We start from the raw sequence: 144179 nt of genomic DNA, 5'->3' as shown, positions 1-144179 counted from the left end.
TCTTAAATCTGTTTTCAATCACACAGAGAAACTTGCAGGCCAAAGAAAAGGGGGAGGATGTATTCAACACAGCAATAATATTGTCTACAAAATCTCATATGTATGAAACAAGTAGTGCTCATATTCATTAGTATATGCTGCGGTAGACTGAATTAAAAGTATGGTGACCTTAATTCACATTTAACATGTGAAAGAAACTGAGCATTGGCTCCTATCTTTGCCAATGAGTAGGTATGTGAACTTGCACAAAATTGCTTAGTCTCACCGAATCCCAATCATGTGCTAGTGAATGTGGATAATACAATGGAGTCATTGTTAAGATTTAAAGAGATACACCATGTAGGCTTCATGTACAAGACCTGATAATTTAGTGCTGCATTCTCCACTACTGTCAACACGGTTATGAAAGCAGCTCCTTTCATGATTTATAGGCAACAATACAAATAAAACTAACTAACTAGATAGGTAGCTAACTTACAAAATATCCTCCTCGATATGTTTTTTTATATATGTATCAACATTGGCAATATTGACATAAGGGCGTATGGGATAATAAAACACCTGTTACAGGAACTTTTCACTGTATCACCTCACCATTCGACTTTCAATGCTCAGTCCTCTGGACTTTTGTCTGTCCTCCATTCTCTTCCACTTCCCTCATTCATCTTGATTCCTTGCATTTCTACTCTTGGGATAGCAGAATTTCCCGAATAACAATGCGGAATAACGTATTTTTCTCAAGCTTGTATTCCTAATTGAAGCACCAGGCCCACTTTACAGATCCAAATACACAGAGGACTCAGCTGAATAAAGCAAGAGCAACTCTAGTGTTCTTAATTTGCTAACATCACTTTCACTTAAGACTAGCTGTTGTTAATATGCTGTTAAGCTCCTTGTCATAGGAGGCCCTATAAACCAAGGTCAGTCTCTAGGCTCCCCAGAGCCAAGGCTGTGCCAGGTCTTTGGACTTCCCAAGAGCCGGGCACATTAAACATGCTAAAAAATTATTTAGACTACGCTAAATAATAAAGCTGTGGATTGCCATTGACATTTTTCAGCTACTTTAAAAATATTAGGTATGTATTTGCAAATCACATGTATATTGGTGCTGTGATTTTTTTTAAATGAATACTGATGCGCTTTGTTAAAGCTCACTGATGTGATTGTTAATTTGTTCTTTTTTTTTTTTTTTTTTTTTTTTTGCGGTACGTGGGCCTCTCACTGCTGTGGCCTCTCCCATTGCGGAGCACAGGCTCCGGACGCGCAGGCTCAGCGGCCATGGCTCACGGGACCAGCCGCTCTGCGGCATGTGGGATCTTCCCGGACTGGGGCACGAACCCGTGTCCCCTGCGTCGGCAGGCGGACTCTCAACCACTGCGCCACCAGGGAAGCCCAGTTAATTTGTTCTTTGATGAGTAAAATTTATTTTCCATATGCTCAGGATATAATTTCATACATTTCCAATAAAATGATTTAAATTAATAAATTAGCATTCATTAGTAAATAATAAAGTCCTAATTGGTAGATTATTGCCCTCAAAATAGTTCATAAGTAAAATGATTTCTATCTATAAAGTATTAATCTAGTAAGCAAACTCTATAATATGCTCAGTCAAAACAAAACCACCTCTTCCAGGGAGCCAATTCAACACCTGCATTGAATAAAGAAATATCAATTAAAAACCTATTCTGGTCCAGACATGATTCTAGGTGCTCTAACTTAGGGGTTAAGAGTAAAGACTCTGAAGCCAGACTGACTGGGTTCTCAGCAACTTACTGGCTTTTATGATCTTGAGAAATGCACTTAGTTTCTCTGTTCGGTTTCTCAACCTTAAAATAGTGATGGCAAGGATAATATGTACTCATATTACTGTTATTAGAAGTAAATTAGTCAACGCATGTTAGTGTTTATATAAATAGCATTACTTCAAATATATATTTGTAATTCAAATATATATTTGGAGTGATGCTATTTATATATCATAAATATATAAATGTATATATGCATATAAATCTGTATATATATATATATATAAACATTCATCACTGAGAACCGTGACTGAAAAATATCAAGAACAGAAGTATCAAGTGCATTCTATTATTACTAATGATGACTCGGTAGTGACAAAAAGAAAAACACCTGTTTTCAGGGATCTTACATACTGTGGAGAAGAAAGAGTAAATAAACAAATACAGTAGAAAAGCCCCTATAGTAATAAATACTAGGCTAAGAATTAAAACCGAGCCAAGTGGACGGGAGAGAATAGTTACATACTTTTGGTTGAGTTACTAGAGGAGGCTTATCTGGAAAGATGACATTCAAGCTAAAATCTTAATCATATAAGTCCAGTATAAGGATTTCAAATGCTATTCTGTGTCAGTGGGAAGCTTCTGAAGGGTTTAGGGTTGAATGAGGAGATAGGAAACCAGGGCTATGAACAGATTCTGTACAGTAAAAATACTTGAGTTGTTATGTGGAAATTTGAAGGAGGCAGTTGTGGAAGCATGGATGGATTAGACAAGGGTGATAACATCAGAGATCTAGCCAAGTAGACAAATTTAAGATACACTTGCAGTTTCATTGGATGTTCTTTGTAGAACACTCTTTTGAATCAATTCCTTTAACTAGAATATTTTGTAAGAATAAAATATAAGACAAGTAAATGAAGGCTAAAACAGAAACATTCATGAGACCTAAATAAATCAGAATTATCTTTAAATATTTTATTTTGATCTACTCAGTTAAACATTAACATATCATAGATATATCAATTACATATGACATGCAAATATGCAAATTATATATCATAAACATGCAATATATTCTAAGGGGGAAAAACACAGAGTATTTCATGTACCTATACAATACAGAAGAAAAAGTTACAAGAATTGCTAAGATAATTCTTAAGTAGAAGAATATAAGTTTCCATGTATCCTTTACCCAGCTTCTCCCAATGGTTACATCTTACATAATTATGGTATTATACTATCAAAACCAGGAATTTAACATTAGAACAATATGTGTGTTTGTGTATAGCTATATCTATTTTAATTATGTGTGTAGATAAATGATATCACTGCCACAATCAAGATACAGAAATATTCCATTGACACAAAGGACACAAAGGATATAACACCCATACATTCTACTAGATGTACCTCCATATATGTCCCTGCCAGCACTACTTTGGCTTTGTCCCACAACTTTTGATATGTTGTATTTTAATTTTCATTAAGTTCAATGCATTTTTTTGAGTCTTCTTCTGGGACCCACCCATAGATTATTTAGAAGCAGGTTGTTTAGTTCCAAGTATTTGAAGACTTTTCCTGTTATCTTTTATTTATTGATTTCTGGATGGATTTCATTGTGCTCAGATCTGGAATACCCTTTGTACAATTCAATCCTTTCAAATTTGTTGAGATTTTATGCCTTAGGGTGGCATCTGTCCTGGTATATATCTGGAGGTGCTGAAAAATGTGTATTCGGCTATTGTTTAATGTCACAATATCACCCTCAATAAACAAGAAAAATAATCTTACTTATTTAAAAATCTCCTTTACTCCATCTCAGCAGGCCCTTCTCCCAAGCAGAAAGTAATACAGTTCACAAGATCATATTATAAAACTAAAACAAAACAAAATTAAATTTAAAAAAATCTTCTTTTTCCCAGTCTGCTCATCTTTTACTTCTTTTGTTTTCCCAATCCCAGTCTTTCTTTTTTTATAATAAAAATTTCAAAGCCATGATCAACTCGTTAGAAATGTGCTAGGCTTACTTCTGTAGAATATGGTCTCCTCTTCTAGTTTCCCTTCTCTTTCCATGGGTTTTGTTTGCTTTCAGTTTTTAACCATCAACAATTACACACAAACAATCCTGAACTTCCCCTTCACTCTTAGCTACTCAACTGGCAAAGTCTATGTTTATGGAGTTGCAAACCAGAAAGTGCTAAATCGATGCAGCACATTTGCATACATTCCACTTGAAAACATTAAAGCAACATAAACAAGACAGCTGAGGCATCCTGGGCAGTGATGTGAGAGCGATTATTCTGTTCAAAATGTTTCATCCATACATAGTATAACCACCATCACTCACAGCACGTCTTCTCCGAATGTGATTTCTGACATCCTGTTGTTTGCTGTGCCACTTAATTACACTGAGTAATGAAGAGATTTTAAAGCCACAATGTGTCACAGTTAATAGGGTGAATAATTAAAGTAATAGTAGAGTTGGTTTCCCTTCCGCACAAACCATTTGGTCTTCTAACACCATTGTTTAGAATTTCCCATGGTGATTCACTTCCTCAGAATTTATCGCTGCATTATTTCAGAAGTCTGATTTTACCACTGTGTTCAGCACAAGAAGAATGTGAAAAATGAAGCTTTGTGAAATCCCTGGAAATAATATATTAAGGCAAATAGTTATGGCTTTATGCCTCTCCTGACCCTCTGCGAACCCCCCTCAATTGGGATTAGGGTGGGTAATTTGTTTGTCTGAAGTAACATGCAGTTGATTATTCATGAACTGAATAATTCTGAATTACCAGATATTTTTTACTTTCATATAGGTGATACAGACTTATGCTGGATATAAGACATAAACAAAAATTATCTTCATAGTAATGTCTAACAGTAGAGAACAAATGCATAGAAACCAAAACATACCTGGCCCGGAGGGGTGGGTATGAGCAAAACTGATGAGATTAAGAAAGGTCCAAGAAAAATGGAGAATAAGCCAAAGGACAGTTGAGAGTAAGATTAGGAAGAATCTTTAATGCTAACGTAAGAATATGCAATTTATTCTGTAGTGAATTCAGGACCATAAAGTTCTGAGCATGAATGTAACACTGTGCAACTAATTTTATAAAAACTAAAGAAGATAAAAGAAGATGAATTTGTAAGGCATATACTTGGTGCATTAGGATATGTAGTTATTAATTTCAGGGCTTCCAGAGACTAGAATTCTTCATCCTGAAGATGAAATGTTATTGTTTAGGAAGTAGATTCACATAGTGGAAACTTCCCTGGACTAAAATCAAAAGGCCAAAAGTCATGTCACCTTACTGGTCTTAGTTTTCTTATCTTATAAAATAGACTTGTTCTGTCTTCCTCATAGGGTGGTTAGGAGCAAAATGAAATGTTGACTGGGCTTCCCTGGTGGAGCAGTGGTTGAGAATCTGCCTGCCAATGCAGGGGACACGGGTTCGAGCCCTGGTCCGGGAAGATCCCACGTCCGGGAAGATCCCACATGCTGCGGAGCAACTAAGCCCATGTGCCACAACTACTGAGCCTGCGCTCTAGAGCCTGCGTGCCACAACTACTGAAGCCTGTGCACCCTAGAGCCCGTGCTCAGCAACAACAGAAGCCACCACAATGAGAAGCCCGCGCACCACAATGAAGAGTAACCCCCACTCACCACAACTAGAGAAAGCCCGCGCAGCAACGAAGACCCAACGCAGTCAAAAATAAATAAATAAATTTATTAAAAAAAGAGAAAAGACCATATTATCTGCTGGTGGGGGAAAAAAAAAAAAGAAATGTTGACTGCGGACCCCATGAAAGGAAAGCAAAGTAACCTGTTGGTCAACAAACCAAGTTTCTTGTTTACTGCAAAGATAGAGACCACTACCTTGACAGAGTCCAAGTACTATTTTGTAAGAAGAAGGTCCAAGATGGGATATTTACAAACTTTTGGGGCCCTGGGTTAAGGCAAGACTTTCAATGTGGGGGCCTGATTGGGATTGGGCAATGTTTATGATATAATAGTTTAGAAATAGGCATGGACATACATACACTACCAAATGTAAAATAGCTAGTGGGAAGCAGCCACTTAGCACAGGGAGATCAGCTCTGTGCTTTGTGACCACCTAGAGGGGTGGGATAGGGAGGGTGGGAGGGAGACGCAAGAGGGAGGAGATATGGGGATATATGTATATGTATAGCTGATTCACTTTGTTATAAAGCAGAAACTAACACACCATTGTAAAGCAATTATACTCCAATAAAGATGTTAAAAAAAGAAGAACCAAATCTTTTCAAAAAGAAGTAACTTCTGCATAAAAATAATGTCACATTTCCTCCATGCAAATTAATCTTTATTTCTCCAAACACCCATACTTTCTTAGCATTCTGTCTGCTCACATTTTCCAACAGCCTGAGAAAACCACCCACATCTCTATACCTTAAACTAATTATACACATTCTCAGGAACCAATTTAAATATGATCTTTTCTGAAAAATCTTTGCACATTCCATTATAATATTTTTATTCCTTGGTTAGGGCACTTATTACTTTTACTTTGGATTGCAGACACTTGTTTATGTATATGTACATTAAATCATTAAAATAAGGATTCAAATCTGTTTCATCTCTTCATGTCTTCTATTACTTTAATAGGTCTTAGAGATAGAAAGTGTTTAGTATTGATACATATTTTGGAAACGGATGATTGATTGAAGGGATGAATGTCAAAATTAAATTATCTCTATTTAAGTTTATAAAGGTAGCTCCAGAGGTCAGGGCCAGGGGAAGATGGCACACACGTAAGATAAATTCGATACTGCTCTAAAATTGCCAAATTTATGGTCTCTGAGCATCCAGAGGAAGGTGTGCAAAGGGAGAATACAATGCAGAAAGAGTAATGAAAGGGGATCACAGACGATAAAAGTAAGGGAACTTGGATTCTATTTCTAAGTCAGCGAGTAAATACATTGTAAAAATTATTTAACACATCTCTGGTCATATTTCCCTGTCTCATTTGAATTTTGACAATTAATGATTCTAATTTTGGACACCCCCAATCATAATGCTTTGTGTTTATGTACCTATATATCTCCCTGACCTAAAAGTATACATCGTCTCATAATCTTTCTTTCCACTATACCTCAACTTTCCATAATTTCCTGCCTATGCAAACAACACTGCTGCCGCTGAGTTTCCTCTAGTGATGGCATTTAATAAATCACCCTAGGCCCAGGCACGTGGATTCTGTTTGTCTTGTCGTTTAATCACTTCCCATTACTTTGTACAATTTTGCATTTCAAACACTGGGGTGTACTTGTTGTAACACCTATTAAGCCCCCTTCTCAAGCTTTGAACCCGCTCAGGATCCATAATGGATTATCTTATTATCTCAAATAAACTGTAGTAGGATTGTGATTTGCATGAAGTACATCTTTCTGGGTGAAGAAAGGGCCAAGATGAAAGGACTTAAGCATCAGGCTTTCAACTTAATTAGTTCCACCCCAATGTCTGGAATTTTTTACATCCTAGTTTTAGCTACAATTATGCTGAAAACAAGAGGCAGGGAAAATATTTTATTTGTGAATCAAGGGCTTATTTAATAAAGCTGTGCCACCTCATTGCCTACTTCTTTTTCTTAGGATCTAAGGCACATATGTGCAAAAATAAATTTGAAATCCTGTTTATGTGTTATTTCTTTAAAAACTTTTTTATCTCTTGAATCCATATTAATATTTTTTTAAAATGAGAAAGAGAGCTAAAGGAATGAATAAACACTTTTCTAAGACCCAAAATAAGTGCCATTTGTACGTATTAGACGTATAATACATAAATTGGGTAATTTTATGGTCCATTTCCTTTGAATATATAGGAGAAAACAAAATTGGTTTCAATTTAGTGTCTGATATATGAAGAGGATGATTTCTGGATGAAGCTGAGAAGTTTGAAACAGGGACACTCAAAATTGTGTTTTCTTTTGAAATTGCAGCTCACATTTTGGTATATCAGTCCTTACCCTGGAATTCCATTCAAACTCTGTCTGCCTTTCCCTTGGGCTTATGAGACCCTTCTGACTAAATGAACAAGCATACAAAATCTTCAACAGCCTTGAATAATGTCTCCCTTTTTTTCCTGTTTGTTCGTTTTTTTAGAAAAGCATCCAATGACTGTATACGAGAGAAGATCATAGGGAGAGATGATCAATACTATTCCTTCTCCTTAAAATATTATCTTTCCTACACCCATGTCCTTTAAGCTAACTCCTACTCAATGCTTAGTTGCCATTAAATATTACTTCTTTCAAAAAGACTTTCCAGAAATCTGAATTAAATTAGTTATCTGTAAGGGATTCTCTGAGAACCCTGAAAAATTCCATTACTGGTATTTTTCATACTTTATTCTAATGCTAGCTTAATTTCTTGGACCCTCATACTAATTTCAAGCTCACTGAAACAATATGACATAATATTTACCATCATATTTCTAGTTAATAGACTATTTTATATACTAGTATATAGTTCAATCTGATTCTATGGTATTGAAAATTGAACTGGGCCTCATGATCAGAACTTCAGACTTGGTTTAATGCTCTGCTGCTACTTTCTTGAAATTCTTAATAACTTTATCTTTGAACTTGTATTTTATGTGTGAAGTCAATGGATCTCTGCTCCCTGTGAATGAGCAGAGAAAATATGCACTATAGGCATGTCTGCCATGGTTCCTTGCTAGCTCATCTGCAAAGTGTTTATAATACCCCATGAGCATAGAGTTCCTGTGGACCCATGATGCATGAAAGTTCAGTGACACTCAAAGCAACTACAAGGGAAGCATGTAAGGAGCTGTACTGACAACAGTGAAATGCTACACTTCCCCCAAAAGGCTATGGCATTCTGAGAAAGTCAAAGAGCCAAGTAAGCCCGACATATTCATTTTTACTTGTGTTACTTGATTATATTAGCCAACTACTTACATTGAAAATAACGACATAAAAGGAAAGGAAAATACAGAACATCAAAGACAGACAAAAATAGTTTTTTTTCTTTCAGTCCTTTTCTACTCATCTATGAGCCAAAGTGATGACAGAAGGTGTGCATATCAGAAGTGAAATAGAAATAGTTGAGTTAGATTTCTGCATTGTTTCCACTGTTCTGGTAAGAACAAAATGCATATGCACTCATGAACTATAAAATACAAATTGTACAATTTTGGTTATTCAACATATGAGTTAAATGCACATATTTGCATTTAAAACTGGCATTACACAACATAAAGATATATAGTAAAATCACTGTTAGTTTAAAATTGTAATTCTTCTTTAATTAGAATGCTATTACATAGCAAATATGAAGCACTATGGCATTCTGAGAGATAACAGAAGAAAAGAAAAAGCTTTATATTTAGTTCCATTAATGTCACTATCTTCCTGCTTTTTGATCAAGAGTGCCACATTTTCCTTTTGCACCGGGTCCTGCAAAATATGTAGCTAGCTGCGCAGTAAAATTTTAACTCTGCAAACTTGGAGTTTTAAAACCCTATGCATTCCAAAGAAAGGACTTATCCTTGACTAGTTTCTAGGGGATAAACTCTGAGCCCTTGGATTATACTACTTGATAAAAGTGTTTTTTGTATACTTGAGACCTAGCGCCACACCAGATAGGTGCTACTAACAGTATGATTTGTGGTGAATATTTATTTTTGTTCACCTGAAACTCTGGGCCATGCTGTATCAGTTTGACCTTTGGGAGATGGCTGGAGACTAAGTGGCTAAGGTTACTTACACCGGGTGCTCCATGCCTGTGTGATTGACTCCTGATAAAAAATCCTGGCCACAAGGCTCAGGTAAGCTTCCCTGATTGGCAATATTCTATACATCATGTCAGACATCATTGCTAGGAGAATTAAGTGCTGTCTATAGAACTAAACTGCGAGAGGTCAGTCGGAAGCTTGTGCCTGAACTTTCCTAGATTCCACTCTAAGTATCTGTTACCTTTGCTGATTTTAATCTATATCTTTTCACTGAAAAAAAACCATAACTGTGAGTATAACAACTTTACTGAGTTCTCTGAGTCTTTCTAGAAAATCATCCAGCATGAGAGCAGTTATGAAGACCCCTGACACATTGACCCTGAACTCATAGTTACAAACTGGGGCACGACATTTCCTAGTCCCAAAAAGATCACAATAGGGTAGGTATTTTCCACAATTTGAAACCAAAGTATTGTTCTAAAAGGAGAGGAAGAAAGCAATCATACTCCAATAAAAATTAAAAAAAAAAAGAGAATGAGACTCAAGGCAGTAAGACCACAGTTGAAACAAAAAAAAATTAAATAAAATAAAAGGAGGATTAGTGATAAGATAAATAATCATGTGTATATATATGAATTTCCTTCCTTTTTTAAGTCTCAAAAATATTTCATTGTATGTATCTACCATATTTTCTTTGTCCATTCATCTGTCAATGTACATTTGGGTTGCTTCTACTTTTTGATTCTTACAAATAATTCTACTATGAACATGGGAATAGAACTGACTCTTTGGGACCCTGGTTTCAATTATTTTGAGTATATACCCAGAAGTGAATTTGCTGGATCATACAGCAATTCTGCTTTTTTAGTTTCTTGAAGAACTGCCATAATTTTCTTTTTCCATAATGGCTATGCATTTTTACATTCCCACCAACAGTGCACAAGGATTCCAATTTCTCCACAGCCTTGTCAATGCTTGTTATTATTATATTTTCTACAGTAGCCATCCTAATGGGTATGAGGTAGTATTTCATTATGATTTTGATTTTTTTTCATAATAATTAGTAATGTATAACATATTTTTATGGTCACATTGGCTATTTGTATATCTTCTTAGGAAAAATCTATTGAAGTCATTTTTCCATTTTTAATTGAGTTGTTTTTTGTTGTTGTTGAATAGGAGTTCTTTATATATTCCAGATAGTAGCCTCATATCACATGTATGATTTGCAAATATTTTCTCCCATTTTCGTACCTTGCCTTTTTATTCTGTAATTGTGACTTTTGATGCACAGAAGTTTTAAAATTTGATGTAGTCTGTTTTACCTATTTTTTATTTTGTTGTCTGTACTTTTGCTGTCATATTCAAGAAATCATCATCAAATTCAATGCCATAAACTTTTACCCTACCTTTTCTTCTAAGAGTTTTATGGTTTTAGGTCTTATGTTCTTTGATCCATTTTGAGTTAATTTTTTAATATGGTGTAAGGTAAAGGTCCAGCTTCATTCTTTTGCATGTGGATTTCCAGTTTTCCCATACATGCTGAATTGATCCACTAAATTAATTTGATGATATATTGATAATTATAAGCTGCAGTATGAAACACTTCACAAAAAGATGGGTAGAGGTGTTGAACACTATTTTATCACAATAACCTAAAAAATCCACCCACTGTCTTCAGTTATAGATTTAAGTTTTTTAACACTGTATGTGATAGGGTCTATGTTCTATTCACCACTTCAAATTGAGATTTCATTCCCACTGAACAACTTCAATATCTAGATTAATATTTCATATCTAAGTTTATGTTACTTGGTTGTCCCTATACTCTCCTACCATCCTTTATGCCTCAATAATTCACATTTTAAGTTGAGCTTAGATGTCTTATTTGAAAGATTCATTCTCTTCTCTTCCTCAATGCTTGTCACTTCCACATTTGGTTAAGTACAATCCTATACACTCACATAATACCTGTGATCAACCCTATGATATCACTAAATACATTGTATTGTAATTGTCTATATCTGCTCTTTACAAGGGTAAGTATGTATCCTTTTACTTCTGAATCTTCAGCCTTTCCTCTTTGAGATACAGAGCAGGTAATCAGTAGTTTTTCAGTTGAACAATCTATTGAACGCATTACTCTTATGTAGGCCCATTCTGATGACTTTCCACCACAGAATACTGACTTTGTATGTCCTTAGCATTAAATTTTTTTGGAACATTTCCACTGTTTACTATTTTTTCTTGAAGTATAGCCAATTTACAATATTGTGTTAGTTTCAAGTAACAGCATAGTGATTCACCTTTGCTTTTGTAGATTATATTCCATTATAAGTTATTACAAGATATTGGGTATAATTCCCTGTACTATACAGTAAATCTTTGTTGCTTATCTCTTTCATGCATAGTAGTTTGTATCTGTTAATCCTATGTTCCTAATTTGTCTCTCCTTGCCCCTTTGGTAACCATGTTTGTTTTTCAAGTCTGTGAGTCTGTTTCTATTTCGTATATAGATTCACCTGTATTATTTTTTAGATTCCACATATAAGTGCTATCATATAGTATTTGTCTTTCTCTGTCCTACTTCTCTGACTTACTTCATGAAGAATAATATTATCCAGGTTCATCCATGTTGCTGCAAATTGCAGTATTTCATTCTTTTTATGGTTGAGTAATATTCCATTGCATACAAACAGGACAGAAAAAACTGTGACCCCACCCACATCATCAAAGGTTGAGTGGGTAACCAAGACTTCCACCATCACCAGGCTGTGAAACAAGGCACCTCAGTACCTCAACACTCCAGCTAAGGTCGTGTCAGTGGAGGCCACATGGAAAGTGGGGATTTTAATTCCTGCCAAGTGATAACAAGTCCTCCACCTTCCCCTCACAGTGTCAGTGAAGAGAGATTCTCAGTGTCGCCTAGCAACAATGAACCACCACTTCTTCTCCCTGCTGGGGTTGTGTTGGAGGAAACCTAGTGGAAAATCAAAACTTTTCTATTCTCCAAAAAAGACGATGTCACCCCACTTTTGATGTCAGTGGAGGCTAGATGGAGAGCAGTAACAAGGCACTCCAACTCCTCCCAGCCAAGGTATTATCAGTGGAGATCAAGGGGGGAGCCAGAAGTCCCACACCTACCCAGTAATCATGAGGATCACCCACTGACATTGGTGTCAGTGGAGGCCAAAGGGAAGTCTGAACATCTACCTTCACCTGACAGTAATAAAGAGACATCCCCCTTTCCCACGCCACAGTGAACTCAGGAAAAGGAAGCTAAAACAGTAGGTTTAGAAAAGATCCAGAGTCTCATAATATGATACCCAAAATATCCAGTGTTCAACAGAAAACCTTTCAAACCAAGAACCAGGAAGAATGAAAAAGAATGAATGAAAAAAGATAACCAATAAATGCTAATGCCAAAAATGACAGATATGTTAGGTTGGTTGACAAAGATTCTAAAGCAGACATCAGTAAGTGCTTCAATAAATAATTATAAACAGGCTTCAAAGAAATTAAAAAATAGCAAGAATATAGAAAAGAAATAAGAAAGAGACAAATAGAAATTTTAGAACTGAAAAATACAATAACAACAATAACTGTCAATAAATAGGTTTAGTAGAATAATGAAGAAGATAAAAGAATCAGTCAAGTGCAAGGTAGAATGAGAGAAATAACCCAAACTGAAAAATAGGCAAAAATTGGAAAAAAATATGAAAAAATGTAAATTTTGTGACATCAGAGTCCTGAAAAAGATGAAAAAGAGAGAAGGACTAAAAAGTATTAGAAAAATAATGTATGGGTACTTCCTAAATTTGAAAAAAATACAGAAACCTACCATTTTAAGAAGCTCAGAAAACCCCTAACAATATAATCTCCAAGAGAACCAGACCAAGACATAGAATAATCAAACCTCTGGATACCAAAGGCAAGGAAAATTTTTTGAATGTAGTGAGAAAGAAATCACACCTTATCCTTAGGGGAAAAATGATTAGAATGACAGTAGATTTGTCATAAAAAACCAGGGAGGTCAAAAGAAAGTGGCACATTTTTCAAGTGACGAAAGACAAGCATTGTCAACCTAGAATCTTATATCCACAGAATATATCCTTCAGAAGTGAAAAGGAAATCGACATAGACTCTGATAAAGGAAAGCTAAGAGAATTTGTCACCAGCAGACCTACCTTAAATGAATGACTAAATCAAGTTACCTAAGAATAAAGAAGAGGGTAAAAAAAGGTTCCTCTGAAGGTCAAGAAAGAAGGAAGAACACAGGAAACAAAAATGGATAAATAAATTTTCTTCTCTTGACTTTTTCAAATTATGTTTTGTAATTAAAGAAAAATTATAATACTGTCAGGTGTGGTTCTAAATATTTGTAGGGAAATATTTAAGACATTTATAGTATAAATGGGGGAGGATAAAAGAGTGTGAAGGGAAACAAGTTTTCTATACCACTCAGACCAGTAAACTAATGGCACGGGTAAGACTATGACACATTATGTACATAGGATGTCATATATAGAACCACTAACAAACCTATAAAAAGGGGATGTACTCAAAAACTCTGTATGTAAATCAAAGTAGAATTCTAAAAATTGTTCAAATAACCCACAGGAAGGCAGGGAAAAGAAAACAAAAAAGAGAACAAAAAGAAAACAACAAAATAAAACAGCAAACTTAAGCAGTAGTATATCAATAATGACATTAAATATAATTTGTTTTAATGACACCAATGAAAAGACAGAGATTGGCAAAGTGGATTAAAAAGTCTGACCCATCTATAGATTGTCTACAAGAAACTCATTTTAAATATAATCATATAGGCAATGTGAATGTAAAAGGATACAAAAATATTATGCAAAATTTAATCAAAGAAAAGCAGGAGTGGCTATATTAAAATCAGTTAAAAGACTTTAGAGCAAAGACAATCCCCCAAGATAGAGAGGGACATTATACAGGGTAAAAAGGCTAATCCAGCTAGAAGACCTAACAATCCTAAATGTGTAGGCACAAAACAACATAGCCACAAAATAGTGAAGCACAAACTGATCGAACAAAGAAATAAACAATTTTACAAATACTTGATAGAAAAACTAGAATGAAAATAAGTATTGGTATAGAAGAATTCAACAACACCATCAAACAGTAACATCTAATAGACTTTTGTAGTACACTCTACCCAATAGCAGTTGAATGCACATTAATTTCAAGTGCCCCAGAACAAACACATACTAACTTAGAAAATATGTTGGCACACTAAAAAAAAAAAGAAAAAAGAATAAACCTCAAAATATTAAAGTAATTGAAATCATACAGAGTGCATTTTCTGAACAAAATGAAATCAAAGTAGAAATCAATACCAGAAAAGTAACAGAAAAATCTCCAAACACTTGTAAAGTAAACGACACACTTGTAAATGATACATGGGTCCAAGAAACGGTATCAAGGGAAATAAAAAATGCATTGACTTGAATGACAGTAAATGTAACATATAAAAAATTTGTGGGAGAGAGATAAAGCAGTGTTGAAAGAGAAATTTATAACATTAATGCATACATTAAAAAATAGAAAAATTCTCAAAATCAGTAATCTAATTTCACACATCGGGAAACTACAAAAGGGGCAAAATAAATACATAACAAGTAAAAAGCCAATTAGGAATTAGGCAAAATACATGGAGACATTTCACTGAAGAGGACATACACATGACAAATAAGCACATAAAAATTTGCTCAATTTCATTAGTCATTAAGGAAATTCAAGTAAAAATACCACAATGAGATATCATCATGCACCTAAGAAAGGCTAAAATAAAAAATAAGTAACACCACCAAATCCTCACAAGGATTCAGAGAAATTGTGTCATCCATATATGCACTGCTGATAGGAATGTAAAATTGTACAGCTTTTCTGGAAAACATTTTGGGACTTTCTTAAATAAATAAATAATGCAATTATAATTCGACCCAGGACTGCACTACTGAGCATATATTTATTCCAGAAAAATAAAAACTTATGTTCACACAAATCTGTACATTATTGTTTATAACAGCTTTATTCGTAATAGCCCCAACCTGGAAACAATACAGATGTCCTCCAATGGGTAAATGGTTAAACAAAACATGACACATGCATGTCATGGAATATTAGTCTAAACTAAAAGGAAGAAACTATCCATACACACAACAGTATGGATGAGTCTCCAGGCAATTACAATGTGTGAAAAAAAAATAAATCAAATGGCTACATACAATATAATTCTATTTACATAACATTGTTTTTTGTTTGTTTTTTTACATAACATTGTTGAAATGACAAAATTATAGAAACGGAGAATAGATTAGTGGTTGCCAGGGGTGAAGGAGGGGTTGAAATTAGAAGGGAAATGGGAGTGATATAAAAGGATAACATGAAGGATCCTTTTGCTGATGGGATGTTAAGTACCTTAACTGTATCAGTGTCGGTCTAGTTGTGTTATTGTACTCTTGTTTTGCAAGGTATGACCTTTGAGAAAACTGTAAAGGGTAAAAGGGATCACTCTGTATTACTTCTTGCTACTTCATTTAAATAAATAACTATCTCAAAATTTACAGAAAGCATAAAAAACAAATACAGTTAATTAAAAAATAAATGAGAAAAAACAAGCAACAGCAATCTCTAGATTTTCTGTTGCATTTCAGAATTTATTCACATTCAAAATCAGATTTTCAAGAGGAAGACTGATGCAGGACCAGGCCAATATGTCATGTTTAAATTTATCAATGTATTACAATAACTTTCTGTCCTTCAGTTTAATTTTAATACAATATTCTTATACACTGTTTATGTTTGTCTCACAATTATCTGTGTAGTGCAGTGACCTCCTTGAAAGAGCACTGAAGTGGAAAGTGCTGGTAATACTTACCACATATAATCATTAATATACTTGTCTGACACCTTCAACAGAATGCAAATTATATGTTTTTACTCCTAGATATATATAGTTTTTATTGCATAACACTTTATATACGTCTATTTAATGAAAAAGTAAGTCTGAATTTTTTTTTTTTTTTTTTTTTTTTGCGGTACGCGGGCCTCTCACTGCTGTGGCCTCTCCCATTGCAGAGCACAGGCTCCGGACGCGCAGGCTCAGCGGCCATGGCTCACGGGCCCAGCTGCTCCGCGGCATGTGGGATCTTCCCAGACCGGGGCACGAACCCGTGTCCCCTGCATCGGCAGGCGGACTCTCAACCACTGTGCCACCAGGGAAGCCCAGTAAGTCTGAATTTTAACTGCCACTTGCTACCTAAAAAAAATCATGTTTTCTGACTGTAATATGACTCTTTATAGACAAGAGTGTCTATCAAGCCCAGATCATTTATGCTTTTGTGGCTCCAGTAACTGCTGAACATGATTAGAAAAACTTCAGGTTGGCATCCATTATCAGTACTTATGGATTAATTTTAACAATGAGAAGGCAGGATTCAGGAGTCTGTGTCTAAGGCAAAGTCAGAAAGTAGAAAAAACTGGACTGAACAAGTTAGAGTCAGTGATATCAGAGGCAAATTTTCAGAGTACAAAGACATATATTTAACTCCTAGCTCTGACATTTTCAATACAAGTGGTCTTAGACAAATCTTAAGACAATTTTCATTTTCTTCATCTATGAAGTTGGATGCTAATCCATAACTCTTATGATTGCTGTGAGTATGAAGTATGATATTGTAGGAGAAAATTATTTGTAATATACTGAGCAAATAGCAGTATTTTTCTACCTTCTGCTTAAGAGATTTTTCTCAATCTCCTTAACTCAACAGAATGAATCAAGGATGAGATTTTGTTTTAAACTAGCATGTTTTTAACTAGCCTGTAGTGAAAAATCTAAACTAGGACGTGACTTCTTTGTGCTAGGTGGGGGAGATTGGAAGATACAGTCAAGAAAATAGAAAAAAGGGAGGACCACTGAAAATAAGTAAGAGATATTACTGATTTAATGATTTGTTTAGTTAGAGCCAAGTCTAGTATATATTTGGAAAATTTTCAAGGGTATTTCCTTCCTTAAGTGTTTACAATGACAAAGAAACATCAGTATTTTACTGATTGATTATTGGATATTTGGAGCCAGTTTAGAGTTTTCTACTCTGCCTTCTAGGTGTCTGAAAAGTGTCTAATTCAGAGGAATTTCTATAACTTGTTTGCCAGATGAATGAATGGGTGAATGAATGAACGACTAAATGTAAGAAACAATGACTCAATTAATATGATTAATTTCAGCCTCTAGATTTTAAGAACAACAAAAACACTCAAACACCTGTGGTGCTTCGCCATTTAGGGAAACATTCCTGATGATTTCCTTCAATGCAACAGGAGATAGCTAGCTCAGGAATAACTTGAAATTTTCAGAAAATAATATTGCTTCCCAGGATCCGTGATGTTCAGACAACAGTCCAAATGTCATGAGGCTGAGACACACTAGCTCCTTAAAATATATGAGCCAGCCATAAATTTTAGCATAGGGCCTCTCATTCTGGCCTGAATGATATGTAGATTACAATGACAGACCTCTTTGTACAGGGTATATCCATGCTAAATCTTGGCTGTTGCTGATGAATAAGTAGGTTTGGTAGAGTCAAAATGCCATTCTCTATGAATGGAAACCACAGAGGGGAAATTTTTCATTGTATAACAAATCAAGGCAGACCATATGGCCACTTTAGTGGTTTTTAAGAATTTTTAATTTTGGCATGGATAGGTTTATAGAATATATTTTTTATAACCATAGTGCCTGACAGAGACTCATTTTCCTAACTGTTAATGTTTGTCCTCAAGCTGCTTCCTCTTCCCAGATCTACCCTGTGGCAGGGGTGATCTTCCTAATGCACCTTGGATTTAATTGTTTCCATGTCATCCCATTGTCTTTGAGATAAAGCCCAAGCTTTAACAGGGTATGTTAGGCTCCCATGGCCTGGCTTCTTCCTTTCCATCCAGTTTCATTCTTCAAAATCCTGTGTCTTAAACTTTATGCTCCAGGAAATCAAAACTTTTAGCAGTTCCTCTGGATGCTATGGGAGTTCATGCTTTGCCATTATTATTTTTTTTTTTTGGCCACACCATGCAGCATGTTGGATCTTAGTTCCCTGACCAGGGATCAAACCCACGCCACCTGCATTGGAAGTGAGGAGTCTTAACCATTGAACCCAGGGAAGTCCCCAGGAGTTCATGCTTTGATACTGTCATTCTTTCAGTTCTCTTCATCTGAGATGCTTTACTTTCCCAATCTCTTTTGGAGAAAGCATAGTTATCGCTCAAGATTTAACTGAGTATCTTCTTCAGGAGTTCTTCCCTGAAGCGCCTCATTTGGTGAAGCAACGCACCCCTGTGCTTTACTCCTTGTGTGTTTGCTTTTCCATGGCACTTGACTTAATGTACTGAAATTTTCTCATTACATCCTTGTCTTCCTCATTAGACCTGTTTATCTCCAAGGGAAAAGTATATTTAAAGTCATCTTTGAATCTCCTGGGTTTGGTGAGTATTCAGAAATGTGCTCAATGACATTTACTGAAATTAATTCAAATAAGTGCTAAGAAATAATCTATGTTAATGAAATACCATATGCCGGTCTGAGGGCTATCTTTCCCGAGACAAAAGTCAACAACAAACAAAAACAAACAGCACCATTAAATGTTTAACAGAAAGATTACAGCCAGTAATTTTTTGGAAAACAAATTGGCTAATTTATGTAGTGGTGTAAAAGGTTATATTCTAGGCCTTCCAATTTTCAATAGACTTAGAATGTTTACTCTGGATGTCATGCAAGAATCTTGATTCCCTTTTCTGTAGTGAGTGTGCCTGCTCTGTTCTATTTCTTCAGAAAATCTGTTATGTACTCTACAACACTCAAGAGATTATTTCTTTTTAAACTGAGCTTCTTTAATTTCAGATACATAAATTGGCTATATAATTCAGAGTGAAATATGTCATTACAGTCTACCAGCATTTATAAATGTTCATAGATGTTAAATTATAAGCCATTCAGACACTTTAAAGAACGCATGCACATGTACATTGGGCAGCACGTAATGAGAAAATTTATCTTTATGTTTGGCTGCACATTCTATTTTTATTCCCTGGACTATTTTAATTCATCATTTAAACCTGGTTCTAAATCTTCTACTGAAAAATATTTCTAATGGGGTCAATAGAGGCTGGCAAACAGAAGTATGCAGGTACTTACCTGTATGGGGCAGTATGTAATTAAAATGCTGCAGGCACTTCTTAATATTTTAATCTTCTCCAAATGTACCTAGCACACACCACATGTTTTAAAGCAATGAGTACTATTACTAGCATTTTGTTTATAGTAGTTCCTTGAGTAATATTAGCTCCACCTCCAAATTATTTTAGCTTATTGAATGGATACCCTGTTGCTTATACTGTTGCTCTTTTTCTTATTTTATTGCATAAATTGCAATATTCATTGAATTGGAAAGTAAGTTCACCCTGTATGTGCACGTAGTAAGTTCTTAATCAACTAACTGAGCAATATAATTCCTCAACAAAATGATTTGTTGATATTCTCTGTACTTTCTTTGAATAAGCAATTCTTATACTCACATTCTTTCTGGAATATAGCCTGGTCAAAATCCATCATGCTATAGCGGTAGAGCAGGAAATGGTGAGTGGTTCAATTCTTTTTTCATATAGAAGAAGATAATGTATGCAAGATCCCAATAGGCAAAATAAATAGGGACATGATTGCTCTGATGGACTGAAGGAAAGGGACTTCAATCCCAGACATACAGGCTCTTGCTTGCACTGCTGTGGATCTTGGGATTCTAAGGAGCACAATTTAGAAAACTAAGGTACCAGATTCCTACTACTCCTAATATTAACCCATAGAAGCACATCGTGGAGGCTTTTTTCTACATATATAAATAGGTTTATATATTCCAGGCTCTAAAATACCAAGGAAAGTCTGGAAAACAAATCAGGTAAACAAAAGATTTCAGGCATTATATTATCTTCCTATTAAAATTACCACTGTCTTAATAGTATTCATTTATATCTTTAGGTTTGAGATATTAACCCTTTTATAAGCAATTAACCCTTTTATAAGCAATTATGCTTATAAACACCTCTATAAGCATAATTTCATATATACTATGGTCTCTCATTTGAGAATGAAACGTATTGACAATGACCTACTGTATCCTGCTTCCTGAATATCTGACAAATCTGTCATATTAAAAACTTCTTAGGCTTAGTTTATCAATTTAACCTTAAGTTAAATATTTATTAACTTGTGCGTGTGTGTGTATGTGTGTACATACATACATATTGACACTACACTTGAAACAGTTGCCCAGTTTAGAAATTTGAGGGTCATCTTGACTACTTCAAACATTACTTTTGCCCCACTCAAATATCTACACATTCAACATATTACTGAGACTTACAGATTTCCACTGTAATAATCTCTTATACCTTTATTTTCCATTTTAATTTATATCATTTGAATTCAGTTCCTCATTCTCTCCTGCCCATGCAATTGCAATAAATCACCTAAACTACAAGGTAATTCTAATTTTCCCATTATTGCATTCTATATAATTTCAACTTTTTCACAATTATTAATAGTATTTGTGCAGAAATGTCTACATTTCATATTGGTTATTCATGAAAGCCCATTAGGATTTCTGTAACAGTATGGCGTGGACATAACCTGTGTTTTCAAAGGGTGAAATATATTCTCAAAAATGGTGGCTACTGGGAGTTCCCTGGTGGTTTAGTGGTTAGGATTCTGGGATTTCACTGCCATGTCCCGGGTTCAATCACTGGTTGGTTGGGGAACTGAGATCTCGCAAGCCATGTGGTACGGCCAAAAAAAAAAACTTGTGGCTATTTATAAATTTGTTTCAGACATCAATTAGTAGAATAATAGTGTGCAAGTTCCAAATATAAATCAAACACTTGAAGGTATCACAAGTTCAAATAAACCTAGGAAGATGTAATCATTTACTGTCAGGATGTTTTGGATAAATTTTGGTATTTTGTCTACTTTCATCTAAAAGTATATGCCGGGCTTCCCTGGTGGCGCAGTGGTTGAGAGTCCGCCTGCCGATGCAGGGGACACGGGTTCGTGCCGTGGAACGGCTAGGCCCGTGAGCCATGGCCACTGAGCCTACGCGTCCGGAGCCTGTGCTCCGCAGCAGGAGAGGCCACAACAGTGAGAGGCCCGCATAACAGGAAAAAAAAAAAAAAAAGTATATGCTAATAAAAATACCAAAGCACTGAATTTACCTATTCCAACTACATGTTTGCTGTTATTGTTATAAGTCCAAATAGAGTATTTAGAATGTTATAAATTTTATTTTTTTAATTTTTTTAAACTTTTTATTTTATATTGGAGTATAGCCCATTAACGATGTTGTGATAGTTTCAGGTGAATAACAAAGTGACTCAGCCATACATACAACATGTATCCATTCTCCCCCAGACTCCCCTCCCAACCAGGCTGCCACATAACACTGAGCAGAGTTCTCTGTGCTATACAGTAGGTCCTTGTTGGTTATCCTTTTAACTATAGCAGTGTGTACATGTCAATCCCAACTCCCTATCCCTTCCCTCCACTCTTCCCCTGTCCTGGTAACCATAAGTTCAAGAATGTTATAAATTTTCGTAAAAGGGAAAGTTTATAAAAATTATTTCAAAGTCGATGGCTCATGTAACCGAGTGAACGATTACATTAACCACAGAAACCACAGAAAGCTTGAATATGACTAAATTTTGAATAAAAGATTGTATGTTAGAATTTTAGAAGATTACAAATTAGGATTTTTTACTTACTGAGTTTGGTAAACCTTTGAGAATGCAAGAGTATTTTAAATAGGCAGTTTGATATATAGATGTGGAGGCTGAAGGAGTTATCTGAGATGAAGGTTTGTTTCTGAATTGTCTGAATACAGTCTATTATTGAAGACATTATTGTGAATGAGGTCATTCAGGGATAAATATATTCTGAAATGATTTGTAAAGGGATAATTAACTGGTCATGGTGTAATGAGAAAAAATGAAGGAAGCAAAGACTTCTATTCTATAGGAACCAAACGTAAATGTTTATATATGTATGATAAGAGAAAGGATGTGTGCAAAGAAAACAACTTTAGTAAATTCATAAGAAATATATATATATTTTAAATTCTTCTCTATTTTTTTTAAATTCTCTCACATTATGTTATAAAATTTATTATTTGATAATCTAAACAATGTCATTATAAGTTAGGAAAGTGAATATTTATCTGTCATTTCATAAGAATTGGATAGTTAGAATGATAAAGTATAAGGCAGGGAACAATACTGTGATAATCTGTAAAATATAGCATTTTGTATATGAGTGAGGTTAATTCAAACACATCTATTTTTTAAATTTTAATTTTTTTAACATCTTTATTGGAGTATAATTGCTTTACAATGGTGTGTTAGTTTCTGTTTTATAACAAAGTGAATCAGTTATACATACACATATATCCCCATATCTCTTCCCTCTTGCATCTCCCTCCCTCCCACCCTCCCTATCCCACCCCTCTAGGTGGTCACAGAACACCGAGCTGATCTCCCTGTGCTATGCGGCTGCTTCCCATCAGCTATCTATTTTACGTTTGGTAGTGTATATATGTCCATGCCATTCTCTCACTTTGTCCCAGCTTACCCTTCCCTGTCTCCATGTCCTCAAGTCCATTCTCTATGTCTGCGTCTTTACTCCTGTCCTGCCCCTAGGTTCATCAGAACCTTTTTTTATTTTTTTGATTCCATATATATGTATTAGCATACGGTATTTGTTTTTCTCTTTCTGACTTACTTCACTCTGTATGACAGTCTCTAGGTCCATCCACCTCACTACAAATAACTCAATTTCATTTCTTTTTATGGCTAAGTAATATCCCATTGTATATATGTGCCACATCTTCTTTATCCATTCATCTGTCAATGGACACTTAGGTTGCTTCCATGTCCTGACTATTGTAAATACAGCTGCAATGAACATGGTGGTACATGACTCTTTTTGAATTATGGTTTTATCAGGGTATATGCCCAGTAGTGGGATTGCTGGGTCACATGGTAGCTCTATTTTTAGTTTTTTAAGGAACCTCCATACTCTTCTCCATAGTGGCTGTATCAATCTGTATTACCACCAACAGTGCAAGAGGGTTCCCTTTTCTCCACACCTTCTCCAGCATTTACTGTTTGTAGATTTTTTATGATGGCCATTCTGACCAGTGTGAGGTGATACCTCATAGTTTTGATTTGCATTTCTCTAATGATTAGTGATGTTATGCTCAACACTTTAAATGTTACAGCTGATTCTCAAAACTTAGTAGATATCTTTGTTCTCTTTTAAATATGAAAAAATATTTTCAGGACTTCCCTGGTGGTACAGTGGTTAAGAATCCTCCTGCCAATGCAGGGGACACAGGTTTGAGTCCTTGTCCAGGCAGATCCTACATGCCGTGGAGCAACTAAGACCGTGCGCCACAACTGTTGAGCCTGCACTCTAGAGCCCGCGAGCCACAACGACTAAGCCCGCGTGTCACAGCTACTGAAGCCTGTGAGCCTAGAGCCCATGCTCTGCAACAAGAGAAGCCACCGCAACAGGAAGCCCGTGCACCGCAATGAAGCCCGCTCACTGCCACTAGAGCAAGCCTGCATGCAGCAGAGAAGACCCAACACAGCCAAAAATAAATTAATTAATTTTTTAAATAAAAGAAAAATTATTTTCAGGTTTATTAAGAGATTATCCAGTATGTATATGTTTGAGGATTCACACTATTTATACATTAATGGTTTGGTAAAAGCAATGTGAAAATGCAAACTGTCTTTCAATTCCATAAAATAAATTGTGCTATTTTTAATTAAAGTGACAACTGTGAAAACAGGAAGGTCATAACCCATATGTATGGGGTAACAGGTTCTCACCATCCACAGGCTATGATGGATTGGTGGATTATACCAACTCCTCTTCCACTTGAACTGCTGCACAGGCATCAGAGGCCCTTCCTGAAGCTTCTGTATGTTCTGACAGTGAGGCGAAAACCAGAGCCAGAGTCCATGACAGCAACCCCAATGTCATCTTTGTTTGAGTCGATTTTATTGTTCCTTTGGAACAGGAAGATTGTCATTTGATTACTGGCTTGTCTAAACCTGTGCAAAAATTGTTCCTCTAGTTACTATCAAGAAAGAGGGGGAGGGCTTCCCTGGTAGCACAGTGGTTGAGAATCTGCCTGCTAATGCAGGGGACACGGGTTCGAGCCCTGGTCTGGGAGGATCCCATATGCCGTGGAGCAACTAGGCCCACGAGCCACAACTACTGGGCCTGCGCGTCTGGAGCCTGTGCTCCGCAACAAGAGAGTCCACAATAGTGAGAGGCCCGCGCCACCGCAATGAAGAGTGGCCCCCGCTTGCCACAACTAGAGAAAGTCCTCGTGCAGAAACGAAAACCCAACACAGCCAAGATAAATAAATTAATTAATAAAACTCCTACCCCCCCAAAAACAAAGAAAGAGGGGGATAATGGAGTCAGGTATTACTACGATCTCAGACTTCAAAAAGAGTTGGAGTTAGGCTGATGCCAAATGAGCATAACATCTGAGAATTGAGAATTGAGTTTATAAAAGAATGTAATTTTTACATTTGGATTGAGGAGCATATTCAGTTCCTTGATGACAAAGTTTTACCTATACAATGAGTGGGGTGAATATGTAATTCAAGGCATATACAATGACAAACATCAAGAACGTCTGTGTGTGTGTGAGCTGAGTATTTGAAATAAGTTTTCAAAGTTACTATCCAAAATAATATAGCTCATGAGTGACTGATACAAAGATAATGGCCTAAACTATGGTTAAGTTGCTTAACCTCTCTGAGTTTTAGGGTCCTTATCTTAAAGTATGGACAATAATGCCTCTAAGAAAAAATTTTTTTGAAGAATAAAGAATAAATAAAAATAATAAATAAAAATAATAAAATCTCTATACCATGAACTTCCTAGGAAGTCAATATTATTGTTAAAACAAATTATTTACTGAGAAGTAAGTTAAACAAAATGAATCTTGAACTTCTATTCTCCTTCAAATGCTATGAAAAATTTTGCCATGTAAAATCCATGACAGAAACCCCCAGACTCCTCTTTAATAAGCCTTCTGATATTTTTACTGCTGGCATAACAACACTGTTAAGATAAGTACCAGTGGCAGAGGAGAACAACAACAAAAATGCATGCCTAGATTTTGAAAGTTTGTTTAAATTCCAGTTCTTCTTTTTATATTTGACCTTCTTCCTAGATCACTTGGATTAACTGGAAAAAGAGAAGACTGTTGTCCAGTGGCTTTTTAGGAGTCTAGAAAGAGAACACATTTTCCCCTGTGTGCTCAAAGATATTTCAATTCCAGGCAGTACAGTGTTCATTAATACAGTAGAATATAAGAGAAACAATACAGGCTATGGTTTCAGAAAGACAGAAGTCAGAAGTTCAACTCTTTCCTGTATTAGCTATGTGATATAGGACACACCTCTTTTCCTGAGTCTTAATTATACCATCTATGAAATGGCGATAACATTAATGATCTCATGTACCATCTACCTCAGATTAAGACATAATGACAGGGCTTCCCTGGTGGCGCAGTGGTTGAGAGTCCGCCTGCCGATGCAGGGGACACGGGTTTGTGCCCCGGGTCCGGGAAGATCCCACGTGCCGCGGAGTGGCTGGGCCCGTGAGCCATGGCCGCTGAGCCTGCGCGTCCGGAGCCTGTGCTCCACAACGGGAGAGGCCACAGCAGTGAGAGGCCCGTGTACCGCAAAAAAAAAAAGACATAATGACAAAGCAGATGAAATTGTGTAAGTTGGAAATCATAATAAAGTTATTTATTTGGACACCACCCTATTAAAAAAAGCCAGAATCCTGAAAGGTAAAAACTATACAGAAGAAAGAGGTGAAATTTTAAATATACCCCTCTACATAAACCATGAGGAGATCCCGTGAGGTATATTGACCTGCACTTTGTTTTCAATTATCCATGCTGTAATCACTCTTTTTAGATAATTTTTAAACACAGAAGTTCAAGTTGATTGACTTCCATATCTTAAACTGTAAAATTTTTGACAACTTTTTCTCAATTTTTCATTAAATACATTTTTGTGTAGCTATAGAGTGCTCTGTGAGACTTGATTTAAAAAGCTTTGTTCCTGGGGGGAGAAGAAGGAAAAATCCTCTGTAGGTTCTGCCTGGGAAACAATCACGGATCTACACGGAATGACTCTCCTTCAGCACAGGCCCACATTTGTCCACCTAGTCATTGAAATTAACCTGATGCCCACTTCTGGAGCCAGGCTCACTCAGCCATGGGTAGGTATTTACCTAGAATGTTAGATCTGTTTCACGTTTATTTGATGAGGAAAGATGATTTTCTTCATGGACTCCCTACATGTTCCTTCATCATTTTTGTCATTTAACAGTACGATATTTTCAAGTTCAGTAAAGCAGAGTGAATGCATTATATTACAGTATAGTTATTTTCAGCAACTACACTACTCTTTCAAGATGGAAACTTTTTTTCATGTACATTACAGTGCTTGGACTAGAGAGATGAGTTTATTTAAAAATTATGTTTAAAGAAATTATGTTGAAGACAGATTTTTTTCTAAATCAAATAAAGACAAATTTTGCCAAATAATGCATAAAATAATATGAGATGATCCTAAAGGAACATTTGAGAAGATTTAAAAGGGCAAATTGAGGGGAAAAATCCTCCTTCAGTAAAGTCATGTTAAGCAATAGTGGAAAAAAGAAAATCCCTTGGGTGAAAGTTTCTCATGATTAAATACGTAGGTTAAATTACAAGAGAAACCATAATTCTTTTTGTCTGAGACTTGAGATCAAGGTCACCATCAAGACATAATAGATCATTTGAACAGACATCAGAAAACCAAGGTTCAATAAATATTAATAATTTATATTTCAATGTTTATCATGAAACTTCTACCTGTAATAATTGTATCACCTTAAGTACTTCCTACTCAGGGTCCACTAATTATCTTTGAATTGGAGGAAGTCATTAGACCCTTGGGGTAATAACAAGTCTTATGATGCCATATAATATTTTAAAATAAAATAAAACATGTAACTTGGATTGATGTGTTAGGAGAACAGATAAGAATTGTTTTTACATGTGATATCAAATTATTTTTGTTACTGTAAACATGTGACATTAATTATATTCTTAAACTTACTATTTTGAAATAAAAATTTGGAGGAAGCTGCAAAAAATAAACATGTAGATCCCATGCACGATTCAGTAAACCTCCTCCAGTGGTAGCATATTATATAACTATTGCACAATATTAAAACTGGTAAATTGACATGGGTACAATTCACAGAACTTGATTCTCTCTTGAGAGAATCTTTCACCTGACAAACATATTTAATTCTGGTAAGTCCACTTTAAAAATTGTCTTTCTTTATGATCTATGCTTTTGGTATCAAGTCTAAGAATTCTTCACCTAGTCCTAAGTACCCCAAATTTTCTCTTATGTTGTTTTTTTCCCTAAAATTTTTATAATTTATGTTATACATCTAAGCTTGTAATCCATTTTAAGTTACATTTTGTGTAAGTTTTGAGGTTTAGACTAGGACCATTTTCTTTTTTTAGTGTAGGGCTTTTTTTGTCTATTGAAAAGACTATTTTTCCTTCATTAAATTGTTTTTGCACTATTATAAAAAGTAAATTGGACATATTTGTGAGGATCTATTTCTGATTTTTAAAATTTATTGTGTTCCATTTATCCATGCCTATTCCTCATCCAGCTCTCACTGTCTTTATTATTAGAGATATTTAGTAAACCCTAGCTTTGGGAAAAATGGTTCTTCTTTTGTCTAAATTTTTTTAGTTCTTTGAGGTTCTTGCTTGCAGATGTCATGATTTTCTTTTCAGTCATATTTTAGAATATACGAGTCAGTGTTTATAAAATTCCTTGCTAATATTTTTATAGGAACTGCATTAAGCAATCTGGAAAGTACTGACATCTTTACTATGTTGAGTTTTCCAATTCATGAGTGTGGTACATGTCTTCAAATGCTTAGACCATCTTTGAGTTCTTTCATGAGAATTTTCTATTTTTCATCATACATATTCTATACCTATTTTGTGAAGTGTGTATCTGTTTTGTTTTCTTGGGAGTAATTATTAATTTTGGTTTATACATGTTTGTTGCTAGCATATAGAAATGTGACTGATTTTTGAATATTGACCTTATATCCTGTGACCTTGCTGAATTTATTTCTAGTAGGTTTTTTAAAATAGATTTTTAAGGATTTTCTCTCTGTAATAATGTCATCTTCAAATAGGGAGAGTTTTATTTCATCCTTTTCAATCTGCATGACTTATTTCTTTTTCTTGCCTCAGTGCAATGGCTATATCTTCCCAGCATTGTGTTGCATAAGGAGGGTGACAGTTATATTATAGACTTGCTCCTGATGCTAAGGGAAAAGCATTCAGATTTTGACCATAAAAGTATGATGTTAGGTGTAGGATTTTTATAGAAGTTCTTTATCAATTTGATGAAGTTTCCTTCTAGTCTTAGTTTATTGAGAATTTTTATTATGAATGGGTGCTGCGCTTTTATTTTTGTTTCCTCTGTGTGAATTTGGTTTTTCTTTTTTAGCCTACTTTTTGAATGTTAAACCAAGCTTTGTAAATATGGAATAAATCTCACTTGATTGTGGTCTGAACTTTTTATATGTTCTTGCATTCAGTTTGCTAATATTTTGTTGAAATGTTTGCCTTAAGGTTCATAAGAGATATAGGTCAGTAGTTTTCTTTTTTTGCACTGTTTGTCTGATTTGGTGATCTATGTAATACCGGTTCATAAAATGAAAGTGTTCCCTTATAATCTATTTTCTGAAAGAGACTGGGCAAAATTTTTGTAATTTATTCTTGAAAAATCTGGTAAAATTCTCCATTGAAAATATTTTGAATTGAGGATTTCTTTTGTGGAAGAATTTTAGTTACAAATTCAGTTTCTTTAATGGTTTTAGGACTATTCAGATTATTCTATTTTTATTGAGTTTTGTTACTTCATAGTTTTTGAATACTCAATTTCTTTTAAGTTGTTTAATTTATAAGTATAGAGTTGTTCATAGTATTGCCTTATTATCCTTTTATCTGCTGAGGATCTGAAGTAATATCCCGTTTTATTTCTGATATTGGTGATTGCACCTTCTTTCTTTTACACTGTCAATCTTGTGATTTATTAATCTTACTGGTTGTTGTTTTTCAATATCACTGATATCTGCTCTTATCATAACTATTTCCTTCCTTTTGTTTCTTTAGGCTTATTTTGTTCTGTTTCTAGTTTCTTAAATCAGAAATTTAGATTCTTGATTTAGACCATTCATCTATTTTAATGCCAACATTTAGTGCTATAATTTTCCCTCTCAGCCCTTCTTTAGCTGCTTCCACAATTTTTGATATATTGCATTTCATTCTCTTCTGGGTATTTTAATTATTTTCTTAGGGACTTCCTCTTTAAACCATGTATCTTTTAGATGTGTGTTGTTTAATTTTCAACTGTTTAGAGGTTTACTCTTGTCTGTCATTTATTTTTAATTTTATTCTATTATAGCCAGAGAAGATTCTCTGTATGTTTTCAATTATTTTTAATTTATTGAGGTTTGGGCCCAGAATGTGGTCTCTTTTGGTGAAAAGAAAATGAGTGTTCTGTTCTCATTGTGTGACATGTCCTATAGATGTCAATCATATCCTATTAGTTGATGGGTCAATCAGTTCTCCCATATCTTTGATAACTTTAGCTTTAATTATCCTATCAAATGCTGAGGATAGGATGTTGAAGTCCCCAACTTTAATTGTAGATTTTTCTATTCTGCCTCTCAGTTCTACCAGTTTTTGCTTCATATATTCTGAAACTCTGTTGTTTTGTGCGCATTTAGGATTGTTATGTCTTTTTGATGGTTTGATACTTTTATTATTATAGTGTCTCTGTTTGTCCCTAGTAATGTTCTTTGCTCTGAATTATATTTTATCAGACATTAATATGGCCACTTTGCATTTTTATTAATGTTTACATTATATATATGTATTTTTCATCCTTTTTACCTTTGCATAACTATGTTATTCTTGTAGACAACACATAAATGGGTTTGTTTGTGTTTTTTGTCTTTATCTACTCTGCTAATTTCTATATTTTAATAAGTGTACTTAATTCATTTACATTTAAAGTAATTATTGCTATTGATATAGAGAGATGACACATAAATATATGAAAGAATCCTCCATGTCATATTTCATTAAAGAAATGCAAATTTAAAAAACAATGAAATACTGCTACATACCTATTAGAATGGTCAAAATTTTAAAAATACTGACGGCAACAAATGCTAACAAGGGATGTGGAGTGACAGGAACTCTCATTTATTGCTGGTGAGAATGCAAAATGGTACAGCTTTGTGTGTTGAAACCAGTGTGGCACTTTCTACAATACTAAAAATACTCTTCCAAAAAATCCAGTAATCATGCTCCATGGTATTTACCCAAATAAGTTGATTACTTGTGTACACACAAAATGTGTACTTGGACATTTATAGCGGTTTTACTTATAAGTGCCAAAACTTGTAAGCAACCAAATATCCCTAGGTAGGTGGGTGGATAAATAATCCATGCTCCATCCAGAAAATGGACTATTATTTAGTGCTAACAAGTAATTAACTATCAAACCTGAAAAGACATGGAAGAACATTAAATGCATGTTACTAAGTGAAAAAAAGACAATATGCAAAGGCTTGGTGCTGTATGATTCCAACTATATGATATTCTAGAAAAGGAAAAACTATAGAGATAGTAAAAAGATCAGTGGTTGCTAAGGATTAAAAAGAAAGAGGAATAGGGCTTCCCTGGTGGCGCAGTGGTTGAGAATCTGCCTGCCGATGCAGGGGACACAGGTTCGTGCCCCGGTCCGGGAAGATCCCACATGCCGAGGAGTGGCTGGGCCCGTGAGCCATGGCCGCTGAGCCTGCGCGTCTGGAGCCTGTGCTCCACAACGGGAGAGGCCACAGCAGTGAGAGGCCCGCGTACCGCAAAAAAAAAAAAAAGAAAAAAGAAAAAGAAAGAGGAATAAATAGGTGGATCACAGAGTACTTTTAGGGCAGAGAAACTATTCTGTATGACACTATAATGGTGAGTACATGTCATTACATGTATTTTTGAAACCCATGGCATGTATAATAAAGTGAACCCTAATGTGAACTATGGACTTTGGGTGATAATGATATGGTTCATCTATTATAACAAACATACCACTCTCATTCAAATATTGATAACAGGGAAGGCTGTACATGTGTGGGGACAGGTTTTATATGAGAATTCTCTGTACTTTCCACTCAATTTTGCAGTGAACCTAAAAGTGCTCTGAAAATTCAATTATGGATAGAGAGGTAGATAGAGTTTTTTAAATACCTCCTTATCATTTACTTTCAACCTAATGAAGGAAGAGGTTGTAAAAAGACTGAAAGATTAGGGAAATATTTTTGAAAAATTCATTATTGAGATATGAGTCCCACTGTTGACTCATACAAGGTAGATGAAATCTAGGGAAAGTAGCTCTGAAGGACCACCTAGTGGGCTTGATCTATCACCCTTGGAACTTGGAAGACAATAAGCAATAATGCCTATTTCATGATTCAGAGAGCTAAAGAACAGAAGTTTAGGGCAATCAGGATTCTCTGATGTTAGAGCAAAGAGAAGTAGCTGCATTAAGAACTGTGTGCCTCACCTCATTTCTCATACCTGCATGTAACCCAGGAGATTTCAGAAACCACAGTTAAGATGGGGTAGAACACATGCTAGATGGGGAAAGATGGAAAAGTCAACCATACCGCTCTTCACAGTGTAGTTAATAAACTGATTACAGACCCAAGATAGAATGAAGCAACTAATTCACTGCACTACTCAAGTTATATAGCAAAACTGTTTTGTAGCTAGGAGTTACCAAGGATATTTGTTACCTGAACATAGCCAAAAAAGCACAGTAGCTTCCCTTGGATTTCACACAAGGCTCTTGGGGGAAAATAACCTTTTGAATAAGTATGCAAGAAAAATGGAGTAACTGAATACAGTGTTTGGTCTAACCCCCATGTGTCTTTCTTTCTTAATCTTGGAGCTATAACTCTTACATTTAAAATAGTAAAATAACAAAGAATACGTAATAGCAAGCAGTTTAGTAAAAACATATTTGGTAATCTACTTACTGATGATATTTTAAATTAAAACAGTTCTTCTGGAAAGAAAGTTTCCAAATGCATCAAGGATAATAAATTTATCCTAGCATTGGGCACAAGTTTATACTAAGGACGTAATAATAACAATAATATGTAAAAATCAGCAACAACAACATAATTACATTATTTATTCATGGGAGCCTCTATTTCTCCTCCAGATGAGTTTTTAGTTCAAAAAAATGATGAACATTTGACTGTACTGAATATTTTCTTTCAGAAAGAAGAGGAAGAAGTAACAATTAACTGGAAACTAATATTTAAGTCCTTTCACTCACCTTATTTCTTTCAGTTCTTAATAACTATTCTTGACAGAGTTTTTAAAGATCTCAGCCTGTGTTTTCATAGGTGACAATCTGGGAAAATCGATCACTGACTTTATAAACATAAAGCAAGCAAATGGCACAAGCAGGACTTGATTTGCAAACTGTTATTCCAAAGTTCATGTACCTCAGAATTTCTGATTCTCTACTACACTTCTAGGACCTAGTACTACACCACTATTAAAAAGGATATTGATAGTTGTTTTTTCTTTGTAAAATCTTGAAAAATTAACACGAAAACTCAGCAATACGTACTTCATGACGGGGCAAAAAGTTATGCATATTTAATTACAAATTAAGTTACTACAGTAAATTATCTGTGTCCTCCCCCCCCAAAAAATGGCAATAATAGAAATAGTTAATGTGTTTGTGAAGGAAAGAGTGAAAAGAGAGAGGAAGGGGGCAGCGATATGTTTAGAGTGGGAAAACTTAGGTGCATTTCCAAAAGCTGGTGTTTAGAACGCACAACTATTTTAGTCGTGCCACAGAAATCTTAGCAAAAGCAAACTCTTAATGACTCCTCTGATGTAATAATGAACATGAATGTTGAAGTTAGGCAAACAAACAAACAACACTGATTTCAGTTATATCCATTCGTCAGAGATTGAAAGAGAAGATGGATCGGTCATATGCCCAGTCTCAAACTTTTCATCCCCTAGTTGTATTATAACATCCCTTTCAGCATATCTGCCTCTATTTGCAGAGTAGACTTATTTTTCCTTCTAAGTGTGTTTTTCTAGAAAGTCCTGGTTACAGTATAATAGGAAAAAAATGTTGTGTTCTCCAAAATTGTTGAAAATAAATTTAAACAGAAAAAAACTGGTACTGCAAACATCAATGATATCTTCTCAATTGTCCTTTCTTTTTATTCATGGATGAAATACTAGAAGAAAGTGAAGTCATTCTAAGCAGTGTGATTAAAGATTTATATTCATCACTTAAAGACACCACACCAGTAGGCAGCCGGATCAGTAAATCTTGTTTAGTTCTTAACAGCAGGTAGACAAGTCTTTGGAAGGAGAGAAAAATTGTACTGCCGGGTGAATCCAATAAATTGAAGTGTGGAAATAATTAGGACTCTGTGGGTATGCTCAAAAGCTCATTCAAGTTTCTTGTCTTCTTAAGACTTTTATGTTCCTAATGTTATGGAAATTTACTTCTAGTTTATAGTGATATTGCATAAAACTTCAAGATACTAGGGCAGGGATTCATGTATGGTTTTTTGTTTGTTTGGGGGGACTCCAAACTGTTTTAGAAAATGTATATGAATTATTTCAGGCATGGCATGTTCTTTGGTGTTGGCTATAGTTCATACCACTGACTACTTTTTTCACCTAATACTTTACTACTTTGGAAACCTGCCACTATAAGAAGTAAAGGAGAGGTAATTATAAGGGGAAAAAGATAACAAAAATCCCCCGGATGCCATCTAAATACTATAACATATAAATAGATATTGCTTTTCAAAAATTAAAGCTGAAACTATTCATAGATTACTTGAAGATTTCTGAAAATTGAGAAATGTATCAGCAGTTTCTATACAAAACTCTACCAAATAACTGCCTTCAATTATTCCTGCAAAATATGTTTGGAGATTTGAAGGACTCACATTGATCAGAGAACATTCAAAGAAGTCTTTTAAAAAGAGATTGGGACTTATTCAGGACCTTATTAATTTAACCCTATCAATTTATGCTTTTGACATTTGTTTGTCCCAAGAACAAAATCCATCTAAGTTTGTCTGTCTACATTATAAAACTTTTCTCATACAGTGGTATACTACCCCTTAAATATGAAATTACACTGATAAATGTGGCATTCTCTTATGAGATTAAAAAAAAATGGCATCCTATTATCCCATCCTGACAAGTCAGTCCTCATCTACCTTATCCTCAGCAGCATTAAGCATTTTTCAACTCTCCTTTCTGAAACAATTTCTTCTCTTAATTTATGCAAACTCATTCTTTCATTTTGTTATTGTTATGGTCTGTTTTTCTCTTTACTTTTCAGGCCACTTACTGCTCAGTCAGTCTTCTTTTCTGACTCTTTTCTTCTAGCTGGATTAAATTCAGTCCAGGACCCTATTCTGTACTCTGTCCTATATTCTCCTTAGAAGACATTCACACTCATCTCCTTGAGGGCCATCTGTGCATATATGAGTCCTACAGTTATACTCGGCCTCCCTTTGAATGATGCTCTTATGTGGCCTTCTTACTTTCATTTCTCCTTGGTGTCTCAGTAGCACGCCATGCTTAACAAGTTCAGAATGATTTACTGATTTGCTGTTATCTTCAAATCTATTTCTCCTCTTATGTTGCTCATGCCATATGTATTTATTTCTCTCTATCTTTAGTATTGCCATCTTAGTTTAAGCCACTATTATCTCTTACCATCCTAACGTATTTGCAAAAGTTTACTAATTTGCTTCTTCTTCTTCCCTTGCCTTTTTACGTTCTACGAAAAATTGTCAGAGAGATACATATACTTCTTTAGTGATTCCCTTTGACCTTAAAATAAATAAGAATCCCTTAATATAGCTGTTATGGAGTGAACTGTGTCCCCCCCCACAAAAAAATATATATAAAGTCCTAATCCTTAGTAGCTCAGAATGTAACCATATTTGAAAGTAGGTCACTGCAAACATAATTAGTTACGTTGAGATCATACTGGAGTAGGGTAGGCCCCTAATCCAATATGACTGGTTTCCTTATGAGAAGTCGGCCATGTGATGAGACAGTCACAAAGGAAGAACACCCTGTATAGACAGAGGCCGAGATTGGAAAGATTCATCTACAAGCCAAAGAACACCAAGTACTGCCAGTCACTACCAGAAGCTAGGAGAGAGTCACGGAACAGATTCTCCCTTCATACCCTCAGAAGAAATCAATCCTACAAAAACCTTGATTTCAGACTTCTAGCCTCCAGAACTGTGAAATAATAAATTTCTGTTATTTTAAGCCACCCAGTTTGTGATACTTTGTTCAGCAGCCCTAGGAATCTCATGCAGTGGCTTAAGATTCTTCATAATTTACAGTTTCCACCTTCCTTTTCAGAACTCATCCTGTGTTACTTTCCTTTTCTTCCTCTGTTTCAGCTATAGTGACTTTCTTTAAAACTATTTCTCACCTTGGGGCATTTGTCTAGGCTTCACATTCCTATCCCACAGGCTCTATTCTCCACTGTTGGACTCATGCAGATGTTACCTTAAATGTCACCTCTTCAGAAAGGCCTAGAATTCTATGTTAACTCTGTTTTGATAAAGTGACATTTTGTAATTGAATGTTTATTTTTCTATCAATTGAATGTCTTTCTCCCTTGATGTATTTGTTTAATGAGTAAAGAGACTCTGTCTTGTCACCCTGTAGAGCCGGCATTTAGCATAGGGCCTGGGAAGTAGGCCTTACTCAGTTGAGGAATATATGGAAATAAGTTAAGCCATTTAAAAATAGATTTGGAAAAGTTAGTGGGAAGCTAGCTGCAGAAGGCAAATGTTATGCTGAGTGTTTTTCAATAAACAATGACTGCTATCCCTTGTAACTGCTCTCTATTTACAATCAAGTCTTCCTGAGGTGAGTATAGATGTAGAAAAATTAGTAGCTCACCAAGTGCCCATTGCCTTTGACCTCAGAATAGCAGCCATCTGAGTCTAGTGTCACTGACCACACCTGTGTCCTTTTCTCAGCGACAACTAAAGATGTGTACCTGATGGCCTTGATCTATGCTCACTGCAAAATTATCACATCTGATGTGCTTTCGAAACTAAGAATTCTAATTTAAGAACTGAAATCCTTTAAATTTAAATTATTTAAGCATAATCTGTCACTAATAATTTTTGACCTTAAAATAACCTTTAAGGCCTCAAGGCCACAGTGCTCATACTGATAATATAGAGATGGTAAGAGCTGACATCTTTTTCTCTCAGGATTGGTGTGAGTATCCATCAGTAGTTAAAAAGGTAGGTTTGGGGCTTCCCTGGTGGCGCAGTGGTTGAGAGTCTGCCTGCTAATGCAGGGGACACGGGTTCGAGCCCTGGTCTGGGAGGATCCCACATGCCACGGAGCAACTAGGCCCGTGAGCCACAGCTACTGAGCCTGCGCGTCTGGAGCCTGTGCTCCGCAACAAGAGAGGCCGCGATAGTGAAAGGCCCGCGCACCGCGATGAAGAGTGGCCCCCGCTTGCCACAACTAGAGAAAGCCTCGCACAGAAACGAAGACCCAACACAGCAAAAATAAATAAATAAATTACTAAAAAATAAAGAGTCCTTTAAAAAAAAAAAAAAAAAAGGTAGGTTCAGGGCTTCCCTGGTGGCGCAGTGGTTGAGAGTCCGCCTGCCGACGCAGGGGACATGGGTTCGTGCCCCGGTCTGGGAAGATCCCACATGCCGCAGAGCGGCTGGGCCCGTGAGCCATGGCCGCTGAGCCTGAGCGTCTGGAGCCTGTGCTCCGCAACGGGAGAGGCCACAACAGTGAGAGGCCTGCATACCGCAAAAAAAAAAAAAAAAAATGTAGGTTCATTCCAAGTATTCAGTTTTGTATAAATCAAATAGATTTGGTATCAAAGAAATCTTAATGTGTAAACAGTAAAAAAAATGTGGCTAAATAGTAAAACAATATTTTTTCTAATCTAATATAGTCAGTCAGATACACTGTATTCCCATGAATTTTCTGTTCTGCAGAAATTTCTTAGATACTCCCATGTACAAATTCAGCCTGTTATTTTTAGTTAACTATTAAGTGATAGTTAACTTCACAAAAATTATCTCTTCTTAACATAAAAGGAAGTTTTCAATTCCATAAAACAGCGCATAACCTGAGAAATATAATATTTACAGATTCATCTATAGACATGGTCTTTCTCAGAAAGTTCTGGAATCCCACAATCTGCCTGTAACCACTCATCCCTTTTACCCACTCTGCCACTACTTCTATACTTTGGGGAAACAAAAAATGAGTAACATAGATTCTGTAACTCTGTACAGTTCAAACTTGGTGTGATTTATAAATCAACTCAGTTTAAGGAAAATTGATGATGCTAATCAATGAAAAGACATAGGCTATTTTACATAAACAGATCTCAAAAGGTTGTGGCTCAATGATTTTTCTGAGGATTAAATGAAATCATGTGTATAAAGTTCTTAGCATAATCCTTCCTCACAGTAAGCACATAATACATAAGTAGCTCATTTATTCTTCTCAAACTTGTAGCATGAACTCCTAGGATAAACAATTCTTTGTTAGATATATAGAAAGTTCACGGAAAAAATATGGCATTTCTTTCTAAAGTACCAACTTTTCCTGATGGTAGGCAATATAAAATATTAACCATGTATTAATTTAGACACATGATATACTATAGTAGAAAATTTACATTTTTAAGCACAATGACATGGATTTTAATGAAGCTGGGTAGTACACAGAGAACAGAGATTTTGAAGTCAAATACCTCAATTCATCATGTAATAGACAGAACTATGGCAAGATTTTTTTTATCATCTTATATGTATCAATATAATAGATATACTAATAGCTGTCTTGGAAGACTGTAGTGACTTAAGGTATTTTAAAAAGCCTAGAATTATGCCTGTCACATAGTAGGTGCTTAAAAATATTAAATATTACTACTCTTTAACTTCCTCTTGGGGTAAGATTCTATATATTTATAAAAATAAAAATGTTAAAAATACAGCTGTGAACTGTTCTAATTGCTTACTATTGGGAATATATTTCCTTCACCATTGAATAAGCTTTTAAAATAAAAACTTCTTGTTCCTCCATTTTTTTAAATTAATTTATCTGGGGTCAGACAGGAAGTTGTTACTACAGGGACCTTTATTCCTCCAGTGTGGAGAAACAAAAAGGTAGAGGTTTTAAGAATTGTTTAATAACAAATGTATAATATGAATGCTCTGCTTCCTAAAACTGATTTAATTTTCTTTTAATGTGCCTGAAACTTTGCCAAGATTTAAATTGAACTCTTTAATTTGATTTTCTTTAAAGGTTTTGATATTTGCCATCACAGCTTCATTTTTTAAAAGTTTAGGACCTACGCATCAAATTAATGCTTTTGGCACTACATGTGCATGAAGATTTGAAGACCAATTCATTAGAAATACCTCAGATCTCTCAGAGTATTCATACCCTGCACATCACTGGGAAGGGTCATTTGGCCAATAGAGAGTATAAATCCAAGTTAAAAGATCCCCTTGGCGACTTCTCTGGTGGCACAGTGGTTAAGAATCCGCCTGCCAATGCAGGGGACACGGGTTCGAGCCCTGGTCCAGGAAGATCCCACATGCCATGGAGCAACTAAGCCTATGTGCTACAACTACTGAGCCTGCGCTCTAGAGCCTGTGAGCCACAACAACTGAGTCCGCAAGCCACAACTACTGAAGCTGGCGTGCCTAGAGCCCATGCTCTGCAACAAGAGAAGCCACTGCAATGAGAAGCCTGCGCACCGCAATGAAGACGCAACACAGCCAAAAATAAAAATTAATTAATTAATTAATTTTTAAAAATTTAAGAAAGAAAAGAAAAAGATCCCCTTGGAATCCATTCATTCTTTCAGTTTTAGGCAGCTGGCTATGTTAGAAAGAACACCAGTCCTGAGACAAAAGACTTGGGATGGATGGTCAAGTCTTTTTGACCTCTCACTCCCAGAAGTTAAATTACCCATGAAATAAGTAAAAAGTTCTACTCTTTCCTAAGGGGTTGTCATTGTTAAACGACACAATGTATTTCATGGTTTGCAAAATGCGATAAAAGTGAAAGCCATTCACTACACAAATATTTGTTGAAATTTACTATGGGGAGACCTGGGGGGGAAATACAGACACAATTTATGGTTTCATCCAATCTGTGGTCTAGAGTAATAGGTAACAATCAATGAAAACTTAGGCTACATGTTAGAAAGTGATGTATCCTGAAGAATGTAGTGACCAGGCAACTTACACTACTGTAATGCCACATTTAATATGTAAAACTTGATTGTTTTTCAAATTGATTTTATAAGTTGCTTTTAATTATGTAAAAAAACCCACATCAAATATTGAAAAAATATAGAGCATAATAAAACCAAAATACTAATACTTAATGTCTTTAGAAGTGTATATAGATTTTTTTTCTTTATTCTTTGCAATTATTTTTTAACAGTCTAATAACAACCTTCTCCTCCTTGCCAACATTTCCTTAGGCATACCTACTAGGAGACACACAGGTAAAGAACCCAGTGAGTACAGAGAAGGTATATAGAGTTTCTGGTTTGAAAAAAAAAAAAAAAAAAAAAACTAGGGCAGGTTTAATGGCATTTATGCTGGAATTTAAAGGAAAGGTGGGATTTGCAGATGAATAGATGTGGGTGGTTTGAGCATATTTCTACAGGGATTGACAATGCAGCTATATATGATATCCCAAATCAGAGTTCTGTAAAAACTTGCCAAGGGAACCTGCCCAAAGACTCAGATTCCAAACTTGGTAGGGAAGGAAATTTTTTCCTACATGGCTTTTTTTTCTCTCTTTAATAATTTATTATTTTAAGACTTCAGGGCTTCCCTGGTGGTGCAGTGGTTGAGAATCTGCCTGCTAATGCAGGGGACACGGGTTCGAGCCCTGGTCTGGGAAGATGCCACATGCCGCGGAGCAACTAGGCCCGTGAGCCACAACTACTGAGCCTGCGCGTCTGGAGCCTGTGCTCCGCAACAAGAGAGGCCACGATAGTTAGAGGCCCGCGCACCGCGATGAAGAGTGGCCCCCACTTGCCACAACTAGAGAAAGCCCTCACACAGAAATGAAGACCCAACACAGCCCTAAATAAATAAATAAATTAAAAAAAAAAAAAAAGACTTCAGAAATGGTCCCCTTACTTGTCCTCTGCTGTTTCATTCTTACCTCTATCTAATCTGATATAGAGCAGCAATACACAACTTGAGGGGAGAGGAAAATATAATTTTTTTTAAAGAGCAGACATTGAATACATTTTCTAAAACACTGGAGAATTTTTTTTTAGAAAATAAATGTACTTACCAATATTTAAGTAATATACTCTCTTTTACAGAACATTGGGAAACAGCACAACCTTTAAACAATGACCTATTATTCTATTAATTCTACCTTTAAATACATTTTCATCTTTACCCCAACTGTCTATGCTATATAGTATTATTTACTTTATTTTACAGATGAGAAAAGTGAATCATGGAATGGTTAAGCTAAGGCTCCTCTAAGGTGATACTGGAGCTGAAACTGGCTGAGGAAGTAGAGTAGAAATATGGAACATAAGGCCACATCCTCTACAGAGCATTCGATAGCACAGTGAGTGTGCACTAAGAGTTTGATCAATGGATATCAAACTTTTTTCATGGTACTACGAATGTGATTCCAGAGAGTAGAGAAGCATGAGTTTTCAGTCAACCAGAATTGATTTCAATCACAATTTTCTGAGTTTGGAAGATTTCAACTTAATCTAAGATCAAGCTTCAACTTTTTCAACCTAAAATGGCACAATGATACTAGACAGAAAGTAGGGTTGTGAGGAATCCATATAGTATCTGTAAATCCACAGCAGCAATATCTACATATACAACTCAGTAAATGGTAGATTTTAATATTGACATGCCCACCACTTGAGGCTAATTTTATTCTTTTTCTCATTGACTTGCGATGCAGAATCTCCAGGGTACTACTCTATCAAATCTATCCAAAATAGCTCATATTTTATGAGCAAGTATAAAATCACTGTAATGCAAGAATCCCTCTGAAATTATTTGAGTGAATGTCAGATTCTCTTGTAGGCAGATCAATAATTCATATTTGAATAGTGCTTTGCAGTTTACAAAGAATCAGTAAGAGCAGCAATTGATAATAGCTGATAAGGCACCACCCACAGAGGAAGCTTCAGACCTTGGATTATTTCACTCAGCACCATATAATAACTCTGAGCAAAATGTGAGGGCATTATATCAACATTCATAAAATTATTCTACAGAAAAATATGTTTTTATCTCCTGGAGAAAGTGAAAGTGAATAAAAACGATTACTATTACTAATTCTTTACCAGACAGAATATTGCCAGACCGCTTTTTAGAGCAGTAAGAAGCGAGGAAAATAATGAGAATAAAATGAGTTCAGATATAGGTAGAATGCAAACATGATTTGTGATATAGGTAGGATGAATATCTATCTATCTATCATCTATGTATCAATCATCTATCCATATTCATTTTCCATTCACAAAACATCCACTAGGGTGAGAATTTCACTTTGCAATATTATGCTGCAAATGAACATCATGCTTCTTTTTTAGGGGATACCTTTTCTATTCCTAACCATTTGTCTGAAATAGTGGTTTGCAAACTTCGATGTATCTCACGATCCTCTGGGGAGCTTGTTAAAGCACAGACTGCTGAGGCCAATGCCAGTTTCAGATTCTGTAGATCTCAGGTGAGATCTGAGAATCTGCATTTCTAACTAGCTCCCAAGAAGTAACCATGCTGCTGCCTCTGGGAACATACTTTGAGAACTAGTAAAGGCTGCATTGAGGCTGAACACCGCTCTTCCCACAAAGAATCTTTTGATCACTCCTGGCCCCCTTAAAACCTTCCTCCTATGATGTTTTTTGCACATTACCAATTAAATTCATCACATTACAGGAGTGACAGAGGACAGTGAAAGAAAGGGTATGAAATGGGGAATAAATATTTGTTTGGACTTACCCAATAAGTAGCTAGATCCTCATGGACAAGTTTCTTTCTTTCTCATGAAGGTTTTTTTCCTAAGGTTTTATCTTGTTCTCTTGTTTGAAATGCATTCCTCTGTTTCTTCATTTTGCTTGATTCTCTGTGTTGGTTTCTATGCATTAGATGGAACAGCCACCTCTCCCAGTCTTGAAGGAGTGGCCTCCTGCAAAAGATAAACCTTAGTTTTCAATGCTGTCCTAGCTTTGGTTGTCTCTCAAACCTTTGTGATTGTCCAAGCAGTCTATTTTATTTTAAATAGCTCCTAGTAGCTGAGGGTATGCCAAAGCCTGTCAGTGTCCCAAAGTGGAGGACCTCAGTCAGCACTTAGATTCAGGCTGATTGGATGCATGTAAAAGCTCTCTCCTGGGTTTTACTGGTGCTCTGGAGCACAGCAGAAGGAGAGATGGAGGGAGGGAGACAGGAGGGAAGTGGGAAGATGGCACCTGCCAGAGGGGAAAAAAAGATTCCTCACTCCCAACTTTAGCAAAGCAGAGGGAAGCAGAAACTCAGAATATGTGTAAATCACCCATGCCCTTATAGCCAGTAAGTAACCTGCTAGATTCAAACTCGGAACTACTCAGTTCTCAGATGAACTCTTCTCCAGCTAATTAGAACAGAGAGTAGAGTTGGGAGGTTGTACAGGTCACTACCACCTCTGAATTCTGTGGTCTTGATTATTTCAGATGATTAGTCTCATCTTTCAAATTTGAAGCTAAGTTTCCTGAAGAATTATGTGTTAAAGCAAATGTTAATAATTTATTTGCTGTATTAAGGCCTATTCTGTGCCAGGTATATCATAGGAGATATACCTAATTTAATTTAATTTAATCCATACCTCCACAGAGAGGCCTCTGGTTGACCCTAATGAAAGTAGTTTCTTTCAGTTTCATTCTCTCTTTTATTACCATATTGTATTCTTCAAGTTGCACTTGACACTGTCATAATATATAATGCTTATTGATAGTCTATACTGTGTCTCTCTGCTTTGAATGGAAGCTTAATGAAATTAAAGATCTTATTTGAATTGTTTAATTTTTATCTTCCCCAGCTAGCATACAGTGCCTTGGAACATAGTAATAGACAAGTAAATATTTGTTGAATAAATGTAAAGGATGTATATTATTCCCTCTTTATGACTATTTCAGCTAATAGTTAAGACATTATCTTAATGATACATCAATTCAGATTTATTTTTCCATTTGACGCCCAATGACCACGCGAGAAGCCTGCAGAGCTTCTCAGAGCCAATAAAGCAAAGTCTTATATCCAAAAGCATTGTCCTTAATGATATTCTACATCCTCACTCTCTTTCCATGAGCACCAAAATTCTAACTACAGTTGACCCTTGAACACGTGTTTGTGTTGTTCAATCCACTTATACGTGGATTTTTTTTCACTAGGTAGATATTACAGTACTACACATGCATGGTTGATTGAATCTATGGATATGGAACTGCAGATATGGAGGGCTGACTATATTCTTGTTATGTAAATATACATGTGAACTATTTTTACACATGATTAAATATCTCACATTTTGAAGAAATTTGGCTTAAAAACACAGGTGGTGACACAAGATTTTCACTGAAGTTTTTTAGGAAGATTTTGAATTTGATATCATTGTTTTTTTTGTTTTGTTTTGTTTTGTTTTGTTTTGTTTTTTGCATTACGCAGGCCTGTCACTGTTGTGGCCCCTCCCGCTGCGGAACACAGGCTCCGGATGCGCAGGCTCAGCGGCCATGGCTCACGGGCCCAGCCACTCTGAGGCATGTGGGATCTTCCCGAACCGGGGCACGAACCCGTGTCCCCTGCATCGGCAGGCGGACTCTCAACCACTGCGCCACCAGGGAAGCCCTGATATCATTGTTTAACTGTCAGTCTTCCACTAATAGGGGAATAAAGAACAGAGTTTGGCATCAGGAGACTTGGCATTAAACCTACTAGCTTGGATGGGCAGTATAATGTAGGGTTTAGACTGTTGCATCCCATCTCTGTCACTACCTGCATGATCTCAGCCTATCCATTTAAATTACATATGCCTTGGTCTCTTTATCTTTAAAATACCACTGAAAATATATGCTTCATCATATGTTCTAAGAATTGGACAGGGTGATGCATATAGAGTTTTGACACAATCTATACTTGACATATGGAAGTCTTACCTATAACTTTTCTTTCTCATTTTTCTTTAGAATAAGACACCTTTACCTTATCTTCACTGTTCTTTTATTCCTCTCATTTCAATTTTTAAAGAAATAAGAATATAATGATGATAAATAAATTAATAGTTTTTTCAAGGTGAAATCCAGTATTCAAATTCAGATGTTAATCTCATCCTTTCCACCAAGATGGATGCGTCCTCATTTTATTCCTTGAAAAGTGAAGCTGCCCTTTGTAAATACGTTCTACTTTATCAGGTAGGTTGGGCTCGTGAGCTGGTAAAACCTGATAGAGCTCACCGAAGGCTCTTGATTTTACCTGGCTTTCTTTATTATAATTATCACATGGAACAATACTGGTTAACGTCATCCCTCCTGGGTTGCAATTAGCTTAATCTCAAGTATACTTCAGCCTTTAGTGGGCTTTTGATCTAAGAATGTCATTTTGTTCAGGCCATCTAAATACTCATTGGTCTGACAGATAACTGGCAACATTTATAATGGAGGTCACTCTCTTCTTTAATTTTAACTGCATTATGGCTTTTGATAAAGTGGGCAAGAGTGGATGTTAATCTATTTTGTACCTGAAAAAAAAATGACTTCATGAGGACAAAGTGCCAGTGGGACAAACTATACTTTATTTTAAAATAAATAAACACTTTTATTTATTTTAAATAAATGTTTAAAGAATAAACATGCTTTCAGAATAAATCCCCTTGATATAATAATTACTTTTGGCATTTCTGACTCTTGTCTTTTAATGGGAAAATGAACATACTAGAGAAAATGAGCATCGTGAATTCATGAACCAACTTTTTACTCTCAGTGGGGGGGTGAGACTCCCATAGAGTCAGCAAATAGTTATTGGCTGTGTATGATATACCAAGTCCTGCGATAGATTTAGGGCAGGGTTTCTCAACCGCAGCATGTTGGAACCGTGAGTGAGGCAATTCCATCATGAGTGGTTGTACTCATAACATCATAGGCTGTTTAGCATCATCCATGCTCTCTACCCACTAGATGCCAATTTCACCTCCTCCTCTAGTTGTTACAACCAAAAATGTCTACAGATATTGCCACATGTCCCCTGAGGGCAAACTTGCTCACGGTGGAGAACCATTAACTTAAAGTGTATAGAGATTAATCAGACAACTCTTGCCCTAAATATATGTATCAATTTATCTAGAAACACATGTAATTAGAAAATTCATATTCATAATTTCCATGCATATATCTGTATGAGAATAAATAGAGTGTAAACTTATATTTAAGGCATTACCTGCAACATTATCTATATTAGCCAAAAGAAAAAATAATCTCAACTTTCTAGAAGAAGGAAAACAATTTGTATCTCAATTGTTTTCTATGAGTTTACTATATGTTAGGCAACACGCTAGATTTTGTCACATATATTAGTACATTTTTTCATGAACATTCTATGTTTTATTATTTTTTTCTCTATTTATAACTAAGAAAACCGTTAACATTGTTAATCATGTGTTCGAGTAAACACAACACACTGTTGTCAGAGCTTGACTTCTAATTCAGATTTGTCTGATTTCAAACATTCTGCTTTTTACAGAAAAATCACAAAAGAAAAGTGTTTAAGAAACAATGTTAATACAATAGGTTAAAATATAAACTATTTGGAAAAACTATGAGAAAAAGGAATTTTTTAAGTTTAAAAAACAAAATATGCAAAGATATGTTGACTCTGATCACAATCAAAGGAATCGATGTCAACGTGGGTATAAAGTGTATATGGAACACATCAGACTTGAATGGTTCATGCAAAAACAATCATTGCTGGTTAGTGGGGCTATGAGGTGATATTGTTATGAGGAATTATTATATTTGCTGTTTTTAATAGCTAATATAAAACACATTATAAAAAGCATTTATGTGGAATCTAAGTGTACACTTTAAAGTCAGAGATTTATTTGACTTTGAAAGAAAAAAGCAGGCTGAATTTTAATAGCTCTTTTGCTCCGAGAATGTAAAGTGCTTTGCTGACCTCTGAGAATATACAGCACTTCAGACTAGGAAGAGAATGAAGAGAAAATAAATTGCTGCCACCCCGTGAGAGTGTGTGGATGGGACATGTGGACTGACTCACACAAGCATCAATACATGGGAGATGGACACAGCAGGAAGAGATGCTCCGGAAACCTGTCAGCCAGAGGCACAACCACACATGAGCATGACCTACAAGGACTTAGATTGCAGTAAGTGGGCAATTATTTTCTGACTGTTAAAATGCCACACGTTTTTTTCTCAAGAAAATATTTACCTTTGAACTACTGAATTGTTTCAAAGAAATATAGATTCAGAACTACAGTAATCCAGTTCAATCTTTTGTTACAGACAAGGAAATGCATACCAAGGAGAAATATCCCCAAATTCAGTGAAAAAGTCTGCAAGAAGACAGTATATTTAAATCAACGTGAAAAACATTTTTGTGGGAAATAGTTCCCTTGTGTATTGCCTGTACGTTTTGCTCTTTTAGCTCTGTTTCATTTCCTTCACTGTAAACATTTATCATCCACCATATGTCATATTCTTCATAAATTGCTAGGGAGACAGAAGTAAATACATAGCTCTAAAGCTCACTTCCTCCAGTGGTGCTGGGGTAACAGTGATCATAAAGTGAGGAAGCAGCTCTAGGAAGGCTGGAGGGCTGGTAACAGGGAAGGCTTCATCTAGAAGTTTAATTATAAGGAGAGTCAACCAACCAGACTATAGATAACAGATATTCCAGACAGAAGGATTAGCACTGAAGGATAGGCTCTCAGGGTGGACTCAATCGTAAAAGTTTCAAAATCAGAGAGCAAACTCTGTGTCATAGAGTTTTTTCAGTCTTTCAAAGATCTGACCAAGAAGGATGATATTTTAGGATGAGAATCATGCAACAAATCCTGGGCTAAGGACTTTTTGTAAATTATTTTTAATTCTCCATAGTCACCTGCCAGGTAGAGATTTCTGTCTTCATTTTAAAGGTGAGGAAACCAAAGCCCAGAGAAGTGACTTGCTCAAGGCTCTGAAGTGCTGAAGCTTAAATAATACTCAAACTTATACAGCACAAGATGATTTCTAAATGGCTTCCAGTACACCACACTGAGCAGAGCTGTCTCTTACCCCATCCATTCCCATGTGGTCATTTAAACACAATAACTTGCACTGTTAATTTTGGTCATTTGATTTCAGTTCATAAAAACTCCAGGGCAAACACGTAGTTCCAAAGGAGAGAACTGCAGGCTGAACACAATTAGCTTAAAAGAACAGAAAAAAAGTTTTGGAGTCTGCCTGGGATATGCCTATGTATCCTTAATATTAGAAGATAGCTGTGGGACCAGCAAATGCTGGAGAATTCACACAGTATGTTTGTCATAATCCCATCCTACTCTCTAACTTTAATGGTTCTGTGTATCAAAAATCTGTCCACAAGAAAACTCTCAACAAATTCTTGTGTTTTCCCCAGGATAAGCTGCAGAAGCCCTTGCATGGCTCAGGAAGTCACCCACAATCTAGCTACCTGTCCTTGAACTTCATCTCCTCTCTCTTGCCCCTTATGCTTTATAGTTCAGATATATAGATTATCTGTAGCTTCTCCAACATGCAATACTCTCTCAAATCTCTGCGCCTCAAAAAAGTTTTCTCTAATTGGAAGCTCATCTTTTTTGTTTGTTGGCCTGGAAAACATCCACTCATCATTCAAGTTCCAAGCTAAACTATCCCTACTATGACACCTTCTCTGCTTATCCCCTTAACAACAATCAAGTAAATTTCTTTGATGCTTTCTAGCTTGTAGACACCTCCACTAGCTTGCAGACACCTCCACTAGCAAAAGTATTTCATGGTGTTGAAATCATTTGCTTGTTTGTTTTCTTCCCCACTAGACTATACAACCCTATTTCATTGTGTTTCTTTTCATCTTTGAATTTTAACATCAACACAATGAGTGACTCATGGTATATGCTTATGACGATTAATTTTATGTGTCAACTTGGTTAGCCCATAGTATCCAGATATTTAAACATTATTCTAGATGTTTCTGTCAAGCTATTTTTTAGTTGAGGCTAACATTTAAATCAAGACTTTAAATAAAGTATACTACCCTCCATAATATAGGTGGGCCTCATCCAATCGGTTGAAGGCCTTAATAGAAAAAAAGACTGACTCTTCCAAAAAAGAATGAATTCTGCCAGCAGACGACCTTAGGACTTGAACTGCAACATCAACCCTTCCCTGTGTCTCCAGTCTTGTTAACCTAACCTGCAGATTTAGAACTTCCCAACCTCCACGACTGCTTGAGCCAATTTCTTAAAATCAATCAATCAATCAATCTTCCTCTCTCCTCCCTCTCTTCCTCTCACTCCCTCTCGTCTCACATCCAATTGATTCTCTTTCTCTGAAGAACCTGGACTGATACAATGCTGAATGGATTTGTAAAAAAAAAAATTAATTGATAGAATCTTCCTCTTCCTACACTGGTTTTCTTTTGTCTGTAAATAAAGAATAATGTGTACAGCTGTATAAGCTTTAGAATTTATACTAATAAAAGCTCTGACAGTTATTATAGGGGAAAGGTTTTCATTAGTAATTACTTCTACAAAAGAAACTATTAACTCCCAAATGTCCCAAAATTCCATCCTCACTAGGAAGACATATTTTCATATATTTCAATTCCTCTATTAATTATTATTTGAAAACTGACTTAGAATCAGAAGATCTGGGGTCTGACATAAGCTCTGCCACTCAGGAGCTGGAAGACCTTGGGCAAAAAAACTCAACCTCTTTGACCCTCAGTTTCCTCATCGGTGATTTGTGTACCTTCAGGTGACTTGATGTCACCTACTTCTACGAAAGAGAGGAAATTTAAGTGGAAGAAAAGCATGATTTAGACACAGAGACATAAGGTTTGAATTCAGGCTTGTTAACTTGTTGGTCAGCCATTTCTGAAAAATGTTGTTCACCTCTCTATTAGCTTCCTCATCTATACATGGAGATAATTGCATTTGCCTCACTGTATTGTTATTCGAATACATTGTGGTGCTGCAGACATAGCTGAGGCTTGAAATGAAATAATCAGGGATACACTTGAATTGCTCTTGAGTCTAGAGGGAGTGTTTCTTGTTAGTGCCCAGATAGTCATGACAACTCTGTGCAGGGAAGTGAGTTGTTTCCCAAGTGTGCACTATGCAGGACATGAGGCTTCCTACCAAAGGAATTTTAAAATATTCCTCACATTATCTCAAGAGCGAAGGGTCCTCACAGAGAAAGTGCACACACCACGAGTGTGCAGATACACACATAAGATGTCCAGGTAGGAGATGCAGAGAGGCTGCTCTTCACAGCCTCGTCTGCACACTGAAGACCAGTGATTCAGACACTGACAAATGTACCCTAGAAACATAGATAGAACTTTGTACTTCAGGACTGTTCTTTGGGAAGTCACATAATTCAGGGCTAAGGGTCTAATCTGTTAGTGATAGCGCTTGAACAAGATGAACAGATGGGCACTCACAGAAAATCTTTGGACTGGATTAAAACATGTGACCAGACACTTGAAGAGAGTAGCTAATTCTAGGAAGGACTGTGAAGTTTCATTGTTAGCCACTACAAATTCTTAAAAGTTTATTTTATATTCATGTGTACATTTAATTATATATTTTTCAAGATAAAGTTTCAGCCCTTAGTAACACATTTTTCATCATCAGAAAATACTGAGTGTAGGGGGCTCTTACAATGTTAGGACTAACATGATGGATCACATGGTACCACCTAATTATACAAGCCAGGATTCTGGTGATCAGTGTCTCAACTGCTTCCCAAATATAATGCTGACTAAACCAGGTATATATTTTAGTAGTAGTAGTAGTAGCAGTTATTGTCATATTTAATTTTTGAAGGGTAGAGGTGTTGTATGAGCCATAAGGAAATTATCAAGTATAGATATTTTCGAAGTAAAAACTGCATAGGACAAAGTTAAAGAGGTAAGGAAGATTTATTCAAGGCTATTGCAATAGGAGAGAGATGACAGAACTCAGCCTGAGCTCAAACTGGGGAGTTTCAAGAGCTGGAATTACAGGCCATCTTTGTTTGCTAATTGGTATTACTCAAAGGAAAAGTGAACTTTCTAATATCTTCCTGATAGGAGGTTGTTTTAGAACCTGAAGCAAAGTGCCAACTGAAGTTCATCTCCTAACTTCCCACAGAAGCTGGGAAATTGGGGCACTGTCTTCCTTGATGATCATATTTCAAGGGCATGGCTCCCAGGCCCTTGAGAAAGATAGTCTTGGGTTATGAATATGGCAAGAAGGTTTTTAAAAGATTTACATTTCAAAGGGGTAGAAACAAAATACGCAGTTCCAAGTTTTCTAAAGTAAATGCTCTAAGGAAAGCGAGGTCAGGGCCTAGAACCTTGTCCAAAGTTTAGTCAAGCTGAGGGTAACAGTAGGACCATCTTGGTAAATATGTACATCATAGGACATCCTCAATGCATTTGAGCTCTCATGATTAATACGCTGATCATTATCCATGCTCTACGTTTTTCCATTTGGAATTTGCCTTTGTACACTTTCTCAAAGGGAGGTTGTTAACTGTTTAAAAATGTTTATTTTTCTTGTGCTTCAAAAAATAAATGCCTCTCCTCTCATGAGATCGATAATTCATTATATTAGTTGTCTCCTTTCTCACTTAAAAAAACTAATTTTTTTCCACGGCACTTTACACTTGAAAGGATTTCAACATTAAAGTTTGAAACTTTCCCTCACATCAGTCTTATTTGCTCTAATTAAAACAAGATTAGCTGACATTCACAAGTCATTTACAAAATGTATAACTGCATCCTGAGAACTTATCTAATTATATAGACAACATGGGAAATTGCAAGAAGATATTGAAATTTACCCTAATATTTTCTTTACACTACTGTCCTCAAAGCTTCATTAATGAATGGTTATTAACATATTCTCTGTGAATTAGAATCTTGATATCTTTCATTTTATCTTTTTAACTGAACAACAGAGCTTCCTAAAAAACACAAACATAATTAAAATGGAAGCATTGGGAGAGAGAATCAGCACTATGAGAAACTGTTCTGTTCTGGATGCTTTTATAGACATACATGATTTTATTTAATCCACGTGGCTATACAGTTGACTGGGTGTATTATTCTCATTTCACAGATGAGAAATTTGAAGCTCAGTGATGTTAAATAACCTAACCAAGCACAATAATCTAGTAAATAAAGAAAAAAGAATCAAATCTCTGACCCTAGTCTGTCATCTATAACTCCCATATACTTATCATTATCAATAGAGGTAGGTACAGAAGAGGACTTGGTGAGTCATTTTGGAAAATCATATTAAATATTAGAATATACATTTCTACTTGGCATATGGAAAATATATTTAAAATATAAGTGGTAGAAAGTAAAGTTCCAAATGAAAAATTCAAAGTAAAACTCTTCCCATTTGAAGGACAAGTAATCTCACTGAAGAAAACAAGAGAATTTTGTTTTGTTAGGGTTGGGAGATATTTACTTTTCTGTAAAGGAAAAATATTAGAAAATATAGAGACCTTTCCCTATACTGTGAAATTGTTTGATATTCCATTTTGGAAGAAGTGGTACAATTTTTGAAAACATAAAGATCGCCATGAAGTGAACAAGTAGAAGGTAATGCAGCACTGGATTCGAGAGTTGGCAACTTGGGACGCAGGCACAGAAAGTTCAGATCTTGGAGAAATGGAAAAAAAGAGGAGATTCAACAGTGAGAGCCTATAACTTCCCCCTGTAAGCCACAGGCTCCTTCACTCTTGGAGGGAGAGGGGGAGAGAGGGAGAATGTGGGGACTCTGTCTCTCCCTAGAACATACTATAGCAGAACCCTACCAGCGCCAACAGTCTGAATGACCCTGGAAGCAGATTATTCCCCAGAGCCTCGGAGAAGAAAGCAGCTCTGCCAACACCTTACTTTTAGCCTGGTGAGCCCTATATTCAATTAAACCTACAGAACTGTGAAATAATAAGTTTGTGTTGTTTAAACCACTAAATTTATGGAGATTTGTTATGGAAGCTATAGAAAACTAATAAACCACATTCATCTGAGTTCATCTGTGCACTAGTTCAGATAACTTAAAAAAAAATGTTTCCTGAATTTGTTTATAGTTGCTATGCTAGATAATGCTCACTATTTCTCATCGCCTCTTCTCAATTAAATTGAGACTTCATCAGAGATACAGACCCAGACTGATTTATTACGGTTGGTACACGGTATGAGTGACACAAAACTTTTCTCAGATCTGGCTCCATCACTCTTGGGTTTTTCAAGACTGAAAATCAGTGGATTTGGGTTCCCAGTTTCTGTGTCTGTAAACGTGGGTGTAATTGTGAATATCTGCTCTTCAAAATGAAAGTAATGTATACCAGGTACCTATATTCATGTGATGGGTGTAGTGCCTGGTACACCGTGTTTCCTGATGACTACGCTGTGGGACATGCACCTAGAAACCCTGGCTCCTCAAAGCAGGGCAGCTTCACTGTGAATGTGGGAAGTGAAACACTTTACCCCAGCACCCACAATAATTCCCCTTGTCATCTAATTTTTAAAAATGATTGTTTAAAACAGGCTACATTTCCACTACTTCCACATTCTGATGCTAACAGATTGTTTCCTACATAACTGAAAAGTGATTCTTCACTGAATTACCCATTAACTGTGCTATTTTCTTGAGACTGCTCACAAAATCAATAAAGCTGGAGTTTGAGAAAGAGCGATAATAAATTCTATCACTCTCTTAGGCTTTAAGTGACGGATTCCTGTTAGATGTGACTATGGATTGAAGGCACTAAATGCTGTCTTGTGCATTTTATCTGACCTTGTGTTCATACAAATTGAAAGTAAGCAATATCAAGGTGTCTGTTCCCCAAAATAAAAGGAGAGATATAAAAGAGAAGACAACTGGGTTGAATATCAAAACTGAATGACCCCATGAAATACATGTATATTTCAGTCAAGATTTTATGGAAAAGGAAATCTGAGAGAATATCTATTTTCTGCTATGTAATAAATGCTTAGGGTATACAAAAAGAGACAGATTGCCCTGGGCAGACTTGGAGCAATAATTGTGTGCATGCATAATTACCAAGCTAAAGAGAAAATTTTAACTAAAGCATGAAATTTCAAAGACAAATGACTTTCTGCACTACTGGGACTATCTTCAGTAATTTCTAAAACTCGATAAACTTGGCAAATGGATTTAATGAAGTCAATATTACTACCCTTCCCCAAAATTAGGCATGTTCAACTAAAGAAAAATTTGATGATTAATTTTTGGTTAACTCTTGGCTTTCTATCTTTTGCATCCTTTTACCTTCAACCTTTTAGGGTTTTATCGTATTTTTTTTCTTTACCAGTTAGAAAATTATAAATTGATATCTAATATTTTAGTGGTTACTGCAGAAATTCTGACATATGTTCATATTTACACAATACCTAAATTTAAAAATAAAATGTAAATAATAATTCCTAAATTAAATCAATATAATAAATCTTCTTCTTTGAAGTTCAAGAAGCTTAAACATCCTTAATTTAAATTACCCATTTCTTAAGTGGGATCTGGGATCTGACTTCCTTTATTCCTTACAAATTAAATATTATGAAAGTCAGTGAAACACATTAATGAACAACAAACAAGAATTTAAAACTGTACAGGCCAACCATATTTACTGGCCAGATTCTGCCCTCAGCCTACAAGTTTGCAATCTCTGATTTATGAGTTTCTTTAATAAGGCTTTTAAGGTAATAAAATATCAGCTGGGGAGAACTGAAGCTACATACAAATTAACTGCATACTTTTCACCAAATGGTTAATTGAAACAAATTTTATAGTGATGGCATCTACTAGTACAGCTATAATTAAAGTAAAATTCTAGTGGAATTAGCTATTCTTCAAAATGAAGTACTTTGTAAATTCACATATGGTTAAGGAAAATATTTCTATTTTGGTTAGTACAGTTTCCCTGCTCTAACATTTAACGGTGCATTGGAAACGGTTTCAATGAAAGCTTTATTTGCAAAATCCTTCAATTACAAACTTTATTGGCATTTTGGTAGCAAAAATAGTCATTTTTGTAAATATTTTAGTTCTTGAATACAAAAATTATATCAAAGTACAATTAAAATTAGACTAAGATTTTTTATTTAAGTTAGAAATTGGAACTTTCTCACTTCATTCACACAATCAGCAAGGATTTGCCTACTGGAGTAATACTTAACTGCCAGTGGCAATGAAGCAGGTAAGTTGCTCTGCCCAGACAGTGCATGTGAGGTCCAAAAAATTACCTAAATTTACTAACCCTCATTTCTGTCATCTAAGATGGAGATAATGACACTTTTCTGTCACTGGCAAAGCCTGTCAACAATTCCTGGGAAGTAACCATAGAATCTGGGTAATAAAGTCTAACCTTTTTTTCCCTTTGTGCTTGGTCTAGTTTCACTTACTCATAGCAGGGGTCGCGTGCTGAGGCCACACATCAGCCCTTCAGACCAGCGTTCCTCTTGTGAAAGGGCCGCGCGCCTCACTTCAGCTTCGTGGACACCGCACAGAAGCTCCAAGGCGACACTGCAGTTCAAGATGGCGGCGGCAAGCTGTGGGCCGAGAGGCTGCAACCGGCACTGCAATCAGGAGCGTCTGTGCTAGACTCGCGAGAACTCCGCCGATCAGGAGCGTCTGTGCCAGACTCGCGAGAACTCCGCCGCGCCAAGCTCCCCACCGGAGAGAATCCTCTAAAGCAGCCCTTCCCACCGCCTGTCTGGGAACACCTGTGCTCTGGAGCTCGCACCTCTCCTTGCTTTGATCAAAGAATGAAGCTTTTTTCTTTGCTTCTGAACTGAACTAGGCCTGCTATTAGCTCCAAAGACACGGAACAGAGGGATTACTGTTGGGGATCTACTTGGGAAGGTCGGTAACATTTTCTTAAGCATTTTGATACCTGTAGCGTACCGAAGAGAAGTGCTTGTCACAGAAAAATCACAAATAAATGTTAGCTCATATGATTATTTGCCATATTCCATGTAAGTAGTAACTCTTCTTGGATAAGTTGCCTTCTCATTTCTGATGAGAGAAACTGAATAATAAGGAGAAAATATTTGCAATAATAAATAAATAAGCAAATACAAGAAAAAGTATGGATTTTTAAAATCTGAATAAAATTTTTAGTTTATAAGATCTTTGTTTTCAACCTCTCAGGAGAAATGATAATAGCTTTCTACACCACTTTGAAGAATCTGTTACCTGAATCATTTTCAACTTTTTTTTTTTTTAACTAATGTGAAACTGTACGAAAACCTCTGATAATTGTGGTAGGTGTGTTTAAAAACACAACTCGTTAAATCTTTTGGTTTTTACTTTATGTTACTAAAAATGTCTTAACATATAGAAAAAACAGACTAGTATTAAAAATAGTCTAGTATTACAAACACCTAAGTGCTTGTTACTGACGCAGTTGTCTGTCAGTATCTGTGGGGGTCGGTTCCAGGACCTTCAGATTCCAAAATCCCCAGATGCTCAAGTCCCTTATAGTATAAAATGCCACAGTATCTGCATATAACCTACTTACATCCTCCCCCATATGCCTTAAATCATCTCTAGGTTACTTCTAATACCTAATACAATGTCAATGTTCCGTAAGTAGTTGTAAATACAATGCAAATGCTGTATAAATAATACAGTTGCCTTCTGGAGTGTGGCAAATTCAAGTTTTGCCTTTTGGAACTTTCTAGAATCTTTTTCTGAATGTTTTTGATTGGCGGTTCGTTGAAACTGTGGATATAGAGCCCTCAGATAGGGAGATCAACTGTATTTACTAAGTGTTAACGTTTTTTCTATTTGCTTTATCTATTTTTAGTTTGCTGAAACGTTTTAAAATAGAGACATCTTATAATTTTATCCCTCGTAATATATTAAATAATTTGAAAAGCAAATGATGATTTTTGATTTTACATTAATGTATATGCTCAGGCCATTCACAAGGTAAATAGCTAGTTTGTGAACAATCACATGAAAACTGCACAGTACCAGCTGACAGTGTAATAGTCAACTACAAATTTATCAGGATTATTACACTTATACAATGTCAGTAGTCTGTGTAATTATTATATGTAATGCCATTAGACGTAAATATTTCTATCAATAGTCTATCAATTCTCCCATCTTTATTCATTAAAGGCAAAGTTAGCCATTTTATTAGAAATTATGATAAAAAGTAGTCATAATTCACAGTATGAGAAACCTGTTCTTTCTTACCTTTTTTTTTCACTTTAACAAGGTGATTTTGTTAAGTGTACCTATTGTAATTTATGTTTACTGTATTTGAAATTTTAATTTATTTATATTTAAGAAAAAATATACTTGAAATTATAAAAAGAGCATGAAGCATGAAGCTGTCTCTGCCCTGACCACATCCATTCAGTTTACCTCTGATTCTGAATACAGACAGGAATGTTCCTCTGTGATTAGTTTATCATCATACATAACAGGGGCTAGAGTGAAAACTGAAATAATGCTAGGTATTTATAAAAAAGAATTTGAAACAACAAGGTCCTACTCTGTAGCATAGGGAACTATAATCAATATCCTGTGATGAACCATAATGGAAAAGAATAGAAAAAAGAACATATACATTGTGTAACTGAATCACTTTGCTGTGCAGCAGAAATTAACACAGCACTGTAAATCAACTATACTTCAATTAAAAAAAAAAGAGTTCGAATATAGGTAATTGGTTAACAAGTTTCTTCCAAGGTAACAGGAACAAATGAAAGATGGTGTGTAAAAGAACTTCTGGACATGTTAATTTTTTTAAGTTATAGAATATCCAGACAATAAAAAAATCAGCATACTTATCCTAACTGGCACACTAAACACTGTACCCACAGATGTAGAACGCACATTATTTTAAGGAGTTCATGGAACATTTACCAAAATTGACCATATGCCAAGCTATTAAAAAAAAAAAGGCTTAATTTATCTTAAGGGATAGAAATTATCCAATATATATTTTCTGACTTCAGTGAAAATAAGCTAGAAGTCAACAATTAAAAGATAACTACAAAATATCCAGCTGATTATAAACAAAGCAATAAAATTCTGAATAATCCATTGGTCAAAGAAGAAATAAAAATGTAAGTTAGAAATGATTTTGAACCGAATGGTAATGAAAATATGACATGAAAACTAGTGGAATATACATTTCATCTTCTATTTTGAGAACTGACTCAAAAAAACTCTCTCATTAATAAGAAAAAAAATCTTTGATAACGTCCATTAACAAAATAGCAATTTTTACATGAGATGCAATGACCGAAGAAAGAAATAAAAAATTAAAACTATTGTTAAAATATGTAGCTATATATAGATAGACACTTCAATTTGTTTGGAGGGTTAACCAATTTCATTCTTCCTTTTTTAAACGTATATCAGCTATAAAATCATCTGATGCTACCTACTAGATTGCCTAGCTTATGGAAGAAATTCAATGAGTATTTGTTGGACTAATATAGTGCTATAAAACTGACTAACATTTTCCCAAAATGACATTAGTTTTCACAGTTTTGTCTGTCTTTGCTTATTGTGTTTCCTGACCTTTGATAGCTCTTCTCTTTTCTAATTGAAAAATCACTCTTTCTTCAAAAATCTCACCTCAAATGTCATCCCTTGATCTTTCTACAGCATAGTGCATGTAGCTCTTGAGATACAGGAAGTTATAAAAATGAAAAGCCTTCTTGTCATTATTTGCCAATGACTCAACCCATATTTTTACTTAGGAAAGGTAGCATTGAACATGTCAGCATTCATTAGGACTAAATTTATTATCCTTAAATTCTTATGTTGTCAACATCATTATTATATTATTGTAGTTATTCTTATATTCTTTATTTTAGCAATCATACATGTGGACCTTTCAGCGTATCTAGAGTAATGTGGTATATACTATATATGACATGCATGGATTCCCTCAAGTTTTCATTATTCTTTCCTGTTGTCACCATAGGCCAGGAATCCCAATACTTTGTCATCACAAGACAAAGAATATCACATAACAAGAATATCAGTTTGTAAAGATCTATTTGTAAAACTAAATTTTTAGACCTAGTCATACCTAGGATTCCAATTGAACCTTATCCGGCTAATATATTTTAAAATGTATTATAAGACAGACACAGTGCTAAGCGATTGTTACACTACTGTCTGATTTGCTCCACAAAATAGCTATGGATAAGGATTACGATTTTCACTTGTAAGCTAATAGTCTTTTGAAATGGGATGAAAAGGCTTTCTAAAGCATGTGAAGCTGAGCCCGGTAAGTGCACTTTCATCTCTCCTAAAAGGGATCCAAAAAGTAGAGGAAAAAGTAAAATTAATTAAGTTAAAATTATTTTATTATTTAATAGTTAATAATTTTAAATGTTTAATTAAGTTAATTAAGTAAATGCATTATAATTAACCTCCAGGTTAATTATAAACAATATTAATCTGAAATTCATATTTTGATCTAATTTTTCCACTTTATTCCTTCACTCTAGGAACAGTTGTCACATTATCCATCGGCATGGAGCAGTCTTCAAAGGTAGAATCCTACATGTAGTAGTACACGATGAAATAAATACTAAATACTCCCCAAACATAAAGGCATAGTAAACACATCTAAGTACCAAGTAAATACCAAGTAGACTAAACGTTCAGTTACAGTTCATCAGCTGAAAGTAAAGCCAAATGATTTGTGATGTGTCCAACAGCTTATATAAGGAGCAATAGTTTCTTAAATATGTCGTGTCTTAGAATTATATTTTGAATTGAATTAGCCCAGTGTTTATCATGCATTTCTCAGTACTTATTTACAAACAATAACCTTCTACCCACTCAGTTTTTGACAGTGAAACTAGAAAATCACATTGAATTCTCAAAAATATATCATTATTCTTTATGCTTCTCTTATACTTTCTGCCACTTGAAACTGCCACAAGGTATCAGTGCATTTGAGAACCTTGCAAATCAAACACTTTACTACAGCTCTGAACTTGGGAAATGTTCAGTGCCCCAAAGAGAAAATTCACTTTTAATATGTAGCCTACACCATGTGTGACATTTCTAAAAATGCATGTCTTTAACATGAAAAAAGAAATGCTAAACCCATTAGCAGAAGTATTTATCAAATAGCTGTCTTTTCAAGTTTCGGTTTGCTCAGACTTAGGATCAAGTTATTCCTTTCTCAGAAGAAAAGTAACTTTAAGACATCTAGTTTGTTCTTGGGAAAGTGATAAACTTAGATTGTTGGCACATTTATCTTTGAAAACACAGGTCAGAAGCTCCAGTTCCTCTCCTCAGATGGTATCAATGAGTCCTTAATACCTAAGTTATAAAGCAAAACTTTTTTGTTAAGTCTTTTAACTCACTGAAGATCTTGCTGTTTTCTACCTCTTCAGTCTTATCTCAAAACTGTCTGTCACAACAACTGATATCAACATAGCACTGTCCAAACTAATCTTGACCAATAAAAAACACAGGAAGAAAAGCAGGGGGTTTCTTCCCCCCCCCACCCTTTCTTTGATTTCTAAAATAGGACAAGAATGTCTGAATCACACCAAACAAGGAACTTCTGAAAATACACGATTCTTAGCTTCACAAGTCTCAAGGCTCAGGTGAGGCTGGATCCTGAACTCACTTTTTCAGCTCCCCGGTAGGGAATGTGGGACCCTCTTGAAGTGGACTCTGGAGGCTTTGGTGCAGTTTTGCCTATACGTATGTCTAGCATCAGCTTCAAGCACAGTTACTTTAAATTTGCTTGAAAAAGTTTCACTAACTAAACCTTGTAACTGACTTGTACTCTGGATCATTATTCATGTGCATTAGGTTGCCTTGTTCCATTTCTGTGTGAGGGTGCCTTAAGCTAAGGGTCTCAGGTTTCTATCAATTAAAAAGTATTTAAAATTACGGCCCTAGTTCAGTTCCCCTAATAATATAATAATAGTAAAAACAATCTTGAGTGAGTAGCCTCCAAATAAGATCAAAGGAGAGGGACCAGATTTACCTTCTCATCTGATACAAGGAAAAACGACCAAACTTCTGGAACAATGGTTTTCAAGACATTGGGCAACAAAGGACAGTAATCTCTGTGAAATGGGAAATACACGATGTAAAAAGAGTCATAGTCTCAAAAACAGGAAGAGGGAACATGATTGTGGTAATAATAAGTCAAGACTGTTTCCCCAAATAAGCAACAGGACTTTGCAAAATCTCAAACAATAGGGAACCACCTATCATTAATGCTGGGGAAAAAATCAACGTAGCTGTCCTTGTTAAGAAATGCAAGCTCAATTATGAGTGTTAAAAGAATTACTGAAGCCTCTATGTGGCAAGTAATTCAAAGGAAACATTAAATTTCCTTAATAGGTATGACCTGTTTTTGTTATAATGTTCTAATCCTGAGACTTTGTCTATTAGGGTGATGCTTCCCATGCTGTGATGTTGTAATTAGCCATCACTCTGATGATGATCCAAGTCCTAACCCTTCCACTTTGAATATTGCAGTCCCTTTTCAGGCCCTGTGATCCTGGGCTACTCTAAGAAGTCCATAAATTCTAATAATAGGGAGAATTATTCTTCATTTTCTCCCCCAAAATATTATTAACTGTAGATTTTAAAAGCCTTTATTCCCCCAATATATCCAGGCAGGCCATTTTATTATTCCAGACTTTGACTAAAATTTTATTGCCATGGTACTTCTGGAATGAAACAAGATAAGAAAAAATGTGTAATTCTTCAGCTTTTATATTGTTCTGTCCAGTTTAATATCATGGGATAAGAAAAAGTTCTATCTTTCCACAAAAAGCTTTTTTTAATAGATTTCAGTTGCTCAATTCTGTGAGAGGGGTATTGATAAAGTTTTCATACCAACATATATATCAATATAATATATATATATACCTATATATGTTAATATGTTAACATATATGTATTTGGCACCTCCTGTGTGACAGAAGATGTTCTAAGTGCTAGTTAAAAAATAAATATGTTGTACATATCAGTCAGGGTATGAACAGGAAACAGAATCAGCACAGAAATTTGAATGGGGAAGATTTCACATAAAAAATTATTAACTATAACAGGAAATTGGAGTAACAAGGTATTGGCTCATAGTAAGTAAAGAGAACTCTAAACAATATAGGAATAGTGGATAAGAAGCAACCACTAGGCCTTGGGCTGAGTGTACCCCTAACACCCAAGTCTGAGATCCAAACCTTGCTGGAGGTCACAGCTGTTGTCCCCTGGGGGGCAGAGAAGTCACCAAACTGCCATGCTGGGTGAACTTGAGCATGCCCTTCTATGGTTTCAGAGAAAGCTTCATGGGGAGGTGACTCCCCAGAGGCTGCTAAACCACCCAGGACAGAGCAGTTGCCCATTAAGGTGACCAATCTTGTTATGGTTTATTTGAGATTGCCCCAATTATAAACCAGAAAGTCCCATATTCCAGGGATCCCCTCAGTCCTCAGTAAATCAATATGGTTGGTCACTGGGTTTCTGGCAAAATCTTCTGACCACAGGTGCCGTTGGTCACTATGCATTGCAGGGGCTGACCACTGGAGAAACAGCATGCATTCCCAGAGCCTGGCACTGGAGGAGCTGTCCACGCAGGCGCTGGGCACTGTAGAAGCCATGTGCCGCAGCAGCGGAATGCTGGAGAAGCTGCTCACATTGCAGGAGCCAGTCACTGGAGCATGCACACTTGAGGAGCCCACGGAACGTTCACACCAGAACAGTAAGCTAAACCCTTCCCTCCTGCGATGTCTCTCCGGTGCTCTCTATTGACAAAGCTCAAGAGCCAGCCAACTTGCAAAGAAAAAATATTTAAAGGGCCTAGACCAATTGTTACATCACAAGTAGAAGGGATGTAAATGAAACTGAGAAACATTAAACACATAACCAGCATATCATAAATGTTCTTTTCTAGTCTAGAACACTGAGTCTAATCTTTATAACTCTATCTAAAAAGTAACAGGTTCTGATATAGCATCCTAGAATGTGAGTCTATTCAAGAATTTTTTTCTTTCCTGCCTTTAGTTATCGCGTTTTAATTTTTTAAAATTTGATTGAGGTATAATTGACATACACCATTATATTAGTTTCTGGTGTACAGCAAAATAATTTGATATTTGTATGTATTGCAAAATGATCACCACAATAAGTCTAGTTAACATCCTTCACAGTTACAGAATTTTTTTTCTTCTTGTGATCTGGGAACTTTTAAGCTCTATTCTCTTAGCAACTTTCAAATACAGTATTATTAATTATAATTGTCATGCTGTGCATTATATCTCTTGACTTATTAATTTTATAACCAGAAGCTTGTATCTTTTTTAACCCCTTCACCCATTGTGCCCACTACTCACCCTCCCTCTGGCAACCATCAATTGGTTCTCTGTATCTGTGAGCTTTTTTTTCTTTGATTCCATATATAATCAAGATCATATGGCACTTATCTTTCTTCTGTCTGACTTATTTCACTTAGCATAATGCCCTCAATGTCCACCTATGCTGTAACAAATGGCAAGATTTCATTCTCTTTGTATGAATTTATTTATCCATTCATCCACTGATGGACATTTAAACTGTTTCCTTATCTTGACTGTTATAAATATTGTTGCAGTGAACATGAGGGTGCACATATGTTTTTGAGTTACTGTTTTCATTTTCTTCAGGTAATACCCAGAAGTAGAATTGCTGGGTTATATATATGATAGTCTTCTTTTTAATTTTTTTGAGGAACCTCCATACTGTTTTCCATAGTGACTGCACCAATTTACCTTCCCATCAACAGTGCACAAGGATTTCCTTTTCTCCATATCCTTACTAACACTAGTTATTTCTTATATTTTTGAAAATAGCCATTCTAACAGGTGTGAAGTAGATCTCAGTTTTAAAGTTTTGAATGCTAAAACTAAATATGATTCTGCCAAGGCTCTGGTATAAGCCTGTGGACTAAAATATGGCTGCTGGCTGCCATAATTTCAGGGAGTGCTGCCATAACCCCAGAGAGAAGCACCTGAGCAGAAACATTTATTAACATTTATTAATATGATAGATTTATATTTTACTATTTATGGAATAAAGAGAATTTTATTTTGTCTCTGATCAAGAATCAAGCACAATTAACATTTTATTTAACAGCCTTTTTTTGCCTATCTTAATATTTCAGTTAATTATTTCAGACAAGTCTGAGTTAATCACTCTTTTTTTTTAAAAAAAATTATTTATTTATATATTTGGTTGCGCTGGGTCTCAGTTGTGGCAGGCGGGCTCCTTAGTTGCAGCTCGAGAGCTCCTTAGTTGTGGCATGTGAACTCTTAGTTGCAGCATGCATGTGGGATCTAGTTCCCTGACCAGGTCGAACCCAGGCCCCCTGCATTGGGAGGGTGGAGTCTTAACCACTGCGCCACCAAGGAAGTCTCACTCACTCTTTAAATTAGTTTTATCTTCATTATTATTGCTGGTTCTGACCACAACCATAAATAAATGTTCATACCATGATATAGAATGTAGGTCTCAAAATTATATTTCATATATTATATTCTTGTTTTCTGTTTCTAAGTAAGATAGAATATCTTATAAGGGAACAATGATCCCATCAAGAACAACTAAAAAAGCTAGATAAAACCCAATTCCTCACCTGTTGATGGCATAAGAGACCTGCTGAAGAAACAGTTAGAAGAGAGGGGGAATGATGCATGGAGGGGAGAAGGGTGGGAAGGTCACACAGCTTTCTGCAGCAGCATTTATCAGAAGGCATTTGCTGATTCTGGGTACAGGGCTGGAAACTACACACCCAAGAAGAACTGCTGGGGATAAAGAAACCAGCAGAGCTATTGTGATCATAAAGGACTGGAGAGACACAGCTGGAGAGTGGAGGGGTCTTGAGCGTTCAGTCCCCTACCCCAACATGGTTATATATAAACTCTGAAGCTTCACGGACTGGAAAGAAAAAAGAAAACTACTGAGAAAAACTAAAATTAATCTATCAATATCTTAGAAGCTAGGATTGCAGTTACCCTTGGACGTTAAGGAGTTTTAAGGGGGCTTGTGCATTGCTGGTAGGGTTCTGTTTCTTGATCTGGGTGATTTTTGCAAGCTATATTCACTTTGTGAAAATTTATCAAGCTACATGCCTATTATTTGTGCAAGTTTCTGTAGTATGTTTCATATATATATACACACACTTAAAGATACATATATAAGAAGCATATTTCATACATAGAGACACACATAAAAACAAATATCCATACATAACTGTTTTAGATAAATATTTGTATGTATACACAACATACATTTTTCCATTATTCTTTCATGCAGGTAAAAGTGTTTCTTCTTAATGTTTAAAATTGTTAAAATAGTACGGAAAATTTAAGACTTTTACAATCTAAGACGTTAAGGGCAAAGATATCCACTCTATACCTTGGCTTAATAAAGTTGCCTAAATTTTAATAAATGTCATTGTTATCAACAGTTCGAAGAATCGGTGCGATATCAGAGAATGAATGAAGGATCTGTTATCATCAAATTCATAAAATTTTAGAATTTAGAAATGACCGATACCTTTTATTGAGCACATACTATTTTTCCAAGCAAGAGGCTAGAGAGGGAATAAATGGTTCGTGTAGGATAATTACCTTAATTTGTACAAGCATAGGAGGCATAAATCTTACTTCATTTTTTTGCAGGTGATCAAACTAAGTCCATGAGAGGCTAAGAAATGTCTAAATAATGCAGTGCTGAAGTGCATTGTATGTAGCACAGAGACTAAAAATAGCCGAAAATATGTTTAAGAGAGTGTGTTTCATTTATGTTTCATAATGTCTTGGCCTTCCAATGCAAGTTAGATGGCAGTCCCTATTGAGAACGTCTTAGCAGCTACACGTTGAGTGTTATTCATCACAGTTCTATTAGTTTAGCTATGATAAATATACACATCAGACCCACTTCTTTAAAACAGTGACAATTTAAGAAAATATCTCTTTGTAATAAAATGCATTTCATAAATATCAAATTGTGGATAACTTAAATTTTAATAATTTCTAGTAATTTGCAAATTAGTATAAAATTATATATATTTTAATATATATAAATTTATATATAATATATATAAATTATATATATATTATAAATATATATATAATATATATATAAATTATAATTTTATATAAGTATAAAATAAATCCTCAATTAAAAATCAAACCCATTTTGGATTTAGAAAATGTACCACTACACTCACAGTGTGACTTAATAACATTTTCATATTTCCTTTTCCTTCTAATTCTTTTAGAAATCAGTCAATTAATATGTTGTCTAAAGTATAAAGCAAACCATGCCAAAGACAAGGACTTTGGTCTTACTCTCAGTTCAAACGCTGCTACTTGTACTTTGGTTAAGTGATAAAATGATTCTTAACTTTAAGGCATTTTCCATCCTCCTTTTGCAGAGTAGCCTTTTTGTTTCATTTGAATATGATTCTTGCAGAGGTGACCTAGTTTAAGGAGAAATTTCCCCAAATGATTAGGAGAACTTTCAGCCTGTTGGCCATCAGGAGCTCTGTTACTTTTATCACAATCACCAATGTCACCCCCCACCCAAAGCTTAAGAATAAAGTAGAACCCATGTGTCATTGTAGCAATTATCACTAATATTTACTGACTATCTACTGTATGTCAGATACTGTGTTATTGTCTTTACTTACATTCTTTTAATTTAAACAATACTTTCCTAAGTTAGGGAAGATGTGTTCCCTATTTTCCTAACTGAAGAACTGAAGTTCAGAGAGGACACATCATTTTCCTCAAAAAACACACTTAAGTGGCACCAGAGCTGGGATTTGAACCCAAGTTTGATTAATTTCAGAGCTTATTTTCGCAACCTCGATACTTGCCATTTGTCACAGGTAGGAAAGCGGCTGCCGAGCATCTGAACTCCTTCCAACGTATGGAGAATTTTCTGTATTATGAACTTTGGTGGCAGTGGCTCCTTCCTCCCTCCTATAGAAGATGAAATGCCTTGCTCTTGGTTTTCTGGTGACCCCTTCAGTGGGGAATAAGCATAGGGCCAGACAGTCCACTCAGACTCATTTGTCCCAGTCTGGAATTGTGAAACAGTGATGCAAAGAAGCAGATGTTAGGGAGAATTAATTCACTGTTTGTGGCAATGCAGGGTTCATAGTGATCTTTAAATAAACTAAATTCTGTATAAAGACACCTTCTCTATTCAGATGGGGAAACACAAAAATATGTTACCGGAGTCAGGGGTTCTGAACCACAAGCATGGCCTACTGGGCAAGAGTTCTTGTTACCAGGCCAATCAAAAGGAATGCCCCCCCCCTTCCGGAATATCTACATCAAAAGAAAGAACTAGATCATTCCTTCCTATAAGTAACACTTACTTTATTAGCAGAAAAACCACATGCTTCTTTCATAAACTTGTAGTTGTTCCATAGCAGTTCTGAATTTCCCATCTTGGCTGAATGGTTGAATGGATGCTGCGAACCATAGATATGCTGCCCCAAAAACTTCTTTCCAGTTATCATCATTCACAGGATTGTTTTTAACTCTCATGTAATTTCACATTTTAAAAAGTTCTGTCACCATTTTTGAATGTATGCAAATTACAGCTTGTCTATTATTTTAATGTACATTGAAGCACACCCAATTCATTTTTATGAAAGAAAAAGCCACTAAAACATTGGCATCCTAGCTTGTTCCCTTGCTTCTCGCTTATTATCTTAAAACCATACAGAGCTATTGGAGGGAGAAATTCGTAGTTATACTGTCAAAGCCATTTCATCATCATATTTCCAATTATGGGACAAAAATTTAGGTGAATTATCATCAGAAATGCAGGCTTATAATAGATGTGCCAACAGAAGCAGTTTTTGGATTAATTTGTATGGCTGTCATTAGCTGCAACAGGAGTTATCTATGGAAATCTTCCATTTATATAGAAAAGAATCCAGGCATTTGAAAACCCATAATTTGAGGATTGTAAGTTATCAAAAGGATAATCACAAAAGTATGAACATTTTGGGTTCATTTTTGAATATATATCCATATTATACTGCTAAGAAAAAATAAATAAATAAATAAATAAAAGGAGAAAGTCTTCTCAGTGATAGCTTTCTATGAGTATATAATGTATCCTAAATGCTTTCCCTAGATTTGCTTGGAATATTCTGATGACAAATATTTTTGAGCATCTTTAATGTTATTGTAGGGATTTGGGTACTTTCTGGGCTGCCAACATACACAGCATTGTCTCAGCATTCAAGGAAGCAAAATCCAAGAGCTCCATAAACACCTATTTACTGAGTTACAAGATATAAGATACATAACTTTAATAATATGTAGAGTAGAGGTAATAACTAGAAAAGGAATAATCATTCATCTGTGTAGGAAGACAATACAGAAGTGAGGTATATTGTTGGCCATGGTCAAATAGGGTATAATCAGTCATTTGACAAATAAGGAAAATTGAAGCAAGAACCACTGAAGCTTTAGGACTAGATTTCCTTTCTCTTTCAGGGAAGAGAGGTGGAGCATGGGAAAGGAACTCCATGAGTGGTCAAAAACGCTTTACCCGGGGCTTCCCTGGTGGCACAGTGGTTGGGAGTCCACCTGCTGATGCAGGGGACACGGGTTCGTGCCCCAGTCCTGGAGGATCCCACATGCTGTGGAGCGGCTGGGCCCATGAGCCATGGCCGCTGAGCCTGCGCGTCTGGAGCCTGTGCTCCGCAACGGGAGAGACCACGGTGGTGAGGGGCCTGTGTACCGCAAAAAAAAAAAAAAAAATGCTTTAGCCTGTAGCTTGCATGTATGGAGCTGAAGTTATAGACCCACCGTGCATTGGAAACAAAGAGTAGTAGACAGATACTTGTGTCAGCATGCAGTTTTCCCAATTAGCAATGCCAAATTTAGTTTGTTGATATAGATCATTAAATATTTTCCCTAGTCAAAAAATACCTGTCTTACTATTGCCAGATATAATCTGAAATTTTCAAAGTTTTACTTTTTCATATTTTTCCTTCCTTTTCCATTGTCTCTCACACATTAAACCAGTGCATTTATTGCCCCAGGAAAAGGTTGATCCATTCTGATAAAGAAATTATTTCAGTTTTGAATTTCAATGTCTATTTTAAGCCCTTGGCAGAAATGGTAGTGCTTTTTATATCCTATTTTTATTTCATGTGTTTATTTTTAATTCAAAAAGCAGAGCGTGCATATTGAGATAAAAGTCAGAAAGTCTCAGACTGTATGATTCTCAAACCATAAAGTTGTGAAGAATCCCTTATAAGATGAAATATAATTTTCTTACTAAAAGGAAAAAAAGTGTTTAACTTCCAGGTTTGCTGGCAGAGTGAGAGTCAGCGATTTTGACAAGAATTTAGACAGTCTCTATAAGGATTACTATTTCCTGCTTTGATTCAATTAGTTAAATCCAAAGAGAGATGGGCAAACATGCATGAAAATTCACAGATGAATTTGGAAATATCCTTCAACAGATAAGGTTTGTGTCTTGTTTATAATGTAAGACCTAGAGAGAATGCAAACTTGGTTAAATAGGTTGGAATAATCACAATATCTGTTTGAAATGCGTAGGAAGTAATGCCTAGGTGATCCAGTAGTTCCCAACACAGTACAGAAAATCTTCTTAAGCTTTTCCACATGTGCCATCAGACTGCAGCGATAAGGATAATGCTGGAAGTCATATGATAAATGATTATTATGGTAACATCTCCAGGCATATCTAAATCCTTAGTATCTACTTTTTAATCCCTCTAACTACTCTCTAGAGAGTAAACTTTTATTATCCTTATTTACAGATAAAGAAATTTCATCAGAGGGAGATTAAGAGAAAACCTTTGAAACAGTAGAACCTTTGAATTTATAATAAGACTCAATGTAGACATTTCTAATAGCTGGCCATGAAAGAGATAGGGTGGGTTACCAGCAACAGATGAAGCAGAACAGCTAGGTGTTCAAAGTTTCAGCAAAACGTGTCTGGGAGATCAAAGACATCACAAGCAACAGAGACCTCAGGGATGACTCATCATAGCCAACAGGGAAAACAGAAACAGCTGGCTAAGTCTACTTAACGGTCAGCCTATGCTATGCTTCACTAAAGTAAGCCAGCAGTGTCAGAAACTTAATACTTGATATTTGATAAATACTTTACATTTTAAATAACAAAGACTCATTTCTCACTATAAATTCTTATCCATAATGCTCCCTGGAATTATTTAGAAATCTAATAGAGCAGCAACCGCCATTTTGAATGTTAACACTTGCTTTGCTAGAGAAAAAAGTAAAAATATGGATGAATGATCTTACATTGCACTAAAATACTCTGACCTATTATTGGCACAGATAATGAACATGTCCCATAAGTAATTTGTTATTAATTTGCCTACTAATCATTTACTAATTAAACGTTTGGTCCCATGCAAACACAATAAATTCCAGGAGGTGAAATTCTATTCATGCCTCCAGAATTCAGAGCTGGAAATATTTGGCAACTCACTTTCCACCTTTTGGGTTGTTACATATTTAACTAATTTTTCTTTCTGAATAAAAGCAGCCTGCCTGATGCCCCACAATGGTGAGCATTCCATTTTCCTAGCCTGTCCCTCTGTCAAGCACAAAATGCTGTATCTTTGTGAGGTTTTTCCTTCTTATTATTCTCCTTGGTCACATAAGTAGTGGCTATTGGAGAATATGTCTGTCTTGGTGTCAGAGCAACTTTCTTGGCCTTCTCATCCCTGTAGAATATTGAGACTTTAAATATCATTTTAAGCCTCAAACAGTCACAAAGTCACCAACCCTCCATTTATTTTCACTCAAGAATAGTTCATGTTTTCCTTTTGTTTCTGTTTTTTTTTTTTAATATGTTGGATAATTTTGAACTCTACCTTCTGGACTGTGAATGTTTTGTTTTGAAGATCCAGATTATGTCATATTCCTCTAAAGAGTATTAGTTTTGTTTGTTTTAGTAGTCAGGTAACTTGGATGAACTCAAGCTGTCAATTCTGTTTCTTGGGGAGAAGTTCAACTTTCACTGCAATTCTTGGAATCTGTACCATGCAGGGGCCAGCCAGAGATGTGGGCAGTATATATACACAGAATCCAGGCTCTCTTCACTGGATCTCTCCTTTACTAAATGCCCTCTTATTTTCCTCCAGCTGTGGTTGCCTTAAACTCTGTACTGTTTCTTCATGCCAGAAACATTATGTTTTCTTTCAAATTCTAGCCGTTTCATGTGGTGCTGAATTTGGCTTGTTCTCAGGCTAAAGGCCATTAAATCTAAAAAATCACCCAGTGCTTTTCTATTCTTACAAATATTTATTTCCTTCCAGCTTCTGCTTACTTTCTGTATTCTCCCCTAGAGTTTCTATTGTATGCAAGCTACCTGATTGTCAGCTTGGACACAGGCTCTCAGACTGGAGTAGTCAGTATGGTATCTTCCAAGAGGCTCATTAGGTTCTTATGACAATAGAAACCTGATTAACCCAGAAAAGGATGCCTCAATATACCTTCATGAGTACATATCTCAGGCCAACGTATATATAGATATTGTTGAATTTAATATGTATTTGCTGAAGAAAATTGAATTGTGTCGTTTAATTAGAAAACAGAGGCTGCAGTTTCCTACCCAAGAATTTAACCAACTAAAAAGGCAAAGAAAGCACTTTAACAGAGATGGGATTTAAAGGTAACATAGCAAGTGGTTCAACTAACATAGATATAAACATATTGAATGGGTTTGATTAGACAACTTCCCTGCGGGAAATTCCAGCTTTCAGTTCCCTGATGGTCTTCAAACACTTAGAGTTTAGAGGTCAGAGAAAAGAAAAATTTAGCACTCAGGCCAACTCGTCATACTTGTCTTAACAGCTGGAAATATGTGAACAAGTACAGTGACATTTACAAATCCCTTGATTGCTAGGGATGATTAGGTGACCTTGTTAGTCAGAGAAACTTTTTGTTTCTTCTTAGCAACTGGAAACAAAACAACGATGGGTTGTACATTCTCTCTAGAGAAACACAAAGTGAAATAGAGGTGGGACACATACATACCTCCACATTCCTCAGAAGTGTTTAAGTGAAAAAAAATTTGTTAAACCTTTTATAATTTCTTTAAACATGCCACAGCCAGTAATTTCAAGACATAATTATTGTGATATCACACTCTATGCAAGTTTTTTTTCTTTTTAGAGATGTAAAAGACAGGTTTTGTAGTTCTAAGCAATATAGGCATAACAGAAAGGAAAACAAAACCCCAGATTTAGAAAATAATTCCTATAGTATGACTTCGATAGTTAGAGATAGATAGATAACTGGCATTTCTTCCCACTTGTGTTCCCACATAAGAGATATTCAGAGGCAAAAGGGAATATTTTCCTATTCCCAATGTTTCTCCTCTGAGGATTTCCAACCTATTAGTAAACTTTAGCCTTCCCCTTATTCTCCTCAATTTACTATCACATTCTGACCTATGTAGCCTGTCTAAATGTGCTTTCAGGAAACTATGTATCAGTCATTTAATTTTTGTTGTGAATGTAAACCAGGCTCTTATTAATCTTAGCAAATGTTGGCATTTAAATCTTTCTGATTGTGGAGCAAGGAAGTCAGTTGAATTCTAGCCTGTAATCACTAGCACAATAAGACCATATAGAAAAATAATCATAATTTATCCTGCTTCCCACTGCTTATAGAATAGTTGGATGGATATTCACTATTTCTAGTTCCTTCCCAAGGTACTCAGGTTTACTTTTAGGACATAACATGGTTTAGAAATGACAAGAAACCTTATAGCTCCAGTTGTTAATGGAGCTGTGTTGTAACCTGAATGGAGCCATACAATTAAAAGTCAAGCCAACATAATAGGAAGTAGAATATTAGAGAACTGGAGTTAATTCCTTTATTGAACCATGCCCGAAGATAGCCATCTTTAGATTTTCCATTTGCAATAACCTAATAAATCCACTTACTCTTTAAGCCAGTTTGAGCCTGGTTTTCCGACACTTGCAATTGAAAGAATCCCTCATCCAGCTCAAATTTAATAACTGTTCCCTCAAATTTGTTCTGAAACTGCTTTTAGAATTTTTATTCTTTCTTCATATGACTTCCATGGCTTTCAACAAGTTGGAGTCTAGACTTGTAAACTTGCCCTTCAAGAACTTTTACAACCTGACTCTAGTTACTTTCCACCAACTGCTCTTTTATACAAAAGCTTTTCCACAGCTTAACTGTTCTGTCAACACCTCCTACACATGCCAGGCACAGCCCCATCTCAACATTTTGCACATGATCTTCCTCTGGTACAGAGAATATCTTTCTATTAAGAGTCTTCTCTCGGGGCTTCCCTGGTGGCGCAGTGGTTGAGAGTCCGCCTGCCGATGCAGGGGACACGGGTTCATGCCCCGGTCCGGGAAGACCCCACATGCCGTGAAGCAGCTGGGCCCGTGAGCCATGGCCGCTGAGCCTGCGTGTCCGGAGCCTGTGCTCCGCAGAGGGAGAGGCCACAACAGTGAGAGGCCCGCATACCGCAAAAAAAAAAAAAAAAAAAAAGAGTCTTCTCTCTTAAATTCCAGCCCAAGCCTCCTTCAGTGAACATCTCTCTAGTGTCTTTAATCCACAGTGAATCTTTTCTTTTCCTACCTGGCACTAACATATGTACGTGATATTTGTCAAATTCCATTTCACACATACAATCACAATATCAAGGACTGTGTACATTTTGTCGTTATTTTCCTCCATTTCACCTGAAACAATTCTATATACACAAAAAACTCTTCTAAAAGTATTTAATTTGAATTTACGTTTTTCAATATTTATATGAAATGCAAATTGAACTCTACAGTCAATACTGCTAATCAAAATATTTTCCAGAACTTATATAGTTCTCTTAAAGTTTGAGATTAAGTTTTGTTGTATTTTCCCCTCATTCAATAAATTTCTGGTGATCTAAGCATATACGGTCAGTTGTTGCTGACACATCAAAAATAATGGACAGAGTCTCTGCTTTCATTGTCTAGTGGAGAATGTATACAAAACTTAAATAGCAGAAATCAGTAAAATAATTCAAACAATTGACTAAGACACAGTGGGGGGGGGACTCTTCTAAGACAGGGAGGCTATATGTCTTCTTTGCCTAGGAAAGGTCTGGTATAGTCCTCTTGGACCAGCATTCTGTCTGTTATAAGTTATTCCATATTTTAATTTTAATATATTATAATTAAAAGTTTCATTAAAGTAAATTCAGGTGGATTTGGAGAACTTCCATTTGTACTTGTGGCTTCTGCCATCAATTCATTCATGAGACTCATTTTCATTAAGTAGGGCTTACTCTTAGTAACACAGATTAATATGAAAAATAATCATAGTAATTCAACTCTCTTTCCATGAAACTTTCATATGCAACCTAACCTATACCTTCCCTTCTAGACAGCAAATGGGCTTTCGTGTAAAAAAAAAAAAAATACAAGCATATTCAGAGACTAATGATTATGGACAGCAAACTCTTTCTAGTCTTGGATATTAATAGCAAAAGTATTCAGTACTACTGCCTGCCACATATTAAATGTACCAGCCAGCTTTGCCATAGCTGATGCCTTAGGCTTCAAGCAAAACTAAACTTTCAAAATGTCAGTGTGGTCAGTGAAAAATGTGGAAAATTCCAGATTAAGAATATAAGAAACGTGCAGCAAACAGAGGCTGAGAAGTATAGTCAGAGACCTACAGAGTAGTCTGTAGCTCATGTAATGTACAGTGAAAATATGTATTTATTGATTTACCTTGTTTGTCAATGTATTTTTATACATTAATTGCCTATGTATTTTTGCAAAGTCTTCCAGCAGCAATGATCAAAAAGTAAATGTTTGGGCTTCCCTGGTGGCGCAGTGGTTGAGAGTCTGCCTGCCGATGCAGGGGACACAGGTTCGTGCCCCGGTCAGGGAAGATCCCACATGCCGCGGAGCAGCTGGGCCCGTGAGCCATGGCCGTTGAGCCTGTGCGTCCAGAGCCTGTGCTCCGCAACGGGAGAGGCCACAACAGCACGAAGCCCATATACCGCAAAAAAAAAAAAAAAAAAAAAGTAAATGTTTAATAAAAACATAAGAATTAAGTTTTTGTTCTTCAAGAAAGCAGATAATGAATCTATAGCTTGCACAAAATGTTCATTGAATTACTTTTGACCGTGGAGTTATAGCGATATTACCAATGATATGAAAACCATCATCAGACAACCCTGCTGAAACAATGTCAGCATGTACTTCAAAATTAGTAGATACTTAACAAGATGTCATAGAAAATGACAATTTAACAGGTAGAGTTTCAGAAGTGCATTTACATTTTATTCTATGAAACATGATTAAATCAAATGAATACATTTCTAAACAATTTTACTCATTTTGGGTTCCAAGTTGTCCCACATATAATTTTTTTTAAATGTCATTTTTTGGCTACATTAGCAGAAGAGAGACTTTATATGGCGTTAACTGATATAGTGTCATTGGATACTGCAAATTAAATAATTACGTTAATTCTGATAATGGCTTGATCTTCTTTTCGAATGGCTCAAGGAATCAAATTAACACTTTTAGAATTGTAGTCTTCCAAAGCAGATAGTTGACTTTATTGTAAATGTTACTTTGAACTCAGTTAAAAAGCATACATATTTACTTTTGTACTGATATAATGGGAATGAATTTTGGTAGCACACAGTATCAGCTTAAAAAAATTACTCCTGTTAAATTAAGAAACTTATGGAGCACAAATGGACTTAGAGTACCAAAAGCTAACGCATTTCAGCAATTTAAATACAAATTCTAGGCATCAAAACCAGAAAAAAAATTTTTTTATTTACAAAGAACAAATGAACCACAACTATTTTTTAAGAAAGATGACGATGAACATTTTTTTTTTAAATCAGAATTCTTCTTCTGGCATTACTGTCCACTGAGTTTGCACTTACACTATAAACAGATATAAGACGGACATAGTATATGAGACAATAATTTTCAGACTTTATCAACAGGCAGTAAAGAGTACAGATCCAAAGAGCAGGGAAATAAAGGCAGTGAGCCCCATAATGTGCACTTCTGGAATGAAGCATGGGATGAGGAACACAAGCTGAATATAGCCATCTCCCTGAGTTCAGGAGAAAGAGGCTGGAGTTTAAGGAGAATGAGGTGACAACTTTGTGGAGTAGAATAAAAGAGACGGTGGAACTCTACAGAAAATAACCCCAGATACGCCATGCAAGTCCCTTGACGCTACTGTTGAATACTAAACTGCTATGCAAAAGGTGAAACTCCGCAAGGCCAGGCAAGGAGCTAGTAGTGAGCTCTAAGCTGAACAATTCTCAGACCTTGCACTGCTGAAAAATATTTGAGTTCCGAGTAACAAGGATAAAGAGATCTTGTTAAACATCCTGGTCATTCAGGAGATTCCCCATAAGGACCATGTCTTAGTAGTAGGGCTAAACTGGCCCTAGAATAAGAGCCCTAAAAAAGATTTAAAACAGCAATAATTAAGCTACCTACAAATAATTAACTACTGACCAAAGTAAAGTATGGCAATATTTAAAGAAAGAAAACAAAATCTACCACTGAACAACTCAAAGTTCACAAAGTCAAGCATTCAATCACAAGTTAGGAACATGGGTTTTATACATCATAGTGTGTATATGTTAATCCCAGTCTCCTAATTTATCACTTCCCCCTATGTTTCCCCTTTGGTAATCATACATTTGATTTTGAGATCTGTGAGTCTGCTTCTGTTTGGTAAGTTCATTTGTATCATTCACTTTGCTGTACACCTGAAACTAACACAACATTGTAAATCAACTATACTCCAATAAAAAATTTTTTAAAAAAATGCTAGAAACATGGAGAAGCAAGAATTTATGACCCAAAAGCAGGTGGGAAAAATCAGACAAAAGAAGTAGGTTCATAAGTAAAAGAGATGATGGAATTAGCAGATAAGGATTTAAGTGCAATAATGATAAATATATTAAATAACATTAACATGATAAATATACTCATATAAGTATATATAGGCAAAGCAACAGAAAATAGGAACCAAATGGAACACTTGAAGTTGAAAAATACAGTAACTGAAACTAAAAATTCCCTGGATAGGCTTAAGGACTGAGTTGACACTACAGAAAACAACAACAAATAGTGAGCTTGATTTCCTAATGGTATAAATGATGCAAACTTGAACACAGAAAGATCAAAGACAAAATAAAACAGACATAGTGACATGTGGGAAAAAAAATCTGTCTACCATCTCTAATTGGAATCCTACAAAGGAGGTTGATGGAATATTTGAATAAATAATGACTGAAAAATTTTCAAAGTTAATGGAAACATAGGGAGCCAAAATATACTGTTTCTTGCTCTATGAGACTCTGGGATTTTTCTCTCTGTTCTGCTTTTGATTTTTTATTTTGTTTTGTTTTGCTTTGTTTTTTCACATGGCTCCCTCCTGACATGCCATGTCTCTCTCTAATCTGGCTTGAAAGTTTGTCCCTTTAGATGTTTTGAATTTAGCTCTTTAGCCTGCTTTCCTATTCAGGTTAAAAATCTGGCAGGTGCTGCATGGGGGCAACTTGTTCTTGGGAAAGTTTCATCTCAAATATCAAAAAAATAGAAGATTTAATTCTGCCTTTCCAGGCTCCCACATTCATGCACGGCCCTACCATTTGGCAAAGCACAGTGAGGAAAGCAAACTGTGAGTTTTATGTTCTCCAGGTTACAAGCCACTCAAGCTATGAAGCAAGTTCTATTGTTTTCCATTTTCTCTAGTGAAATAATTCTGCCATTGTCAGGGAACCAGATCCTCTGCCTATATCAGACTTAAAGACCAAGTTCCCAGGGAAGACAATGGCCAACCACCTCAGCTCAGCTAGAAAATGCTCTTCCCTGTCTAGAATTTTAGTTACTCAAGGTTTCTTGGCATCCATAACTGTTCAATATTTTAACCAATTGTATCATGTAATTCATTATTTTCTTTTCTTTTTAACTTGTTGCTTGTCTATTTGTAGTTATTGAATGCAGTGGTTTCCAGGTATCTATTATATCCTACTTGGAAGCAACTGCCTGAGTCCAGGCATTTTTATACTACACTAGAATATTGTTAATATCATTATACTCATTTTAAATCTCCCAAAATAAAAAATAAAAAACCTTAATCCATAAGCTCTATTTTAAAAATACAAGGCAATTGAAAATGAACTACAGAAGGACCTAAATGCCCAGAATAAGATGACCTGATGGGTAACAATATCTGATACAGTCTTAGGAGAATAAGTAAATCTATCAAATTACAAGATGGTGTTTCAAGTAAAATTGTTGGCCTTGTTTTTTCCATTTATATTCCCTTGCCAATGTGTGACCCTGTACCTAAAAAAGGAGCTTTTCTTATTTTATTTTAAACAGTGCTAAAGGATTTATTTCTCCTTTTTTTCCTCCAATCTGAGGTTTTCATTAGCAAGGGAGCCAGAGGGACTGTTTGTGAGCAGAGGAACTCTTTACAGGAAGCTGATTGGACACAAGTTCCTCGGAAATTTCAGCAGGGAGTTTCTGGCCTGTCCACTTTTTCCAATAGCAATGAGAATTTCCTATTTACTAACGGGTTTTCTTACTATTATTCTTCTGAAGCTGGATTATTACCCACATTGCCACATCTTAAAAGTAGAAGAGTCTCTTAATAGTTAAGTGAGAATTTCACTGAATATCCTATCACACCAAGGATTTTGAGCCATGTTTTGTATCTCTTTTTTTTTTTTTTTTTTTTTTTTTGCGGTACGCGGGCCTCTCACTGTTGTGGCCTCTCCCGCTGCGGAGCACAGGCTCCGGACGTGCAGGCTCAGCAGCCATGGCTCACGGGCCCAGCCGCTCCGCGGCACGTGGGATCCTCCCGGACCGGGGCACGAACCCATGTCCCCTGCATCAGCAGGCGGACTCTTAACCACTGCGCCACCAGGGAAGCCCCGATGTTTTGTATCTCTTAATAGATGTTTTACTAAGTGCCTTTATCAGTTTAAGATAATGCTGTTATTTAAGTGACTATATATTTTTGCAAAATTTAAGTGTAATGTTACTTTAATACTTGGGAGAATGTTTTGTGAGTAGTATTTATATATGACTTTTATGAGTAAATTTTTTCCATTTCATTTTGTATCTACATAGCCTAAATATTGTATTTTAATTTGGATAATCAGTCCACTACAGAAACAGCAGCAGTTGGAGTATTTATGAACAGTGTAGAACTGGAGATATTTAAACACACAGAACATTTTTTGCCATATTTATATAAGAAGGTAAATGTGAAATAAATTGATAATGATCTAAATACATATCAATGAGTTATTAAAAAAAAGAGGTAATAAGCAATAAACTTAGAATGGCATCCACTGAACAAATACTTAAAACTAATAAAAGAGAATGGCATTTAATGATGCAAACCTTAGTTATTTAGGAAATTCTTTTTTTTAAATCTCATTTTCTGACAATATATAATACTAGGTGTTACACTATATTGTTTTCATAGTCTAAACATTTTAAAACTGTATAAAGCAATGCAAAACATACATCTTTATAAGAAGCAGATAATAAAACATTTACTAGATTTTGATAAATTGGCTCATTGAACATTTGTATTATTCACTTACATGTGTCACACGTCATAGTTTATATGGGAAAATGACTTATGACAGTGTGTTTCTTCAAAAGCCTTATGGTCTCTTAGGCAAAAAAGCCAAACGAGTATACAATTTTAAAGCCATATGAGAAATGATATCATACATGTAGAGGTATATGTGGGGCAAAAACACATTTATAATGTAGGGAGTAGGTCAATTTCCTATGAGTCAGAGGAGAGAAGACTCTAAGTAAGAGAACATTTTATTGTGCCTCGCAGCATATAAAGGACTTTTCCAGGCATCTATGGAACTAGTCAGAGCTGCAGGGCATCTAGGTAGTCAATTAGGACGAGGAACTGAGCTGGAAGTTACAATCAAGCCTTTATTCTTCTGTGACTGCTTTTACAAGAGGAAAAAGTGGTTCTGATTCCCTAGCGCTCCATATTCCCCACAGAAAGCCTCTGGGTGAGGGTCCATCACAGGACGTGCAGCACAGGTGAGAGTGTTCATCTCACTGCTGAGGGGGCTGAACAGAAGTTCCAGCCTTTCTGTGGACCTGCTGGGGTGGAGGGGGGGGGGAGGCAGAAGGACTCAGAGTGGAAAAGTACTGAGTCAGAGCTGAAAAGAGTACTTTAGTCAAGGCCCCCTAATAAGATTTTAGCGGAGGTTCCTAAAAAGTGCTTCAGCTGAGCCCCCTCTCCTCCTCAGATGGCTCCCAGTGGAGCAGGTGGGCTAAGAATATAGCTGTGCGTGTGTGTGTGTGTGTGTGTGTGTGCGTGCGTGTGTGTGTGTGTGTGTGTGCCAGCCTGGGGAGGGGGTGAATCCTTGACTGATTCTCCCTCCAGAGACTGCTGTCAGCTGGCTCTGCACCAAGTGTGGTGCAGGGAGGACAGCTTTCCCCCTGAATCCTGCTGGGCAATGCCTTGCAATTGCTTATGTTTGGTCTTGAGAGACCACAGATAGGATCTGGGCCAGGAGCTGGGATCCTCAAGGAGAGGAAGGAAAAGGGAAAGAATCATTTTGAAACAACAGTGTACTTTAGTGTGACTAGGACACTGGGCATCTGAGGACGGTGGTTGGAGGGGGAGCCTCGGCTTATCACTCTGGATAGGCAGGCAGAGGCCAGGCTGCAGACGGCTTTTAACCTTAAAAGGCATTAGGGGACTGGCCTTCGGAGAGCCAGTGAAGGATCCCAACCTTTTGTACCTGGATAAATGTAGCCTAGCTGAACTGGGTGCATAGACTGGGACAATTTATTTCCAAGACGAGGGATAGATTAGCTTTATTGATTGACAGTTTGTTAATACTGATCTAGAAACACTCTAAACCCAAACCAAGTGAATTAAACACAATAGGCAAATTCTGTATAGATCAATTGAACCAAATTATCATTTTTCAATTGCTTATTGATACCTTATTGTGATACAGCCTGTGAACCTATGGTACAATTTAAATTTTGTCACCATCTCAATGTATTTTAATTACTTCATGAAAACAATCACATGTTATTTGTTTAAATCAGCACTTACAGGAATTATTTTACTTTTTATTAAAAAAGGAATTAATTTTCAATTAAAAAAAACTGACTATACACGTCCAAGGTTTTACATATGTGTATGTTATACATAGTCACCATAATTGTGTAAGAAATTTTTTTTTCATTTTGCTCTGTTTGTTTTATGGGTGAGGAAGCTAACACTCAAAAAGACTAGGTAACTGATACAAAATAACACACCTAGTAAGTAGTATAAATAGAGCACCAAACTCAGTGTCTTTTAAACAGTCCCACACTGCTGATACTGAGACAGCTGTTATCTTTAAACATTTTGATCTAGAAACAGATGTTTCTTATCTTTCCTATGCTTATATATGTTTCTGTGAAATCTATTCATTCTTTTGGTTTTATCTGCCTAGCTTGGCACCACTGAGAATATCCTGGAATTCGTTTTTAAATTCTTTTTTTCCTTCATCCTTTAAATGGCTTCTGTATGGTATTAATGATGATTACATGGTGGAATGAAGAATGGGGGGCAAGACTAAACATAAAAGGCACATATAATAAATATCTTTGAAAAAATGCTGATAATGAAAACTGGGAAATAGTGGAGGGGGGAAAAAAGGACATTTCATAAAATTCAAAAAGATATCCATGAATAATGTCAATTTTAAGTCTTTTCCATAATGTCAGAAAAGGAGAGTTTTGTGGGGTTTTTTTTATTGTTTGTTTTTAGATGTCATTTATAGTCAGTGATTTCAGAAACAGAGTGACATTAATAACATGGGGCCATGGTTTTGGGGCTTTTGCAATTTCCAGGGTGTTTTACACAGTACTGCTGCTTCTTCCCTTTTCGGCATTGACATTCAGGATACACATGTCGGAACCTTATTTTTGAGGGAAGACATCAGATTTTGTCTCGAGTCAGACAGCTTTGGGTTCTTTTCCTGGTACTGACATTTAATATAAATTCATAATCTGAAGAAGTAATAAAATGGGAGTAATAATATTTACTTCAATAAGGCCATTGTGAAGCTTAATTGAATTAATGTAGATAGATAAATAATCTATTAGAATTATTAGCCTACACTATTTACTCAATAACTGGAGCCTATTCTGGTTACTTCCACCCATATCCAAACCATGAAATACTAAGACAAATATCTCTTAGTATATACTTATTCCTACGTGTATATTGGCAAATTAACTTTTATTAAGATGCCTTATGTATATAATACTGGGCTTGGCAATCATTTATATTTTCCTATTTTATCCTTACATCAATGTCATTAGCTTACCATAATTTTATTGATTTTCCGTGCAAGGAAACTGGATTCTGATTAAGTTATACAACTTTTCCAGAGTTGCATAGTAGGTAATAGATCTGAGTTTAAAATATCCCAATTACAATTACAATTTCTACATGTAATTTTAAGCATTTTCCATTAGATTTTCTTTTAAAATAATGGATGGGTTTATCTTGGGAAGATTATCCTACCATATCTTAAAATAATATTTTATGATACATAAATTCATAAAAACACTTGTTAAAATGCAAAAATTAATAATCTGTAAGAATTACTGATCATTAAAGAGTCTACATAAATATATATTAAAATGAGGTCCCTTTGAAATTTTAAATGAATACTCAATTGTATGCAAGGCAAATCAATGCATTGAGAATATAACTCATTTTCATCAGAATTATTTTCCTGGACTTTGGGCACGAGGATTCCTCTTCACCCTGCTTTAATAAGTATACAATTAAAGCTACATCTGCAAGGGATGTAACTTTTTCATTTAAGTTGATTTTAACAGTTTTATTGAGGTATGTTTTATATGTACTTTTATATCTAAAATTCAATGATTTTTTAGTAAATTTTCAGTACAACAATTACTACAGCCTTGAATACAGATTAGGCTGGTTCCTCAAATCTTTTGTGAACTAAGGCAAAAAAATTATTCAATCAGTCATTTACTTATGAATTCATAAAAATTTATATCTGACATATTTTATATGAAGATACTGAGATGCAGATGCAAAGATATTGTAATCAACAGAAGTAACAATAGTTAACAACAATTTAGTTCTTCCTGTGTCTCAGACACCTTTCTAAGTGTGTTACATGTGTTAATACTTTTACTTCTCACAACAACCCAAGATGTTTGAAAAAACTGGTCACAAAGCATTAGAAAAACTTGTCTGTGTTTACCCAATTAATAAATGATGTTGCAGAATATCATAACTACATTCAATCCTTCTGCAGAAAATTAAAACTAATAATAAAACAAATCTTCATTACCCATATCCCTCTGTAGCTAAAGCTCAGTTGTCCTGCAATCCTTCAGAGAGAGACAGAGACAGAGACAAAGAGACTGTCTCTACATCTTCATCTCTAATTTTATCTTTAATCACCTCCAAGCATGTTCCATCCCTATTGCTCTGCTGAAATTGCTTCTTCAAAGATATCAGGGCCTGCGTGTTATCAAATGCAGTAGTCAGCTCTCAGGTACATCCTGTTCTGTACATTTACAGCTCTTTTCTTTGGCAACGTCTTCTCTGGGATTCCATAATACCATAACGTATTGGTTTTAGTTCTACCTCTGCTTCTCCTGGGTCTCTTTTGTTCTAGACTTGTCTTTTATGAAACCTCTGAATACTGTAGGTCCCCAAGATTCTGTCTTTGGCTGCTTACTTTCTTTTCGTTCTAAACTCTCTCCCTGGATGATTTGCAAATTTTGAAGCACGATAACTACACCATTGAAATCTGCATTCCTATCTGTATGTGTGATCTACCCACCGTCATAACTCATCTATTGGACATTTCTTTGTGGCTATGTAATGCCCATCTCAATCTTAACGTAACAAAAACAGGACTCTTTTTTTATTACTTCACCCCGACCACAAACACATTTTTCTTTAGTCTTCAAGTTTCTACACGTATTCCTCTGCCGTATAATGTTTCTGAACAATCATTCCACCCCTTGCTTACTTTGCTCCAGTAGAAGGGAGTGAATTTTATGATAGGTGAATGGAATAGTCTCTCTCTCTCTCTCTCTCTCTCTCTCTCTCTCCAAAAAGAAACAAACTACCATGTTGTGAACTGACTACAGGGCTGCTAGGAGCAGAAAGCTAGCAGCATTATATCAACAAACACAACAACAAACTCAGTTCTACCACCACAAGGAATTGAATTCTGCCAACAATCTGAGTGAGGTTGGAAGAAGACCTCACGCTCCCAGTGAGAACCATAGCCTGGCTGGCATTTTGTTTCCACCTTTATGAGACCTGTGCAGAGGACCCAGCTAAACTGCACCCAGACTCCTGATCCACTGAGACTGTGAAATCATAAATTAGTGTTGTTTTATGCCGATAACTTTGTGGTCATTTGTTACATGGCAACAGAAAACTAAACAAGTCTGCTGGCTTTTCTCAGTTTTTTGTCTTAAATATTCTGATTATCTTTCATCAGTATTTTTGCTGTGGCTACTACTGATCTCACTTCATTACTTCTAACTACTGTTTCCTGAATATCTCCTCTGCCTTACATACTTTTCAAATATTTTTTTTCTAATATTTATTGGATTGAGGCAAACTAGTTCTCACTATCCTAAGATGAAAATAACCACATTTTAATAGCTATAATCCCTGTACTTACTAGACTGTCAAAAACTTGCTCATCTCACATTTTCTCTAAGACATTTTTGAACAGCCCTCAGAGTTCTCAGGTCCTTAAGTACCTATTGTTCCATCTTCCTCATCAGGCCACCACAGTATGCCTCCAATGCTGCCGAACTATTTGTGATTTTTTTCCACAATGAATCATACTTTCTCCTACTAGTTGCCACCACTGTCAATGTCCCTATGGACTTGGGGAAAGAAGGTCCAATCCACATTTTGCAACTCAATTCAAATTTTAGAGCTGGTCCATCCATCACTGCTTCTATTACAACTTGGACAAAGTTACATATGTTAAAAATATTCTACTGAAATTTTAGAAAATGGAAGAGAAAGACCAGAAAATAGCATACAAATACTGTCCGGACTCAACATATAATTAATTATTTTAATAAGACAGCTTCCAAATCTCTAAAATGCTAGCCCAATTCATATTGTATTGTTTTCCCCAACTTCCATGTGTAATTCTTTTTTCAAAATTAATTTTGTGTTGGTAAATAGTATTTGTGAATCACAGAAACCAAATTCAAAATAACTCAAATCCAAAAAGGAATCACACCAAGGTGTCTGAAGAAATATAGTAAGAAGAGCAAAGCCTTAAGAATAAATGGAAACAGAAACTCAATACCCTCAGGTCTCTGGATTTTTCTGCTTTATGCATTTGCTTTGTTCTTTACTTTCTATCTGAAGGTTGACTTTCTCCAGTTCTTTAACTCAGGCAGTGAAAAACATGGCTGATGGAAACTTCTGAATTTTATGTGATGTAGCTTCAGAGACTCCTAGAGACTAATTCCTTTCTTCAGTTTCAGTTCCAAAATTCCAAAGGATGAATACCAATTGCCCCAGAATTAGTTACATTCCCATCTCTGAACCATTCAACTTGGCATATTATGTTAACATTCACAGTAACCATGTAGATTGTGTGTGTGTGTGTGTGTGTGTGTGCAGTTGCAGAAGCGGGTGGGGGTGAGGAGAAAGTTTAATGTGGACCAGTTTTAGGAGATTCTATGATTGGTAGTCCTGATACTGGGATGCTGAGTACAAACAATCTCTATAACTAACTCATGACATATAGGCTCTTAACTCAGTTTTGGCCTCTTTTCTCATTATAAGAAACCAACCAGAAAATACTAAGGACATACCTTTTATTGGGCACTATACATCTCTGAGAACTTCAATCCATAGGGTTTACTTACTTAAGTTGACTTAAAAAACAATTATTAGGTACTTGCTCTACTCTGTTGAGGTCTAAAATATAGAGATAATTAAGAAACAGCTCTTTCCATGAACATCCAGTCTAGAAATGGAGGCAGGCACATAATTGACATTTCAATGCAGTGCACTAGGGAGGGGGGCTCAAAGTACAGTCAGAAGCAAATAAAAGAGCCATCAGATCTGCATGGGTAGTTCAGTAATGATTTCCTAGACCAGAATGGGAGCTGACTCCGGTTTAGTACTGAAAAAAGCCAGAAAATAAAAAGTTCAAGAAATTGGACATAACAGGTGAAAATAACACAGTGTGCAAAGGCATACGAGATATCAGAGAACATGTGAATTTAGGCAATTATTTATACCAATATTGATTTTGTTAAAAAAAGTTTAAACTTTCCATCAAAGTAATGCAGGCAGGAAGTTTAGAGTCAATGAATTCGATAAGGCTGATTATGAAAACATCTGCAGGTCCTAACCATTTAACTCTCTACAGAGGCAAATACTTAAAACTCTTTTAGTCCATTCTCTATGTCTACCTCTTTATTCCTGCCCTGCAACTAGGTTCATCAGTACCATAGAGGGCGAAGCTGGGGTGAAGTGAGAGGAGCATCGACATATACACACTACCGAATGTAAAATAATTGGCTGAAGCAGCTGCATAGCACAGGGAGATTGGCTCAGTGCTTTGCGATGACCTAGAGGGGTGGGATAGGATGGGTGGGATAGGGAGGGTGGGAGGGAGGCTCAAGAGGGAGGGGATATGGGAGCATGTATACGCATATGGCTGATTCACTTTGGTGTACAACAGAAACTAACATGGTATTGTGAAGCAATTATACTCCAATAAAGATCTATTAAAAATAAATAAATAAATAACTCTTTTAGCTAATCAGAATTAGTGTTTACCTCCATACTGATAAATAATATGCTTATATAACAACTTACTGATTTTTCAGTATTAGCCTTTATCTATTGACTTCCTAAATGAGAATTTAACATTCCTTTACCACCTCGACACATTCATCCTCATAATTTTCTCTTTTGCTCTGTCTCTCTCTCTCTCTCTCACACACACACACACACACACACTTACACACACCATGTTTCTAACATAGTTATAATTTTTGTTAAAACAAGATGGTGTTAACAGTCTATTATACTATATTTTGGTTACTGTGTTTCCTCAAAATGTTATTAGTATTGTTAGTTGTCCCCTTAGAGCTTTTAATAACTGTATATATACTAATTTAATATTCACAAGGGTACTATGAGCTAGTATTATTATGCCCACTTTACAGATGAAGAAACTAAGGCTCAGTAAATTGGCTAAGGTCACACAGCTAGAAACGGAATTCAAGGACTCTAGCACCCACATCCAGTTGTGCCTTTAACCGTTATTTTATGATGATTCTCAGTTGTAATAACTTTTTGATATTTTTGTTATTGACTTAGCTTTAGCGCTTATGACATCATTACTGTAAATTCTCCTCCTGTTGTGTAAATCCTTACGCTCAAACCCATAATACGTCCTATAAATTTTATCTTCTGACTGGAACCTTCTCACTGGCTTCAGAAAGGACTGGTGGTTCTTGAGTTTTCTATGCTGGTTATATATTCTTAATTTCCAGTAATTCTTTCTTGTTATCCGAGTATCTTTCCTTAAAGCAATCTGCCCTCATTTCACAGAAACTGCATTTTTAAAAAAATTCTTCTCCCAAATGGTCCCTCTTGCTACCAAGTAGTTTTTTTGCTTTTTGTTTGTTTCCTGTCATTCCTATTAGAGCCTGATGATCTGTGGCTATCACCTCATATTTAAGATGGAACATCTAAAAGCTAATTAGAAGTTCTGTGTCTGTAGGAGGGGCTTTCTTCTATGGTCTTTACTAACACATGATCTCCTTAAAGGTTTCCTCACAGAAACTGATGCCAGTGCCTTATCTTGGGGTCTGCTTCTGGGAGAACACAAATTCTTTACACAGCATATAAACTTTCACTTAATCACCGGGTTTTTTGAATGGCACCACCTCCCTCATTGTTACACCTTTAAAAAAATTTCTCCAAAGGATCAACATTCTGTCTTCTGTCACCATGGAAATGTAGTTGCTCATTTACATGATGTGGGGGGAAGGAATCTGTGAGTCTTACTCCATCTTAGCAGTCTTTCAGTTCCTGAATTTCTAGTGCATCCTCACGCTTCTACTTCCAGAGGTAGCTGATGCCAACACTCTTGAACCTTTGGGAGTTCCTGTGATGTACATAGAATTGCTCCTCCACATTCTCACTTCTAGCTTGGGATTCAGCTTCCCCCAGCCTTCTAAGCCACTTACTACTCACCTGTCATCCAGCTACTTCCAGCCCCACCCCATCCCCATCAGTTTACTCATTAAAATTCCCTTTCCATTTTGTAGGGCTTTAGGAAAGAGAGTACTAAAGGCATATACTCAATATACCTTGTTATTATTTGGTCAATATTGTTAGTCTATATATCTTATTCTGATTTATGTTTTATTTTGTTTTCATACAGTGGCTTCTTAGTACATATAAATTGCTGTAATAACACATATCACAATATTAAATAATTAAACTAACAATTATTATAATGTAAAATTTATTCCATAATCAGTTTTGCCAATAAAATAAATCAGGAAATTTATTACATAGGGTGGCCACTTTTTATTGTTGCTAAAAAATGCCAAATAAAAATATCCACCATAAACTATCACTGTAATGTTGATAAAGACATTGTAGCACCAAAAAGAACAAATATAATCATGAAATGAAGGGCAATAATCCACAACTGAAAAACTCACGTCAACACAAAATTTTCCTAATTTTAAAAAAATTTTGTAACATACTCACGTAAACTTTATCAAGAACCAATGAAGGTGTCAGGTCATCACTGCCGTCAGCTCTTAATATGTTCACTTCAGGTTGTACCATTAGGAGGATTGTGGTAGACTGATTCATTGGAGCAAGCAGGACCTGTACAGCTCTAAGCAGAGGTCATCACCTTCTGTCTGGATTTAAAAAGTAAAAGAAAAAAAAAAAACAACTCATACTTTGGAATAATTCTAAACTTAAAAAAAAAAGTTGCAAAGATAACACAGATTTTTCCCATTACCCTTTGCCCAGCTTCCCCTAATGCTAACATCTTTTATAACCACGATATATTTCACAAAACCAAGAAACTAACATTTGTTCAATACTTTTAACAAAGCTCCAGACTTTATTCAGGTATCACCAGTCTTTATACACTGTCATTTTTATGTTTTGGGATTCCATGCAGGGTAGCAGTTGCATTTATTCATCATACTTCCTCCATCTTCTGTGGTCTGTGAAGATGTCTCAGTTTTTACCTTGTTTTTCATGACCTTACCAGTTTTAAGCAATATTGGTCAGGTATTTTCTGGCATGTTATTCAATTTTGTCTGACACTTCTCTCATGATTGGACTGGGATTATAGGTTTGGGGAAGAAGATCACAGAGAGGAACTACCCTTCAAATCACATTTTATCATCTGGCACAGGATATTAACATGAGCTATCACTGATGATGTTAAGCTTGACCAATAGATTAAGGTAGTTTTTGCCAGGTTTTTGCACTGTAAAGTCACTATTTTTCCGTTTTCACATGCTATTCTTTGGTAGTGTGTTACTGAATTTAACCCACACTCAAGGAGAGAAGATTAACCTCGGTTTCTGGAAGGGGAATGCCTACAAACATTATTTGGAATTCATACATAAGATTGTTCTTTCTCCCTTTCTTTCTTTCTTTCTTTCTTGCTTTTTCTTTTTCTTTCTCTCTTTCTTTCCTACCTTCTTTCTCTCTTTCTTTCTTTCCTTTCTCTTTCATCACTATGGACCCATGTGTATTTAATGTATAATTTGGATTAAAATCTAACTTGAATTTTTTTTTTAAATTTTGTTGTTTAAATTACTCCAGCTTTGGAAATTGGGAAGTCTTTTAGGTTGGCTGCTCTGTCCTTTTGACCCTATTGTCTTTCGATTACTTCCTTGTTGCTGGCACTAAAAGATGCTCCTATTTATTCTCCCATAAAATCAATCATCTTTCCAATGATCCCTAGAAAACTGAAAAATTGCCTCTTATTGGACAAGTATATTTAGAAACCAAAATGACAATGCTGGGCTGCTCATTGTTATTGGGGTGTCACTCTGTCACTCTTTATAGACTGTCTTCACAGAAAGCTAGAAAATGTAGTAACCTACATTTGCACACTGTAACTGTAATTATTTTTCTATCAGTATTACACATCATAAATTTATGCTGATATCTCTGACTCAAATCTAGTACCACAGGATCCACTTTAGTCTTCCCCTACTTGCGTATTTGTAACTTTTTTCTCTGTCAGTGAGAAATCTGGACCCCATCATCTATTATCATCTATTTACTTGTGTGTTCAGTCCAAGCATAGAGGTAAACCATTTTCAGAGTTTTTGACACATTGTGAGAAACAAGCTTATCAACTAGAGTACAGTGTTTACTTCAGTTCTTTTTGTCTTTCACTTTATAGCTTCTACTCAGGGCACTAGTTTCCAAAATTACTTAGGTCAGTTCCCTTCATACATTCATAATACAATTAGAATGATTTGTCAAAGTCTGCATTTCATCCAGGAATCTCCCAAAACATTAGTTGATGTTTTCGTATTTGCATAAATTAGTATTAACTCCTTGTGGTATATAACTCTATGGGTTTTCCAGACTCATAGAGACATGTTTCCCACAGCACTACTGTACAGAAGTTCCATCATGCTAAAAATTCCTTTGTGGGTTCTCTTTATAGTTAATCATTCCACCTGTGACTCCTGATTAGTTGGTCATCCCTATAATTTTACCTTTTTCAGAATTACAATAAATTGAATTATTCAATATGTAGTCTTGTGTCTACATAGGGTCTAGCTACATTGTATCTTCTTACACTTAGGACAATGTATTCCAGACATCCATGTGTGTAAATCAATAGATCATTTCCTTTTATTGCTAAATTTCATGGATGCACCATAATTTGCTTATTTACCTGTTGAAGGAAGTCTGGATTGTTCCAATTTTTGGTTACTATGAATAAAGCTGCTATAAAAATTTACATATGTTTTTGTATAAACATAGGTTTTGAGTTTACTTGGGGGAATGGAATACATAGAAGTGTAAACTTCAGGTCATATGATAAGTCTATGTTTAACTTTATCAGAAACTTCCAAACGTCTTCAAAAGTAGCTGTATTTTTTTGTATTTTCACCAGCAATGAATGAGAGTTTTTGTTACACTGTATTCTTCTCATATTTTTTTAAAATGCCATTATAATAGGTGTGTAATGGTAACCAATTATTGTAATTTGCATTTTCCTGAAGACAAATGATAACATCTTTCCATGTGCTATTTTTCGTCTGTATATTATATATTTTGAAATATCTGTTCAGAACCTTTGCCATGTTTTTATTGGGGTGTTTTTTTATTGTTGAATTTTAAGAGTTTTGAATATATTCTGGATGTGAGGTCTCTATCAGATAATGTGATTTGCTAATATTTTCCCCCAGTCTGTGGCCTGTATTTTCATACTCTCAAGAGTGACTTTCCTAGAGCATTAGTTTTTCATTTGATAAATCCAATTTATCATTTTTTTCTTTCATGGATCATCCTTTTGGTGGTATATCTGGGAACTAATTGTTAAACCAAAGGTCACACGGTTTTTCTACATCCTAGATTACTGAGACTAAGAGACACTCTGGTCAATCCCACCTCTTAGAAAAGTTGTAGCATCTCTTCAGAGGATTACAAAATTCTCGTTCTTTCTCTGTTGACTCCTGACATGTCCCCATAGCCTGTTGAAAGATTATCTGTGTTTATAAAAGGTTGTTTGTTATATTTTATCTAGCATCCTTAGGTGTTTTTAGCAGGAGAGTTTTCAAGTTATTTTGTCAATCACTTTGCCAGAAAGAGAAATTGTGTGTGTGTGCGCACACACGTGCACATGTGTGAGATCTTGGAAAATTTACATTTTGAGCCACAGTTTCTTAATCTATAATATGAAGATAATAATATGAACCACATAGAGTTGTAAAGATTAAACAAGGTGATGCATAAAGAATAAGTTGTTCATTAAATGCTGGTTTATTTTTTCTCAAAGATTTCATTCTGTACATTTATATTAAGGGGACAGCAAGTAATTACAAGTTGTGAATTTTATTATATAATATGCAAACTAAGAAAGTATTTATGTATTTCAGGAAGTCCTTTTTCTCTAAGACGTAATTGATTTATCTTATCACACTATGAATTATGAATTGCACATGAGATATTTTAGATGTAATTGATGATTAAATTATTTTAAAATTCATACTTGTAAAAATAGCTTAAGTGATTATTCAGGAGCAATGACACCTGGAGTCACTGAGACTCCTATTGCCATAACACTCTGTCTAATATCTTTGTGTGATTGTCAAATTGATTTATTACATAAGAATGTAGGCCACACAATGAGCACTCAAGCCTTGAAGTTAATAGAGATCTGGCCATGTTACCACAACTCATTCATAAAGCTTTATTTTAAATTTTTTCTGAAAATACCGTGAAGAGTATAATGATATTTTTAAAAACTATCGTACAGTTTCCCTATGACATTTACGTAATTTAGAGTCAATTTTTTTTTCAGACACCAAATTTACCACCTCTAATCTGCAATCTGGAAATTAATAGCATTCTCTTGGCACCTTCTAACTTCATAAGCAATTAAACATTTGAAATATGAACTTACCTTAAAATTGTGTTGACAAGGAACTTGGCCACATCTGTCCTAGAATCTGCAGCCAACAATAGTAAGAACACATTTGTAAGGAAAGTAATCAGATAGGATTAAAGTGCAAGACAAACCAGGAGGCAAACTACTCAGTTATTTTACAGAGCAGTAAAATTTTAAAATAGTATTTTTGTTTTGTTTCTATAATTCATCTTGAGGAAATACAAAAATGAGAGGAAACCATTGGGCATTTTCACAGTCAAATCATAATTTTCATCAAAAATAATAAAAGCAATTCTGTTTATGTAGTTAAGTGTTGAAGAAATATTCATAAATGAATTACTAATTAATACTGTTTTCATATGGATTATAATTAATTTGAAAAAGTGAATTAGTCATTATTTTACTTAATTTATACAAAATTTAATGATTGCTGTATGCAAGGCATTTATACTTAGTGTTTTGCATGCATTATTTTTCATTTAGTCCCCACAACAAACCTATGGGTTACATGCTGAGGGCGTAGAAAATTTAAGTGCACATTCAAGTTCATACAACTAATATTATATAGAGTCAAGATTAGAGTCAAGGCCCAGGCAGTGTGGCCTTAATTCTTCTTACTACCTTTATATAAAAAAGGACATATAAAAAGAGTAATAACCATAGAGAGGCAGATGCACTGTTTTTAACTAAAAATGATGAAGATGTTCCTAACACTAAAGATGATTGTTTACATTGGGAGACTGTGCGTGTGTCACATTTCTATGGGAGCTGTTTGTGTGTGTGTGTGTGTGTTCTTGCCCAAACAGTTGTTCTCGGGAGATCAGGTTTGGTGGGAGGGACTTTCTTTGCATGTACCAGAGGACAGACTGTAAAAAGGAAATGCACTGTGGCTGGCACAGCATTATATGTACTGGGTTTTGCTGTTGCACATGCAGTAGTGAAGAAGACTCAGCTGGGAGAGGTGTACTGTCACATGTTGAAACTGCCTTTCCATCTGGGATTCTGGCATGTGCCCTTGAAACATGATGAGATTTTTCTGAGCAACAGGATTTCAACTGTCAATCAGTCTATAAAGAGATCAATACTGAAGTAGGACTTCTCTTCCTGCGACTTATATATCTATAGGGCTTAGACTCCTTCTTAGCAATGTGGAGATGCTAGGACTATTTATGGATGTGTGGCTTTTCAAATTGTTCGCATTAACTTGGCTCAGAAGATAAAGAAAGAGCAAGAAATTTTGTGATCCTGAAATCCAACTTAACTCCCAAGAATGATTGTTTCTAGGAATCAATTCTTTGATTTGCATGTCTATATCATATTTTCAGACATGCTACTGACTACTAGAGAAAGCAGTTTCCCATCTCTGAGTTTGGTGTGGACATGTTAGCAGTAGCCATCTAATAAAAAGCATCTGTAGGATAGAACTGTGGACACAAAAGGACACTGGTGATGGAGGAGGTGCAAAACAAAGTGGCTACATAATCCATTAGCTTGAAAAATCTGACACTTTTAAGGAACATTTTGAGGCAACTGATTCTGGGTTATTATGCTACTGGTAGACTTGACATAAGGCTTATATTTTTAATAAAACAAAGTACAAACGTCTTAGTACTTACAGTTTTTAAAGACCCATGATATATGTATTAAGCACAAATAATAAATCTGAGATCCAGAAAAGCTAAATGACAGTCCAAAAGCACACAAACAGTATGAGTTAGTGATGAAACTGTTTAGAAGGCTGGCAGTATGCTTACCCATAGCCATATGTTGTTAGCAGAATGACTCCAAGTTTGGATCTCTGCTGTGATATGAACTTGTGAATTAATAAATGTAGCATTAGACTACAGTCAATAAGAATAACAAATGTCTGTCAGTTCTAAGTTTGAGCTTCACTTAACTGCCCAGCAGGACAGAAGGGAAATTTAGCCACTGACTGTTTACATCAATATTTAAGAATGATAAAGCACTTTATTTTTATTCTGCTTTTAAAAATCTCTAGAAATCAATTTTAGTTTCCATTTTGCACAATGCATCATTCCAGGACCAATTTTGAGTGTTTTAAAAAAGCATTTTAGACTAAATACAAATTCTAGTGAACTTTAGAAGTACTTGTTGAAATTCACTAGATTTTAGCAATAGCATATTGTGTATGATTTCAGTTATAGCACTTGTATTATTGTGCATCATTAATTGCAGTAATTTTCCCTCTCAACACTGCTCTTTTCATTGTTCTATGGGCCTTCAAGTAGAATGGGAGAGCTCCAGATGTGACTGAGCGAAAATGTCACAAAGGCTGAATTCTCTTTGGGGTTCGGACCACTCTATGGGCCAGATTGCAGTCAATGATGTGTAAAGGACAAATCAAAATGTATGGACTAAAACAGATATGGTTTTAAACCTCCTGTTTCCACACTGAGCATGTCACTTCGGCAGCATGAAATTCAGCTATTTCATCTGATAACTTAGGATAGTTCTTAATTTAAATATAGGGCTTTTATCAATGAATATTGCTGCAAAGCACATCACCCCATAAGCTAATGGCTTAAAACATTATTTAATTCGCTCTTTTTTTTTTTTTTTTTGGCTGCGTTGGGTCTTCGTTGCTGCACGCGGGCTTTCTCTAGTTGCGGCGAGCGGGGGCTACTCTTTGTTGCGGTGCACAGGCTTCTCGTTGCGGTGGCTTCTATTGTTGCGGAGCATGGGCTCTAGGTGTGCGAGCTTCAGTAGTTGTGGCATGTGGACTCAGTAGTTGTGGCTTGCGGGCTCTAGAGCACAGGCCCAGTAGTTGTGGCTCACGGGGCTTAGTTGCTCCGCGGGACGTGGGATATTCCTGGACCAGGGCTCGAACCTGTGTCACCTGCATTGGCAGGCAGATTCTTAACCACTGTGCCACTAGGGAAGTCCTTAATTAGCTCTTAATTGGGTGGTTCCTCTGGTCTGAGTTGGCTCTTCTGGGCTTGAGTGATCTAGAATGATCTCACACGTCTGCCCTCAACTGGGCTGTCGGTGCAGGTGGAGCCTCTTTTCCATGTCCTTTCACCTTCCAGGAGGTTAACTTAGGTTTATATACGTGATGAAGGAAAAGTCCCCAGAAGCAAGACAAGGTCAGCCCTAATGTGCAAGTATTTTTAACAATTTGCTTTAGTCAGTGGTGCTAATATCCTACTGGCCAATTAAGACACATGGCCAAATCCAAATAAGATGAGAAATAAACTCCCTGTCTTCACAGGGACAGCTTCAAAGAGATTGTGGCCATTTTTTGCAGCTGTCAACAAAGCTGTTTTGAATATTAGTGAAAATGAATGCAAAGTGTTTATCATGTAAGACTAAATAAATATATGTTATTATTGTTAATGTGGTTTACCAATCACACATGTCATCACACCTATGATTTAACAATATTTATTAGGAAAATACAGTAAGTTAGGCTCTTCCAATTATAATCACAATGAATAATAGCTCTGAGCATAAATCTTTACATACTTGCTCAAGTATTGCTGAAGAAAAGCCACTGATAAGTGTGAGCAGTTATTTTTAAATGAGGAATTTGGATCAGAGAATGTCTTTCCTTGATTTCTGTGATTTTTTCCAACATTTTACTTTTCCTTCTGAAGACATATCTATTTAACTTTGAGATCACAATTACCAGGTATTTAGGGAACTTCCTAAACAATGATTAAAGGATACATTACAGGATGTTGAAAGTTTTAGTGGTTTAAAATCGTAATCTTTGTCATGACATTTATTTCTCTGAATCAGTGGCGTTTATTTCGCATTAAAACCTCCTCAAAACTACAAGTTACAAACTAAAATGATTTGATTATTCATCCCCAAATGAGAAAATGTCCTTGAGTTTAATGACACACCCTCTCTCTGTATAATCTCACCCAGTTTTATACCTGTAAATAATAGCAATTGGCTGTTGACCTCCAAATTTCAACTTTAGTGTAGGTGTCTCTCCGGAGCTCCAGATTTGCCTAAGCACATTGTACTATTTTTGAGTTGTGCTATAAACCAATTAGAATGTAAACAGATAAATGATTCCGAGTATGCCTCACTCATCTTTATTTCCACTGCGGTACAACACTATAAAGGATTCAGTAAATACACCATACTATATAAAATGCTAAGCCAAAGTATTTGAAATGAAAATCACCTGAGGAAACTTCCCTCTAAATCCCTTCACTTCAGTGGTTTAAGTGACTTCTCCCTAAGTTTTAATATCATTTAGATACCATCTAAAGTGACATTTCCTAAACTTGGCTTAGAATCCTGTCATATCATATTGGCTCTTGCAACTCCCAGGATTTAATCTCTGATTTTGCCAGGGATTGCTGCACACCTGGGTTCTCATGCTGCAGCCAGAGGACCAGATGCAAGAAGACCTCCTGGTGGGTCTCATGCTAGTTGGATAGAGAATCGATATTCTTTTCTGTGATGTTTTATTGTATACAGAAGTGTTGGTTCTTCCCTTTTGGGAGCAAATTGCTATATTCTTGTATTTTGGGTTGATGTTTAAATAATGATGATGTTGCCGAATGCTTTCATCCACTCTCTCCATTTATATTTTAATGAATGAATATTAACCACCTTACAAGGTGGTTGTGGGCATTATAGATTAATAAGATTCTGTGTCTAACATTCTTCCTAAATTGATACAGTATGTATAAAGGTTACCTCAGTTTTCATTCAGTAAATTCCTCTGAAATAACTTCACTGTACTAGTCAATTTTTGTCTGCTGAAGAATCCTCAAAATAAATAAATAAACTAAAATACTAAATTCTTTCCTTTGAAGGGACTGTGGTCTAATGATTCATTAAATATCTCTTGCATGCATTCGACACTTTAGATTTTTTACAGTGCTTTCATATGCATTAGCTCACGAGTCCCCCATAACAAACCAGTGAGGTAGACCGAACAGTATCTACCCCATTAAAAAAAAGAAAAGGTAATTGCTCATGAAGGAGATAAAATATCCAACTTAAATTTATGCAATATTAGAATATTGGATTTCTGTGAAATAGACCAGTGCTTTCTCCACCAGAGAAGACACACTTTAGAAAAAGGAAAATTGATTTTCACTTGAAAAAAAAAATAATGTATGGATAACCTAAACAAGATTGCAGTGTTGAAAAAAAGCAATAACAAAAATCAATCTCCTTTTTACATCAGTTCTATCTTCCATATCTATTCTGATCATTCTTATATTTATGCTTAACCCCAAATAAGTATTTATTTTTATGTATCTTATCAAAGATATTAAGAAACTATACCTGACAAGGAGGTAGGATTTACATTGAACAGATATGTATTAAAATGGTAGTTCATTCACTTAATAGATATGTGATCTTGAGTACATTGCATATCTTTTCTGTACGTTGATATGTATCTTTGGAAATGAGAACAATCATATCTAACTTGGAGAAATTTTATGATTTATGCAAAGCACCTACAAATAGTAGTCACTTGAACAATTCATATTTCTCCTAATCCCTTCATTTCTCCCCCACCTGTCTCTATTTCACCTTCACTTTAAATATATCATAGATTTGTTTTGTATTCAATATTTTGAGGTCCAAAGAGGAAACATATATTATGTAAGGAAGTGGGACTTGAGGGTCATCAGAGACACCCTTTTTTGTTTAACCAACTTGCATGATAATGCAGGAAATGTAATTAAATGCACAGCAATGCTAATCATTTAATATGAAATCTCAACCCTAGTGACTTCTTGATGGTCGAAAATAAACAAAATGATTAGAAATGTAACCGCCATATAGCCTGTCTCACAAACTTGATAGGTAGACACAAAGCACCTAGATCCAAGAGTTATATTTACATGAACTAAAAATGGTAGATAGATTTACTTGGATTTTCCTTTACCTCCGAACATATGCAAAGTATCTTGAGACAACTTAGTAAACTCCTAGGCTCCATTTACATATTCTGTAGTTACATGTCTAATTTTAGAGCACATTATCCCTACAAGAGTTTACCAGTGTTAATTTAGTGAAAATGGGTAATAACCCTAGGGGATAAGATACCCATCTTCCAATAAACCCATCTTAAGGTAGAATGGAGACTACTGATTCTCACTGAAGGAAACATTTCATTGGTTTTATATTTAATACTCATAACCAATTTTATTTTTTAAATTATCTCTCTAAACATTATTTTATTACTGATTTCCATGATATTTTGTTTTCAACTTTCTTTTCAAGAAGATTTTATTACCTGAATTATTACATGCTTAAATATCTCTCTGTTAATATTTGAAAGATATCTTCCTCGGAAAAAAGTTGGAGGAATACACTTGTTTTCCAAATCAGAACTTTTATTGTACTATTTCTATACTATTTTCTATAGTGGCTGTACCAACTTACATTCCCGTCAACAGTGCACAAAGGATTCCCTTTTCTCCACATTCTCATTAACACTTGTTATCTCTTGTCTATGAACAGTTATACACTAACAAATTGGATAATGTAGAAGAAATGGATAAATTTCTAAAAACATAAAACTTACCAACTGAATTATGAAGATATAGAAAATCTGAACAGACCAGTGAGTAAGGAGATTGAATCAGTAAGCAGATTTCTCACAACAAAGAAAAGACCAGGAGTACATGATTTTACTGGTTAATTCTACTAAATATTTAAAGCAGAATCCATGTTAATCCCTTTCAAACTCTTTCAAACAATTGAAGAGAAGGGAACCCTCCCAAACTTGTTTTATGAAACCAGCATTACACTGATAACAAAGCCGGATAAGGGCATTGCAAGAAAAGAAAACTGCAGACCAATATCTCTGATGAATATAGATGCAAAAATTCTCAAAAAATACTAGTGAACTTAATTCAACAGCATATTAACAATCATACACTATGATCAAGTGGGATTCATTCCTGGGATGCAAGGAACATTTGACATACCTAAATCAATGAATGTGGTACACCACATGAATAGAATGAAAGATAAAATTCATATGATGATTTCAATAGGTGCAGAAAAAGCATTTGACAAACTGCAACATCTTTTCATGATAAAAACTTTAAAGAAATTGAGTATAAAAAAAATACCTCAACATAATAGGGCCTTATATGACAAGCCTCATGCTAGCATTGTACTCAATGGTGGAAGATTGAAAGCTTTCCCCCTGAGATCAGGAACAAGAAAAGGGTGCCCATTTTCATCACTGCTATTCAACATAGTACTGGAAGTCCTAAGCAGGCATAAAAAAAGAAATAAAAGGCATCCAAATTGGAAAGAAAGAAGTAAAAAAAGTCTTTGTTTACAGATGGTATGATAATATATATAGAAAATCCTAAAGACTTCACCAAACAAAGTGAAAACTAATCAATGAATTCTGTAAAGTTGCAGAATACAAAATCAACATACAGATATCAGTTGCATTTTTATACACTAACAACAAAATATCTAAGAGAACATAAAGAAAACAATCCCATTCACAAATACCTTCAAAAACATAAAAAGTACTTAGGCATAAATTTAAACATGGAGGTGAAAGATTTGGAGGCTGAAAACTATAAGACTTTGTTGAAAGAAATTGAAGAAGACACGAATACATTGAATAATTATAGTGTTCAGAGATCAGAGGAATTAATATTGTTAAAATGTCCATACTACCTAAAGCCACCTATAGGTTTAATGTCATCCCTATCAAAATTTCAATGACATTTCTCACAGAATTTTTTAAAAATAAATCTTAAAATTTGTATGGAACCACAGAAGACCCTGAATAGTCAAAGCAATCCTGAGACAGAAGAGCAAAGCTGCAGGCATCACACTTCCTGATTTCAAACTATACTGCAAAGATTTAATAATCAAATAGTATAATTATGGCATAAAAATAGACACACTGACCAATGGAACAGAATCGAGAGCCTAGAAATAAACCTTCACATACACAGCCAACCAAAATATGACAAGGGAGTCAAGAATAATCAATGAGGAAACCATAGTTTTGCCAATAAGTGGTTTGGGAAAAAGGGATAACCCTATGCAGAAGAATGGAATTAGACCCCTATCTTACACCACTTACAAAAATTAAATTGATTAAAGGCTTAAACATAAGACCCAAGTCCCTAAAATTCCTAGAAGAAAACACAGAGGAAAAGCTCCTTAACATTGGTCTTGATAATGATTTTTTCTGATATGGCACCAAAAGCTCAAGGAACAAAAGCAAAAATTAATAAGTGGTACTACATCAAACTGAAATGCTTCTGCACAGCAAAAGAAACAATCAACAAAGTAAAAAGGTAACCATAGAATGGGAGAAAATATTTGTGCGTTGTATATCTGAAAAGGAATTAATATCCAAAATATATGAAGAACTCACACAAATCAATATAAAAACACACAATTCAATTAAAAAACGAGCAGAGGATTTGAACAGGCATCTTTCCAAAGAAAACATATAAATGACTAACAGGTACATGAGTAGATGATCAACATCACTAATATTCAGGGAGAAGCAAATCAAAACTACCATTAGATAGCCCATCACACCTCTTAGATGGCTATCATCAAGTAGGCAAAAATTAAATAAATAAAACATCTCTGTTTGGATAAGAGCAAATAAAATGCTCATTATTCACAGACAACATAAATATATGGGTAGAAAAATCCTCAAATTTTATAAATAAATGAAGAATAGTGCTATGACCTGAATGTTTGTATCCCTCCCCCAAATTCAAATGTTGAAACCCTAACTCCAAGGGTGATGGTGTTATTTGGTGGGCTTTTGGGGAGGTGATTAGGTCATGAGGTGGCACCTTCATGAATGGGATTAGTGCCTTATAATAGAGACCCCACATTGCTCTCTAGCCCCACCCACAATGTGAGGACAGAGCAAGAAGTCACAGGCTACAAATCAGGAAAAGGGCCCTCACCAAAATGTCACCATGTTGGCACCTTGATTTTGGACTTCTCAGCCTCCAGAACTGTGAACAACAACTTTCTGTTTTCATATGCTTCTCAGTTTGTGGTATTTTGTTATAGCAGCCCAAACAGACTATAAGAGATATTAAGAAGTTAATTTAGCCAGATGTATGGATACAAGGTTAAATTACAAAAATCTGTTCCATTTCTCTAAAATGATTTTTTTAAAATGCATAATTTTTTAAAGTGGTGTCTTATAACAGTGTTCCAGTTACTAATGCTGGGTAGCAGATTATCACTAAATTTACAATCTTACAACAACTATTTTAGTATGCTCATGGGTTCAGTGGGTAAAGAATTTGGACTAGGCACAGCTACTTTAGGGTCGTATACTGGAATAATATGTGGCATTGGACCCACAGGACTGGCAGTGATACTGGCTGGTGGCTGGAACCTCAGCTGGGATTTGAGACTGGGCTACCTACTATGACATTTTCATGTGGCCTGGGCTTCCTCCCTCTGTGTTGTTCTCAGTGTATCTCTAGACTTTAAAAATAAATTTCCCAGTAAACAGGTGGAAGCTGAAACTCTTATTGACGTAGCCTAGAAAGTCACTCTGTTGATTATGAGTGAGTCACAAGTCCACGCAGATTTAAAGGGAAGAACATAAACCCCACCCATCAATGAAAGCCGTGTCAAAGAATTTGGGGATCATAATTACAATAACCATAAATTGCACAAAAAGAAACCCTTATAATATATCTAACAAAAGATATGCAAGACATGTACACTGAAAACTACAAAATGTAATTAAGAAACATAAAGAATATCCAAATAAGTAGTGGGATATGATAAGTATATGGGTTTGGAGAATCATTACTGTATGGATTCAATACATTCTTGACCAAAATACAAGTTTTATATGTGTATGGAAATTGACAATCTGATTCTAAAGTGTATATGAAAATGCAAGGAATAGTCAAGACAATTTTGAATAAGAATGCAGTTGGAGGACATAAATTACAGGCTATCGACTTCACAGTTAAAGAATCAAGACAGTTTGATACTGGTACAAGTATAAACAAATGGACTTATGGTGGGGATGTGGGTGTGAGAGGATATTAACATGCTTGTATAGTGGGTGGCAATCCAAGTAGCAGTGAAAAGACAATCTTTTCAGTAGATGATGGTGGAACATTGGGATATCCAGAAATAATATTACAGAATATTCATAGCAATACTAATGATAATAACTGCAACCCTAATATCCATCAGTAGTGATTGGAGAGAATAAATAAACTGTGGACTATATACATGGTGGAATATGATACAGCAATAAGAACAAACTAGTGATATGTGCAATGTAGAAAGAATGAAAGAAGTCAGCCAGAAAGAAAGTGTGTGATCCAACATATAAAATTTTTAAAAAGTCAAAACTAACCTGTGTTCTTAGAAGTCAGGATAGTTGTTATCTTTTGAGAGAAAGGGTAGTTGATAAAGGGGCTGAGGACATGCTCTGGAGTGCTGGTAATTTTCTACTTCACTTGTGATTGTTATATGAGCTTGCTGACTTTATGTGTATTTATAATTCATGAACATATTACATACTTTAGTAAAAATTATTAAAAAATATAATGTGCAAGACTTTAATAGTACTAGAATCACATTATTTGGACTTAAATATTACTATCTATGTGAACTCAGGCAATTTTACTTAACTCTCTGACATTTTTATTCTACATATAAGGATATGATGATGCTATGAATCTCACAGTTTTGTTGAGAAAATTACATAGTATGATAACATATATAAAGTGGTTAGAATGCTGTTTATCATCTAAAAAGCGCTTAATAAATGATATTTGTTGCTGTGGTTTTGTGCTATTTTTATTATTTTCACTGTTTACTTCTTTCTTAAAGCAATATTTGAACCTTATGGATTCCACTACAGCTTTCATATTTTCAGTTTTCATTGGCATATGGCCCTTAAATTTTTGGTAGTACTGGTAATATAATTTTAGTATCAAGTTTATTACTATTCATTGTGTAGCCTTGGGCAAGTCATTCCCTCACACACACACACAATGACTAAGTTTTACATATTTAAAAACTTTGGATTTAGATAACATGAGAGCAAGAATTTCTACTTAACTCTAAATTCCTAGTAAGCTATGTTAAAATAATATTATAGGCACATATACATAGACTAAAAAATAGCTAGATTCAATATTAATCATATTTTTGTTGAATGATCTGTATTTTATATCTTTAAGGTAAATAACCGCTACCTTATTCCATATTAAGAAAACTATAAGAATCTACAGATAAGCAAATAGATAAAATACAACACTCTATCTCCAATACTATTATTTATATCACAGGGTAGATATAGGCAGCCATAGATATACATATATACATGTATTATTTTGTAAACACATGCATACATACACAAACACACATACATAGATATTTCATTTTCTCATCACATCTTATAAAGATTTCCCTTTATTTCTTAAAAGCAGGATATGTGTGGATGGAACTTTGTATTCCAGTACAAGGAAGTCTGCTGATAAATGATGTCTTTAGAAAGTCATTTGAATTGTTTCTTTCAAGATAAAGGAAAGGATGTTTTTAGAATTTTGAGGGTAAAGAAACAGTTTCTTTTAGAGAAGATGTTTATAAGGGGGTATATTGTAACATAAGAACTGAAAAGTCATGTTAAGAGAATAAATATAAATATCACTAATTTCAGGACAACTCAAATTATTTGAATTGAGAGTAATATTAGGCAGTATAGAAAGTATTACAAATAGAATATTTTATTTTATTTTTATTTTTGGCCAAGCCACGCAGCATGTACGGTCTTAGTTCCCTGACCAGGGATCGAACCCACGCCCCCTGGCAGTGGAAGTGCAGAGTCTTAACCACTGGACTACCCGGGAAGTCCCAAGAATATTTTATTTTTTTAATGCCAAACAAATTGCAAGTATTTGATAAACATTTTAAATAATTAAATGTGGACATTCATTTAAAAAGAAGGGGAATCTAGAGAAGATAGATATTATTAATCAGTCAACCAACACTGAACATCTAACACAGGATGGATCTTTATTATGGACTAGAGATAAAAATATGCATAACTTCCTCCTTATAGTACAATAGCATAAGAAATAATTTTATTCCTTTACTCAAAAGACATTTATTGAGTATCCCCTACCTTATACAACACACACTTTAAAAGCAGCTGGAGATACCTTCTCAAATAAGGCAGACAAATGCTTTGTCCTCATACAAATTACATTCTAACGAGAAAGATAGACATAAAAAACTAAACAAACAAACAACATAATTACAAATTGTGATAGAACCCATGAAGGAAAAAACAGGGTGATAGACTATATAGTAATTCTCTGGGGCAACGTCAGGTACACGTCAAGAATAATCTTTCTGCAGAAGTAATATTTCAGCTGAGAATCGCAGGTGAGAATGAGTCAGCCAAAGAAAGCAAATTGCAGTGAAAGAAGATAAACACAAAAGCTCAAAGGCTCATCAGCAGAAATAGGATGGAAAGGACAAGGGAGTAAATGGAAGACAGGAAGGTGAGATCTGACTGAATGCTCTTTTCCAGGATAGCCACACTTCACACAAATATCACCTCCTAAAAAAGAAATTTCCTGCTTCTCTATCAAATTAGCACTTCTTCTGTCACTCCCTGCTATGGACTCTCTGCTACGGACTGAATTATGTTCCCCCACCCTGAATCCATAGGCTGAAGCCCTAATCTCCAATGTGATAGTATTTAGAGGTGGGGCCTTTGGGAGGTAATTAGGTTCAGATGAAGTCATAAGGGTGGAGCCCCTGTGATGGGATTAGTGTCCTTATAAAAGGATGAAGAGACCAGAGCTTTCTCTCTTTGACATGTGAGGATATAGCAGGAAGATGGTCATACTACAAACCAGAAAGAGAGCTCCTGTGAGAACTCAACAATGCTGGCATCCTAATCTAAGACCTCCATCTTCCAGAACTGTAAGAAATAAATATTTGTTGTTTAAGCACCCCAGTCTATGGTAGCTTGTTATAGCTGCCTGAGCTAAGACACTCTCTTTCTCCCTACTTTGCTCTTTTATTTTCTTCCTAGTACTCACAGACTCATAGCATTAACAGTCTTTGCTTTGCATGGTTCTGATATGCATGAATTCTAATTACTGTCAGTTAGATAACACCAGACCCCCCCCAACTACATCATTCACATGACAATTACTAAAGTATAGTCACTAGAAATAATTATATAAAGTACTGACCTCACTGCTATCTCTTCAGTGCATGAATTGCTGTGTAAATAATGCAATATGTGGTAGATTGTTGTGATGCTGGGCAGTGGCTGCGAGATGCAGCTCCCAATCAGCCACAGATCACAAGGGTCAACAATTGATGCACTTAAACCATTCTATACCCATACAACCAACCTGTTTTTCACATTCAGTAGAGAAGTCAATAAATTACATGAGATATTCAAGAATTTTTTTTATAAAATAGGCTTTGTGTTCATTGATTTTGCTCAACTGTGAGCTAATGTAAGTGTTCAGAGCTCATCTTAGGTAGGTTAGGCTAAGCTAGGATATTTGGTGGGTTAGGTGTATTAAATGCATTTTTGACATATGATGTTCTCAACTTACAATGGGCTTATTTGGACGTAACCCCATCGTAAGTCGAGGTAGATCTGTACTTCATGATACAGAAAACACAAAGAATAAAGTGTTGGAAACTGATAGAAACCTGGAAAAGGGTATGACAATGTGCCAAGTCAGAGAAAACATGCTTACTCTGTTTCATAAATGATGCAACTTGAAGTCAAAAATATAGTTCAGATTACCTTTGATAAGTTTTTTACAAGTCAAAAAAACCCCCACTTGGGCTTCCCTGGTGGTGCAGTGGTTGAGAGTCCGCCTGCCGATGCAGGGGACACGGGTTCGTGCCCCGGTCTGGGAAGATCCCACATGCCACAGAGCGGCTAGGCCCGTGAGCCATGGCCGCTGAGCCTGTGCGTCCGGAGCCTGTGCTCCGCAAGGGGAGAGGCCACAACAGTGAGAGGCCCGCCTACCACAAAAAAAAAAAAAAAAAAACCCACTTTAGTTCTCAATGTTTCTAATATTTGAAATTATAATACACTAGATAAATGTTATTTTTTAATTTTTTTAAATGCCCTTATATATTTAAAACAGAGTAAGACAGTTTGTACTGTTTTGACAAAATATTTAAAGGTCATGGAACAATCATATTTTTCCTTTGATTATGAAGGTCTTAGTTTGCATGTTTCTTTTTGTTTTTGTTCTGATTTTTTGCTTTGACACTACCATGAACAGCAAAGGTTGTCTGTGTACTTGTTTTTTCTTGCTGCTTCCCTCTCCTCTAATGTGAGCTCCATAAAGAAAGGGCTTGTCATCTATTTGGTTTACTAATGAATTCTAAGACCCTTATAGTAGCTCTGGCAAAATATTTGTGGGGGAAGGAGGGAGCAGAAATCAATGAATAAATGAGGGAAAGAAAAAAGAAAGGCGGACATGTGGTAATACAAAATTAGCCTTGCAAAATTTGGATATTATTTTAATGAATAGGAAGTCAATGAAGGGATTTAAGCAGGATATTAACATAATCTGATTTATGTTTAAAGAGATAACTTTGGCTTCTTTTTACGTAATTAAGGTAATGTGGCCAAAAATAGAAAAAAGGAGAACAGTTAAAATATTGCTGCAGTGGTGCATGAGAGATGATAGGGACCTGATTTAGCATGATAATAGTGCAGAAAGGAAAAAGTGAATGAATATGAGATTTTTGTTGCAAAGTTCAGGAGTCTTGCCTACAGATAGGATGGAAAAAGTAAATGAAAAGAGGAATCAAGTATAACTCCTAGATTTCTAGATTGACATAGCTAAATAGATACTGACCCATTTACCAAGATGGCAGATTCTGGGGGAAAAACAAGATTAAGTGTCAGTGGAGTAGATAAAGATGTCAATTTTATTTATGTGAAGTTCAAAATAGGTTTAAGATATTCGAGTGGAGACATCAGATAAGCACTTAGCTCTGTCCTGGAGCTCAGGGTAAAAATCAGATTTGTGGCATAAATTCAAGTGCATATGACTGAAAAGTATAGGAATCGATGTTATCTCAGAAGAGAAGGCTCCTGCTGAGCTCTGTGGCTATTCAGTAACTGCAAGGTGGGTGGAAGAGTAACAAGAAATAAAATGGTCTCTAAGTTAAAAATCAGTATCACAAAAACCAATAGACATATTTTTCAAGAAAGACATGGTCAACTTATTCAAATTTTGTTGTATCAAATTCAGTAGTATGAAGACAGAGAATTTCCTATTGGACTGTTTTAGTATGTAGTTTTAGTTGATCTTGACAGAAACAATTTTAGGGGAGTGGTATGGATAAAGTCAGATATAATTTAAATTTAATGCAATTCATGACTGACTTGTTTTTAAGTCTACCATCTTGATATTTGTTTTGTTTATACCATGTGTACTTCGTTCCTGTACTCTTTGAGCCCTGTCTTGTTTTGTATTAATTATTTTTACTTTAGGATAGAATTAGATTTACAGAAAAACTGTGAAGATTTTACAAAGTTCCAATATCCCTCACATGCATTTTCCCCTATTATCAAACATTTTGCATTAGTATATTTGTCTCAATTAAGAAGCCAATGTTGACACATTATTATTAACTAAAATCCATACTTTATTCTGATTTCCTTAGTCTTTGCCTCATGTCCTTTTTTCTTCTCTTATAGGATTCCATCCAAAATACCACATTATATTTAGTCATCACCTCCTTCGGCTCTTCTTGTTGGTAACAGTTCCCCAGATTTCCTTGTTTTCGATAACCTTGACAGTTTTTGTAGTATTTTGACACTACAGAATATGCCAGGACCATCTTTTTTAATGTCCTGTCCTAGTCATAGATCAGTTATTTCTTCAAGGAACCCTGATTCTTTTTATTGGAGAACAGCTTTAGAAAATAAGATTACGGTGATTTTACAGCAAGCCTTGAAATAGAGTAGTGTGAATCCCCCAACTTTATTTTTCTTCTTCAATACTGTGTTGAATATTTTAAGTCTTTTGCCCTTCTATGTAAACGTTAGATTCAGTTTGTTGATAACCACAAATTAAGTTGGATTTTAGTTGGGATTGTATTCAATAAATGATCAAGTTGGGGAAAAAAATGAAGTCTGAACAATACTAAGCCTTGTAATCTATGAACGTGAAGTACCTATCCATTTACTTAGATCTTCTTTGATTTCTTCCATATGAGTTATTTTTTTCACAGCTAGAGTCTATACATAGTATTTCTTTATTTTTGGTTCTACTATAAATGATATTTTAAAAATTATTTCAAAAACCAATTTTTCATTGCCTTATTCCCGATTTCAGGGGAAAAACTATCTGCCAACTGAAAATGTTTGTTGGATTATGTATTTCCTTATTCACTTCATTCAATAATATACCACCACTATAGCTGGTTAGTATCCACCATCAAAGACTTATATTTATTGATATGGAAAGTAGGTCGTGGTAAATGTTCAATTAAAACTACATTTTAATAAGATTTCATTTTATAAAAATTATACGCATATACATTTGAAAGAGAATGAAATAATATATTCCAACATATTAATAAATGATATTTTATAGTGGGAAATGGGTGGTTTTTCCCTTTGAGCTTTATTATAACTTCCAATTATTCTTTATTGAACAAACATTACTATACAGTACAAAACAAACCAATGAGAAAATTCTCATAAATTGGAATCAGCACTTACATAAATTAAAACTACTTGTGTCACAACCCTGAGAATTTTCAGTATCAGTCATCCTAAATCTGACAGTCTATTCTAGAAATCCATCAGCAAACCATAAAATACAGGTGAGGGGAAGTCCTGACATGATGATAAAAGCCCCAGCCTCGACAGCAGAGAATTTAGTTTGGTTCCTTGTAGCAACAATTGAAGCTCTCTGAAAAACCTCAGTGAATCCTAGTGATTTGGAATCCATAGATAAGCTAGGATTCTTATAGGGTGAATTATTCACACAAAGGTACTGTCAGGTGTGTGCTGAAATAATTTAGGCATGAAGTAGCTCTCAGAAACAGCTAACGTACTGAATATTGATGCTCTGAAATGCGCAGGAAAAGCAAGCCAACTTTATGTACTACTCCTACCAAACAAATACCAACTTAGCATATTGCCTAAAAAAGGCACTTTTTCTCCACCTTGTTGGTGTTTGCAAATAAAATTAATTACTGTCAGTCACATAGACACACGCATACACAAGAACATATACACATCCTTTAAAACCTAATACTTGCCACTTGTCCGGTAAATATTTGTTTGAATTTCAAGTAGTTATTTTTGTCAGGTTGGTAAGATTTTGTAAATAAAACGCCATTCCTTTGTATGTAGTCCTCTAAACGGTGACAAATGTATATTGTTATGAAACTACTACCACAAACAAGAAATAGAATGTTTCCACCACTACCCCCAAAACTTTCCTTACGTCACTTTTGTCAGCTGTCCCATCAATCCCCCACCTGTGAGCATAACTAAACAGATTTGTCCCAATAGTTTTGCCTTTTTCCAGCATTTCATAACATTCAATCATATAGCTCATCTGCCTTTGTTTCTGGATTAGTTCACTTAGCATATAGGTTCTTAGAATCATTGTTGTGCATAGATCAGTAGTTAATCCCTTTTCATGACTGAGTAGCATCCCATACTACTCAGTAGTCCACACTGAGTAGTATGGACACAATGTGTTAATCCATTCAAACTATGATAGATATAGGGGTTGTCCATGTGTGTGTGTATGTGTGTTTATGACTAAAGCTGCTCTCAGTATTTGAGTACACATCTTTGTATGAACATATAATTTTATTTCTCTTGGGTTTTTACTGAAGTATGTGTTTTTGAATGCATGAAATAAATGTTGGCTTCTAATTCAAATATGATATTTAATAATTTAAACTAAGGAATAGCTCATGCATTTACCTAGATGTTATACTCTGTAGTACTATAGAATCATATGAATGCCTTGGTATTATGTAGGGAAGAATATTAAGTTACAGTGGGCAGTGTTGTATTTTTGATTATTATAACAATATAATTTAGTAGGATTCTATACAGAATTCAATAAGTTTTAATAATTTTTGCAGCTATAACTTTTGCATCAATACCTCTGGGTGAAATAAGCATGTTTTAAAGCAGTGTGAATGTCTCTTTTGGAACTGAAAGCAGTATTTAACATACGCTCTCAGTTTTGGGATGAGTTTTGTTTATACTTCAACTTTCTGAGCTTCTTGGTGTTCATTAAGAGAATTGTCACAATTTTTTTCTTTTTTCTTTTCTTTTACTTCTTTGCTCAAGAGAGCAGAGTGACAGTGGAGGTGGTCAGAACTCTTCTTATACTTACATTCTGTGGAAAATACTTAGGTCAGGAAACCAGGGCAGGAGGTTCCAGAGGAACACATCTAAATACTCCTCAAACTCCAGTGATGCACTGGAAAAAAGTCTTTGGTCTAGAACATGGGTCCCCAGTTTGGAGTTCACCAAGTTGTTGGAAAGAGGCAGTGAAAGGACCATGCATTCCCTGAATGCTTACTCTGGACCCGCCCTGAGAGTGAACATTGTGTAGTGATATGAATTTGTGAGCTAATACCAGCACTGTTATAAAAAATTGATTTGGAATATTTTAAACAATATTTTTTAAATAACCAAAATAGGAAAGATTTTATGGGAAGACCACTAGAGGTAAATAATAGATACAATTTCTCTGCTGTTTCAGGAATGAAAAATATTATTGGAATATTACTGGAAAAATATTACTGGAATTTCAGTTTTGAATAAAGGTATGAATTTAAAAGATGAAAAACAAATAACAAAAGCTAGCAGAAACAGTAACAGCCATCTTTTATATAATTCTGGGACCACCGTTATCCATACTATATTTATTTCTCACAGCCACAGTTGTAAATCTCCATCAGTGGATGGAGCTGAAGATCCATCAGGTTAATTAACTTGCCAAAAGTTACTGAGGCATCAAAGGGCTAAGTTAGAATTCAAGTTCGGGGGACGGGGAGGGTAAATTAGGAGTATGGGATTAACATATACACACTACTATGTATAAAATATATAACCAACAAGGACCTACTCTATAGTATGGGAACTATACTCAATGTTTTGTAAGAACCTATAAGGAAAAAAGAATCTGAAAACGTATAAATACAGATATATATACACACACACATATGTATATCTGAATCACCGTGCTGTATACCTGAAACTAACATGACATTGTAAATCAACTCTACTTCAATAAAAAACAATGGACTTTTAAAAATTCAGTTCTAATACACTCCAAGAGCCAAACTACTTCCATAATAACATATTATTTTTTTTTCATAGATGGTTACTGTGTAGCAAACTTTACCAGATGTGGTATATATTGGGGGAAGCAGAGTGAAAGGAAATAATGGTAAAGGGATTTGTTGGTTAAAAAAAATGTTGGACATCCATTCCAAAGCTTTGATTTCTCTTTCTTGAAAAGTCTGCCAACTAAGAAGAGGAAATGAGAAGAAAATGCCTAAAACTGACCTAAACATAGAACTGCTTTTCAAAGGCAGAGGGGTAACATGTATATTGATTTTCTAGCCAAAGAAGAATAAAGTCATATTTGACTTTTGTTTAGGAAACAACTCTGTTCCTTTCCATAAAGTAACTTCTTATTCTTCCTCTTTGGATTACTGCTTTTAAATTATATTCTATATTAAAGGTTAAAACATTTTCTGCCCATACAATGCATCTATAATTTACGGCCCATTGATACGCTTTTCTATTTTGCTCTAAATAGCATATTCCCACCTTAGGGTCTATTATTATGTCTGACAAAATTGAAATGAGAGCATTAAAAGTTTGAATTTAGTGAGGTGTGAGACCCTTAGGGCCTTTGCAATACATTCTTAAAAAGCTAATCCCATACAGTATTGAATTACTCCAGTGCCCTTGAGGATGTGTATTTTCTGTATTTCAAGTAATCTAATTCATGGCTCTTGTTTATATATAAAAGTAGGGGACATTGCATGGTTACTAAATCTGCCTTATTTTTAAAAAAAGGACAGTTTTCTTTATTTTCTGTTAAATAGCATATGTATGCTTCATTCATATTAAATATATTGAAATGTAAGCCTTTTTTACTGCAAGTTTCAATCCTTTTATAAGTATTCTGGATGCAGTAATGTCATCATATTTCTCCCTAGTGTACATCTACATCCTAGACTTAGTTTCTTAGTTTGAAGAATATTTTCTAATTTATAATATTTAATTGTACATTTAGATAAAAATCAACAGGGTACTTAGTAACCAAAATACCTTCCTCAAATGTATAATCATACTATACAATTCGATTTTGATTAATCTCTATAAATTTCATATTTCAGAATTTATTGTCTACAATACTGTGTGATGAGATTACAAAGAATATTAATTAAGTAAGATCTAACCCAGCAGAATGCCACCTACACCTACATAATAGTCTTCATAAATTTAACATAATATGACTGAAGTTCTCATACTCTTCTTATTTTCTGAACATAAATAAATGTGTCCTTGAAGTAACATTTTATTTTTCCTGCAATACTATATGTTTGGAATGCATACAGTTTTCTCGAATTTTATATTGTATTCTATATATCTGTGTTTCCTAGATTCTTTTACTTTCAATTTTGAGGAATCTCTCATAAATCATGCCCATGAAAGCACAATCAATAATGTTAAGAAAATTAAACATTATCATCAACTTCCTCTTCTAGTCTCTCTCATGAAAGTTGGAGAATTTTTTAAAACTGTTCATGGATGAAATCACCAACATTTTAAAACATGAGTGCCATATCGAAATAAGAAATGAATTCTCTTAAAATGATTTTTGAACATGCTCCCACTTGAATTCACCCAGACCAAAGGTTTTTGTAATGCAAGACATTGTTAAGTTGTCTGAAACAGTCAGTTGTCATTCTCAGGGCACCCTTTCTAGTAGAGCATTAACAGAAAAAATTCAATGCTTCATTTTTCTGACGGACTAATACAAATTAATTTTTTTTCTGAATGTACAATATGGAAATGTCTTCTCATAAAAACATAGAAGTTTGGGAAGGTGGCATGTATTACTGAAGGATGGCTATTCTGGGACACCAGGTACTGGGCAGAGGGCAGGAAATTAAAAGATAATGAGATTACACAAGTGGAAGTTACAGCGATGTCATGGGAGCACTAATATACATTTTCACGCTGAGAGTTGAGGACGATCTGACAGGCCATCAGATCTCCTCTTGGCCTATAACTCTACTGGGAGAAAAGGTGAAAGAGTTTGGGGATCCACATTTCAGTTCCTAAGATTAAGACAAAAATACAACTTCAGGAGGAGGACCAGTGCCACGATGAGGCACTTGGGAAGTCAGAGTAATAATCATGCGAGCATAAGCACATGGCATTAGATAAATTCCTCTTTGAAAGAATCTCCCTAGAGATTTTAATTGATAACCTAGTTTAAGGTTTTCTTTTTGGTATCTTTAATTTATATTCAGTTTCCTGAATTTAAGGGCAGAAAAAAATATCCAGAACTGGGGAAGAGGGCATGGTGTAACTGAGAGGGGTGATGAGAAGTCACAAAGGCAAAGGATTTGGAGGAGGGAGATACAATTCCCTGTCTGTGATATGAAGGGCGCCTCTCTACCTCCTGGTACAGAAAGGGTACTTTTACATTGGAGATTTATTTCCTGCTTTCAGGGGGAAAAAAGGGGGTCAGAGTGTTCTTTTGCATTGGCTGTTTCTTAAGTAACTTTAATTCAAAGTAATCGATATGCCAAAGTGGCATATTTGGGGACAGCTTGTGTTGAACTTCATCAGCCTTTAATTAAGATGTTTATCCTGGGCTTCCCTGGTGGTGCAGTGGTTGAGAGTCCGCCTGCCGATGCAGGGGACATGGGTTCGTGCCCTGGTCCGGGAAGATCCCACATGCCGCGGAGCGGCTGGGCCCGTGAGCCATGGCCACTGAGCCTGCGCGTCTGGAGCCTGTGCTCCGCAACGGGAGAGGCCACAACAGTGAGAGGCCCGCGTACCAAAAAAAAAAAAAAAAAAAGATGGCTATCCTATGCCATGTGCTGTGCTTAAACTTTTATTGTAGGACCTCCAAACGTCACAACAACACTGAAAACATTGTTTTTATTCTATTGATGATAAAAACTGAGTGAAAACAATGCTAAGTTGGGTCTTTCACAGATTTATCATGACCATTAATGGATGTGGAAAAAGAGGGCATAAAAGGGCATGTTGCTCGGCTGAGCTCGCACAGCCAGGCTGCTGCAGGGCAGCCCCAGCTGCAGATGGTCCATCAGGAGACCTCTCCTCACACCCACAGACTTCAGGGCCATTGTCTCTGTCAGATTCCTCCTAAGGCCTGATGGGAGCACCTGGATCCTCTCCTAGAATACTGAGAGAAGAGGGGTAAGATGCGGTTAACAAATGAGAATGGCTGACCTTGAGAGGGCTTTCTAAGGACAAAATGGACCTGACATTGACTTAGTGTATGCTTCAGGCAGCCCTGGCAGCAGGAGTTGGCATGGCGGGGTATCTAATCAGGCCAATTCCTAGCCCCTGAAGGTTTTTAATTTCTGAAAAGCCAAGTTCATTATCTCAGGTGAACTACAGATGTGATTAGGAAGAAGAGAAGACTGCAGGCTTAGCAAAAATTAAGATCATACTGGAAAGAAATGCACTTATTCAGAAAAAAGTGCCCTGGCAAACAGCTGAGATGTACAACAGTGAAAACTTAGTTATGCAGTTATTTTAAATTGCACAAAGAAGACTTGTGACATCAGGAGGATGAAGCACCTTCAATTTAGAACTCTTGAGAAATCATGGACATGAAGACCGCTTGGATAAGAATGTGTATGCACATTATAGTTAGGACAGAATGCATGGAGTAAAAATCAAGTGAAGTGGGAGCCTATGAGGTATTAGTTTGACTACCAGTTCCTGCACTTACAAATTATGCAATCTTTTACAAATGACTTATCCTTTCTGATTAAAATTTTATTATTATTACTATTATTATTATTTTGCATATGTAAAATAGTGGATGATACTAGTTACTTCCTTGGAGAGTTTCTACAATTTAAAGATGCTTTTAAATTCCTTTCTTACTCTCTCCTCTCTTTTTTTCCTGGTTCCTACAGCATCCCTCCACCTCTAAATAATATATATGCTCAATTCTAACTCAGATACTTTTCTTGTTTTATTTTCTTTTTTGCATACTGCTAATCAAAGGTTCCTCAGATCTCTTCTTTCACAGAGTATTTTTGCAATCAAAGATAATTTTCTCGGGCTTCCCTGGTGGCGCAGTGGTTGAGAGTCCGCCTGCTGATGCAGGAGACGCGGGTTCGGGCCCCGGTCCAGGAGGATCCTGCGTGCCGCAGAGCGGCTGGGCCCGTGGGCCATGGCCACTGGGCCTGCGCGTCCGGAGCCTGGGCTCCGTGGCGGGAGAGGCCACAGCAGTGAGAGGCCCGTGTACCGCAAAAAAAAAAAACAAACATAATTTTCTCATAATAGTAAATGTGGTACCATTCATTAAAATAATATTTTATTGTCCTGTACATATATTAATACAGTGCAAAGAATGTATTGCAGAGTTATTAAGAAGACAGGATTTAGAGTCAAATTCATGGATTCAACTCCAGTATTTACCAGCTTTTTTCCTCATTACAAGTTGCCTGTCTACCTAAACCTATGTTCTCTCTTTTTCTTTTTCTTTCTTTTTTTCCTTCTCTTTTCTTTCCTTCATTTTTTTCTCATTTCTTTTGTTTTCCCTTCTCTTTTCTCTTCTTTTATTTTCAAGCCTTGTTTTTCTGACCTATAAATTGATACTAGTGCTCAGTGATAACAAGGATGTATTTATTAGTATGGAAAACTCATATGTTAAAGAAGGAAAGTTAAAGAACAAAGTAAGTAGAAATTAAATTGAGTCAAATAGTAAGTTTAAAGAAGACTGTATAGATCATAAACATTATGGAACAATAGATAAAATAATGGAGTGAAACTATGATTCATGATCAAAAAGGTGAGTTGAGCCAAGAGTAGAGTTGAGATCTAACCAGATGGAACAGAGGGTCCACCAGAACCTGAACTTCACTCACTCAACTCCTAGTTGCTTGGCAAAAATCACCAACCCTATTCTAGTAATATTATAATGAGAAAGGATACATCAGAAGAGGTAATAAATAGTAATTGGGGGAAGAATTGCACTTTTATTATCTCTTTCCTGGTGTGAGATCTGAGAAGGTATTTGGGAGCAATTTGTGTTACAGACAAAAGATCAGGTTATAAATAAAATAATCTGAATCATGTGCCAAAGAGTGAAATTGAGGCTGTGTTCCCAAGAGCTTCTCTGTACACAGCTGACGCTCTTCCTCTCGCTGAAGCTGGGTGATTATAAGTAATGAAGTCACATATCTACATTGTTTTGCTTTTTTCACACTTGGGAACTGCTGTCTTGAACAAGGAATTCACAGAAACATATTCTTCCAGTTGCTAGAATAAATTGGGTTGAGACTTGAAATATTTTAGCTCTTTGCTGCTTAAAATTTTTTCCATGTACTTTAATTGCCTAGAGAACTGGGCTCACATACAGCAGGTAATAGTAGTAGAAAATGAAGCCAACAACTGTTTTGTAGGGTGTGGCTATGAGGCACTAAGGTGAAAACGATTGTACAAGCCTGTCCCCACGCCTGTGTCGAAGATGAACAAAGCTAGTTAAGTGTTAAGGACAGATTTTAATCAGTAATACAATGTTGCAATAGGGAAAAGAGTCCAGTATGAATTGAATTGAATTGGGATGTGCAATGAGGTGACTGGGCATTTTTAAAGACGAATGAAGGAATAGTGGGAGGGGCTGGGGGGGCTCACTAAGTGAAAACTTACAGGGAGTTAGCGTAAATGCTATTCGAACAAACGTGTCAGTTCACTGGAGATTATGGAAGTTAGGATTCTTTTCTCCCATGGACACTGTGAGACAGAGGCCCTATCTTTCCTGATGATCACATTTCAAAGGAAAGCCTTCTTAGATCACTCTTGAGTTGTAGGAGATACATATACATCTCAAAGAGACAGAGGAGAGATTCACAATTTTAAGCCCTTTTCAGCAAATGTTTTAAGAAAGTAAGGTTAGTAGCCTCTGGTCAAGGGTTGGCTAGAACAAACAGTAAATTCTTTGGGCAACCTTGAGCTTCCTCAGGCAGGCACTTTAAGGGGAAGTGCCATCATCCTAGATATGCAGCCTTGAGCTGTTAGAAGCCATGTTAGCATTTAAGCCTTTTAATGTGAGTTAAAAAAGGGAGACTAGGTGAAAGCATTTTTTTGCTGAGCATCTGGAGTTTTTATAGGCCAAGGTTGAGGTCTACTCAAAAAGAGGGCTCAGAGGAACTTGGCTAGAGTTTGATTAAGGAGAGAATCTGTGTTACCTGGCACATAGTAAGTGCACAGAAAATGCTGTATACCATCACTATTATGTAATTGACTGTTTTCTGTAATCTTATGAGTTTTGTTAATCTTTTAATTAAAACTGCTTATTTAAGGGCACAGCTTTTCACTACGTCCTTTTCTCTAGCTCCTTCTGGTCCTCTCACCCATCATCTTCACAGCATAAGATCATGAACACAGGAAAAAAACATGAGAAGAACTAGTTAGACTGAAATTCACTGGTGCCTGGCCCACACTCTTATCACAATATCACCTAGAATCTTAAGATAGTTTCAAACTGGCTTCCCTGCCACCAGTATTGTCACTTCCTAGATATGCTCCAAAATAATACCATATTTGCCTTTCTAATCAAAAATTTGATTTTTCACTCACTGCTGCAAATTAAACACACACATGTGTGCATGCACATACACAACCATACTCCTTAGCTTAGCATAGATATTCTTTCATGAGTATATACCTACCTTATTTTTCAGCTTCTTATTTTGCCTTTTATCCTCTTGTACTTATTTTATCATCACTCTTTGAATAGCATTTGGCCTGAATAGATATCCTCAATCAATTCTCCACACTCTAATAAAATAAACTCTCTCATTCTTCAAGATCTTCATCTAGATGACCTCCTCTTTCAAGTTTTCTTTGACTCCAAGATATAGCATCTTCTAGGCTTGCACTTTAAAAATATTCTGTGGATAATCTAGTAATGGTATTTGACACATTGTACTGGGATGTGTCTCTGTAAGTATGTATTTCTTTCCACAATGTCTGAGTGCTAGAAAGGCAAGGGTTTCTTTGTTCCTCAGTTTCTCAGATTAGCAAGGGCTCTGAAACACAGTTAACACTTAATATATGGTAAATAAATGAATGGATACATGTAAAAATGAGTAACAAGAGCAGAAAATGTTACAAAACTTCATTGAATGCTTATGCAGTATGAATCTGTGAGCTTGACACTGCAGCTACAAATACAAATGGGGAAGCATTTAGGTAAGGTTTTGAATGTTTTTCTCATTTATTTAAAGTAATATGTTCCCAACTGAACTTGAACCTGGGTAAATTTGTGCTCTATTATTAGCTACATTTTCTTGGAGGATTGTTATCTAGGGTTTTCTATACAGCAAAGTATAAAAATCACAGAATGGAAAACAATTTGATTTGGTGAGAAAATCCTTGCAAGCTTCAGGTCCCAAGCTCATTATTTATTTACTACTGGAGGCTGTAATCTTTACTCCAAAGAACTGCCCCATCATTTAGAGATCTTAAATCTGCTGTTGAAAAATAACATACAAACCAGGGATTGTGATCTGCCTGAATCAAATTTGGCTTAAGACAAATCTAGGCCTAGTCCTGTAAAAAGAGCAAATGAATGAAAAGGTACAGTCAGCACCAATGCTGCTATTCCAGGCAGCTGATGCTGACCATCCTCAAGCATCATTATTCAGTATAAGGAACTTAAATAAGGCAGGTCACTGCACACTCATTCTTTGAGCCTCAGTGACCTGTGAAGGCCTGGACCTAGTGACCTCTACACCTCTACAGGAATATCCTGGTTTGTGGACGATGAAATATTTAGGGGCTTGATATTTCCAAGTTATTATTTAAAGTTTTTTTTTTTTTTTTTTTTTTTTTGCGGTACGCGGGCCTCTCACTGTTGTGGCCTCTCCCGTTGCAGAGCACAGGCTCCAGACGCACAGGCTCAGCGGCCATGGCTCACGGGCCCAGCCGCTCTGCGGCATGTGGGATCTTCCCGGACCGGGGCACGAACCTGTGTCCCCTGCATCGGCAGGCGGACTCCCAACCGCTGCGCCACCAGGGAGGCCCAAAAGCTTTTCTGATAGACACTGTAAAATTGTTTCTGTGATACGGACAGGAACGTCTGTGCATTGAGTGATGTTCATTTCAGGCAGCAATGGTATGACCTTAAGCTAATATTTGTTTTCTGAGCTTCAATATCCTACTCCAAAAGATTACTTCCCTTTCTCAAAGGCTATCATTGAAATTTTATTATTCTTATATTCAAAAACTAGAAATTAAAAAAGCCTCTGGAGGTCAGAAATTGAGAGTAAATTGCTCATTGAGGTTAAAGCTGTGTGTGCGTTTACTGTTATCATTAGAAATGGATCCTTAGACCTGTCCTCTCCTGCACCCAAAATAGGATAATATGAATGTGTCCTTCTCCAAAAAAAATACGAACATTCTTTTATCTTTTAAGAACAAGTTAAATCATTCATAATGTGGTGTGAATCATAAAGAAACATAATCTCGGGTTTGTGTTAAGGAGGAAACGTGTACCTCTAAAAATGTAAAAAGTGTCATGTGAAGAGAAAATTCCTCCTGAATATTGCTTGTTTTTTCCTTCCTGCTAATTTTAGAGGTGTTACCACACAAAACCTGCCTCCATTCAAGATGCAGTGGTTGCCAGTGTTTCAATCAGCTGGCACTGATAGAAGTGTGATGAGTTTGTACCAATAACACATTTAAAAATAATTTGTACTAAAAATATGCTCTGTAGGACTTAATTAACATCCAGAGTTCCCAGTTTATACATGAGATATAAACAGAAAATATATTTTGAAATCTTTATTGCAAGCTTGTATGAAAATTGAATGTATAAATGAGGAAGAGGGTTGTGTAAGGCCATTTGCTAACTAGACAGCTTGGCTAAAAGGGATGTAGACCAGGAGAGGAGTGGGTGACAGATGTGATTTTTATCACCTGTGACCCCATGACTCTCTCATGAGTGGGCCAGATCACAGTAAATTTACCATTTTTTCTACGTCTTCTATGGTCAGATCAGAGGATGAAGCCCCTGCACTGTAACTGGGTCGTTATACCTGGGGAATTTAGACCTCAGGAACAATAGGTGGGAAGAGGGGATAATGCAATTTTAAAGTCTTATGGCGTCCATAGCCTTATAACTCTGGGCTAAATCCACATCAGTTTCAGGGCATCCTCCACTAACAGGACTGTCTCCCTCCTCTGCCTGTTCGCGCATCCTCAAGATGCCAAGCTGACTGAGAGAGCCACAGAATTACAGCGCGACGGCGGCGGTACGAAGTGCGCACCCAGGTCCCTGTCACGAGGAGGAGGAGGATGTGATGTGCAGAGGGGAAGCAGTAGGGCTTTGACCAGCCATGTAGAATTTCAGTCAATGACTCTAAGAAACCTTCCATATATTTCTCTTACTCTTTCTCTCAATAATTTCCTCTTCTCCCGTCCTCTGCTCCCCAAATTCTAGTCCCTTTAACTTCTACCGATTTCCATCTCTTCTCCGTAACTTAATAAAACTACGGACTTTGGATACCTCTTCTTTGCTCAGCAGGTTGAGGGAAGTGTATAAATCAGTGTCACAGCTAAACTTTGGAAGGGAGATTTCTTTGCTTTGAGTTCTAAATTTCTAAGTGGTAGACTCTGCACAGTGAGGGTGGATTGGTTATTCAGGAGAATCTGAAATCATGAAACTTTCTCTTTTACTATTTTTTGTTTCCTCTATTGACTCTTTTTGAATAAAATTGATTTTTTTAAACGATGGTCTATGGTTGAAGCAGCAATACTATAAGTCTTTTAGGGTATTGATAACTCAGACTTTAAAGGCCTTTATAGATACCCAAATCAGACTGTCTGTTTGGCATTCATAAGGAAGTTTAGTGAGAAAAAAATAATCAACATTTGGATTAGCTCTGTGTAACACTATATTCTAGATGATAATGCAAATTCACAAATGAACTTCGGCAGTGCTTGCAGCCATTCGGGTCAGATGTATTAAATTACTTGTGGGCAATTTGAGAACTTTGAATGCTGTGATATATAAATATGATTAGTTTAACCTAGGAAACCTCATTAATAAAATACCATCAGACTTTATGAGCACACTGTGTATGTAAGGATTCTCACTTCTGCTTTAGGAATTCTAATAGTTTGTTGGTTTAAAAAACAGTACTGTCTTCTTCCTATGTATTGATATTAGTTTTCAATTTGCCAGCAACTATATCTTTTCTATTATAAACATAAACTATTATATTTGGCATTTTTACATATTTGCCACCTTGGCCTTTTACTTGTCTGACATGGAACGGATGTAAAATAAAGGAACAGAAGAACTGGATTTGTGATTTGTGCTCAGTTTAGTGGCTGTGGGTATGTCTCTTAACCTTTCTCAGCACATCCTTCTCAACTATAAAAGGAGACTAACTTATAACTCATAGACTTAGCTAACATCAGCTACAGAAACAAATGTGAAAGAATTCTACAAATGAAAAAATACTTTGCATTAATTATTGACTATCTAAATATATATTTATATATTTAGCCATCTTCTCAAGAATGAGTGGGCCAAGGACCTAAACCCTAAATCAGCAGTTTAATATGGTTGTCCCATTCCCCATGCTTGACTTCACAAACCCCATAGCTTTAAGACCATAAAAAGAGATAATGGAATACACTATTGCCTGCTGAAGTATGGGCCCTGGACTCTTAAGTTTATTTAACCGGAACCCTTCACGTTTTGGTTACTTTCAATTTACTTAGCTTTTGGAATAGAGCCCCAATCCCTTTTTAACTCATTAGTCCCACAGATGGAAAATAAAAGGGAAGAACAATGTGACATCATTCAAAAGACCAAAGAAAAATAAAGAATATTTCAAGACATATGGAACTTGTAGTCACTCTCCTGAAAGCTCCAATCCCTAGCACTGACTCAAAGTGATAAGAACAGCTGGTCCCTTACGATAGGCCCCCAGCACCAACAGGTCTACCCGTGTCATGTCCAGAAAAAGCAGCAAAATCCACCTCCAAAGATAAATTTGAAAAACTCCTTTAAAAATAAAAGTTCCAAGGAACGATACGTTTTTTTCAATTCCCCTCATTCAGAAAATACCACAATTAATAATGACTTAAGGAGATCCTTTCAATGTTCAGTATAGTGTCATGTGCTATGAGGCATAGAGAAATAATAGGATACATGAAATTTAGAAGTTTGTAATGATCAGATAACTCTAAGATGAACACATTCTCTTTATTTTAACAGCTTTCTAGATTTTCATTTACTGGTTTATTTTTGTTTTGTTTTGTTTAGGCAAATTCCTTTTTCATCTGCCTAGAATATATTATTGTGAATAGCCTGACTGATTCCACACACACACACACCAGCAGTGGATACTCAACTAACCCAAAGACATTTATTCAATAATTTATCCTTCACTACTTAGTTGAAATATGACTATTTCATACATATTATATTACTATTATATACATCTTACCTATGGGTCTCACATAAGCATAAGCTCAGCTCTCTAATCTTTTATTTCGTTGACTTTTTGGTCCAATCTGTACCATATCACAATCATCTGATTAATGACATTTCAATACATAATATGTAGTAAGGCAAACCACTATCCTTATTCTTCTTTCTTAAAATTACCTTGACTGTTCTTGCACATTTGTGGTTCCTTTTGAATTTTAATATCAGCTTCTCAAGATCTATACATATTTGACTTCATGGGCAGTATGGATGGCATAATAAACTGCTCCCTCTTTTGCGGTATGTGGGCCTCTCACTGTTGTGGCCTCTCCCGTTGCGGAGCACAGGCTCAACGGCCGTGGCTCACAGGCCCAGCCACTCCGCGGCATGTGGGATCTTCCCGGACCGGGGCACGAACCCGTGTCTCCTGCATCGGCAGGCGGACTGTCAACCACTGCGCCACCAGGGAAGCCCAACTGCTCCCTCTTTTGGAATAAAGAAAATACTTCAGATCTGTGGTCAATTTGATAAACATTCTCTAAATCATTACTTTGTATCAGGCAATCTGTTAGACATGAGGTCTAAAAGAGTTAATTAAATGAGAAAATATCTTGCCCTCCTAAGACTTTACTCTTATGAGGAGGGCATAGAAACATAAAAGGATGAGTGCTCTAAAAGCATTTTCTGTAGTTACTTCCTGAGCAGCGTTTTCTACTATTCCCTGCAGTGTGTACCATGGCCATTCTCCCACCCATGAGACACTCTATTGGATTTTGCTGTTCAACTCTTTCTTATTGAATTATATTTCATGCTAAAGTTATACATGCACTGTTTGTTTGTTTTTTAATGCATTGTGTGCCTTCAATGGGCTACCTCCTGTAGTTGGATATGGAAGTGGCCCATTCCCTCTAGGATCTGATGATCTAGAGGTAGGGGCAGGCAGGGAGACAAGTACAGAAGTAAATACTGTGAAAAAGGAGTGCAGGATGCAATGAGCACCACAGAGTTTGGGCAGAACACTGAATTTTGGAGATTAAGGACTTCCTCTCACACTGCTGGCTCTGAGCCTTCACTCTCCCATGTACCACTGTAGAAGGTTAAAGATGTTGCTTACATTCCCTGAGTCTCAGCTTTGATCTGTAAAATGAGGGTAATAGGGCTTCCCTCGTGGTGCAGTGGTTAAGAATCTGCCTGCCAAGGCAGGGGACATGGGTTCGATCTCTGGTCTGGGAAGATCCCACATGCCACAGAGCCACTAAGCCCATGCACCACAACTACTGAGCCTGAGCTCTAGAGCCCGCGAGCCACAACTACTGAGCTCACATGCCTAAAGCCCATGCTCCACAACAAGAGAAGCCACTGCAATGAGAAGCCCGCACACTGCAATGAAGAGCAGCCCCCGCTCACCGCAACTAGAGAAAGCCCGTGCGCAGCAACGAAGACCCAGTGCAGCCAAAAATAAATAAATAAAATAATAAATTTATTTTTTTAAAAATGAGGGTAATAACAGAACCTTCCACATAGAGTGAGGTGATCCATGCAAAACCCTTAGAACAGTCACAGAATAAGTGCTCAAAGAATAATAACTACTATTAGTATTGTTATTAATGATCAGGGAAATTTTTTTAAAGGAGATGAACGCTTCTTATGAATCCTTAGAAGGATGAAGAAAGAAGAGCTAAGGGAATAATTTTATAAATTACATTGCTAGCCATTAGGTTCAGCCCAATATCAAAAACCATCAAAATTCTACATGGTGGTTTTTTTTTTTTTTTTGCGGTACGCGGGCCTCACTGTTGTGGCCTCTCCCGTTGCGGAGCACAGGCTCCGGACGCGCAGGCTCAGCGGCCATGGCTCACGGGCCCAGCCGCTCCGCGGCATGTGGGATCCTCCCGGACCGGGGCACGAACCCGTGTCCCCTGCATCGGCAGGCGGACTCTCAACCGCTGCGCCACCAGGGAAGCCCTACATGGTGGTTATTTTGATGCACATTTTTACAGATGAGGAAACAGGCCCAAAGAAGTTAAAGTTTCTCAGAAGTATTGTCCAGTAAGAAGCAAAGATGGAAATCAAATGTTACAGTTCTGATTTCACATTGTGCACCTATTACTCTACATAGGGATGCCTGCTTCCTGCCTGTTAACTACTCATAATAAGGTATGAGTCACTCGGACTGTTAAGGCAGTGCACTGTTAAAGCAGAATCTGAGCTTTTCTCTGCCCACTCATCTAAAATGCCTTTTGTTCTGATGGCACAGTCTTTACAACTGGTAATGGAAGAGAAAGGGAAACGTATTCATTTCAATTTTATTTTAAAGGAATGTTAGAGTGAGTTAGGTTGGGGGAAGAATTTTGTCTTTTGACCAGTGTAACTAGAGAATTTTCATCTTGAATTCCTTTTGAGAACACTGTCAGGCTCCAAGGAGCAGAACTAGAATACAGTCACTTCTCTCAATATGTGTTTAGGGATTGCAATAAAATGAAAATTTCTACCCAATAGAAAGCACAGTTTGAATTGTTGATGGTCTGACACTCTTGTGTGGGTTTTCCCTTTTAGTGCTGAGTTACATGCAAATTTGGTGATGTTAAAAAGTCATATTATGCCATTTTAGAAAAGGGGTAAACATTGAGATTCTGAGTTCATGATAATTGAATTTTAAACATTCCCCAAGTTTTCTTCCTTATCTTAAAGTTTCACATTCATATCCTGTGGCCATCTGCAGTGTCTCAATGTAACAATCCATCAGCTTGATTTTAAACCTATTCTATTCATGCCTCAAGCATAAAACATGCCTATCTACCATGCCAGCTCAGAAAAATATTTGCTTTGGAAAAATCTAACTAGTTATTATCCATTATTTGTGTATGATAACCTCTGGCCATGCACCTTAGTTAGGAAAGACCTTGAACTGCTTTTTCTGGAGGGCATTATTTGAGGTTAATTTTCACTTTTGTTTATTATTACATTGTTTCATCACCTGGAAATTATTCTGAAAATACCTAGAGGAATAACCAGTTCCATGTTAAAGTACTCTTCTCCATAACAAGAGAGCATAATTATTTATTCACATGTCCATATTTATAATTTGGTTTCATAACAGAACACACAAGTAATTTCACAAAAATCTATCTGCATTGCATTTGTACAATATAAAAGAAACTTGATGATTTCTTACTTCAGTGAATTTTGAACTATAGGCATATCAGTATTTTATTATCATCTGCTTTACCATTAACAGCAAATTCAAAAAGAATGACTCCATACAGCCCATTCTACAACATTTTGACCCAGCAAGTGTATGCTTTTTCCCCAGAGACTCTTTTACCCAGACAATTTACCAGTTACAAGTTGAATGTGCTACCAACAAGTTTTTTAGCTTTTAAATATCACTTTTTTTCTTTGTATCTAAGGTATTTTATTCACAGAATCTGACAATTTTAGTATTACCTAAATCTTCCAGAATCCAAATTCAACATTAGTCCCCAAACCCAAATTGAATTTTTCTTCCAGTTTTATTGAGATAAAATTGACATACAGTACTGTATAAGTTTAAGGTATATAGCATAATAACTTGACTTACATATATTATGAAATTATTATCACACTAAGTACAGTGAACACTCATCTCATATAGATACAAAATTAAAGAAAAAATTTTTCCTTATTATGAGAAATCTTAGGGTTTACTTTCTTAACAACTTTCAAATATAACATACAGCAGTTTAAATTATATTTATAATGTTGTACATTACATCCTTTGTACTTACTTATCTTATACCTGGGATTTGTACCTATTGACTGCTTTCATTAAGTTCCCCAACCCTCCACCTCTGGTTACCAAAAATCTGACCTCTTTTTCTTCCTTTTTTTAAAATTTTATTTTATTTTATTATTTTTTTGACATCTTTACTGTAGTATAATTGCTTTACATTGTTTTGTTTTGTTAGTTTCTGCTGTATAACAAAGTGAATCAGCTATACATATACATATATCCCTAGATCCCCTCCCTCTTGTACCTCCCTCCCACCCTCCCTATCCCACCCCTCTAGGTGGTCACAAAGCACTGAGCTGCTGATCTCTTTTTCTATGTTTGTTTGTTTGTTTTTGAAGTATAGTTGACCTACAATACTATGTTAGTTCCTGGTACACAACATAGTGATTTGATGTTTCTATACATTTAAAAATGAACACCACAATAAGTCTAGTTACAATATGTCATCATACAAAGATATTACATAGTTATTGATCATGTTCCTCACACTGTGCATTTCACACTTATAACTCACCAAACTTATTTTGTAGCTGGAAGTTCATACCTCTTAATCTCCATCACCTATTTCTTGCCTCCCCCTACTCTCTTCCCCTCTGGCAACCAACTGTTTGTTATTTGTGTCTGTAACTCTGTTTCTGTTTTGTTATCTTTGTTTGTTTGTTTTTAAGATTCCACATATAAGTGATAACATACAGGATTTGTCTTTCTCTCTTTCAGGCATAGTTCCATAACTCAATTCACTTTTCCATCCAAGAAGTAATGTCTTACAAATTACACTTGCACCTTAATCAAATAAAAGATCCTGAAAATAGGGGCTTCCCTGGTGGCGCAGTGGTTAGGAATCTGCCTGCCAATGCAGGGGACACGGGTTGGAGCCCTGGTCTGGGAGGATCCCACATGCCACAGAGCAACTGGGCACGTGCACCACAACTACTGGGTCTGTGCTCTAGAGCCCCCAAGCGACAACTACTGAGCCCATATGCCACAACTACTGAAGCCCGTGTGCCTAGAGCCCATGTTCTGCAACAAGAGAAGCCACTGCAATGAGAAGCCTGCACACCACAGCGAAGAGCAACCGCCACTCAGTGCAACTAGAGAAAGCCTGCGCACAGCAACGAAGACCCAGTGCAGCCAAAAATAAAAAAATAAAATAAATTAATTTTAAAAAAAAGATCTTGAAAATGAATTTGTCTTAGTCAGGAAACTCAGCAACAGAGCTAGAATATCAACTCGAATGAAGTTTTCAATAACTTACATTTTAAATGGAGTTGGTCTACTATTGCTTAGATTTCAGACTCTAAAATATCATTTCCCTCTTAATGGGACCAGGACTCCTGTTTGTGACAGGATAAACCTACAACGTCCCATCATTCCAGAAGCTATCAGAGTAGGAAGGTCATGTCAAAAGGACTTAAGACCAATTCAGAGAAACTTCCTGTCAACCCCAAACCAAAAAAAAAAAAAAAAAAGCAGTGAGGAACAAATAAAATGAAACAGAAAATATGGTGTTTTAATATAGATCATTCCATATTAAGAGTAAAAAAGAAAAAAAAGTTGGTCACCTTTTAAGCATGCTAGAAGCATGCTAGACAAGTAACTTGTTATTTTAAAAAGTATAAACCATAAGTAATGCCTTTGCCAGCAGGGTAACTGAATAACTGATTACAGAAAATTTCTTATTTATGGAAGTATTACAGCTGATAGTGAAGAATAGATGATAGCATATCACCAGTTTTCAACCTGCAGTGGGCCACAATGGATCTAGGCAATGATCATCAATGGCTGCTAACTTCAAAGAACATTCTAGAGAAACTTAAGAACTTTCTGCATATCAATAGTTTACATTCTAGGTTTATGGTGTTAATAATGGAGGAAACTGCACCTGAGCTATGAATGTAGAGCATTTCCCAGGAGTTTGTTGTTCCTGTTTAAACATATGAGCACAGTGGATCTGTTTTTCCTTCCTTTCTCCAGCCAGCTTTCTGCTTGTAAACATAGAATTTGTATGTCATCATGAATAGAGCAGGAAAACCCAAAGGACTACAACCTAATTGTAATTTCTAGTTTCTACAATATCTCTTCTGACTGTTATTTCACACTCACCGTAACTTTATCTCTGAACAATGGCAGTAGCCACCTGACTGTTCTTTTATCTACTCTGCCACCAGAATTGGCTTTCAAGCTCACTGGGACCATCGCAATACTTCATTTTGCAGAAATTTCCCAAGATTTTGTCCATAGAATGCACCTATACCAACTTCTTCTGGACTTAATTCTCTCCATTTTACATTCTGTTACATCCCTCGTTGTAATTTACACTCTCAGTAGAGTCAACTATGCCCCAGGTCTCATGTGATCACATATGCTATTCCATAAGCCTCGACTACTCTTACACCTAGTTGTATCTTGTAGATTTCAACTTATTAAAACATTTTCATGTGTGTGTGTGTATATGCATGTGCACACACATGGGCTAATATCTGAAACTGTAAAAAGTTGGATGCTTGCAATAGGAAAGCATTTATTAATGGGCTTAAAATCTGTTTCTGCTCCAATGCATGTGTCTGTAATGCAAATTGGCTCATATCCAATTAGTATATAGAGGATTGATGCCAATATAATCTAGAAGTCAAGCTGATTTATTCACAATTTTTTCCATTAATTTTATTATGCTGCAATTTAGAGCAGCTAAATGCAACCTACACAAAGACAGCTGAACACAAACCATAGAGGAATGGATTATTGTACATGATGTTTATTCACCTCATTTTTTTTTTTTTTTTTGGTCTTGGCTCAGTATGGACACAAGTCCTATCCCATCTTGCAAGTTCTTTCCACATAGTTCTCCTTAATCTGTGTGTGTTTTATCGTTGTCTCTATAATTTAGCAGCTTCAAACTTGTTTACTCCCTTCTGTAATTGAGAACATTAACCTTTATTTTAATGGAAAATTTTAAGATATTTTCTAGCATTTTTTTTTCATTTTGTAGAGTTTAATTTTTTTTTACTGTGCAACTCTTGATATTGTATTGGTGTCATACTGTATTTTTCATATAGATGTCTTGGTTTTAAGTAGTTTGTTCAAAATTCTATTTTCCCTATTGTTCTGTTATTTTTTTTTTACAACTTTATTGGAAATAATTGCTTCACAATGGTGTGTTAGTTTCTCCTTTATAACAAAGTGCATCAGTTATACATATATATCTGTTCCCATATCCCTTCCCTCTTGCCTCTCCCTCCCTCCCACCCTCCCTATCCCACCCCTCCAGGCGGTCACAAAGCACCGAGCTGATCTCCCTGTGCTATGCGGCTGCTTCCCACTAGGTATCTACCTTACGTTGGTAGTGTATATATGTCCATGCCTCTCTCTCGCTTTGCCACAGCTTACCCTTCCCCCTCCCCATACCCTCAAGTCCATTCTCAAGTTGGTCTGTGTCTTTATTCCTGTTTTACCCCTAGGTTCTTCATGACATTTTTTTTTTCTTAAATTCCATATATATGTGTTAGCATATGGTATTTGTCTTTCTCTTTCTGACTTCACTCTGTATGACAGACTCTAGGTCTATCCACTTCATTACAAATAGCTCAATTTCATTTCTTTTTATGGCTGAGTAATATTCCATTGTATATATGTGCCACATCTTCTTTATCCATTCATGTGATGATGGACACTTAGGTTGTTTCCATCTCCGGGCTATTGTAAATAGAGCTGCAGTGAACATTTTGGTACATGACTCTTTTTGAATTATGGTTTTCTCAGGGTATATGCCCAGTAGTGGGATTGCTGGGTCATATGGTAGTTCTATTTGTAGTTTTTTAGGGAACCTCCATACTGTTCTCCATAGAGGCTGTACCAATTCACATTCCCACCAGCAGTGCAAGAGCGTTCCCTTTACTCCATACTGTCTCCAGCATTTATTGTTTCTAGATTTTTTTCGGTACATGGACCACTCACTGTTGTGGCCTCTCCTGTTGCAGAGCACAGGCTCCGGACGCACAGGCTCAGCAGCCATGGCTCACGGGCCCAGCCGCTCCGCATCATGTGGGATCTTCCTGGACCGGGGCACGAACCCGTGTCCCCTGCATCAGCAGGCAGACTCCCAACCACTGTGCCACCAGGGAAGCCCTCTAGATTTTTTGATGATGGCCATTCTGACTGGTGTGAGATAATATCTCATTGTAGTTTTGATTTGCATTTCTCTAATGATTAATGATGTTGAGCATTCTTTCATTTGTTTGTTGGCAGTCTGTATATCTTCTTTGGAGAAATGTCTATTTAGGTCTTCTGCCCATTTTTGGATTGGGTTGTTTGTTTTTTTGTTATTGAGCTGCATGAGCTGCTTATAAATTTTGGAGATTAATCCTTTGTCAGTTGCTTCATATGCAAATATTTTCTCCCATTCTGAGGGTTGTCTTTTTGTCTTCTTTATGTTTTCCTTTGCTGTGCAATAGCTTTGAAGTTTCATTAGGTCCCATTTGTTTATTTTTGTTTTTATTTCCATTTCTCTAGGAGGTGGGCCAAAAAGGATCTTGCTGTGATTTATGTCATAGAGTATTCTGCCTATGTCTTCCTCTAAGAGTTTGATACTTTCTGGCATTACATTTAGGTCTTTAACCCATTTTGAACTTATTTTTGTGTATGATGTTAGGGAGTGATCTAATCTCATACTTTTACATGTACCTCTCTAGTTTTCCCAGCACCAATTATTGAAGAGGCTATCCTTTCTCCACTGTACATTCCTGCCTCCTTTATCAAAGATAAGGTGACCATATGTGCGTGGCTTTATCTCTGGGTTTCCTATCCTGTTTCATTGATCTATCTTTCTGTTTTTGTGCCAGTACCATACTGTCTTGATTACTGTAGCTTTGTAGTGTAGTCTGAAGTCAGGGAGCCTGATTCCTCCAGCTCCATTTTTTGTTCTCAACATTGCTTTGGCTATTTGGGGTCTTTTGTGTTTCCATACAAATTGTGAAATTTTTTTCTCCTAGTTCTGTGAAAAATGCCAGTGGTAGTTTGATAGGGATTGCATTGAATATGTAGATTGCTTTGGATAGTAGAGTCATTTTCACAATGTTGATTCTTCCAATCCAAGAACATGGTATATCTCTCCATCTATTTGTATCATCTTTAATTTCTTTCATCAGTGTCATAATTTTCTACATACAGGTCTTTTGTCTCCTTAGGTAGGTTTATTCCTAGATATTTTATTCTTTTTGTTGCAATGGTAAATGGGAGTGTTTTCTTGATTTCACTTTCAGACTTTTCATCATTAGTGTATAGGAATGCCAGAGATTTCTGTGCATTAATTTTGTATCCTGCAACTTTACCAAATTCATTGATTAGCTCTAGTAGTTTTCTGGTAGCATCTTTAGGATTCTCTATGTATAGTATCATGTCATCTGCAAACAGTGACAGCTTTACTTCTTCTTTTCCAATTTGGATTCCTTTTTTTTCCTTTTCTTCTCTGATTGCTGTGGCTAAAACTTCCAAAACTATGTTGAGTAAGAGTGGTGAGAGTGGGCAACCTTGTCTTGTTCCTGATCTTAGTGGAAATGGTTTCAGTTTTTCACCGTTGAGGATGATGTTGGCTGTGGGTTTGTCATATATGGCCTTTATTATGTTGAGGAAAGTTCCCTCTATGCCTACTTTCTGGAGAGTTTTTATCATAAATGGGTGTTGAATTTTGTCGAAAGCTTTCTCTGCATCTATTGAGATGATCATATGGTTTTTCTCCTTCAATTTGTTAATATGGTGTATCACGTTGATTGATTTGCATATATTGAAGAATCCTTGCATTCCTGGAATAAACCCCACTTGATCATGGTGTATGATCCTTTTAATGTGCTGTTGGATTCTGTTTGCTAGTATTTTGTTGAGGATTTTTGCATCTATGTTCATCAGTGATATTGGCCTGTAGTTTTCTTTCTTTGTGACATCCTTGTCTGCTTTTGGTATCAAGGTGATGGTGGCCTCATGGAATGAGTTTGGGAGTGTTCCTCCCTCTGCTATATTTTGGAAGTGTTTGAGAAGGATAGGCGTTAGCTCTTCTCTGAATGTTTGATAGAATTCGTCTGTGAAGCCATCTGATCCTGGGCTTCTGTTTGTTGGAAGATTTTAAATCACAGCTTCAATTTCTGTGCTTGTGATTGGTCTGTTCATATTTTCTATTTTTTCCTGGTTCAGTCTTGGCAGGTTGTGCATTTCTAAGAATTTGTCCATTTCTTCCAGGTTGTCCATTTTATTGCCATAGAGTTGCTTGTAGTAATCTCTCATGATCTTTTGTATTTCTGCAGTGTCAGTTGTTACTTCTCCTTTATCATTTCTATTTCTATTCATTTGGGTCTTCTCCCTTTTTTTCTTGATGAGTCTGGCTAATGGTTTATCAATTTTGTTTATCTTCTCAAAGAATCAGCTTTTAGTTTTATTGATCTTTGCCATCGTTTCCTTCATTTCTTTTTCATTTATTTCTGATCTGATTTTTATGATTTCTTTCCTTCTGCTAACTTTGGGGGTTTTTTGTTCTTCTTTCTCTAATTGCTTTAGGTGCAAGGTCAGGTTGTTTATTTGAAATGTTTCCTGTTTCTTAAGGTGGGATTGTATTGCTCTCAACTTCCCTGTTAGAACTGCTTTTGCTGCATCCCATAGGTTTTGGGTCGTCGTGTCTCCATTGTCATTTGTTTCTAGGTATTTTTTTATTTCCTCTTTGATTTCTTCAGTGATCACTTCGTTATTAAGTACTGTATTGTTTAGCCTCCATGTGTTTGTATTTTTTACAGAACTTTTCCTGTAATTGAAATCTAGTCTCATAGTGTTGTGGTCGGAAAAGACACTTGATACAATTTCAACTTTCTTAAATTTACCAAGGCCTGATTTGTGACCCAAGATATAATCTATCCTGGAGAATGTTCCATGAGCACTTGAGAAAAATGTGTATTCTGTTGTTTTTGGATGGAATGTCCTATAAATATCAATTAAGTCCATCTTGTTTAATGTATCATTTAAAGCTTGTGTTTCCTTATTTATTTTCATCTTGGATGATCTGTCCATTGGGGAAAGTGGGGTGTTAAAAGTCCCCTACTATGAACGTGTTACTGTCAATTTCCCCTTTTATGGCTGTTAGTATTTGCCTTATGTATTGAGGTGCTCCTATATTGGGTGCATAAATATTTACAATTGTTATATCTTCTTCTTGGATCGATCCCTTGATCGTTATGTAGTGTCCTTCTTTGTCTCCTCTAATAGTCTTTATTTTAAAGTCTATTTTGTCTGATATGAGAATTGCTACTCCAGCTTTCTTTTGGTTTCCATTTGCATGGAATATCTTTTTCCATCCCCTTACTTTCAGTCTGTATGTATATCTAGGTCTGAAGTGGGTCTCTTGTAGACAGCATATATATGGGTCTTGTTTTTGTATCCATTCAGCCATTCTTTGTCTTTTGGTGGGAGCATTTAGTCCATTTACATTTAAGGTAATTATTGATATGTATGTTCCTATTCCCATTTTCTTAATTGTTTTGGGTTCGTTATTGTAGGTGTTTTCCTTCTGTTGTGTTTCTTGCCTAGAGAAATTCCTTTAGCATTTGTTGTAAAGCTGGTTTGGTGGTGCTGAACTCTCTCAGCTTTTGCTTGTCTGTAAACGTTTTAATTTCTCCATCAAATCTGAATGAGATCCTTGCTGGGTAGAGTAATCTTGGTTGCAGGTTTTTCTCCTTCATCACTTTAAATATGTCCTGCCAGTCCCTTCTGGCTTGCAGAGTTTCTGCTGAAAGATCAGCTGTTAACCTTACGGGGATTCCCTTGTGTGTTGTTTGTTGTTTTTCCCTTGCTGCTTTTAACATGTTTTCTTTGTATTTAATTTTTGACAGTTTGATTAATATGTGTCTTGGCATATTTCTCCTTGGATTTATTCTGTATGGGATTCTCTGTGCCTCCTGGACTTGATTAACTATTTCCTTTCCCATATTAGGGAAGTTTTCAACTATAATCTCTTCAAATACTTTCTCAGTCCCTTTCTTTTTCTCTTCTTCTTCTGGAACCCCTATAATTCGAATGTTGGTGCGTTTAATGTTGTCCCAGAGGTCTCTGAGACTGTCCTCAGTTCTTTTCATTCTTTTTTCTTTATTCTGCTCTGCAGTAGTTATTTCCACTATTTTATCTTCTAGGTCAGTTATCCGTTATTCTGCCTCAGTTATTCTGCTACGGATCCCTTCTAGAGTATTTTTAATTTCATTTATTGTGTTGTTCATTGTTGCCTGTTTCATCTTTATTTCTTCTAGGTGCTTGTTAAATGTGTCTTGCATTTTGTCTATTCTATTTCCAAGATTTTGGATCATCTTTACTATCATTATTCTGAATTTTTTTTCAGGTAGACTGCCTATTTCCTCTTCATATGTTAGGTCTGGTGGGTTTTTATCTTGCTCCTCATCTGCTGTGTGTTTTTCTGTCTTCTCATTTTGCTTATGTTACTGGGTTTGGGGTCTCCTTTTTGCAGGCTGCAGGTTCGTAGTTCCCGTTGTTTTTGGTGTCTGTCCCCAGTGGCTAAGGTTGGTTCAGTGGGTTGTGTAGGCTTCCTGGTGGAGGGGACTAGTGCCTGTGTTCTGGTGGATGAGGCTGGATCTTGTCTTTCTAGTGGGCAGGTCCACATCTGGTGGTGTGTTTTCGGGTGTCTGTGGACTTTTTATGTTTTTAGGCAGCCTCTCTGCTAATGGGTGGGGTTGTGTTCCTGTTTTGCTAGTTGTTTGGAATAGGGTGTCCAGCACTGTAGCTTGCTGGTCATTGAGTGGAGCTGGGTGCTGGTGTTGAGATGGAGATCTCTGGGAGATTTTCACCATTTGATATTATGTGGAGCTGGGAGGTCTCTTGTGGACCCGTGTCCTGAAGTTGGCTCTCCCACCTCAGAGGCACAGCCCTGATGCCTGGCTGGAGCACTAAGAGCCTTTCATCCACAAGGCTCAGAATAAAAAGGATAAAAAGTAGAAAGAAAGAATTAGTAGAAGTAGAAAGAAAGAAAGAAAGAAAGGAGGGAGGGAGGGAGGAAGGAGGGAAGGAAGGAGGGAAGGAAGGAAAAAAGAAAGAAGGAAGATAAAGTAAAATAAAATAAAGTATGATAAAATATAATAAAGTTACTAAAATGAAAAATAATTATTAAGAAAAATTTTTTTTAAAAAAACGGACGGATAGAACCCCGGGACAAATGGTGGAAGCAAAGCTATACAGACAAAATCTCACACAGAAGCATACACATACACACTCACAAAAAGAGGAAAAGAGGAAAAAATCATAAATCTTGCTCTTAAAGTTCACCTCCTCAATTTGGGATGATTTGTTGTCTATTCATGTATTCCACAGATGCAGGGTACATCAAGTTGATTGTGGAACTTTAATCCGCTGCTTCTCAGGCTGCTGGGAGAGATTTCCCTTTCTCTTTTCTGTTCGCACAGCTGCTGGCGTTCATCTTTCGATTTGGCCCCGCTTCTGCGTGTAGGTCGCCGGAGGGCGTCTGTTCACGCCCAGACAGGACGGGTTTAAAGGAGCCGCTGATTCGGGGACTCTGGCTCACTCAGGCGGGGGTGGGCGGTGGGGGAGGGGAGGGGCACGGAGGCGGGGCGAGCCTGCGGCGGCAGAGGCCAACGTGACGTTGCACAAGCCTGAGGCGCGACGTGCGTTCTCCCGGGGAAGTTGTCCTTGGATCACGGGACCCTGGCAGTGGCGAGCTGCACAGGCTCCAGGGAGGGGAGATGTGGATAGTGACCTGTGCTCGCACAGAGGCTTCATGGTGGCGGCAGCAGCTGCCTTAGCATCTCATGCCCGTCTCTGGGGTCCGCGCTTTTAGCCGAGGCTCGTGCCCGTCTCTGGAGCTCATTTAAGCAGCGCTCTGAATCCCCTTTCTTCGCACACCAGGAAACAAAGAGGTAGGAAAAAGTCTCTTGACTCTTCGGCAGCTGCAGACTTTTTCCCGGACTCCCTCCCACTAGCCGTGGCGCACTAATCCCCTGCAGGCTGTGTTCAAGCCGCCAACCCCAGTCCTCTCCCTGCGCTCCGACCGAAGCCCGAGCCTCAGCTCCCAGCCCCGCCCAGCCCGGGCGCCTGAGCAGACAAGCCTCTCGGGCTGGTGAGTGCCGGTCGGCACCGAGCCTCTGTGCGGGAATCTCTCCGCTTTGCCCGCCGCACCCCTGTTGCTGTGCTCTCCTCCGCGGCTCCGAAGCTCCCCCCCTCCGCCACCCGCAGTCTCCGCCCGCCAAGGGGCTCCTAGTGTGTGGAAACCTTTCCTCCTTCACGGCTCCCTCCCACTGGTGCAGGTACCGTTCCTATTCTTTGTCTCTGTTTTTCTTGTTTCTTTTGCCCTCCCCAGGTACGTGGGGAGTTTCTTGCCTTTTGGGGGGTCTGAGGTCTTCTGCCGGCGTTCAGTAGGTGTTCTTTAGGAGTTGTTCCACGTGTAGATGTATTTCTGATGTATTTGTGGGGAGGAGGATGATCTCCGTGGCTTACTCTTCCGCCATCTTGAAGCTCCTCTGTTCTGTTATTTTTTTTTCAGAAAACAAGGCTATTTAGGGATGCATGTACCATGTTACAGCAGTCAGTTCAGTAACGTGAAGGAGAGAACTTATAGCTATTCAGGAGGGGTTGCGTCAGTCTCCCTCCCCCCTCACGTGAGGATATGACTTACCTATGTTGCCCCTTCACTTCTAACAAACAGGAAACTTGTTTAATCGTTAGTGTCCTTTGTCTCAGCTTCATTTAACAGCCCTGACACTGTGTTTCCAAACCTTTAATTTGGCTCTTTCACTTTATCACCTGTTTCTCTCCCTTTGCTCTAATTATTGCCAATGTTCTAAAAATAATTACCTTGTAATCTGTGATTAATAGAACGGCCCCCTGTATGACCTTACTATGTGATGGTTTTGAGTATTTTCAAATACATCTTATAAGATAAGCCATCTTTGTAAGATTCACTTACTGGTGTCTCACAAATAATATAAGGTCCATCAATAGCAAAGCAGTGGATAGTTCATACTTCAATGGGTAAAATTCCACCTGTGTGCTTTGAAAATGTCAGTCCCCGCCTGTCTTGACTTGGGCATTTGAGGTTCCAAAGTCCAACACTTGTCCACTCTGCTCTTCCCAGTCTGTGGCCAGTAAGAGCTCCATGGTAAGGATGTGAATGGTGAGGTCTGGACATGGTGTCCACCACCTTCCCAAGGCCAGTGCACAAAGCTAACAGCCCTGAGGACCTCCATATGCAGCATCCTGACCTCTCTCTTCCTCATTCCAGCCAATGTGGCCTGGTCAGTCCACCCTTTGAATTTCAGATTTTACTCCACCCCCTCACTGGATCTGAATTCCATCGTAAGCTCCAGCCAGGTAAACTGGGAACTTTGTTCTCTGAGTTACTTTTAAACAATCCCTCTTCCCTGGGCTCAATCTGGAATTTTTTTTTTTTTTTTTTTTTTTTTTTTACTGTAACTGCATCCTGTTGCACATTTCTGTGCTTGAACTCTGAGTCAGCCACCCATGCAGAGGAGAATTTGCTTTCCAGGAGCCCTAGAACCATGTGTCCTCATCCTACACAACTCTGCACATAGCCAGACATAGGCATCAGACTTGCCTTGACTCTGTGGACTTGCGAATGAAACTCCTGACTTCTCCTGTGCTTGACTGGTCTTCCTTCCTTGCAAGTTTCATTATTATTCTTCTGGGTGTCTTTGTTTTTTCAGTCAGGATCTCTTAACATGCTTTTGAAGAGGTGGGGTTAGGACCTCTTCTCCTCTAACAAGTCAGCCAGTGTCTCAGTGGTTTAAGGTATTACAAGTTTGATTCTCGCACATAGCGGTCCAACATGTGTGTCCCTGGTCAGCAGGTGTGTTCACCAGTGTTCTGACCCACATGACCCGCTGAGGACATCTCTTCAGCACCTGGCTTCTAAGGTCACTCTGCTCTTTGCTTCAAAGTGCAAAAGGGAGACTCTTAGAGAAGCTGAAAAATGTAGACTCCCAGTGTGACCAGAAAAATAATAAAAGGAAGCAAGGACTATTGATCCATAAGCAACCTTTGTCAGATACATAAGAAAATATACAGAACACTGTAAACATATGTGTGCCTCACCAAAAACCATTAAAATCATAGCATATATTTGAAATTATACTTAATCATGACGGACACTTAAAGTAGCTTAAAACTGTCTTTAGAATAAGAATCAGGTAAAATAACCACACCAGGCACAATAATCATGTATCAGATCTGGGAGTTTATAGTTAGGGAATTTAAAATGGTAAAACTATGAAAAAGAATATATATTATATAAGTATATATATATATATATATATATATATATATACACACACACACACATATATATATCTGAATCACTTTCCTGTACAGCAGAAATTAACACATTGTAAATCAACTATTCATCAATAAAGTAAATTTAAAAAAAAATAATGAAATGGTAATACTACAAGGAATATGAACAAACCTAAATAATTTCCAAAGTTATTATCTTAACACCATCTATTTGGATGACACTGAGGAGAAATATGGAAATGATTAACAACTGAAGCATGGTTCAGAGTGCTTGTTTTCTAATGAGGAGATCAATATGTAAATAACAGAATCTATTATGAAGTCCAGAGGAAATAACGTAGAGAGAATGAATTAAAAGAGATGTGGAAGGATCTTGACTTCTGCTGGCATCTAACTAACCTAATTTGATTGCCTGACTCATGGTCCATGCAGCAGTGATTTTCTCTGGCATTGTCAGTATGACACTTTCAAGGGTCACGTTTCAGTAATGAACTTCTCCTCCATTTGCTGAGACATCTATCAGCGTGCAAATGTCAACATCACTAACCCCCTTTCTTAATCTTCTATTCAAATTCAAAAATAAATTACCTGTTCTCTCTAGGGTCAAACTCCCATATCTTGGAGATGAGCAATGATATTAAATTACTGAAAATAACAAGTGGATAAAAAAATAAATTGAAATGGTCTCTGGGGAAATGCACAATACACTATTGTCTATTAGATACATAGTCAGTAGTTTGTTTTCCTGCCCTTCTCATCTGTTCCATCAACCTTCCCAGGAGAATGTCTCTCTAGCTCCTTTGTCCACACTGGCCACTCATATCATGCATTAGTCCATCATCTTTCCATGATTAATAGAGAGTTACTTTTGTGCAAGATTTTGCTTTATATCATTTGTGGAATATTTTTATGAATTGTAAAATTATCAGATTTATCATGGTATAAGTCTCCACACACTAGCTCTTGGATTTTCTCCAGCTACATGTTCACTACTTCTAACTTCCTGTACACATGTACTTGGTTCTTTGTCATATTGGGCTCCTGTCAGTTCCCTGTTCCCTTTGCTCTGTGGATATTGCTCTATGTACCTAGAAGGGCCACCCTACCTCACTCACCTTGAAAATTCATTCTCCTCAGTCAGGTCTCGTCTTAAGCTCCTCTTCTAGGAGAACTTCCCTAACATACCCTGCTGACTTTATTTCACCATGTTGTATCCTGCCACTGAATCTTGAACACATTTCTCTTATGGAACAGGCTTATATATCTTTCTGTACCCGTGACTATTCACTAGTCCATGAACTCTTTGAGGGCAGGAACTATATTTTTTTCCTATATTTTTAACACCTGACACTCTAGGAACCCAGTAAGTCCCTGTTCTACTGTAAAGCACAGGGAACTAGACTTAATACTTTGTAGTAACTTATCAGGGAAAAGAATCTGAAAAAGAATATGTATATTATATATATATTCATATACATATATATGAATCATTCTGCTGTACACTGGAAACTAACAGAATATTGTAAATCAACTATACTTCAATTACAAAAGAAGAAACAAAGAATCAATCAAGGAGTCTATGCCTCCGTTGAGGGAGATAAGCTGTACACACAAAACCAAATCTTTCATTTATTTATTCATATATGTATTTAGTACCTTCTCCCTGTGCCAAGTGTTGTACTTGGCAGGAAGAATAAAAAGGATGAGTAACACATGGTGCTTGATCTGGAGGCGCTCACTTTCTTATGAAGTAGTAGACATGCAAATACCTTATTTCAGTGATGCTAAGATATTATTGATCTTAACATATGCCATTATGTTATGTGCTACTAACCCATATAAAAGACTGCCAAAGCAACCGTGACACATTGCACTTATTATATGGAATTCTTACTTATTCTTCTTGAAAGAGCCTTTTAAGACATTCAAAATTAAACTGGTTAACTATTAAAATTTCTTCACATTTGAACTTTGATTCTTTTGAATCCCTTTTCAACTCAGAGTGGTGCCTCCTGGGTTTATCCAATCAATATTATCCTCTCTGCTCAACATAAGCATTAATTGTTGTTGCTGAGCTTCTTAAAATAATTCATGAAGAAGTAAAAGCCATTCAGCTAGGTTTGTAATATTTGAATGTTGCCCAAAACTTCTGATTTGTCACCTTCCTCCTCTCCTCTCTATAATTAATTTGATGCTAGGGGTTAAAAACATTTCCACATTTTGTTTCTGGAAGTTTCTTCTAAATTCTGATGGTGTTGCTTCTGATGCTTGTGCATGCACAGGCCATGACACGGACATCATCACTGATGTTTAATTGACAGCAACTATAAGATGACATTGATTAAAAGACACATCCTGAGTTCAGAGATGTGAAAATGTGAAAGTCAATCAATCAATGGCATTTTAGAACTGACAAAATAAAGCATAATTGATCACAACTACTGCTAGAATCATTATAAGCAGAGTACATTACAGGAATACAGAAGATCATTTGATTATTTTTGCCAGATGAATCTAAGAAACCTCTGCATAGGTGTAGAAATAGTGATATTTAGAGTTGAATTTGTGATATTTGAATAAAAAGAATGCAGAATGAGTGTAACTTAATATACATTGTCATGTCTACACAAACCTTGTAGAAATAGATGGCAAGTTTGACTTTCAGGTCTCCAATGATGTTCACATAGAACAGGTGAAAAGTGTCATAAATATTTCACAGAAATAATCTTATGTACAATGTGCATATATTAAATATCGACTACTGAAGATATTAAAACTTAATGTCATTTTTGACAAAATGAATGTTTTAAGATGAAGAATATTGTACAAAGGTGCACATTTGTTTGCAAAATATATTTAATGTTTAATGGTATCAGTGAAGGTAACTTCAAATTGGAGACATAATTGAATTTGAAATGCATGAAATTATAAAAAGAACAAAATTTAGGGCTTCCCTGGTGGTGCAGTGGTTAAGAATCTGCCTGCCAATGCAGGGGACATGGGTTTGAGCCCTGGTCTGGGAAGATCCCACATGCCACGGAACAACTAATGCCTAGCATTTTAAATGATAAATTATTTAATGCTATTGGAAGCAAAATGCATTTTTTTAAACATCTGAAGTTTAGAAAGTGTTTAACGTGACAAACATGAAAGGTTGAAGAATTAAACTTGGAGAACAAGGGACTTTCAGGCTCTGGGAGTGCTTGGGATGTGAGAATAAAAAGGCCAAATTGCAGCATAATTTTAAACTATTCTGACAGCTCATATGAAGAAGAAAAATAGGGAACTCTGCTGTCAGTAGATTTATTTTATTTTATTTTTATTTTTAAATGTGCACAATTCCTGGTGGCAGGTAAACTAATATAGTCAGGACAGTATAAATTCCACAGAGCATATTCTTTATAGTTTATGACTTATCCCCCCCAGAACAAAAAATATGTTTAATAAAAGAACATGTTCCCTTCCATCTATATGTTTTATAGGCCTCAGAAATATTTGGAAGGAAGTGTTGAGTTGGAGTAAACTAATAAAAATAAAACATGACCACTTGTCACAGACCACATACCAGAGATAACCACTTCGAGAGGATTTTAAATTCTCGTACAAATGAGACTTGACTCCATCAAGGACGAATGGATGTTGTATGTGAGGACAAGTTAGAAGTACACAGAAATCCCTTCTCAAGCTGGAGTCTTTAGCATTTTACCAGGTATGAAGTAAAGGCATCATACCAATTAATGTGCAGTCACAAGACGGTGGGCACTGATTGTCTGCTTACAACAGCTTTCAAATCAAGTTCTCAATTTTAGAATTAATAGTGAAATAGGCAGTGATGGGGAGCCTGTGAAACAAACCATTCTTGATATTTTACAGATTCTTTGAAAATGAAAAAGGTTTTTATATTCTAAAACATGATACAAATGAACTTATTTACAAAACAGAAACAGACACAGATGTCGGAAACAAACTTATGGTTACTAAAGGGGAAAGGGGGTGGAGGGATAAATTAGAAGTTTGGGATTAACAGATACACACTACTGTATATAAAACATAAGCAACAAGGTCCTACTGTATAGCACAGGGAATTATATTCAATATATTGTAATAACCTGTAATATATTTAATTACAATATATTATAATGAAAAAGAATCTGAAAAAGAATATGTATACATATATGCATAACTGAATCACTTTGCTGTACACCAGAAACAAACACAACATTGTAAATCAACTATACTTCAATAAAAATAAATAAATTAGTTAATTAAAAGAATGTTTTTCTACATATCTAAGTATAAACATACTAAGTATTTGTATCTTGATTCTTTGAAAAAATATCTTGAGACAAAAAATAAAATATATAGAATAAAAATTATATGTATATGATTTTTTGATCATATATATATGGTCATAAACTCATTCACATGCATATATGCATATATGTATGTGTATATATATACATACACACACACACACACACA

Source organism: Mesoplodon bidens (genome assembly GCF_964165515.1).
Source record: "Mesoplodon bidens genome assembly, chromosome: 14".
NCBI lineage: Eukaryota > Metazoa > Chordata > Mammalia > Artiodactyla > Ziphiidae > Mesoplodon > Mesoplodon bidens.
The sequence above is the reverse complement of the archived record's forward strand: the minus strand, read 5'-3'. Positions refer to the sequence as shown.